At 37.9% G+C, this 121896-nt stretch overlaps 4 protein-coding genes across 51 annotated transcripts; 1 reads left to right on the forward strand and 3 right to left on the reverse strand.

Moving 5' to 3' along the window:
• Positions 1 to 10213: 10213 nt before the first annotated feature.
• GIPC2 (GIPC PDZ domain containing family member 2) lies at positions 10214 to 37968 on the reverse strand. 2 transcript variants are annotated; one of them, XM_083846522.1, is made up of 6 exons: positions 33624 to 37968; positions 26859 to 27044; positions 23214 to 23394; positions 19973 to 20079; positions 19158 to 19239; positions 10214 to 11447 (listed from the first exon to the last, which is right to left on the reverse strand). In XM_083846522.1, the coding sequence occupies exons 1-6, from the start codon at positions 34128 to 34130 to the stop codon at positions 11293 to 11295; spliced, it is 1218 nt and encodes a 405-aa protein (XP_083702648.1). In that variant the 5' UTR covers positions 34131 to 37968; the 3' UTR covers positions 10214 to 11292. The 2 variants fall into 2 exon arrangements, with proteins under 2 accessions (XP_083702648.1, XP_083702647.1); XM_083846521.1 differs by having other exon boundaries at positions 19973 to 20082.
• Positions 37969 to 40435: 2467 nt separating this feature from the next.
• DNAJB4 (DnaJ heat shock protein family (Hsp40) member B4) lies at positions 40436 to 67184 on the reverse strand. Of its 4 annotated transcripts, none has more exons than XM_083846529.1 (4): positions 67053 to 67184; positions 49081 to 49367; positions 45887 to 46461; positions 40436 to 44259 (listed from the first exon to the last, which is right to left on the reverse strand). In XM_083846529.1, the coding sequence occupies exons 2-4, from the start codon at positions 49289 to 49291 to the stop codon at positions 44026 to 44028; spliced, it is 1020 nt and encodes a 339-aa protein (XP_083702655.1). In that variant the 5' UTR covers positions 49292 to 49367; positions 67053 to 67184; the 3' UTR covers positions 40436 to 44025. The 4 variants fall into 4 exon arrangements, with proteins under 4 accessions (XP_083702655.1, XP_083702652.1, XP_083702654.1 ...); XM_083846526.1 differs by lacking the exon at positions 67053 to 67184 and adding an exon at positions 66925 to 67012; XM_083846528.1 differs by lacking the exon at positions 67053 to 67184 and adding an exon at positions 49515 to 50079.
• Positions 67185 to 67326: 142 nt separating this feature from the next.
• On the forward strand, positions 67327 to 106613 carry FUBP1 (far upstream element binding protein 1). 19 transcript variants are annotated; one of them, XR_014587471.1, is made up of 23 exons: positions 67327 to 67462; positions 68352 to 68442; positions 69420 to 69482; positions 70307 to 70345; positions 70694 to 70733; positions 71659 to 71708; positions 71808 to 71879; positions 72154 to 72211; positions 74298 to 74460; positions 74541 to 74639; positions 74723 to 74824; positions 75501 to 75603; positions 75687 to 75787; positions 76441 to 76582; positions 77701 to 77861; positions 78697 to 78851; positions 78938 to 79017; positions 82084 to 82212; positions 82877 to 82951; positions 87302 to 87447; positions 89955 to 91016; positions 92300 to 92386; positions 103437 to 104209. XR_014587471.1 is itself a non-coding variant. In XM_083846493.1 (22 exons), the coding sequence occupies exons 1-22, from the start codon at positions 67349 to 67351 to the stop codon at positions 103452 to 103454; spliced, it is 2049 nt and encodes a 682-aa protein (XP_083702619.1). In that variant the 5' UTR covers positions 67327 to 67348; the 3' UTR covers positions 103455 to 104209. The 19 variants fall into 19 exon arrangements, 14 of the variants coding, with proteins under 14 accessions (XP_083702619.1, XP_083702631.1, XP_083702629.1 ...); XR_014587473.1 differs by lacking the exon at positions 103437 to 104209 and adding an exon at positions 89003 to 89095 and having other exon boundaries at positions 89955 to 90002; positions 90877 to 92517; XR_014587470.1 differs by having other exon boundaries at positions 89955 to 92386.
• On the reverse strand, positions 93373 to 121460 carry NEXN (nexilin F-actin binding protein). Of its 26 annotated transcripts, none has more exons than XM_083846489.1 (14): positions 119007 to 119218; positions 109456 to 109533; positions 108060 to 108251; positions 107839 to 107920; positions 107604 to 107752; positions 106242 to 106283; positions 104937 to 105131; positions 104685 to 104858; positions 102723 to 102908; positions 98409 to 98606; positions 97111 to 97332; positions 94790 to 94975; positions 93964 to 94324; positions 93373 to 93857 (listed from the first exon to the last, which is right to left on the reverse strand). In XM_083846489.1, the coding sequence occupies exons 2-14, from the start codon at positions 109480 to 109482 to the stop codon at positions 93844 to 93846; spliced, it is 2028 nt and encodes a 675-aa protein (XP_083702615.1). In that variant the 5' UTR covers positions 109483 to 109533; positions 119007 to 119218; the 3' UTR covers positions 93373 to 93843. The 26 variants fall into 26 exon arrangements, with proteins under 26 accessions (XP_083702615.1, XP_083702614.1, XP_083702616.1 ...); XM_083846488.1 differs by lacking the exon at positions 119007 to 119218 and adding an exon at positions 118066 to 118977; XM_083846490.1 differs by lacking the exons at positions 106242 to 106283; positions 119007 to 119218 and adding an exon at positions 119450 to 121460 and having other exon boundaries at positions 98409 to 98609.
• Between the last annotated feature and the right edge of the window lie 436 nt (positions 121461 to 121896).

Here is a 121896-nt window from a genome sequence, read left to right on the forward strand (position 1 = left end):
ACCAATTAAAAGGAATTAATTTAGCTTAGCCATAGCTGTCTCAACCCTTATAATTTCAGATGGGGAAGCACGTTTCAGATACCTTTCTAAACAGGTACTGCCTCTTATGAAAGTGGGAATTTCACACAAACTACACGCTAGCTATCCACATGCATTTTAGATAGCCTGCTGCATTCACATGAACACTTACAATACATACATAACCCATTTTCCCATTTTTAGCAATATATCAATCATTTGGCAGTAAAAATTTGTGTTTTACCTGCAGAGAGTACAAGCGGCTTTGCCACTGATCGCCTCGGTGAGATTGTTAGCAGGATAATTTACTCCATCTCTCTCTCAGCTGCACGATGTGTAGAATGGTGATAGCAGTAAGATTTACTATTGCAAAGGACTTTGAGATATAACAGAGAAAAACCTTTCTGATGGCAAATTGTATGCGATATGAATTTACACAACCTAGTGTTAAACCATGCATTTATATACAGCATGTAAAATATTTCACTGATATTGCACTCACTCAGTGGTGGGCCTTTTCACATCAAATACTGCATAGGCTGCCTAGTCCCTGCTTGCACACCCCATGCACAGCTCCCCGGTGCTGCCAGATCATAACCCAACAAGAGCCTCGCCTGTACTGAGCTCCCGGCCCTGAGTTCCTGCCCAGCTGGCTTTCGGTTCCCAGATGCAATGGCCTCACTGCATGAACAAGGCCTTGGCTGCACACTCCTTTGTGCAGCTGTCCCTTTTCCTGTACACTCTGCACAGGGTGTTATAATGTTACCTCATGCTCTTCAGGCGATGCAAGAGCTGGAACCACTTCATTCTGGGGTTTCCATGTGAAAGAAAAAGGTACTCCAGAAGATCTCCATTGTGCAGATAAGCCTGGTAGATCCACAATTGCTTGTGCTTTTTTCTCCTTTCGAAAAAATACTTAGTTTAAATATTAGCATATTTAAAACAGATTCAGACAAAGAGGTGAAAAAAATTGGACTTTTGCAAACGTGAATTCTTACAAGAAAAAAAAAAATCAACCCACAGAGAAACTAATAGCAGGTCTGATTTTATTGCCAGGAAAGGCAATAAAATTCCAAATAGGACAGTGTGGATGACACCGATGACTCTTGAACTGAGACTAAAGCTAAGAGGAAATGTTCATACAGTATTGTACCTTATTTTAGCCACTTTTATACTTTGTCCTACACAATTGTCAAAAAAAGAAGGGCCTACTTTTTTACTTTTGATTTGCTTTTAATAATGCTGCTTGACTCTTTTGCTCTGCATGGAAGCAAGTCCAGTCCACTGGGGTAAAAAGCCCACATTAAAAAATAAATAAATAAACAAGGACAAAGATATATGTGGAGATATTTGGCAAGTGATAACTGCAGATCAGCTCTAATGAACTGAGATTTTTTTTTCTGCAGGGTATGAGTTACTCCATGAGTCAAAAGAATATTTTTAAGTGACAAATAAAGTGTCACACAGGAATTAATTGTTGCATTGTTAACTGCTGATTAGTCATACATATCACAATATGTGGCTGAGTGATATCATCTTGCAAACTCCCATCCCACACAAAAATAATAAGGAGGTAATTACAAGAAGCTGGCTGGAAGTCATCTGAGGCAAGAGGCACGAAGCAGAAACTGCTGAAAAGGTCATTTTATTCTTGACCAGGAGAGAAGTGGCATTCCGGATTTTCAAGGAGAAATTACCTTACTTGCATCCCTATGAACTCTGACGAAGCAGAGCTCTTTTCTTTGTTCCCATATGTTTGTGAGCAAATACAGCATTTTTTTCCTTGTAAATCATACTGACTAATGACAGTTGATCATACATTGCTTAGAGTAAATCACCATTGCTAGGAGAAAAACCACCAGGAGCAAATGCAGATCAGAGCAGCTCTCTGTCTAATGTGTGTTGTGAGATAGGCAAAATGTTGAAAATCCTCATTCCCTGAAGCATTTGGAAAAAAAAAAAAATCTCTTAATCCCTAGTTTTCAGTTTCCCTAATCAATTTGCATTATGCTTTTGTCCACATATAGCTTGTCTTAGCTTAGCTTATACACTTTTCAGGACAGATTCTTGGGCAGAGATTTATACACGTCTTCAGTGGAATCCTGATAAGAAAATCCAGGTTTCCTATACTACAAAAAATAAAGGAAACATCTTTTGCCAGATAAACTAAATGCATTCCTGTTCCATAAACTAAAACATTCAAATAAAAGTACTTTTTTCTGCTTACTTAATCCTATCAATAATTGCCTATCAGTAATTCCCCTTATAAATAATTCAGGGTGATGGGCTATAAAAAATAAACTTCTAAAATTCATAAAATCTTGATTCACTGTCTACTTAGATGTATCACAGAATCTGCTTTGTATCTGCACAGTGACCACAGCAGTTATAAAAAAATTCAGAGTAGCACTAAAAAAAAAAAAAAAAAGAAAGAAAAGATTGCGATCTTGCTATCAAGTTCACAATCCAAAAGGTACAAGTTTATGTATTATTCATTGATATATTCAAGTGTTCTCAGTAACAGAAGATTCAATTCTTTCTGCAGTAAAACAATTCATCAAAAGGAGATTATTGCAAAGAGTAAAATGGTTGAATTATAGGCATAGCACTGTCGGTCTCATACTAATCCTAGCTGGCTTTTTTGCTATTGCGCCTCATTATTTACTCTGACTATGGGAGTGAAAATTTAATAAAACCCACTCCTACTTGTCTTAGAGCTGAAGCAATGGTAATGCAATGGTATTTTTTTTATTATTTTATTTTAATTTTTAAATCAGCCAGCTTCCATGCTCCGATAGAGATGACTTTTGCAGTCGAGTTTCTTATGGTGGAAATATTAATAGATGCTATGCAGTCCAGCATTCACCTACAAGGAACACCAGACTCGTAAAAATAGTGTGACAAGGCTCTTCTTTCAGCCTCACTGGCAGGAACAGTGAAGACCCAGTTAAAAGACAGAGTGAGAAAAGGCAAGTGAGCTGCAGCGCAAAGCCTGAAAAAATCTAAGCTGGGTGGACAGAGTGACTCCCTTATTGTTCAGTGTTGCTTGGCAAGCTTAGAGGCACAAAGGAAAAGAAAGAAAGCTGTAAGCAAAAGAAACTAAGGCATGGTTCTAACACGGAGCAAAGATGAAGAAAATAAAGCACGTTGGAGAAAGCAGTTTGGAAATAAATAATAAAAAAAAAAACTACCTCCCATCTTCAAGCCATCAAAGTAAACCAGGAATTTAAAATCCTAACATTATCAATATTTCTCTTAAAAATAAAGCATCAAAGCTGTGAAGATGCATTCTCTCCTTTCTGTGAAGGTTAATGACCTTCTTACTGAAACCAACACTGTCTCCAGGCTTGTTCATCAAGCTTATAAAGCCATATTGTATGGCTCATATGTAATGAAAATTTTTGTCATCTAGAAATATGGCAAAGTGATCAGGCTGATTATCACACATTCCACCTGCAAGCAATAAAGCAGCATACTTGCAAATCCACTCTCACATTTCCAATTGTCATATAAATAAGACATAATGATTCGCAACAAATCTTGAAAAATATTCTCTTCCCTATAAATACTACTGAGACAGGCTATTTTCTTGCATATGCATTAATGCATTTAATTGAAAACCCAAGGCTGCTGTTACATTCGTATTCATTTTATTATGGTCATAAAAATAACGGATGTTGAACACAGAGTTGAATACAGATTGCAGCCAAAGCTATTTACTAATTCCTTTTCCCCCTGATCATTCAGGACTCTAAGCACAAATTTGAAAGGCCAGAAATACAGGGGAAAATAATACTGTGGCGAGTTTAGCAAGATATAAGTGTCAGCCATTTTGTATTTTCTACAGACTAGCAATCTAAAGAACAGAGAAAATGGAGGCCTAAGAGACAGGCTGCAGCACAACCAATGGCCACTATGTGGTCTGCACCCTTTCTTCATTCAACCACAGCTAGAAACAAAGCAGAATTTAGCTCTTCCTCTCATATAGCCTGAGCAATTCAATGTCTACACCTGGATATTGCTGAAGACCAGTACTAAAGACCAACTGTTCCTGGGGATAGCATGCCACCCTGGCAGACTCCTCTGCATTACAAAGCTGCAGCACTGGCTTTAGGCAGAGACCTAGGATAGCAAAGTTACTGTGGTGCACCAAACGTATATAAAAATCAGGATCCTGCTGCTAACACCGAAGGAGAGGTCAATAGGATGAGGAGTTGGTAAAAGTGATTCATCCCAAGCCCCAGTAGAAGTAACAAGTTCAACTCTCCAGAGATATCTCCTTCCCTAGTCCTTGGCTTAGCCATGCTCCTTTGGAGCGGTAAAATTCCAAATCACCTATGCTGCTGAGAAAGCTTAAAGTGGAATTTGGCATCCTATTTCAGACAAAAAGGTCCGTTCCTTCACTCCATTCTTTTGATAATTTTTTTAGCTCAATAATTTTACCATTAGCACAACTCATGTGTTGTTTCCTTTCAGACAATACTTCAGCTGCCTTGGACTTTATGGACCAAACTATCAGTTTGAACTATGTTTCATGAATCTTTCCTCAAAGGCAATTCACTGCAGACAAGAACGTTGTCCAGAAAGTTGCATGCAGCACTGTAGATAATACACCGTACACTGTATTTGAACAGGTAAGTTCAATGAGTTATATTCATTTATGTGATATTGAAAGGTGACTATTACTGTGTTCTTTACCAAAAAAAAAAGCATGTTTACTAGAACCGTGTTTACGTAGAGCTTCACCGTGGTTCTTTGTGCTTCTACTCCTGGAAAGACGTCATACTTATAACTTTTTAACATTTTTTTTTTATTATAGATATACCCTTTCTTTCTTGTTTCACTTTAAAGTTGGTATGTTACCTATAAAGTTGGTATGTTACCTATAAAACAACATACTCTTGATTTTGTTAACATAGAAAAAACAAGGTCCACTTTTTTGTAGCTTTATAAATAGAAAATGTTCACTAACAAGTTTGGTCATGCTAATGGCAAACATGCATTGGGCATTTCAGGTATTGTTACCAAAGGAGCTGATCATTCTTTTGATCAGTTTCTGTATCTGGTAGTCAGAAGTTTAGCTTACCTAGAGATAATTCAGAAAAGGTTTACTGGTTTCAAAGCTTAACCTCATAATTAAAATTAACTGTAAAAATACCTACTGTAAACAAAATCCTCATTTTGAAAATAAGGATGTTTGAAAAGATTGTGTGAAGGATTTTGATAGAGATTTCAATACCATGAATTGAAGGCCTGAAGAATATGCCTTCCAATGGATTTTACCACACTTTCTTTCCTGTTTCAAGCCAGAGTTCATATCTATGAAATATAAATCTATGCCTTTACTGGGGTAAAAATGTTGTCAAGTGAAAGGATTAAACAAATCACTGCTAGATCATCTGTGTTCCAAGCAAAATGTGTAATCACAAGTTTATCAATAAAAGCTTTTTCCACTAAAAGTTTTATTCCCTGGCTATTCACCATTCTGCAAGCTTATTTCCCTATTAAAACAAACAAAAGATTTTGGAATACTTATTAAAACAACCTTTTTATTAAACACGAACTTGTATTCTTAGATACTGCCCAAGTATTGTGGTGCAATATGTCTCTCCAATTAGAGTTAATCTGGAATTCAAATACCTTCTTTCAAGTAATTAATGCAGTTCATGCTCCAGAAAGAAATAGTATTAATATTTAACCACTTCATCCCAAAGGAAGAGAGCAAAAAACAAGTTGATAGAAAGCATATTTAGTAATCAAAAATTAGAATATTGTAATGAATCTTGCTTTCATTCTCTCTGCCTCAATGAAAAGTTCACTCAGACACACAATGGCTTGAGAAACAACAGTCCCTAAAGATATTTTGTTTACAACCTTCAGGTTCAGGCAAACCTATGCCTGTCTAACAAGAAACAAAATTACAGTTAACTTCCTAGATTAAACACCCAGGCTTACAACAATTAATTAGGCATTAATTTATATGCTAGATTCATGAGCCCACATGCCTAGTAAACATTAACAGGGCAGGATAGTGGGTGCATCTTGGCAATTACTCAAGGAACCATAGAAGCTCATCTGCTAAGCAAAACCACCGCTGCTGAGGATCCAACATCCACACCAATCATGCATCAAGCACGTACTTTGATCTAGCTCTAGTCTGACCCATAGACTCAGCCCCTCCTTAGCAGTTGGAAACGTTGGAAGTTAAAAGTATCCAACCAGTGCTCTCCCATCATTAGTCATTTATACCCAGTCTTATTACCCAGAATATCTGGTAACTGGGGAGAAAGATAGGACCAGTACCAGCAAATGAATATCCTTGTAAGTGCAATGGCACAGCATGTTGTCCTATGTGGTGAAGCTCACTTTCCTTTCTTGATCTACTACCCTGCCTGCACTGCTGAAAGCTCCTGTGCTTAGAATGTAGTTTATGTATCAATTTCCAGAGACCACATTTGGGACACCAGATGAGGACATCAAGATTAAAGGAAGTGAGACAAAGATTTGTGAAGAAAGGCTGGGACTTGTTCCTGTGGAAAGTCTTGTTCTTTATTTGAGCTCTCAGAAAACACCTAACTTGATTCATAAGCTAGGACTACCTGTTGAGCTTTTGAATAGCAGTTACTCTTTTTTTTTTTTTTTTTTTCACACTGACAATTTCCAAATACTTTACAGGGTAATCTTTCTGATTCTTTTGGCATGGTTTTTAGACAAAAACATCGCCAGATATAATCATGTCCATTAATCTTCAGTCTCCTACATACAGGTCACTAGAGCAGAAATGACTTAAAAGTGGTACTGGTCGATACCCGCTAATTTCAAAGAACAATAAATATTATTCCTCCATGATTTTTCCTCTTTCAAATACTATATAGTAAAATTAATTTTATGACAACTGGAAAATATGCACCCAAGATTCAGCTACAAAGCCAACAGCTACAAAAACAACAGGTGCATTTTCCTGAAAGAGCTCTGACAGCAATAGAGATTTAGACCGCCATTATTTAAAGAAAACTGGAAAAGCTGTTCACAATCTCTCTCTTATTATAAGCAACAAGAGAGATGGATCAGCCTAAACACACCAGGAGATTGCTTCTTTTCACTGTACAGTCCTCGTGCTGTTCAATTTAAAGCTAGTTTGTGTTTCAATCAAAAAGACTTTTTTTTTTTTTTACACATTTATGCTGCCTCAATCTTTTCCTTCTTTTTAATTGTCATCCCTTGAAACTCATACAGCTGAATATATCTTTTCTGAGGAGTATGTCTCTACTGCAGTCTGTACCTTTTTTAATGAAAGGCTGTTATTATTTACAAATACCTTCAAGAAACCAGCAGGTGATGATTTCCTCTACTTTTGACTTTCAAGTTTGTAAATTTGTTCATATTTTCACAAACTAAATCACAGATCTTTCAGGGGATAATGAAATTTAAAGGCAAAATGTCTTAGAAACATAGGCAGTCAAACCAGTAAAAGGAAACAATACTGAAAATAAATAACAGATTAAATTCAGATTAGGCTCTTATTGCTAAAGTTAGGTTTTGAAGTTCACAGTAAACATTCAGTTGATTTCAAAGGGGCAAACAGTTGACAGCCTGATACCAAATAAAAATTCTCAGCCATTTTCATAAAAAAAAACCACAAACCATACACTATGAAAAGTAGCAGAAGTTCACATAAAAAGAGGAAAAAAAAAATCTAGTTTGCTTTTTTGTCTACAACATATAGTACTTTAAAAACTATTCACCCTGTATTACGTCTTGCCTGATAGCTTTTTCTTAATAAAGCTTTACAAGTTAGCTTGACTTGAAGATCAATATTTCATTATCAAACATTAGGTACAAAATATTCAGTTTCATGACATTTCAAAAAAAAAAATCTAGAAGTTATGTAGAAAGTTACATGTGGAAAAAAAATACATTATTCAAATCAAAACGCAAATTTGAAGACAAGACTTTCCCAAATATGTGGAATACATGGATTATACTAATAGCTATTTGAATAGCAACTGCACTATGAATAGGGTTACATAAAATCAATTCTGTAGCTGAAGTAATGTCTGGCATACTAAAGGTGTCACAGAAGATGTATCAATAATTTTCAAAATTAGCTTCTTTAGAAGAGTGAAATACTCATCACTGACTGTATTTTTAAGTTTATGAGCTCCGAACCTTATGAACACCAGATTTCATTAAATCGCCTTGCTGCATCTAAGAACTATTGCTTATGGAGAACAATAGAGGTGTACTTTCCATCTTCCTGGATACAGCAGTGAGTCTGGAATTAAAGGCACAAACAACTGCATGTATCTGCCATCTCCCTGCAAACTGTGCACCAAATTATAAGAATACAGTTAACTTTCAAATAGCATTCAGGCTGAGTTACTACCTTGCCTCACTCCACCTCAGATTTTGAAAGGAAAAGATGAAGACAGAAAGGACTATTTAGCAACATCCAGTTCCACCTGCAACGTATATGGTTGGACTTGATGATCTTGAAGGCCCTTTCCAACACAGATGATTCTATGATTCTATATACTAAGAACTAGAACTTCAAATTAATTTGAGAGATATTTATAGTGACATTTTCACCCTACAAAGCATACAAGCACTTTATTGTTGCTTTTGACTAGGTTTTAGAGGGATCTGCAGGCTGTATATAATTAGTAAAAACAACATTTTCCACAGAAATTGTTACAAATTTATTTACGTATAAATACGCAAACGTATTTATGATACTTTATGAGGTAATGTTATTTTCACGTGACAACTTATTCATGCATAGCTGTAACATGCAAACAAGAGATGAGTGCAGAACGAGAGCTTCAGGGTCTTATCTGGCTATTTTATCGACGTAATGAGACAAATTAACCTTTGAATAAATTGCTTGAGCTGCATTAATTTCTCAAAATAAAATGAACAGCCAAAATGCATGAGGAGTTATCTGCTATAGATAACATTTTATTATTATTTTATAATTTAACTCCTTCAATGTACAGTTTATTGCTTTTTTTTAGAAGGAATTATTTATTTTTATAATCAATGGCATGTTGATTAATAACATTAGCATATATAAACATTTTCCAACACTTTCACAAAATTTGACATTTGGGATTTCTATATAACCAAAGTAGACATGGAAACAACACCAACTCTCAGCACTTCATTGCTGACATTTCACTTTTTCTTTTCAATGAAAAGGAGTTTAAAGAATAAATTATATGGTCCACAATACTTTAGCCCTTCATTACCAAGAGTACCTTAGTTAGAGTGCAAGGCAGAGGATGTGCTCAACTGCAGCAGAAGATTGTGAGTTCAGATTCACAATTACTAGATACAGAGAAAAGTTATCCAACTTGTACTCTCCTCCCTAAAATTATGCTTCTCAAAATAATATTCTCATGGCCCCATTTGATCAGTGGGATTTATAAAATTTAACCACCTGCTTACAAAGCTTAATTATGATTTATTTTTACTAACTCAAATTTTCTTGTAAAACTATACATTTTTGCTACTCATAGCTTGAAAATAGCCTAAATGTTTGTATCTGTATGTATTTCTGCATATAGAAATAACTATTACATCTATTTGAAGATAAATGCATATTTCGTCCCTGCTGATACTGACGATATGAGGCACTAGTACATAGAAGAGAAATTTTGAAACCTATGAACTTTCTTAAATAGAATATAATGTACGACCTCCATACATCTCTGTACTACCTATTTCATAAAAAGGAATATCTCAATTATACAAAACCATTTCCTTAAATTACAGATAGAGGAGCAAAACAATTCAAAACAAAAATAGCATTTATGAAATTGAAGATTATCCCCCTTAAAAGACCAGAGAACTGTGTTTATAAGACTTCATAGTCAGGCCCCATATTTTTGTTCAATTTCATTTTCAAGGATACTCATTATGTGTTATTTGGCTAAAATATAAATTGCATATATATATATATATAAATTGTATATATATATATATATATATTTAATTAGGATCACTAACTGCAATAATTTCTTGAAAATAGTGTGTTCTAAATACGAGCAAATATCAGTCTTGATTAGAATCCAGCACAGCAAAAACTGAAAAAGAATAGAGTTCTGAGTAAAAACAAAACGTTGCTCTTGATTAAACACAGAGTGAACAGGAAGATAAATGCAGACATAGCAGATATGTTAAAAGAGACAGTTCATTTTTAATAATCTGAGATTTATTAGTAAAACACCATCAGTTAAAATAAATGTTTATGTACAGTATAATTTGAAATCCTAACGTCGAAAATGAATTTAGTTTATTGTTTAGGTTTTAGGCACACATTTTCATCCAAACTGTGACTGTGACTTTACAATAGTATCTGCTGATTTTGAACACCTTAAATATCTCTATGTTGACATGTTGAAAAAAACAGACAAGACAAAGGGGGAACTTCACAGGATCTCCGCAAGGCATTTAGCATATGCAAAGATTAATTAAGCACTTAGTCACATACTACAGTCTCCAGTGTAAGATTACATATATTACTCAAATATCTGAATACTAACCAAAATTAACATTTGTTTCTTCTTATGCAGCTGCTATTGTGATAATATGGCATCTGAATAAAGCAGCAGATTCCTGTTTTAGGCATTTCTACTATAATTAATCATTTGAGAAATACCTAGGCAGTGTGTATTGTGACCAAAAATTAAAGTCTTTTTCATTTTAAGGTCATAGTTTTCATGTCCCAGAGGAATATTTTTTCTTGAATGCAGATTTTCCGGAAGCAGGGTGGCTTCTTCCCAGCTTTGTCTACAGAAAAAAAATAAATCCAGGCCAAATAGTATAAAAGCCTAAGGCTTTAGGTTTTCCACATCTCTCAGTGTGGTTGAACACAAGAACAAGAAAAGACCAGGGAACTACAGTGTCTTGCTGAGTAGTTTTCCATCAAGTATATAAACCTTTCTAAAAAATGAGATAAAATAGTCCTAATTTTTTGTTGCATGTCAAACGCTTCAGAATATTGATATCTAAGCACATGAATTTTCATAAAATGCATGTATAGATACATCTTGATGCAATCCTCACTGATTTCTACATGTAAATTGTTTAAGTGTGCAGTTGTCAAAACTTCGGGTTTATCTTCATTTTTGTTAAAAACTTTCCTTTGCAATAGAAATTTTCTGATAAGAATACTTATACAAAGCACCCTAGATTTATAACAATAAAAGTATTAGTATTCTGATGTATTTGAAAGTCATTTTGTACTTTTAAATAGGGATTGACACACAATTCTCATTCCAGTCGTCCTTGCTTAGCATCTCCTATTGCTCCCCATACATCAAAGACAAACTCATCTGGAAATGCAAAGTCTCCGAGAGTTTCATCCAATGCCACTGCAAATTCATCTGGGTTTTTCTTGTCTCTTCCAGCTTCCACCATTGTTGCAGCTAAAAACAAACAAACAAACATTAAAGTTATCATGGAAGTGACTACTAACATTCAGCCAAGATAATTTTCAAATGTATATTTTCAAAACCCAGTAAAGATAAGGGGATTTAAAGCTTATCTTCCAAATTTAGGATTCCATAGGATTTATGTACTTAAATCCCCCTGCAGCACCTACATTCTGTCCTGGTAAATGGGAGAGCTTCCTTGGAGTATACATTATATATTCTTCCATTTGCTTGGGGGGGTGTTTAATTTTTAGTTCAACCAACCTTCATTCTTATCTTGCTAAATTAAATTGCATCCTTCTTTACTGAATGCACACGAAGCATGAGCCTACAACAGTGCATTACCAACTTCTGTGAGTCTGATATGAGCTTACTGATCAAAAGGCATACCTGAATGTTGTGTGTTTTTTTTTTTCTTTTCCTGGTTCAAATGTTTGTTGTTTTGTTTTTGTTTGTTTGTTATTGTTTTTCCATGGTTCAAATTCTACAAAAGCAAGGGAAAAGCCTTGCTGCTCTGTCTCTGCTCTACAGCCTCTGTTCATATTCACAAGAAAAGATAGTATTGTACAATAGATGAAACCCTCAAAGTCTGCTTCATTTTGTTACCTTACACACCTGCCTTAAACTGCAACATGTTCTCCATCTTTTGTTATACATCAAGTAACCACCATTTTCTTCATGAGCATATCAAATACTAATGCCACACTTGAAAGATTTGATAGCTTCTAGCCTTTTCTTAGAGGAATATCTGAGTGAAAAACATGTATTACAGTGCCTGAGAAAGGAAAATCCTGAAGCCACAGAAGGCCATCTTCATTAGACAGTCTAGTGTACTATGTACTGCATACACTGTGTGGTATTGAAATGGCAAAATCTCACTAATAAATACAAAAGAAACTTTCCCTGCTCTGAAGTATTATTAAGTGTATTTAACATTAGTTTGTTAACCTGAAACTCAGATCAAGTTTATTGACAGTTACGAACCTCTGGCAAATAGCGTTCACTACTCTGCAAACTTGTAAAAAGCTGTGAGCAAACCTGAGCCATATTCCACACTGCAGATGTCAGCAACAGCAATTCTGAAGAAATTTGACGTTTCAGCTTTAGCTACACTGAGACGTGAGTCTACAAACAGAACCTGCGTGCCAAACTACACAAAGCAGCCCAGAGAAAATTCACATGAATTTTGACAGACAAACTGGCGTGCAACTGAAGCGTAACCCAGCCTCCTGGGCACCACTAGAGGTTCTCAAGGACTCTCAGGACCTGTTTTCCAGCCAGACGTAACCTATCCCTGTAGTGCCAATTCTTTCTGCATCCGCCGTGAAGTTTCTGTTACACTGACTCACAGCAGCCTAGATGGGAAATGGGCATTAATCACAGGACTCAACCTGATAAGTGAAAGACAAATATTTGTCCTATCAATGCCACTCTCTGTCTCTCGATCCAATGGCATAAGAAGGTACTTACAGAGGAGGCAACCCTGAAAGAAATGAGGTGAAACACTTGATTTAAACCTCACAGGCTGCCTGATATGAACCAGGATACAAAGTTACTCCATACTGACATTGGAAGAAGGCTGGAGGAAGAACAGCTGTGCAAGGTGAAAGACAATGTAGGCACAAGAGAAAACATGTCGAGATACAGTTCCTCAAGATCTTAACAAGAGAAAAGAGTGAGGATCAAAGGAGTGAGGATCTAGAACACTGTTACAGTAGAACCGGTGGTAGCAAGGGATTCAGCCAGTTTTGAGACAAATTGATGAAGATACATGAAAGAGCCATATGACAGTCTAAGAGCAGTGATAAAACACAACGCATCATTGTATTACAGTCCAACTGCTCTAGTTAAATCATAGAATCATTACGGTTGGAACTTCAGAATTGCACAGGAATCCTTAACCCAGAATGTTGCTTCAAACACGATTGTCTTCAAACATTGAGCTTCCCAAATTATGAAATGGAGCCTTAAAACTAGTTTTAGAGATTTAACAAACCTGAAAACAAAATCTACCAAACTTAGACAAATTTCAATCCTGACAAGGAATCAGAATTCCACTGCCATTTGAAAGCAGCAGCCTCAAATAAAATTGAACAACTGTAATCAGCACTTCCAGAGCATGCTCCATGTACTGTATTTATTAATGCACATCGCCCTTCCCAGATTCACCTGATATGATGAAATCTGCTTCTGCAGGAGTGCAGGATCTTCACTGCTCGTGTGAACCTTTTCAATAGCTTGGTGCTGACCTCTAGTGTCAGCAGAGTTATATTACCGTTCAGCAAACGGTAATGCAAGTTGCAACCAATCCTTCCTGATATTGGCGCACAAGTTTTACCACTGATGTATACCAAGGTGCAAAGCTGAACCCTGTCTCACTAGTTTCATACATACAGAAACACTAAAGCAGACTAGCCTTCTCAATCAAACAGTGTACATATTCTTATTTCCCCAGGCAGTTAGCACAGACACATACAGGCATGGGGTAGCATCCCCTCGGAGGCACAGCTGGAAATTACTGTGCAGAATACGCATGTTTACACATTGACATTTTCAATGCGTAATTCCCAAGGCAAATCAAAAAGTACTGATTGCCAAAGCATTTAGCAGATACTTTCCAGCCTGAAGAAAACTTTACTGGTTCTCAGAGGGTGATAGCTCCATGCCAAATCGCCTCCACTGCCCTCCCTTTCCCCCCACTGCTTCTTATAACAGCTGCACAATAAGTGATTACAGGAATTTTATTCTAATACAGAGAATATTTTTCCACACAATCCAGATAGCCCCATTGTTTTCAGCTATTTGTTTTAAAATCCTACTACCAGCAATGCTCATACCTGAGAAACTTTTGCATAGAATGTGAATTTCAGTAAACTCAAAAGTGACAAAAGGAATTAGAAGTCTTCTCAACTTTAACCAAGAAACTCAGTATCAGGCTTCCCAGAATATGAACAAAGAAATATGTTGGCATTTTAGACCTAATCCCTTGAGAATAACTTCAAAGATCATTGTTCACAAAATCCTCATTGTCAACTTTTGACAGATGCATGGGCACGAGCCCTGAGAGCTGTGATCTGCCTGCCACTGGTGCTGCTTGCTGTGGTTTAACCAGGCCAGCAGCTCAGCACTGCACAACTGTTGGCTTGCTCCCCCGCAGTGGGATGGGGGAGAGAACTGGCAAAAAGGTAAAACGCATGGGCTGAGATAAAGACAGTTTAACAGGACAGAAAAGGAAAGGAAAATAATGAAGATGATAAAGGAATATACAAACAAGTGATGCATGATGCAATTGCTCACCACCCACCAACCAATGCCCGGCCTGTCCCTGGGCAGCAGCCGCCCCCTGGCCAGCCCCGTTGTGTTGTTCCGCATGATGCCCTGTTTTCTGGGACATCCCGCTGGTCAGCCTGGGCCAGCTGTCCTCGCTGGCAGGGCAGGCACAAGCAGCAGAAAAGTCCTTGGCTCTGTGTGAGCGCTTCTCTGCAACAACTAAAACATCAGTGTGTTATCAGCATTATTCTCATCTTAAATCCAAAACAGCACCACTCCAGCTACTGGGAAGAAAATTAACTCTATCCCAGCCAAAACCAGGACACTGATAACCACCTTACATAGGGGTTTTGCTACCTATATCATATCCTGTAACTTTCAAAAAACTTTCAGAAGCCTCAGAAGAAATTTCAGTATTTATTTAACTGTAACGCTATCAGAAGCTTTGCCTTCATCAAAATTATTCTGGCCTGACACTTTAAAAGAGCTAGAAGCCTCATCCACCTTCCTTAACAGCATCGCAGAAAATGAAGCATGCCATTAAAGTTTTCAGTGTTCAGCTTTCCTTGGTTTTAGCTTCATGTTGAACATTGTCAGATTTGGCATTCAAGGAAACATTAAAAACATCCTTTCTTCTTCTTGTTTCTTTGCACTAAGTGCTAATTCTTCTTGGAGTGGAAAAACAAGTTTCTTGTTTAACCAGCATTGCTACCTTTTCCTTTTTCATGGAACTCACAATTCTCGAAGTAAATGAAGAGTCAGAAACAATATACCCTACAGTGTATTTATATTGTTTTTGATTGTTCCTATATAAAATATATATGTTCAGTGTTTCAAATTAATCAACCTGAAAATTACAAAATGAAAACTGGAGAAACTACAAACAAATGTAATCCTTTGGAGAAGGAAGTTTGGCAACAGGAAGAGCAGAAAACCATGGATTCAGGGAGAATATCACTTTAGTCAAATCATTTCAAAATAAAAATATCTATCCAATACTGCTGGGATCCAAGAAAAGAAACTTGGGTGAGGAAAATTTAAACCTGTCAGGACGTTTTGACTAGAGGAAAAGTTGGAAAAATAAAATCAGGAGTGGAAAAGATTTGAATTCTTTTAAACATAGTTGGAGAATATACAAAGGTGTGTAAAACCTTACAACATTAAACAAAAGAGCAAAAAGGAAATAATCATAATCAAAAATTCAAAGTTGGACAGGAAGCCCTTTTGCCATAGTTTATCCATTGGTAGCATGCTGGGGTTGAAAGCCATAGATCCAAGTTTACTCCCACACCATGATCTTTGATATCAAATACAGCCTATCAATTCAAACATCACCGATTTAAAAAAGAAATGCCACCAGCATTCTTCACTAACACTGTTTCCTGAATTCACTTTCCTCTACCAGAAAACACTGACAAGATATAAAATAATCTACAGCAGCCCTCAATGGTGCATTTCTTTTTTAAAGAAAGCTGAAGTCTTGGCCCAGTTTCTAATGTGTCCATAAAGTAAGTGGCTGGGAACCAAGTGTCATTTCCAGAGCCAAGTGTCTCTTCCACAGATTAAGTTCCTTTTTCAGTAAAATAAAGAGTTAAAAAGGTAGAAATGCATTCAAAAGGCAGATACATACATCTCAACAGCATTTAGATCCCTGAAAATAAAAAACTGTGCCCTATAAAAAGAAAGTATATGCATTTCCATTAGATGATTTCTGAGCATTTTCCTCCAACTCGGGGATTTGTGTGTGGATGTAGTCAGCCATTCCTGAAACTGTCAAGATACTTAACAATGCAAAAATTAAGGGCTTTATCTCATCTTTAATTCTGTCTGTAATTTTACATTATTTTTCTTTCCTTTCTTTCTAACTTCTGGCTCAAAATTGGGGCACTGTTTCAGAATTCAATCACACTATGGAAGTGTCATTTTAATGGAGATGAAAGAGCAATATTAACTGACAACCAGAGCTTCTGACAAACAGAACTGCATGGGAGTGAGCAATGATTGAGATCTTAATCACTTGTCGGCTGTCGCATTGTGATGACTTGCATTTTCAACTAATCTGGCTTGAGTAATGAGCGAAATTTCTAGCTGAGTGGTGATTGGCATTCTCTGAATGAATCCTTTCCTCATATTTCATTTTCATGGGTGACTGATCACATCCAGTATATAAAAAACTGACATATGTTAATTGAACAGATTTGTGACAGGTGATTAGCTCTCCTTTCCTAAAGAGTCCTAGACCTGTTTAATTATTTAAAAGTGATAAAACTTTTTTCTTTTTTTTTTTTTCCCATCACCATCGGCCCTTGATTAAGACTTGAACTTTAGGAAATAGCATCAAAGGTGTAAACTAGATTTACATGAGCCCTGTAGTCTTTGATTCGTGACAATTTCTTTTTTTAACTGCCTTCTTGGGAGGAATGGAAGGAAGAGGTGAAAGGCAAACCAACAACCCAGTTGGGAAGCAGAGAGTGGCTTAGAGGACTAAGACTTCTTCGTTCTATGAGCATTCTTTAAAGGCATTATTTTAAATTTTCCAAGCTACTCACTGAAAGATGCAAGGATATCAGATCTTTTAAAATAGATATATATATAAAAATGTCACGGAATTCATAGAAAACCTCTACCAGAGATCTCTACTTGGCAATCAGCTGAGCCAAGCTTTTTCTAGAGCTGAGCTCCTCAGTACTGTACAAGAGCCATCCTGCTATGGTACTGTCAGCCAAAAAAAAAAAAATTTTAAACAATAAACAATAGAACCCACAGGAACTCACTTCCCTGTCCCACAGCAAAGCCCAGCACACCTTGAAATGACAAGAAACCAACCTAGGATCTCAGGATCCTGGGCTACAGAAACCAAAACCAGGATCTCTGGAGCTGCTTGCTCCTATAGGGCCAGGAGTCTAGGGATCTTGGAAGTAACCAGCAAGGACCTTCAGAAGCCTGCAGAAGACTGGCTCAAGCTGGGCCTTGCAACAGTTGCAGGACAAAAACAGCTCCTGGAGGGGTGGCTGGCACCAGACTTCGGAGTTCTGAAGCCTGAGCCAGAGACTGATGGCAATAAACCTAAACCGAAGCAGCGGGTCAGCACCACCCAGGGCTCCTGACAACATATTACATGCCAGAGGCATCACATACTAGAGTTGTTGGGAACCGAATTTTGAGAACTTAGTTTTCTGAGAATGGGGAGATTATCATCTGCAAAGCAGCATTATGAAATCTGGGGCAGCTCCACTCTGTCTTCCATGCCAGGAAGCCAGCCTTTACCTTTAGGTTGGGAGACAAATAATACTTACCTACAATTTTTCCTGTGAGGAAAATAATAGAAGCTGCCAATCAGATGCTTGCCAGTAGGAGCAGCCAGCAAAGGTCTTTGGGCTATTCAGATAATTTTCTATTGTTCTCATTCCTCTCTGCTAACTGCTGCCTGTCCAACCCCCCTCACTTTGCCCGTAGCTACATGCCAGACCTATTATCTCTTCTGCTTTGCCTCTGCCACTTCTCTCTCAAGGCTCTCTTTTCAGTATCACTTTCCATTTAGTTCATCCTTTCCTAATTCTTGTCTGATTTTTAAGTATTTCTATAACAATAAATAACTTCACCCTTTGTCTCAGCATTAACAGTTCCATGATACTGTATGAGGACTACACCCAGCCACAGCTCCCACTGTGGCATTTTTTATTCAGCTAGACTGAAAAACATGAGCAACTTCTTCCCTTACAAACAGAAGTTCATATTTAGTTATTGTGAGATTAACAGAGAGGCAACAGCTGCAGAGACAAGTTTGGTGCAGTTTTAAGGAACTCATGATACTAAATAGTTGAAATAGTTTCTCTTAGTTTGAATAGTTTCTCTTACTACAAATTACTTTAAAGTTAGTAAATATAATGGATAATTTCCCGTGTTTCTTCAGAGTACAGGCTTTAAATAATTTGATACATTATGCAGTTACTCTATCAGTTCATTGCTCATGCAGTTCATTGCTAAATAATTACCCTTTCGCTGAAAAAAGGTCTCAGATTCTAAATGTAGTGATCTCTTTAATGTGTCTAAGACAAGAGGCAAAAGAGAGGGGGGGAAAAAAGGCAAATAGACATGCTTGTCCTTGCTAGTCCTCAAATGCCACACACAAGCTCCACCAGAAAGAATAGTGATTGCAGATAATGACAAATAACTAAATAAATTATGCAATGGAGTATAGCTAACGTGTAGGAAGACTAGAAGATTTATTAATTACATCATAAGGCTTTTAGCAAGAGATTCTTCCTTTTTATCAGAGAGATACATTTGGAGTAATACAGGCAAGTTTGAGGGACTACATCCTGGACAGGTTTTGCTTTGCTTACATTTAGAGACTAAAACAACCTATAAATTTTATACTATATAAAATGAGAAATGATTGCATCGTGTAGTAATGTATCTGTTAAAACTCACCTAATTCAATATCTCTTATCCCCATGTATGTTTCAAGAAGCTCATCCACTTTTTTTATTGCTTTTTCTTCAACTTCAGATGGCTTTGTTGAAATAAAGGGAGAGAAAGCAAGTGTATGATTATTATCTATGCAGACTTTAAAATAACTAACAACTGGATACTATCTTCACTCTTGTAAGTGTCTAGATTTACAAAACCTAGAAGTAAAACATGTTATTCTTCTCTCTTCCCCTCTTCTCACAAACTCAAGTATTCCTACAAACTTCAAACCACATAGTTCTCACATTCACCGAACTAAACACAGGCCTTCCAACTCCTGACAGTACAGATCTTTACCAAATCCTCACCAGCTTTAGAGGAATCCAAAATAAATAACATTTCTTCTTCCAGATCCTAATCATAGCTTTACACACATTCAAGTCAATATAAGTTATTAGCCTCTCCTAACAACCATGCTTACATTAGCTCAGTACACTTCGCAGTGTCAGATACAGAACCACCTCTTCAACTGTTGCTCTTATTTTCCCCTTCCCTCTTTTCAACACTCCTTGGTCTAATCCATCTTACCTTCATCCATGTATGGAGTCACCTAGATGGAGTATAGGCTCTCCATTTCCAGATTCTTCAGCCCCATTCTATCTTTCCTCGTCTTCAAATTTGTGTACTTTCTCCTTGGAGAAAGCAGCCTTTGTCATAAGTCCCACAAGCTTTGTAACACCCAGAGTTTTCCTTCCTGCTTTACCTTATAAACCTCGATGACGAATAAATCAGGTGCTAGAAGATTAAACTATTGAAAGGCCTCAAAATAACCATACCATTTCCTCCACAGTGGCAGGGCCTTTAGTTCTCAGCCGAAGTGTTTCTCTCCCTCTGGTGATTTTAGCCTCTGTCAAAGCTCTACCTGTGGACCTCGGTTCTATCTCTTCTAGAAAGAAAGGTAAAAAGAAAAAAGAATGCCAAACAAAATTAAGCATGCGGTATGTCAGAATATAATGCATCTGCTTCAGCTGTTACATTAACTTCAGTTTTTATTCTAATCAATATCTAAGATGTATTTAACATTTTAATTATAAATTAACAGCACTCTAGCTTTGCTGACAATTTTTTGTCTTCAAATTTTGATATCCACTTGACTGCACTGAAGCTAGGACTTCTACAGACCAATATATCCATTGAAGCCTATTGCACATCATATCTGCACTTCATATAATTTTACCTCGTTCTATAATAAAATACAAATACTTAATATTAGATAATGTCTGAAGTCATCAGCCAAATACAGACTTACCCTGCTCCTTACAGGCAGACTATATTGCAGCATTGTCATTGCAATATTTCCATCCTTCACTGAAGACATGATACAAACAGGATTGCAAAATGTGTCATGATGAGCCACACTGAGGCATGTCTGTTTGCTTCATGCTAAACTGTTTGATTACTATCAGTCACATAGGTGAAACATGTCCATAAGTAGGTCTGTAGGAGTTTTTCCACTGGTTTCAACAAGGTCAGGATTTCATAGATAATAAATCTCTAAAGATAATATCTGGATTTACTGATAGCTTTCTTTATCTGAATTCAGCTTTCCTTATTTATTCTTGGGCAAGAGCACCCCATTCAGAAAATGGAGTATGAAATCATTTAAGATTTGGCTCATCTCAGCCTTCCTGTTATAAAAAATAATTTTACATTCAGGATTGGCAAGGATTTAATTTACTTATTGACACAGGAGTTACATAGCTAATCTGGAAAGTACTAAAAAGACTTGTGGAGCTTTTTAATGTGCTAGTTTCTCCACCAGGCTATTACTTTTCTTAAAGGGAGGCCTTAAGCTGTATTCACTTTGCCCAGGTAGGTTTTATCTCATTGTTCTTGCATTGGTGGGCAAAATACAGATTATTCTGCTAAACAAGTCTTGCAACATGAATTTGAATTATTTTTATTTTAACATATATACTGCACAGTCTATTAAATACAAGACTTAAGATCAACACCTTTTCTTAACACTTTCATGGCTTCAAGGACAGTTTAAAACATCTTTAAAATTTTCATCATTTCTGTTAGATTTATTTCAAAAAGCCATTCCTGATGCAACATACATCTTTTTCTAGCTCTGTCACCACTAGCACCTCAAAACTCATGATATGACATGAGCTTTATTTGTAATACCTTACACCAAAGCCAAGACAGAAACTATTTTTCATAATCATACAATTTAAATTTATACTTTGTTATCCTGCCTTTGCTTTGTTTCTGTTGATTTTTCACTAATTCATAGAGGGCTAGCTTATGACTGGTAAGGACAAATCTTATTCAGAGAAGTCTAATTCTGTACTTTAAATCTTGCCTAGAGCAGCTGTGACAGCATGCATGCACATGGTAGGAAGATACCCCACCAGTAAATTATACTTATTCCACATTCCACTGATGGAAAGAAAAATAAAAGCTAGTAATTTGACACAGAGACTTGTCTCTCATTCCTATACCCATACAAACTTTAAGAAACCAGATTGTGTGGCAACTAGCAGGAATCCTACACCTACGTGTCCAGAAGGATCTGAATCTTGTCATCTCCTCGGGGGCTATTCTCAGCATGCTACAGCATAAACCCTACATATAAATTTGTGCCTAAAGCTCAGCTGCACCTAAAGCAAGAGCCAGAATATTCTTAACCTGTCTCACATTGGATACTGTGACTTCTAAGCTCGTTTCTGTAGAGTAAAAAATAACATGCAGCTTTCAAAAATCTGTTCAAAAAGCTCAGATTGCCTCTTAATTCAATGTCTTGTAAAAGGTATTGCCATGGAATTAGCAGGTTTCCTTTTCTACGTCATCATCAGACTAAAAGGTATCTTAATCACCTTACTAAAGTACTCACTATTAAATAATAGTTGAAGTTATTAACCATTATTTACCCTGGTCTTTACAAATAGACTATGCAACAGGTTTAGCCCTGAATACCAGTATAAAAAAGATAACATTATATTGCTAATTGCAACACTACATGTATGTACATTATGCTGAAGTAGTATTACAACATATATTTACTTAACAGGAGTATCAACTTATATCCAAAGGTATTAGAGATTAACACATAACTCTTGTTTTGCGCAGAAGCACCAAAAGTAAAAAGTCTTCAACTTTCTCTCATTTTCAATTTCTGCTGTTATTCTGACACCAAGTGTCAAGACTGGTGTATGACAGCAGTTGTAAACTGCTAACAGGAAAAAAAAATTAAAAACCCACAACTTTTGCCACTGTGATGAAGGTAATGATTTTGAACTCCCTGCTAGTGCACATTAAGTCATACATACTTAAAATGTAGCAGTATTTTTAACTTTCTTATTATAGGAAAGTACTGTGTGGATCATGGAGAAAAACATTAAAAATTGAGAGAATAAAAATTAAAACTCAGTCTCTATTTTGATTCCCTAAGCTAAACACAAAGAGTTTTATTTATTTATATTACACTGATAAAATTAATGTACTTAAGGACTAGCAGTAGGTATACATCTCTCCTATGTAATATCATTTTGACAAAGCTTGCAGGTGGTAGGTAGAGATAGAGCTTGTCATAGTGCTTTCCTTCAGTTCTAAGTATACCTCCTGTATAAATATATGTACATTTATATAAAATACATACCTATAAATATATAAATCTAATACACAGATGAACAGGAATTATATGTAAGAGATGTAGAGGAAAAAGAAGAGGAGGTTTGAGGATCAGCAAAGTGATCCATGCTTTAAAACTCTGCCTGTGAAACAATTCCTGTACTTGTTTTGCACCACCATGTGGTGGCAAAGGGATCAAACAACTGAGAGTCAGGGCTGAGTCAGACCACACCAGGATGACTGCTGGAGGAAGCAAGATGGAAGAAAATCCATTCCTATATTTCCCACTTCGAAGGAAAAAAAAAAAAAAAAAAAAAAGAAGGGGGGGAAGGTTTGTAGCGCTTACATGTAGTTGACACCTGACTGCAACCTGAAAACAAACTTACAATGCAACACGATGCTGGATTAAATGAACAAGGTGAACAGTCAACCCACACTCACCAAATGCTTTCCTGGGCTCTATCAACTGCAGCTTAAACACCTGACCTTTCTCCAGATCTTTTAGCATTTTGGCAACTTCATAATGCCGACAATCTGACACATCTTTTCCATTTATAGACTCTATGTGATCACCCACGCAGATCATTTTGATTTGGTCCATAAGGCTACCTTCTTTGATTCGCTATCATTAAAAAAAACAAATAAAAAATAAAAATTAGTAACGTTTCTTTAAATAGTAAAGAGATAACACTGAGTTTCAAGAACGTCAGTTAACAACATTAATAGCATTGAGCTTGTTACGCTAGCAGCGTGTTTTGTCTGTATAACATCAGCAACAGGAAAAAAAATACAACCAAACTTCAGAATTTAAGGCTTCTGAATAAGGTAATATTTTTGTGTTTTAAAACTGAACCCAAATGTGCTGGTAATGTGATTGTTTATTTGATTTTTTACTTTGATTTAAAAGCCTGACAAGCATGGGTGCAGCAGTTTTCTCTTTTCAAGTATAGTCCAGGGACATAAAAAGAAAAAAAAAAAGTGTGGTGTACTAAAACCATGATGTTAATGATGTAAATGATTATAAAGGATAGTCTCAGTAAGGCTTATCTATAGTGAAAAAATTTCTACCATTTTCCTCACTGAGCTATGCAGTTGCATATTAATGTATTTCCTCTGAAATAACAATAAAGGATAAGAAATGCTTCCAAACGCCATCTCAGGGAATATAAATAGCCTAAAGGTCATAAAATGTAAAAGAAGCGAGCATTTATAGTTTTTGTGAAGTGGTATTTAAAGAGAAGAACAAAACAATCATTAAAAATCTTTATGATTTATCAAGTCAATTAAAGGACACTTCAGATTTCAGTGATTCTGCTTACTGCTTTTAAATGTAGTCATATTTATCATGCTTAAGTCATGAAAGCCATTATCCTATTTAATAGAATAGATATGACATAGTAGAATGTAGGATATATCTTGTAGAGATACAAATTTCATTCCAAAATCTTCCTGAATAATGTACTTTTTAATAAAGGCTGATGCTTTTTTTCAGGCTAACTTTGAGTTTACAGTGAGATAAGGAAGATAAGATAAACATATTACCACCTACTACTATAACACCTAGACTAGCTGCATAACAATCTTAAAAACCTGCTTCTAGCTTATGTGCGCATGTCTGAGCCCACATATGAGAGAGTCAGTGGGAAGTGTGAGAGTGTGCACTGTCCTGTATGATACTGCAAAAATTTTTAGCTTCAGACAGAGTTTAACTCTTTCGAGTGCTTTTTGTTAATGTTGTTTAACCTAGATTAAAAACCAAAAAGCAGCGCTATGGTGAATGAAGTGGGGGGTATCATATACAAACAAGAAACCAGGTCTCAAATGCATTTTTGTTACCAGGTGCCAGGGTTCAAAATCGTGCCCATCACACTTCAGTTTCTGCTTAGTCTAAGTGTTGGTTTAATTCCCATTACCTTTTCTTCTTCACTTCAATCCTAATACCAACACTGTTTAAGTAATATTGCCTATGTTATACAAGTAGCATTCAAACAATTTTTTTATATGACTTAGCATTCCAAGTTAACTGACCAGAGACAGTCAAGCTACATCGTCGCAGTAATTGCAATGCTATTGATATGCCCGTATCAAGTGCTCTACAGTCCATTTAGAAGCTAGGATCTATATATCCTATGCACTGCTTGAAATTCTTGAAATTATTTGTGCAAACCCATTTTATAATGTCTCCTTACACACCATGGTATAACAACACGGTCTTAAGCACCTACAAAATGCTCTGAGTTCTACTGTTATTCTTTGAGTGGCTAATTTGATTCCATTATACATCTTTTCATCCAGCTATGTACCCAGAAAACAAATTTGTGAAAGTAGCACAACACCAGGTTTTGTTATTTATAAGGCACAACAACATCAGATTTCATAGCAAAAGAATCTGCAGTTCAGAGCATCAGGTTTAAAATGCGGCTGGGTTATATACCAAGCCTGGAAACTGCTGTGTTATACAAAGCACAACAAAGTTACTGCAGCCCATACTAGCATCAACCCACAATTAGGTAAATTTAGCATTAATCGTTAATTAATAATGGAACACGCTAACAAATTTTCAAGGAAAAGAAATACGTAAGCAAGTAATTCCATCAAACTGTTTTTAAGTGGAGACAGTTTCTGCTTAGTGATTTAGCTGGACAACCAAACATAAAAAATATGTAGCCTCTACTTTCGCATACTTTTTTCCACTCTGTTTAAAATGAGCCATTAGCTAAATACACCACAATAACAAAGTAAGCTCCTAGAAAATCTTTTAAACTGATGCAGAAGTGCATTCCCATGAAGAGTGCACCATGTTCATTATACCTATTACTGGACCAGTGCAATGACAATGACATATTTATTCACACAATTTTTTAATACTGGAAATTTCAGCTTGCTGGTTTGGTGAGTGTTTTCCAGTCTGCTCAAATTATGCAGTAGTCTATGTGATAGCTGTTTCTCTCGCCCCCTATTACCAAACAAGCACAGAGAGAGTCATGCTCTGTACAGTGCTGCACACGTGAACTTTAATCACTGAAGCACCGTTTTCAACGCCTTCTTTTAAAATGCCACATAAGCAGCAGCGTGACTGAACATTATGGGCTGCACTGATGCTACCACTAGAAATTCAGAGTTCTGTATCTATGAGCATAAAAATTAGGCTACAATTTTCCCAGACTACTTGCTGAAACATCCACTGCATCTCAATTTTGTCAAGTGTGATCTCTATTGCATTTTTCAACAACAACGACAAGCAAACCTACCTCTAGATCATGTCCTGTTTTATATCCATGGTAGCTAAGGAATGAACAAACTATACAACCTCTACATACAAGAAGCTCTGTTTGTAACAGTAATAATAATAGTAATTGGGACAACAGTAATCAAAGGTAATTTCCAATGCCTCACTAATAACAGTTAGTTGGAGTAGATTAAAGCAAAGCATCTAAAAAGGGGAGAAATTGAATATGACTGTGTGGAGGTCATATACAAGATGATGAGGAGAGCAATTGAGTATGTTGAATGTGTTACTGCCTATACTTTCTATGCAAGTTAATTGGGGGTGAATTGTGTCAGTCCAAATCCTTACAACCTTTTAATTCATCCTACCTATCAATATTGGAAATGCCACTACTGGAAAGTTGAAAATGCGCTATACTCGCACCTATTCTTATAGAGCATGAAGGCTTCTGCCCTGTTAACAGTCATAAAGACTTAAAGAACATGTTCTCATTATCATGAGTGACAGATGTTCTACAAGCAACCATTCACTGACATCAGAAAAAATCAATACAAAAAAAGGAGGGGGCAGATACAAGCAGTATTTAACACCTAGCATCTCAGGATAGGTCAGAAAATATAATAGTCACATTATAAAGCTGATACACATTATAGAAGCAACAAACAAATGACCTAATTTTGAAATGACATGCAGTACAGAAATAGCTGAGTTCATTTAAAAAGATGAATCTAAATAAAAGCAATTTTTTTTGTACTTGCCATATGCTAAAAGATTTGATAGTTTGAAAGCAATTATTAACCCATTAGAGTTACGGAAACATCTATAAAAAAAAGCATTTCATTGGCAAATAAATTTACCTTTATAAATGCACAGCCAGCTCCATTGTCTGTAACGGTAAGTCCAAGCATATCATCAGATTTAAGAACTTCTACTTCTTTTCGTTTTCCTTTTACGTGGGCAAATATGAAATCTTCAAGGCCAATCTGAGCACCTAACAGCTTGTCCATATCAACTTTATGAGTGTTCAAAGTGCAAAACATGATCTGTGCAAGAAGGAAACAAACACATTACCTTAAAGTTTAACAGTTTATTAGGCTTGGTGAGCTTGACAGGCTGATAGAAAGATAAAAATAGAGCATAATTCTGGCCTCTTTGACAGATCCATAACTGACATTATAACAACTCTCCTTCTCCAGCTGCCCCAGGAGAGGTGATAGTCTCCATCCCACGCACATGACAAGAGGCATCAGTAGCTCAGACAGGAGATAAGTGCTGGCAGGGAGCAAAGGAATGGGACATATCTCACGACCTGTCACACAGCACCAACCTTGACACAAGCTTAAGCTTGAGCTTAAGCAGAACAGCTTGTTCCAGAGGCCTGAGTGAGCAACCCCAAGAACCACCGCCATGTTGTTTATTGTCATTCACCCACCTCAAACAAGGGGCACTGCTCGAGGTCAGGCACCACTTCTGCCCACCACAGGAATGGGGCCAGCCCAGGCAGGCTCTGGGCTTTCTAATACAGCCTGTACTCAAAGGGCAAATAGCCTAGCCAAAAAAGAAGAGACAAATCCACAGTTCCTCCTCACAGTTAGGGTAATTTTACCTGCCAGCTCCTCTCCAAGCTGAGGCTCGACAGGAGCAATGGCTGAGGGAGGCCCACACAGCCTCCTCCTGGGCAGCACCAGAGCATGGGGCTGCAGCCATGAGAAAGTCATGCCCCAGGAGAAACTTGGAGAATGCCTAAAATCTCTTTCTCTGATGCAAGTTGTTCCCTCAAGACCTTCTTTCAAGTGCAATGGAAAGCAATGGAGGAGGAAGAGGCTTGTCACCCCATGTGGCCCTCTGTCACAGGTAGAGGAGCTGCAGCTGTAAGCCACTAGCCAAAGGCCACCATCTTGTTACATCTGCACTGCTGCCTGCAGGATGCACAGGGCTCCGGCAGGACAAGAGGCCAGGGCCACCCATGAAAAGAAGTACACATGGGGAAGCCAGCCTAGCATCCGAGAAAAACAGCAATGGGATGTCAGCGGCTGCTCTAGTGGCTGACCTGTGACCCCCCAGCACTTTGCTGGAAATGTAGGCTTTCCTTCTGCTGTCCTTCACCACACCTATGAAAGGTATGGGGATTTCACCCCCAGAATGCTTCAAATGCCTTTTCCTTCTCTCTGGTATCAGTGGATGACAGCATGAAAACTGAAATGAAAGTCACTAAGCTGTTCAGTTCTATTACAGTCCAGATGAGGGGGAAATACTTTCCCTAATGTATCCCACAGAGAGCTTTCACTTTCTTAAGTTTTACAAAACTTGGACTCTATAGAAATACTTGTTTGTTTGTTTGCTTTTGGTTAAACAAAAAAGTTTAGTAGTGAGATTGTGGTTTTGGATTGGTGGGGTCTTTAGTTGTTTTTGTTTTTAAATAAAACTACTTAAAAGTCTAATTGCTTATCTGATAATCCATTGAACCACTCCAGCCTAATGCTTTAATAATGACAGCCACAACAGCACGCACTTAACAGACATCAGTTTTATTCTCAGGTAATGCTAAAGTTTTTCAGTTAACCAATACTCAAACAACAGTATCACCTAGAGAAATTCATCTGGTTTTGAGAATAAAATAAAATTTTATTTTATAAATAATAATCATATTTAATCATCAACTTTTTTTTTAAACCAAGAAGGTTCAATTCAAACAGATTATATAAAATTCATATATACGTTCAGCTTTCTCTCCAGCTACATAACTTGGCCAGTTTACAACTGCAACTCAGTTCTTGTTCTTACAATAAACAGCAAGCACTTTGGCTTTACATTTTAGGTATTAATACCCTTCATCTGACCTTGTCAAATACACAATCATCTAGTAACTACTGTCACACCTTTGAATAGATCAACTGGCAACAGAGCAGAAATGTGATATTTAGAAACTCGATCCAGAGTTTCTCTTTTTAGACATTCATCTGGATGGCATTCCCCCTACAGCCTATAAGTCTCCAGAATTCTCTATGAGTCAGTTCTATACTAACCACAAGACTGAGAGAGCATCAACCAGTCAAAAATAAAACTTAAATCATTCTTTATCCTCTTCAGTGAACAACTGCTTTTTCTCAGAACAGATAACTTCAAAGAGTAATGTACTAAAGATGTATCCACCCGCGATAATATACAGTTACACCATCAGTTACAGCACAGGTTTATTTGTACATGACTAAGGACTGCCAATGGAAAAAATTGTATTTTTTTGTAAGTGTTAGGTAAGCTTAATATAGGTACCTTATAACAGCTTATATACTTAAATAATTAAACAACAGCTACTATAGTACACCTTGCCATTCACTCCAATCTTTGTATAATTTTAAATAGTAATTTTCTTACCCAAAAAAGAAACAAGAAAAATTCAATGTGTAATTTTCATCGTAAAGTCTTCTCTCTCTCTTCTCACCCTCACCCTTCCCATGTATTTGATCTTCAACTCAGCATACCAGTGCTGTGACATTTTGTGCCAGCTTTAGCAAGGTATTATAAATCATAACTGTTACATCAGTCATGAAGTATCTAGGATACCTCCTGCACAGAGTTATCTTGCACAGCAGACAGAACAAGGAAATTCCATTTGCCTGGCAAAGACTGAGGGCTTGTGTATAACCTTAAAAAATAGATCCATCAGGTAAGATTACTAACAAGTTATTCCTTGCATCCCAATTTGCAATAGTAGGAGACATTGGTCAAGAAAAACATGGTTACACTGCATTACATAAAGTAAGAAACTGTATTAACTAAGAGGGTTACGATATGTGTTATATGAAGTATATAGGCATTACCATACTGCATATCCTATATATTAATGACATTCTCAGCTTCCATTAAGCCTAAACCTTAAGAGCTCAAAAATAAGTTGACTGACTGATAACATGCTCAGAAGCTATTAAAAGCACTTTTCAAATCAGTAGATCTCATAACTTTATAAAGGGCATCATAATCACTTCAAGAAGCTCAGAAATGGGATTTCTACTTTTGAGCAAAATATAACACCCACTGACACATTTCCCTCTATATGTAGGTGTCATCTATATCAAGAAACCACCAACACGTTTTCTAGCTACCTTGCTCACTTCATCCTCCCTCGGAAAAATGTGGGGACCTTGGCTAGTTGCAGTGATAGGAAGAGTAACCAACTCCTCTTAGATCCAGTGTGCTACTCTAACAGGCAACTTTACCTTCCCAGACACATTCAAAGTATTGTAAAGTAAGCATTCAGTGTTTTGTTGCCTTTTTTTTTTTTTAATTCCAGAACGCACAAGAATTAGCGTAAGTTCTTCCATACAGCTAAAAGGTATCTGAAATGCAGATCATTAACACAGCAAGCATCACACATAATGCAGTATCAAATTTAAGCACCACTTCAGGGAACAGCAAGCAAACAATTGTTGCCATAGGGTTGGGAGGAGGTGGTTTGTTCATTTAAAGTCTTCAATCTGCAGGACAGATTGTGAGCAATTTTTTTCAACAGATAAGCAGGTACTCCAAATATTTTACTGATTTCACAAGCTGACCCTTTTCTCTAGCCTTTTAAAACATGCTTTGGATTTTTTATTTTCTTGTAAAAAGGTTACTTATTGATAAACCTAAGCTTCAACATGGTGACTTATTTTCCAGTATTTTTATAAAAGTTGAAATTGAACGTGTTTAAATCAAACACTTCTATGAAAGTTTAACGTGGCACAGCCTCACAGTACACTTAACTGTTTAGCATCAGGAAGCAAGCCCCACTGAACAACAGCCGGGGCACAAGCTCAGCAGCTGAACACTTCTCACTGGAAGAAACAGGGAGCTGCATTTCTGCTCCTGGTGCTACTAGGAAGGCTTCCCTGTTCCTCTATTTCCTTTATGAAGCAGAAGGCCCTCCACCCTGAAAGAAATCCTAGCCTTCATGGGCTCTTGATAGACACACCCGCTAAGCACTCAATTCACCTCACCATACTTCACCTTACAAAACAAACAGAATAATCAAAAGTTCAAGTTATGAGTACACAAACTGGAAACTCATATGCCTTGTTATTTGCCATTTCCTTCCCAACTGACCAAGAAATAGCCCTGCTACATTTAGATTTTAATATTCATATTTCTAATGTCTGACTAGCTACTTAGAATAATATAATAATAATAAACAGGAGCACACCACCATCAAATGCTTTAACAGATCCACATTGTCCTTTAGTCAGTGCTCATTTATTTATCATATGGGCTGCACTTCTCCCTATGGGAAGAACACTGAGTTTGGACCAGGAAATAAAAAAGTAAAGGGGGGGGGGGCATGGTAAAACTCAGAGAGGTGTGCTGAAAGGTTCAAAAGGGCTGAGATGCTATTCACCTCAGAAGACAGAGGAAGAATAAAATATCTAGGCGAGAAGAGATGAGTACAGGGAAAGCCTCAGAAAGCCACTGTTGTGGATTCGCTCCTCTGATGTTTGCTAGGTGTCTGTGAAGGAGTGTCCCCTTCTGAAGGTACGCCTCTGTTATTCCAACCCCATCCTACCCTACTTATGATAAAGGTCTGCACAGAAGTTTTTGTCACTCTGCACTGATTCTTCAGTGTCTGTCCAACAAATACCATGTTTTACACAAGCTTCTCTGTGTCACTGTTGGCAGTCAATCACAGTCTGGAAAGGATTCTCCAGCAGAAGCTAAGCTCAGCTGGTCCTGCGGGACGTGATACGAAGAGCAAATGAGGTGCTGTAACCATGCTGAGTCAAAAGAAGTGACAGATTACAAGTATAGCTCATCCTGTACTGTACTGAAACACTTAAGCAGGAACTTATCCAAGAATCCATACCCTTGCCTACATCGCAGTAAACTCACACGTCACATTAAATGTATTTATTTCTGCATCGGTTCGCCAACTGCTCTCTCCATGGAGCTCCTCCCCTCACACCCATTCCCCCAGCTATTTTCCACCTCGGTCACTGCAGGGCAGAGATCTCTGTGATAGTACCTGTTTCCAGAGGCATTCAGGTATCACTGCCCACAGGCTTCAGAAGAGCTAGGTCACAGAAACTTTCCTAGACAGATAACACCTACAGGTGGCATTTGAGTACCTCAGTATATTTCTTTCAGTTCGCAGAGGTTCAGGCATTATTCTTTACATTTAACTGTACAAAAGCAGCTTTAGTTAGTAGACAATACCATTCACATTCTCTAGTCTCCTCTTATTTCCAACAAACTCAATTGTTGTCAGCAAATTCATGTTTCATGGCATCCCTTGCATCTATTTTCTTCTGTCAGAGTTTTGTCACAAGACTCAGATCCAGATTCCTCAGCTTAACCACCTTTACATCAGAAAGTAATTTTGATCACTATTTTCATTTTGTACGGTATAGTTTCTTAAAGCCTACTGAATTTCTTGAGTAACAAAAAAAAAAAGCTCAGTGCCTCCAGCACTAATTCCCCATCTGTTTCTAGCTACAAACCATATTTAAAAAAAATAAAACCCAAACAGGAATGGGACAGTAGAGAGAGAAAGAGAAGAAGAAAGTTTTTCTAGTTTAGGCACAAGACTAGCAGTGCCTTGATGCCCATGAAATACATGGTGCTTCCTCTAAAACGAAAAAGAAGAAAAAGAAAAAAACAAACCGCTTTACTGTCAGATTCTCCATCTAGCAGGAGAAATTGGAAGTGCACCATTCATCCCAAACTGAATTTCCGGAAGAACGTTACTCTTTCAAGTAAGTGGAGCCACAAATCAGTAACAAAAATTCATTGGTGAAAAGAAGAAAATTAAAACATAATCTGGGAATTACGAGAACTCGAGAGCTAAAGGTATAACTGGAGGTTGAACAGAGAACAAAAGGAGAACAGTAGCTCACAGAGAGAAAACAGAAAAGGAGTCGGAAAGCAGCTGGGAAGATACTGCTTAATTACTTAATGCACCAGTGACTGGTTTAACTGTATTCACTGTTACCAACACTTTTATAATTTACCATTAGAAACGCCGCTAGGTCAGGCGGCAGCAGTGGTTTTTACAGAATAAAGTTTGTCGTAGTACCCTATGGCACTTCAGAAGAGCCAGCTACAAATAAGAAAACAAGTCAAAGTGCCGCTTGCAGACCTAATGAAACGTTAGCACTTTCTTTCATTTTGCCACTCAGAGGTTAAGGTTCACAGAACCATGTAGGAAGAACTTGATAGGCCACTGCCTTTCAACTAAGGGAAAACAATGCATTTACAAATGAATCATAATCCAAACAAATGCTTAAAGCTCAGCTCAGACAAACAAAAAATAAAAGATCAAAAAGACAGAAAAGTTAAAAAAAAAACAAAAACTATTAATAAAATAATCCTTCTCTGGGTTTAAATAACCTCGATTAAACGGATGCCTTTTAAATATAACTGCCTGGCACAGCCTTCTCCATCACCCCGCTCAGAGGGGAACTGACGAAGGGGCCAACTTTAACGCCCGGGCACCCATTCTCCCTCCTGGCTCGGCCGCTTTGCTCCGAAGCCGCCGAGCACCCCCGCGGCCGGAACCAACCCGACAGCCGACCGCCGGCCCCAGCGCCGCGCTGAGCACCAGGGGGCCGAAGGCGGAGAGGGCACGGCCCCGCCCCGGCCCCCCCGGGGCGTACCTCTGCGGGGGCGATGCCGAAGGCCTCGGCCACCTTGGTGTAGAGCTCGCGGGCGCTGCCGAAGCCCTCCACGCGGCCCGTGGGGCTGCCGTGCGCCAGCTGCGCGTGGAACTGCAGCCGCGACGCGCTCCCCGCCCCGGCCGGGGCTGCCGCTGCCGCCGGTGGGGGGGCCGCGGGGGCCGCCGCCTCGCTGTCCACCAGCCTGGAGGTGTCCTTGGCCTTGCCCTTCTTCTTGTTCCCCAGCCCCAGGGGCATCTTCCCCGCCTGCCGCAAGCTCCTGCCGCCGGCTCCCCGCAACGGACTCTGCCCCCGGCGCCGCCCCGGCCCGGCCATGCCGCCGCCAGGTGAGGCCTCCGGCCCGCGGCCGCCCCGCCCCGCCCCAGCCCGGCCTCTCCGAGAGCCCCAGGGCGCTGAGGGGGGCCCGGCCGGGGCGGGGGGCCCGGCGAGCAGAGGGATTCCCCGCCCGCTCTTCCCCACGTAAGGAATAAGAGCCGAGCGAAAGGCCATGGACGAGAGCAGCAGCCCGCAGCCTGCTGCGGCCCCTATTCCTGTAATTAAAGAACGCTTCCTGGGCCCGGTATTGATCCGGTATTGATCGTGAAGGGTTCTTTAACGGAAAGCCAGGGCACTGTCAAGTAGCCCACAGCGGTACTGGAGAGTTTGCCAGAGTCGGGTATGTTTTGTCTTCTGGCCTGTGCAAAGACATCACTTCTAGTTCTGGTTTTGGGCAAGTGGTACCTTTGTGGATATTATAAAGTAAATAAAAAGTTATACTACATGCACTTTTCAAGTACATAAAGCCAGGTTGTATAAAGTTTACCGTCTTTACACTGACCACGTTCAGGGAGTTCTACTGAGAATAAAAGTGTTAAACATTCATCAGAAGAGGTTTATAAGGAGGACAAAAAAGGATACAAGGACTTCTGCCAACTCTTGGTGTTTCACCACAATTGTACTTAGTGTACCTACCAAACATCAAGGGATCAATAAAGCAAGAGCCATGTAAGCAATGTTTAAAAGGCTATTGTGCTGTACAACAGCTTTGAAGTACTGAGATTTAATTAACACCTATATTAGAAAAGTATACTTTTCTAACATTTAGTGGACTTAAAATGTTTCCATCTCCCTTGTGGAACAGAAATATTTCCTATAATGACTTGGATGCTCATATACTACAGAAGACCTCTTCTGTCATCCTCCAATGGAACTACATACACCTGGGTGGAACTACTCCATTTTCACTGGTGTACTCAATCATGAAAAAGCATGTCAGAAGTTTCATGAAACATCCAGCACTTCTAGAGGAGTCTGCTGCAAAGCTGCAGAGAGAAGCAGTATAGCTTTCCAGCTTCTGAGTCTCAGAGGAGGAAAAGAAAGCATGGGGAATAAGCAAGTAGGATTCTCACATATGGAATCAGACCAGATAGGCATAAAAAAGATGATTAGAAGGCAGCCTGGAATTAATAGTTGACTTACCAGCCCAGTTTGAAAACAAAATACTGAAAACTCAAGTGGAAGATTTCTGTGAACTTGGAGAAATGTATTCCCCCGAAATACGATAATAAAATTAAGGGAACATATTGCAGTCTCATTCAATTTATGCCAGTGAGATACCATTACATGACAGTACCACAGTGTTCATGTCCAAACATTCTAATTAGTTTTTTTCCACTGTTTTACAACCTTTAAGTGAGCAGTTTATTTTAAAACATGCCTTTTTCCACCTACCAAGAGGTCAATGTCACCAATTCTTTTGTATTGTAAATCTTATCTCCACCAATCTTGATGTCTACCAACTCATTTATCTTCTGAAAAGAGAATTGAATCAATGTTAAAAACCCATCAACTGCTGTTTACTTCATTACTGATGTTAAATGGAAACAAAGACATTCAAGTTCCTGTACATAACAGAGGGTGAGTAGATTTATTTCACAAATTTATGGACATTGACATAGCCGTAATTAAGGTATGTTGCAAAATTTCCTTTAATTAAAATGTTAATGCTTCCATGCTTCGTATGGAGATGGATGGAAGTAGCTGAAGTTGTATCAGAACTGTGCTGATCCCACTTAGAGCCTGGAGGAACAGCATCAGTTTTTAGGCGCAGAAAGAAAAAGTGATGGGAAACCAGCACAGCTGACCAAGTAAACTGAAGATCACATTGTACTGTTTAAAACAAACAGTATGGAGCATGTATACGTTATCATTAACATAACAGATAAAAAAAACTTATTTTTAAAAATGAGAGGTAGAGAGAACTAGATATATCCTAAGATATTCTTGAAAGCCATGCCTCTAACAGAATCTACATTAAGTTGTCATTAGCAGCCTCCAGCTTTGGCAAGAAATCGTTAAGTGTTCAACACGTCCGCTACTACTACATGTACTTATTTTTTGATAAGCTGCAAAAGCTACCTACTAGTATTGCTCTGATCATAAATTAGGTGTTCCAACCAGCATAGCAGTGTGAACTGAGTGATCTGTAGAACTAGAAATGAGTCAGACTGCTGAGAACCTCAAAGAAAAAAAAAAAACTATATAGGCACAAGACATTTTCTCCAACTACAACCAGTCCTGCTCTCAGGCTTCCTTAAGTTGTGTACCCACTAGGGAAACATCTGCCAACATTAAGTAATCCACATAACTAGATCATGAATCCAAATACACCTCCAATGGCAAAGGATAGTTGGGATCTGGAAAGAATACTTAAGTTGCACTTCTAGTAAGTGACATTGCAAAATGTTAATAATTTAAATAAAAATTTTAATCATTCAATATTTGCCATAGTTTTAGAAGAGGAAAAATAAATTACACACTGAAAAAAATAATGTGTTTCAGTCCTTTTGTCCCACAAGTATGTTGCACAATGCAGGTTATCACATTCCTCGGTTTCTGAGCCATAGTACTTCAGGTGCAAGTACCATGGTATGCAACAAGCATGTCTGTGGAACAGAACAGAATCCTACTAGTAAATATGGAATGCCACAGTGCTCTACTGCAAAGCACCAGTAGCATATACAAAACTTTTTCACTACATATGGAACATATATCTGTGACTTCAGGAGTTCTTACCTGAAACACTTCGTATCTTTCTGGTTACCCACACTCCAAATGAAGCAGCTGCTCAAATGAACTCTGACGAGAGAATGAAGAATCTGTTTTATAAGATATTGCAGGACCTCATCATCCTTACTCTAATGAAAATAAGGTCAAGAAGAAACATAGCTGGTCCTTTTAAGTATCTGTGGTAGTATCAAATTGAAATAAACTATAAAAAAAACCTGAAGTTTCCAAGTCATAATGTTAAAAGCTATTTTTAAACCACCAGAGGATGCTGAAAAGAAAGAGGTTTTTGAAAAAATAGAGGATGAAATATAATCTTAAGACAGGAGTTCAAAAAGGATTGCCTGTGACAGGAGGGGCCTAAACTCCATACCAAATTGATCTTCTGACAGTATGGCCGTACCACATTAAATATTCATAGTTTAGCTTTGACACATGAAAAGCAGCAGCTAGTCAAACCATCCTCTGGAAGCAAAAAAATAACCTCATTTTGTGCACTAACTTCAAGTTTGGGACTGTGACTTAACAGGGAGCATAAGGGGTTCCCAGGGATTTGATCCCTGCTACCTATCACTTAAAATCAGTTTGTTGGTGCATGAGGAAAAATAAAAGTGTGGTTTTCCTGAATTGAGCTCAGAGTTGTTCTTGGTCTTTATTACACTTAACCACAGCTGTTCTGGCAAGGGCTGCTTCTCAATTAACGCAGTTTATCATCCCTCCTTTGGATATAAATGAGCAGTTTAGACACTTTTTTGGAACATGCCATATAGTACTTGTACAGGGAAATGCTATTCTTGAAATGTATTTCAGGAGCTGGCTGGGTCCATTTTTGTTTTTTAATGATGTAAGACAGCAAGAGTTAAGATAAATTTGTCCTTGATAAAGCAATCAGGCATGACAAACAACATTGCTGCTGCAGCTCCTCCCTTGGGTAGGCCAGCACTTCCAGTAGAACAAAACAGGCACAGAGTTGCACCTTCTAAGCTCCAGGGGAGCAACAGTAGCCCTCCACTTTCACTCTTTACATAAGAAAACAATTAATTGGAGGACCATGAAGGAAAACAAATCATGCCACTTGGAAAGAGTCCACTGCTGAACAATTTGACAAAAAGCTGAGATTTCAAAAAATTAGTAGAAAAAAACTAGTGAATACATGAATACCAAGGTTCTACGTGACCTGATCAGAAAACAATACAGTAAGAAATATTAATGTCGCCTGCAGAGGAAGACTAGCGTTTACTGACTGGAAAAGGAAAACTGTCTTTTATGTTGTTCAGTCACTTTTTTTTTTTTTTTTTTAGATCTAGCTTAAGAAATCAAGTGCACAGATTTTCATCCTGACTCATCATAGCAGTTTCACTGGTGGGGTAGAACCTACTCTATCCCCAAAGCATTTTACCAGCAAGTCAGACTGGCATACTGGATATGCATGCTGGAAAGGACACAGGTTTTGGTATTCTATTCAAGAGTCAAATGTTTGGTTACTTCTGAGTCTTGTTAGAAGCTTTGTCATCTATATAAACTGATAGAAAGGGGGCCAGGAGAATCAGTCAGCACAAGAGCTTGGGAGCTTTGTAAGTGGATCACTATGGCACTGATACTGCTGAAGTCACGGGAAGTGATTCTGGACCTAGCAGGGAGAGCTTGTCAAATGCAAGTCGAACCAGACCTTCACAAACATACTTCAGTTCTTCTCCACAATCAGTGTCTTTCCCTTTTATTGTGCATTCCGCTCTGCTGTCTGATACTATAGATACCATTCAGTCACACATGTCATTCTCTCCAATCCTTATTTACGAGGTACTTGCTACTTGATGTCAGACAGACACAAGTAGTCGTTAAGTAGAGAAGCGTCCCAAACCAGTGAAACAGTCTTTCACAATCAGAAGAGAGACCATGATAAACCAACCTAGCACGTTTTTAACATCAGTCAGTTGTCATGAACAGAGTAAAGCCCTTAAAAAAGCTATGGACTTCACTCAGCTCAGCAATATCCCAGACAGCACAGATACAGGGTTCTTAGAATCACATTTTAAAATGGCATCATCACATTAGTGAGACCAAGCCACTGGGAAATACACAAAACATCTTAAGACTTACAGGTTTGGGGGCACTTCTAGGACTAAAACATTTTGAAACACTCAACGGTTATAGGCTAAGAATAAAAAAAGGATGTAGATAAGTGTTGGGTCAGTCTCAGTAAAGGCCAAGGAAAACAACCTTTGGAAACCACTATTGTTTTCCTCTCTCAGCTAAAACTGTACATCAGCCAGTTGCACCTAGTATGTCTTTAAAAGATTATTAACACAAAGCATGACTCACTAGCAGGGGAAATGTCATTTACGCAAACATTGCACTAATGGCACATACTAAGAAGTAGAAATCATTCTTTGCCAAACACACCAACGCCTTCTGAGGTGCTGATTTCATTTTCATACAGGTCCTCCAAAAAATTAATCCACAATTAATGACAGATTATCCAATAGAGACAAATTTGTGATATTGCCTCCTTCAATATTGAAGCAAAACTATGTGAGGTTGAGAACTTCAGGGTACACTTGTACCTGTACACAATGCAACCAGCATCTTTACAACCAAGCCAGCTATAGACTACTTCCTCACCTGTGCTTTGGCTCTTTGCCATTGAAGGTGTAATCATTTTAAGATCTTGACTTATTCACTGCACTATACATCAATTTTAGGGATGCCTCCCTATGCCTAGATTTTTGAAAAATCAGACATGGAACTGTTTTGAGCACTAACTAAAATACTAGAACTGTCACACCTGAGAATCAGAACTCCACTAATCTCATTTCATCGAGCATTATAACATGTTGTTCATCTTCAGCATTGCTTGTAAGGTTTGGACTGAAGGTCATATTGAAAATAGGGAGGGGTGTGAATACTAGAAGAGGACATACAAATTAATAAAACACTTCTCCTTAAGTAATAAATGGAAGTGAGCAAGCACAAAGTTAAAAGATGAAGGTGGTAAGAACAAGAGCAGAAACCCAACCCCACCGACAGTTATGTTATTTCCCAAAGTAAACACGGCATGAACCAAAACCAACCCAAAACCACACCACCTGTTCAATGCACCCAATAGGCTTTAAAAAGTTGTCAACATAGATAATATAAGGAATACTGGAATGAAGAATGGAATGCTAATATCCTCACCACATCAGAAAGTCTGTACTGCAACAGTCTCAGAATACCTCTGCATGACAAAGGAAAAAGTTAAACGTACCTTGCCCAACTCTTTCAACAGCTTGAGATTATTCTAAAGTTTGGTACCGGGGGGATTAAAGAGATACTTTAGAAGTATGGGTTTTCCTAGACTTGTTGAATAAACTCTGAAGTAACCAACTAATTTTGCTTTCTATGGCACTTAAGCAACCCTTAAAAATTAGAGAGTATGATTATATTAAAATTAAAAGAGTATTAAAAATACTCTCCTCCCAACTTTGTCAGTTTTATTTCCATGTATTTTGTAGTTAAAGATATAGTAGGCCACTGAGAATTTACCTGTCTCCCACATAGTCTTGACTAAATAAATACTCACATGGTTTTTAAAACATAGCTTTTAATATTTCTCTATTGAAAGTGTGCTTATTTCTTGGGAATCTTGGATTAGACAGCTATCATTGCTCTCTCTCATTTTGAAGTAATTCTATGTGCTATTTTTGAAATGTCTACTTTTTTACATCTCACCAAAAAAAAAAAAAAAGAAATACAAGGATTTCATACCATTCCTATAGTTCTTCTGTATTTTGAGCATGAAAACAGTTGGAAAGTTAGTTTGCTGTACATATGCCTCTAAATGCACAAGATACTGCAAATCCTCTTACCTGGAGATGGTTACAAAAGATAGTTCTAGTTGCTGTGTTTTTAAAAGTTGGACTAAGGTTACAAGTTCCTGGATTACAAAATCTCAATTATATTAGCTTTTAAACAGACATACACATTTCAGGATGATTTTTTTTTTAAGTTGCTTTTAGCATCTGTCATCATAACAAAAGATGAAAAGGAAATTAAAAAACAACTTTACACTTTTTACTTAAAAACCACATAAGAAATGCAATACAGAACATAGTGTGTTTTTTTTAAACAAACAATACAGAGCATTAACATTACGCATAAGCACTAAGCAGCAAGTTTTTCCCTTTGTGATACTGCTCCAGCATTTGTTCAGCTCCTTGTAGATCTAAGGACTACAACAGACAATATACGAAGAGATCAGCAGTTGAAAAGTTGACTCAAACAGCATCTCTCAGAAGTTCTAGTCCTTTGAGTAACAAAAAACGGGATTCTTTGTGCTTGTTAAAAAGCTATTGTAAGTTAATTCCCAACTTCTATATGATTTACTTTTCTGCAGAAAATCACTTATATGAAGATAACACTGCTATTTCTTAAGCTACCTAACAGAGCAGGTAACTACTGAATTTCCACAGGCAAAGGCTAACAGCAAACTCTATATTCTTTCTTCTTATGAAGAAAAATCTTTGAAGTTGTTGCTAAAGTACTGTGTTAAGGTTTTAAACTCAAGTAATGAGAACATCTGCAAGGCATTTCTTCCAGCAAAATCAAGCCACAATCAAGGGAACCAGCCCTAGTACTATATTATAAAACTAGACTATTACAGCGGGCTCTCTTTCCCTATTCGCCTTTCAACTCTAAAGACAAGTAAATAATATTTGTATTCAAAAAAAAGAATCAATGCAAGCACATAAAAAGTTTATGGGCAACCCCTATCCCATTTTTTCTTAGGCAGACTTTTCTTTAAGTAGTACCTGGGCTTTTTCTTCATTGTTGGAATAAAGTTCAGTCTTTGAAAATAATGCATACTTGAGATCAGCGTGATCTTTTAAATACCTGTACTACAGTGCACTTCTACAGTGTTCTTTGTGCATCTTTCCACTCCATTAAAGACCTACTTCCTATGGATTCTCGCCATCACATCAGCACCACCCATCTTTGGGTTAAGCCTCATTTGCAGAACATGGTCCTTAACACTGTCTTGTGGAAACTGCTACGTCAAAGTTCACAGGATCCTTTAGGTTGGAAGCAGCCTCTTGGGGATCATCTAGCCCAATACCCCTACTCAAGCATGATCACCTAAAGCGGGTTGACCAGCATCATGTCCAGTTGGGTTCTGAGTATGTCCAGGGATGGAGACTCCACAATCTCTCTGGGCAGCCTGTTCTGGTGTTTGACCACCCTCACAGTAAAAACCAAGTGCTTCCTTGTGCTCAGATAGAATTTCCTGTGCTTTAATTTGTGTCCACTGTCTCTTACCCTGTTACTGGGTGCTACTGTGAAGTCTGGCTCCTTGTCTTCATTCCCTCCTTTAAGGTACTTATAAGATCCCCTGGAGCCTTCTCTTCTCCAGGCTGAGTTCCAGCTCTCTCAGCCTCTCACAGACTCACCCCAGCAAGTCAGTATCTTTCTTCTGCTGGGGAGCCCACAATCAGACACAGTACTCCAGACGCAGCCTCATCACTGTGTAGTGGAGAGGAAGGATCACCTCCCTTGACCTGCAGACAATGCTTTCTAGGGCAGCTCAAGATACCATTGGCCTTGTTTGATGCAAAGACACACTGCTGGCTCATGGTCACTTTGTCAGGACCTCAGTCTTCTCTCAGCAATTCTGTTTTCCAGCCCTTCAGCTCCCAGGGTATACTGGTGCCTGGACTTAACCCTCAGGGAGCAGGACTTTTTCTTCCTCACTGAACTTTCTTCTGTGTCCAGCTCTCTGGTCTGTCAAGGCCCCTCTGAATAGCAGCACAATCATACGGTGGTATCAGCCACTCCTCCCGGTTCTGTGTGATCTGCAAATTTGCTGAGGGTGCATTCCATCCCCTCATCCAGGCATTCAATGAAAATGTTGAATAGTATTGGCCCCAGTATTGAGCCCTGGAGTATACCACTAGTGACTAACCTCCAAGTAGACTTTGTGCTACTGATTGCAACCCCACTGCACCCACTCCTTCAGCCAGTTTTTAATCCAACTCTAGTGTCCACTTATCTAACCTGTACTTTGCCATTTTGCCTAAAGTCAAGGTAAACAACATGGACTGTTTTCCCGTTAACCACCAAGCTGGTCACCTCCCTGTAGAAACCTGTGAAGTTGGTCAAGCGTGATTTCCCCTTTGTAAATCTATGTTGACTATGGACCTCTTTGTCCTTCATGCATTTTGAAATGCTTTCCAAGTGGATTTTCTCTATCACCTTTCCAGGAATTGAGGTGAAACTGACTGGCCTGTAGATCACCCATTTTTTTTTCTTGTTCTTCTTGAAAATAGGAGTGATGTTTGCTCTCTCCCAGTCTACAGGAACCTTTCCCAAATACTACAACCAAATATAATTAAGAGAGGCCTTGCAAGGGTATTAGCCAACTCCCTCAGCACTTCTGGGTGCAACCTGTCAGGCATCATGAACTTCTGTACATCCAGTTTAAGAGCACCCTAGCCCAGTTCACCACCACTGAGGGTAGCTCTTCCTTGTTCCAGGCTTCCCATCTGAGTCTCAGGGACCTGGGATCCCTGAAGCCTGATTTTACTGGTAAAGGCTAAGGCAAAGAAGGCACTGAGTACCTCAGCCTTAGCCATGTCATTTATTACCCAGTTTCCCTGCTGCAGTTGACAGCAGGCCCACATTTGCTGTTTATGTACTTGTAGAATCCTTTCTTGCTGTTCTGCCTGTAGCCGGAGGAACTATCCCATTGCAAATGGCTCCTTTCTCCTCAGGCTACATGCTCTTAGCTCAACTTACAATGTAGTCCTCTCACGCTCTTGGGCAATAAAGAATTTTTTCACTTCACTGGGGGGCAGTTCAGGAGTCCAAGCTGATTTTCCCAGTCTATGCTTTGTGCAGTGGAAGGCAACATAACAAAATATCTATTTTGCAATTTAAAATATTTGTGCATGTGTGTATTTCTACTACTATGTCCGATTTCCATATAAACAGGTAATGCTATAGATACAGTAGGGATATTACGAAATAAAGTACTTAACGCTCAAGTACTTCATCAGAAGTATGCATTGACTTTGTAAAAACTGACTACACTTTACATTAAGCAAAATACTGAATAAACTTTTCTGATTAGGAAGATCTAAAATAAAAATGAGTGGTTTTCCCTGTAAATTATACTGCAGAAGTCATCTGTGACTTGTACTTAACCCTTTTCTTCTCATGCAGCATTACAGTATTTCCCCCCACCCATCCCATAAACAAAAAACAAATATTCCACTAGTTGTTACAGATTGCACTTTTAAAGCACAGACTTGCCAGTCTTCTGCATTTCCAGTGTCCTGTTTAAACAGTTGACATAGTCTTCATTTTATGAAACTGGAAGATTTCGCCTAAGTACTTCTTTTGATGCTGGAGAAATGTTATCTGGGAAAACTACTTCAAACTCTATAATTAAGTCTCCACGTTGGTCAGGATTTTTGGGAAATGGCAAACCATATCCTATAATTCTTCGTCTCATCCCAGGCTTTACAACTTCATTTACTGTCATGGGTATGGTTCTTCCTTCTATCGTTGGCACGTTGATAGAGCTGCCACACAAGGCCTAAAAAAAAAAAAAAAAAAAAAGATGGTATCATAAGAAAAAGGAATTGGTTATAACTTCGTTTGTACCTACAACTGAATCTGGATTAATTAGAAACGACTAGCATTGCAAACAGGACTTCAACTATGAACTACAGAGATATCAAAACTCAAATAGTGCTCCTTTCCTACGGAGGGAAGGTTTCAATTTATCACTGAATATTACAGAACTAATATTATAGAATTTACAGGCTTATGGTCACTATAGAGTAATTGAGCTTATATATTCTTCCACAACTTTATCAAATACAATGGTAATAGAAGGCAGGGTGAAAACACTGCTTGCAAGTCTTTAGTAGCAAGTCTCCACAGAGACTTCTCAATTTCCACTGTAAATTTAGAATCCTGTTCCATTTTTTGTTTGTTTACATTGCATGGGGGTTTACTGTAATACTTCATCAACCTGTATTACAAATGGCAGAATGACATTTAAATGTCTATAAGCAGAGACATCAAATTTGACAGTTGTCTTAGACAAGCATTTGCGATGCTAAAAGCAAAGCAAAGACTATTTTGGTGTACCAAAATTAAAACATGACCAGGAAAACCAGGCTGTCTCCTGCTATACTCAATGGTTTGTTTACATTAATTACTAGGGTCTCTGATAGACACTGATTCCTCCAAGTTCATCTGACCCTGCACAGTTGGTCTATACTGATAATGCTCACAATTATGTAATAGTGCAGTAAGTCTAAATAGGCTTTTATCTATGAAGGAACTGTACTATTCATGTCATAATTAAATACTGTCTTTTCTCTCTCACTGACCCTATTTTAAGTGCTTCATCTCACTTCAGATGTATTTTTAGCTAGGAATACTTTAAGAAGGGAGCTCATAATATGCACAAATAGTTCCTAAGGCAAGTAAAAAGCTTGCTTCTTCACCTAATGCTAATGAAGAAAAAAACACAGGACACACTCTGCTACATTCATTTTTCAATTATGACTATTTCAAGCCTTCAGACTCTGAAGAACTCTCCCCAGTTGTCTGATTTTTCCTTCTCAAAGCCAGTGTGTTTTGTTCTTGGAACAGAATTTAAAAAGGCTATAACATTTTGTTGTTATATATAGCTCCTGTGACACCTGTTCACAATAATTTATCCTCATGAAATCAATCTCTACCTACTTTGAAATCACACTGAGATAACTTATGACATAAAAAGACAGGCTTAAATATTTTTATTGCCAACGAATTTTAAGACATTTCTGCTTTGTTCTATCGCAATCAGATCACACAAGCAAGGAGCATGCTATAGCAGATATATTTATTAATCCAATACCTAACATATGTTGTTCTAGAAAGGTAAATTACAAAGATTTAAGCCATTACCAACTTTCACTTTTACCCTTCCACCCTCATTCTCCTCCACCTCTATAAACAGCTTGAAATGGTACTCCATTTACATAGAAACAGCTAGTGTTTCCACTATAAATAACTATACTCTGTAGCCACATTTTGACTTCAGAAAAGAGAAATGCTCTCTAAGAAAATGAACAAAACACTTTATTGCTGTCATTTAGCTTTTGCTGTGTAGCTACTGTACCACGTAATAGGTTTGAACACTGAGTTCCACCAAAAGAGACACTTACCTCCCTTAAGCTGATCTTAACAGGATAGATAATATTTGATCCATCTCTCTTGAAATGCGAGTGAGGTTTATCTTTAATGATGAAAACAATGTCAGCTGGAATTGTGTTTGGTGTTTCATCACCTTCTTTTGGAAAAGTGATTTTAGTGCCCTCTTTCCATCCTCTTTTTATTTCAATAGTGAGAATTTTGTCCTCTGTTCGGACACTTCTACCATCTGGGTTCAGCCTTTTACGTGAAATCCTCATCCTTTTTGTGCAGCCATGATATATCTCTTCCAATGACACCTTAAGTTCATGAATTACAGGTGGATCTTGTTTACGACGTAATTGGCTACCAACTGTATTCCTTTCCCTTGGAAAACCATTCATACTGAAGCTGGTGAAAGATCCAAATGGATCACCATCCACCTCCATGTCTTCAGTATCTCTGCCACCAGGCATCCTCCTTCCAAAGAAGATCTCAAAAGGATTTGTGCCACCAAAGAAAGCCGCAAATGTAGCATGTGGGTCACCATGGAAGGAGTATCGGAAGGTACCACCCTGTCCATCAGGTCCTCCAGCTCCTCCCTTCAGACCTAAATTAAACAAGTAAAATTTAAAAAGAAAGCTTATATTAATATTCCATTTATTGTAAAGTGCAACAGTAGATACCAGAACTGACAAGACAATGTCTTTACAGTCGAGTGAAAAGACTCCTCTTCAATGAGATTAACTCAGACCATTCAGTGTCAAGCAGTAATTCATACAATAATGTTTCTCATATGCTCCACAGTTCTACTCAAATCCAGTGTTAAACAGCTTTACCTCTGTTTTCCTGCAATTCAGTTTGAGAATAAAGTAACATAATGGGCCAGCAGCTGTAATACTACTTTAATTTTCAACTCAGAATCCCAAACTTATTGCAGCTTGTGGTGCTATGATATAAAATATGGAAGAAACTCGGGAACACCTTTCTATCCAGCCACAAATAAAAATAGCTTAGAAGTTCTTAAGACCTACAAAAATCGTGTATATACACTGCCACCGCATCTGTGCAAATAAATCACAATGTTCTCAAATAGCTCTCTATCTCTATCTTCCCCAAGAAAAGATTTACATTTAACTACTTCTTGATAAGACTTCCCTTATGACTCTCATTGGCTGGTCTTTCATACTTCCTCCTCCCTCATTCTAAACCTGGCTAAAGTCAGTTTTAAATACCCCTCCTGATAGGTTATCTCTACCTATTTCCTCCTTTTAGATAGTACTTTCCAGCATTTCAGAACACCAGAACACTGTCTCAAACCTCTAAGATTAAAAAACATGAAGGTTTTCATAAGAGATGTATTTCTAAAATCATGTTTGACAATTTATTTTTTTTAAACTTATTTTTCATTTCACAGGAGTTCAGCACTACACCTACAGTAAAATTTGAGGGTTTAATTTTATGGAAGCATTCATTCCCTAAATTTGAAATAAATCTTTTTATCTGCATTTTAGAATTTCTATGCACAACCTTAATACTAGTTATCAACAGTAACCAAGACAGATGTTAAAATCCAAGTCTTCCCCATCTCAGTACTAGACCATTTAAAAAGTACTTAGCAATGTGTAGTAGTACATCCTTGTGTCATAGTACTGTTCATGTCAAAGAACCAGATCAGTGGATCCGATCTGTGGTAATGGAATAACACCTCCAAGAATAGCTAGCCATAAGTTTTTAATTGAAGGTACATCAAGTTCCTAGTTGTAAGAAATGCTGAGGTTTCCTCCCTCCTCTTTCCTACCCCTCTACCTTTCCCTCAGAACTGCTAATTATACTCTCAGAAGCAATGGAAAAGCTTAGAGAACAAATGAGTCATCAGGACATATTTCCAGAAGTTGTTACGATTAATATTATGCCCAAAATAAATAGAAATCCATGTTTTGAACATTTAGATTCAAGTACGCAATACTATGATGCGAAAGGCTGCATTGCTTTATGTTTTACTTCAAGCTGTCTGGAGAAAATGACAAAAATGGCATTTTGGGAAAGTAGTTAGGATGAGCTACTGCACAAGAATCTAAAGTGTAAATGAATCCACAAGGTAAGTAGTTCTATAATAATATACAGAAAGGAAACCAGAGAATGAAGAAGTACAAGAAGGTAAAAGACCCAAGTGACAACAAAGCCTCTAGTATCTAAACGAGCACCTTTTCCTAGAATGTTTCAAAAACAGCACTAGAGCCTTTGGACACCTGCAGCATAACAAAAAGCTGAAAAACTGCATCACCTGTAAGAGCTGAAGGCCTTCTACATGAATTGATGGGTATTAATAATTGTATTAAGTCCTACAGATGACAAAGTGCCAAATCTCACTATAAGAACCCACAATTTCCAGCACAAAAATATTGCTAAGTGTCCTCTGTTAATTAAAAAAAAAAAACACGTGGCCCTGAGCAAATGCAAATGAATGAGTGGGCCTCCTTGTTAACACAGAAGGAACTATTTCATCTGGAACTTCTGATACCAGTACATTTAAGAGGAGGGTTGTTAACATCTTCCCCTGTTGCTCAATCCTCTTATGACTGAGGCAAAGTCATGTTGGTCAAAAATAATAAAAAAAAAAGTCATCCTCTCCAGATAACCATTTTAGGATAAAAATGACATTTCTGAGGCCTCATTCTCTTGGCATGTTATCACTGTTTACAATTAAAGCTAAAAAATTGTTCTGGTATTTCATGACATCAGCCAAATTCTTTCCTCTCCAGGCAAGAAGCCAAGAACAACTACAGACTGGACACCTGGGCTTCTGCTCAGGGCTGCCCTGCCGAGATCAAGCAGACTGCCCTTTACCAAAAATCTTAAAAAAGAATCTGTCAAGCTCTCCAATTGCACATCAAGAAGTGCTAGAGCAAGGGAAGACAGCAGTACAACAAGATCCCAGAAAACTCTTCATGGGTCAAACTTTTTCAGTCCAGTGACTTTTTGCCTGTCAAGTATTTGGGACTTTTAAAAAACAAAAAAACACATTAACATAAGAAATTAAAACTAATTAAGCTGTGAAATACATTTTACATTAAAAATCTAATAGAAATAAGTCAAATATCAAAGTAGTACAGCTACATTGCCAAAAACTCAATACATCACATTTCCATGCATCATCTACATTTATTTTGCTTCTTTCAGTATAGCAAAAGTGACCACTCACAGACAATAACAAAGACATACATACCTTCTTCTCCAAACTGATCATAAATGTCTCTCTTTTTGGGATCACTCAGCACTTCATAAGCTTCTGCAATCTCTTTGAATTTTTCCTCTGCGTGGGGAGATTTGTTCTTGTCTGGATGCCATTTAAGGGCTTGTTTTCTGTAAGCCTTTTTGATATCCTCGTCAGAAGCCCCTTTTTCAATTCCCAGAATAGAATAATAATCCTTCCCCATCCTGAGAGTTGAAGGAATTTAGATTTTCCTTGCTATAAAAGAAACCAGTATCCAGTGTCTCAGCAATGTAGAGATGCTAGAGAAGGAAAAAATAAAGACAAAATTTGGAAATGAAACAAAGAGAACAAAAATCAACAAACTCTGATACGTTAAAGAAATGCTAGACAGCTTAGCCGTATTTCATTCCTTCCCCTGTTGCTCATTTATAAATAATTATACACACAGGATAAGGCACAGCCCTCTTTAGAGTCCTCCCATCTCCACTACGTGTCTTGGCTCTTTCTAGAACGACAAATAGTGCAGGACGTCACTTCCCAGACTGCCCCCGCTGAACAGTCAGCACAACTCGCTTGCTCTCAAGCGCACGCACACACTCGTGCAAATTGTTCAACTACTTCCTCCCTCCTCAAGCAACTAGAAAGTTTAAATGTTCAACAGTGTGATACAGTGCCTTTCACCAACAGAGCTGAATCCACCCTGGTGTAAAAGACATAACTACCCTAAAAGTAATTCAGTAGCCTATACAAAATAATTATAGCATTTTACTTCAGTTTCTGTAGACAGCTGTACATACAACTGCTTTCTGAATGTATCATCAACCCTTTCCAACAAGGACTGCAAAGTATTTTACACCCAAGTTAACTACAAAGCTTTAGAAAGGCTAACTGCATTTCTTAAAAAAAATAAAATTAAGCTACTTTCAGCTGCAGTTGACTGCAGCCAAGTACTATTAAATAGTAAGATATCAAACCTGAGGGGAAAAAGACAACCAAATGACAATTTACCACAACTCAAGCCACTCAAAGCAGACCAAATATGGTTGTTTTGTTGGTTTCATCCCTCACTCTACATAGAGGCAGTATTAAGACTGTTATACAAGTATAACAACATACCAAGAAAATACTAACATCTCATCAGGTGAACGCTAACAGAAGACAACCTAATTCCTATACATTTGATTTACAATATGGAGTTCAAATTTAAGTGAAATTTAAGTATTTAAGTTCAAATTTAAGTATTTAAGTGTTTCTGATGCTCTACAGAGGGAATGGCAACAAGCTTCAGCCTCTAAGACTTCTTTTGGTTTTTATTTAAGAAATTATCTTTGCTTTTCAGTACTGCGATAAACTTCAAGATTGATTAGCATAGCTTGAAAAATGCTCCTTCCTGGAACAAAACATTAAAAGAAGCCAATTTTAGTCATACTTAAGACGACATCTCTTAAACTCAGTCATCTTCCTTATAATGCTACAAAGCTTAAGCTTTTAAAGCTTAAAGCATATAGCAGCTAAAGGACCATCAAACTCTAGAAGAGAACACAACTTTTGATTTAGGAAGTATTATATTTGAAGTGTGTTTCTAGAAGCTGCTCTACTAGGGGGCTAACCAGAAAAGATTACAAATTTTGTCTAAACCAGAGTGCTACAAAGAGAGATTCCCTCTCCCCACTATGTGCCATCACCCTATTCCCCACATCATATTTACTCTTTTCCACTTGCTGTGCTAGAATTGACCAGATTCCCAGTATCCGGGATTTGCCTTTTTTTCTTAATCCCCTTGGAATACAAGTGAGGTTAAAGACAGAACAGTACAAAGATGAGGTTTCATTGCTATTTGAAAAAGCTTGAATTTTGCATACCTATAATTATTTCAAATCCAACAGAGGTCAAAGGGTATTGAGAAGAATTGGAACCCTTTGTCACCAAATCTCTAAGGACTGATTTACATTTTTGGAACTCTGGGAGCCACAAGGTTACAGAATCCATTCTTTTTACAGCTGAAGGAGGAGGTTGTCATTAAGCTCCACAAGGAGCTAGTCTTTTACCAGTTACCCATTTCTTCCTATCTTCCTTTAAAATGTACTGGTTTGGGTAATTTACTATTCCAATAACTTCTCGTAGACTCACATCCTAAATTCAGCATTTTTCCACTAACAAAATCTTAAGGCAGTAGGTGCAATAGCTTGAATTAAAACAGGACTTGAACTGATTTAATTTAAAGTACACTACTACTCTCTAAGAAGCTACTTTACTTGCAAGTATGACAAACCACCATCCAAATCCAGGAGTCACTAACTCTGAACTACAACAGCAAACTTCATCACTATTAATACAAGATTTAGAGCAGCCTTAAATTCTCTTGCAATACTAGTAGTGCAAGGAGTTACAATGCTCAGCTGTGCTTCCATCACACAGCAACCTCTAGCGAGGTCATGTTTTATATCACTTGAGGTACTCCCACTGAGAGTCCGAGAAGGACCCCGTACTATTTGTGTCACAGTGTTGATGAATCATAGAGCTGTCAGGACAGCAACACCTCATACTAGTCTCAGGACTATTTTTCGTTAGGTTTTTCAAAACCTCTGGTCAATGGAAGTGGAAGAAGGTATATATGCTAGTTTGAAAAGAATATTTTCCCCATTGAAAATATTAAATAGCTATCAAAAGAATACCCAAGGAGTTGCAATTAAAAAGGGTGTGGAGGGGACTTTTAAAGACATAATAATTAACTTCCTAGGTTTCACTGAAGAACATAATAGTAAGGACTTCTCCTTAAAACAAAACTTTCTTCCACTCAAGCGTCAAAACTTTAAAAAGTTACACTGGGACTTTTTGCTGACAATCAGTGAGTAAAAGCTCAGGCATCCTTTCTCTCCTTTCAGAGGGGAACGTGCTATTCTGGTGCTGGTGCCAAGTTATACCCTAATTAGGTAAGTTATTCCCTAAAAATGAAAAGCCTTAAGATTCTGAGTAAGGTCCACAGTAACAACTATACTATTTCTACTTTCTGCCCTACAGGAGATCTTCACAGAATTAACTTACAGCTTAGAACCTCATATTTTCTAAAAGTTGATGGGTTAACTGGAACACGTGCTTCCAGAAAGTATGTTCCTGCTTTCTCTCCATAGCAAGACCTTCCTTTTACCATACAATCAGAGATTATAAATAGGCTGCAGTACCTCTCACATGTTTATCAAGTTCTTTAAACAAATTGTCATATAGATTGTGGCATACAAGTCTTTCATAATCAGTGGAACAACTAAAATTGTTTCAACTCCAGCGTGCACAAGTTGAATATCTAGCGATCACACTAATCAGACTGGCACTTCTTCAGATAATGAAATCCATCTGGTAAACGTGCTAAGTTTTTACATCTTCCAGTCTTCGAGTATTACAGAAGTTTCAAGGGCAGATAAAATCATAACCGGTAGGTTTTTAGAACTCTGAATCTTCATTGTTCATTTTGCTTTTTAACCCACATTCCCCTTCAATAGTTATTAACATGAAAAGAAAATCCTTCATGCACTGTCCACAAGAACTCCTGACCCTGCAGTCCTTTCAAATAAACACACATGACTAGAAAACAAGACACCTATCAAGAAGAACTACATATTTCATGTTATTGCTATAGTCTTACCCTGCCTGCTACCATATACATAGAATAAGAAGCATTAAAAAAAAAAAAACCTGACTGTGGAAAGATCCTGCTTCTGTTGGGTAAGTTGTGGTTTGGGTTTTTTTTTTTTTTTAATGCCTGAATGAGTATTCTCTATAAAAAGAGATAAGGTCATCACCTAGGGTGGGACAGATGAATTCATTTATGGAATCATTTTATTCTTTACAAATCCCTGCATTTCCACTTCTTTTGCAGTAGTATTTATAACCATCATAGGATATTTTGTCAGTATGTGCATTTCAGTCACCCCTTACTTCAGATGTCGACACTTTGTGGCCAAGTACCAGAAGGCACTACAAGCATACCTGCTCTCACACACAATTCTAGTTGTGGCATGCTGGTATGCATGCTCAGCCTCTACTTGGACTTTTACTTGAATTTTTACTTAAAGGAGGGATGGTTGCTGTAATCCAATTTGTTTAAGGAGCATTAACAGTACACAACCTGACAGATCTCACGTAGCCAATCCTGCTCCCAGCTTCCTGCACGTGACAAGCCATCAGCACTGCATCCTGCAACTTACCGAAGCCTCCCAGAAGCAAGCTGCTAATCTGGGTATCTATAAATTAGTAAAGCCATCATTGAAGACTTGGATTTGGAGTGCTCCTGAATGAGTGCTAAGCAAATGCTCAAACATAAAGCTCCAGTAATCAGCTGGTGTCACGGCAAAGTGGAAATATGTAATAAATTAAATCCACCGGTTAGCTAACATTCTTCCTCATCCTACCATATCCACTCTTCTGATTGATATACCCCAGTAAGAATCAATTCTCCACCTGTATCAGGTCTTTGTTTACAGTCAGATACAACAGCTGCATTCCAGTACTGTACTATCGAGTAGAGTCTATGAAGCTGTTGCTTTTACTTTGGCAAAAAACAGGTTTGCAGAATTGATTATGCTCACTGTTCACAATAGTGTGAGACAAATCAACTGAAATTGAAAGGTTTAAACATTGGTAGAACAACTTCCCAAACACCTCATCCCATGGTGAGGGAAGGAACAGAAATAACAGAATATTCCAGATGCCTGTGCTGTATGAAATCTCATGTTACAGAAGCACATGAAACACAACTTACATGATGAAAGAACCCCAGCTTTCTGAAAATATTACTCAGTCCACTTCACATCCATACACTTTCAGGGGGTGTGTTACTTGGTAGACAAATGAAAAGCATACTTCTGCAGACGTCCTCTATACCAAAAGTCTCAGCCTTTATTCTGAAGCATGCGTACAGACCAAGTATCAGTAATGTCTGACCATCTGATTCTTGTAGGATAAAGTGGAAAAAAAATCTATGTAGTGGAGATGTTTTAAGACACATAACCAGACCTGCAATCCATGTAAGTCTGCGTGTCATGCTGAAATATTAAAACATCAAGCGAAGATGTTACCCAGCTGTTTATCTACAAGACATGCCTAACAAAGATCATATCTTCTCTACAATGTATCACTCAAAATGTTACGTTTAATTTTTAATTCAAGTCCACAGACACTTTTCTGCTTTTTCTAAATTCTACTAGAATATTGATCTAAATGCCGTGATCACCAAAAGGCATGAGAGTCTCATGCCTCATTCCTTAACTCTGGAAGACTAATTTTGAATCCATACAGAACTTGCCTAATGAGCCCCTTTCCATTGACAGAGGATTTTGTTTGCTCTTCAGTTAAGAAGCGGCATTTGTTTTTGTAATAGATTTTTTTTTTTAACTAAAAATGTTTCTGAAATTCACAAGCTGAAAATTGTTCTTTCAACAGCTCACCTTCACTCTGAGAATGAATCTAACTACTCACTCAGTATTCTCAGTTATTTTAAAGCAACAATTATTTTACTGAAAGACTATCTTACCCATTATTCTCTCTGAACAACCATATCATTTGTCCATACAAGTTAGACTATGCACTGTAACTTCAGTAGAACAGCAGGAGCAAGGTCATACCACTTCCAGATCTTAGAACAGTTGCACTGATAATGTTAACTTTAAATAATGCAATTAATTCAAAGAAGCCTAAATAAGAACAACTGAAATCAATTAACATACAGACAAGGAAACATTCACACTAACAGACACTGTGAACTCAAATTCTAGGTTAACAATGTTAGTATCAGTACATGGTTATTTTAAGGAAAAGCTCCTAAGCAGACCTGTGTCGTTCCCTGAAGCTCAATAAAAACACTCCTATTTCTATTAGTTAAGCCACTACTTTTGCATTCCTCACCTACTGAACCTCAGACAAAACTGAAAGACAACTAGATCACAGAACAAGTTAAAGAGCAAACAAAACCACAAAGGCAAATTCCAGACAGATCACAACTATAAATATACATGTGCACATAAATGTCACGGCAGAGAAGCCAAATCCCTACCCAAAAAAGCTCTTGAACAATTAAGTAGTATTTGCAAACCCACGTGAATTAATGGAATAAGTTAATATTTGTCTAAAAGGGTTTGAACAACGCACATCCATATACAACAGTAAATTTTCTGAAAGAGCATCCATGATCTTCCCAGAGGAGAAAAACACTAATGATGATTTTTCCCCCCTTTGTCTTCAACTGTATGTAGTTGTTATAAGCTATGTTAAGACTTTGGGACTATGCATAAGACCTCGTACATACAAACCACCTTCATGAACGCATTTAGTGTTTTACCACAGAAGCGCTCAGAACTTGGTCTCATTTACAGAAATACATTTCAGAGCCTACAACAGAAGAAACAGTTGATATTTATATATCTAACAGAACTTGCCAAGGCAAGCCTGCAGAGAGTAAATAGCTCTTTCTAATCAGTCAACAGCCCTAAGAGAAAAGCTTCACTTCATATCCAAGTAACTACATAAAAATTTAAATTTCACTTCTCTTCTCTGTAGGCATATGCTGCTACTGTGATGTAAGTAGAAAGGTCATTGTACATAAGGATACTGGTAATTATACAAGTGAAAGACCACATAAAAACTTTAAACAATTAATACAATGACAAAATAACAACAGACTGTGGCATTAACTTTGTTAAACAGCATATTTAAGGGCACACTTTTTGTATTTTCATGTCATACATTCTGTCTCTGAAATACTCTACTCAAAAACACATCAAAATGCACCATAAATATTTATGATAGTTTCTTTTATGTACTAAATATATTTTATATATATAAACATATCAGAGATATATTTTTCCTGAGGCACATGCAACAATACAATTTAATGCAATTCACCCTTGAAGCTTACAGTAACAACACTTTTTATTTCCTCACAGATTAAAAAAGAATAGACCTATTTCTATATATCATGACTATACATTATCCCCCGAATTCACATTAGGGATGTATCTAAGTCACTGTTGAACACTTCTTGATGGGAAACATCCCCCCCACAGTACTTTATATATTTCAAAGTTGATACTATTGTCTGAAGATCTGGCTTGATTATTTTTGTCTCAAGACAACAAGTTAAATGAAATTGTAGGATTCAAGAAGTTCTCTAAGACAATTAAATTTATTATATTTAAGTTATGCCAGCCCCAGCTCCAACAAAAAAAATAATTTATATATTCATAGTATCTGCTTCAAAAATACTTTATAATATTACTGGAATATATGTGAAGTTATGCTCCCACCAACAGGACAAAGGATGCTTTTCTAAGGTCTTTTGTGGGAAGTCCTACTTTAAACTTACATTTCAGAGTCAGCTTGAATTTGCAGGTCAAGTTCAAATGTTAAAACTCAAAAAGCATATTGCTATCACCCAGAGATATGCTGCTACCACTTCTGAACTTTCAAAATGAATTCTTAAGCTCATGATTCATAGAGGCTTCAATTTTATTTGAAAACCCTACACCAGAAAACAGGTACTCTTAGCAAGTAATTTAAAGTAACTCCCTTCATTTATTTTCTTGTTATTTTGTAACAATAGATCAAAAGCTAGAAATGCTACTCACAACTAAAAGTGTCCATCACTTTCACCTTAAGACTTAAAATTATTTATTCAACATTAAGTTCTAGAATTAGGTTCTCCTCTTCAGAAAGTGATTGTTCCCACTATTTATATCATGACCTACATGAAAGTACATACAACACTAGAAGAAAAAGAAAAACTGCTCTAAGTCAGACAGATTTTATTCTAAACATGGTTACAACTATCACCGAAAACATGAGTAGGACACTAGTCATACACATACTGATCCTTCATCACGACATACCAAACTTACAGGTCATCAACAAGAAATTGCCTTCTAATGCCTGATACTTGTCTTCTAAGTCACGATCTCTATCAGAGCTGAAGAGCAAGAATACACTTGAAAGAACTTTTCGAGTTTCACTTCCCATGAAGTGGGAATGTTCATCATCTTACAAGCAGACAAAGTTCTTAGAACTCTGTTATGATGCAGCGTGTTGATGAAACACAACTAACTCGCCCCTACTTCACAATGGCACCATTAGCTGCTTCAGTCAAGTACCATGTTGTGCTTCAAAAAACAAAAGGAAATAGAGGACGGCCCCACAAAACACCAAACACTAGGTATTTTCACTTACAGATTAAGGCTTCTCCATTTTGAAACAACACAGATTCCATAAGTTCTTTTCAGCGTTCATTTCAATTCCCACCCACATAGAAGTTTCTGCACAAGGTCTCTTCTTCAAAAGCAACTTGATTCATCACCATGTAAAAAAGCCAATATGCAAAACCTGTAAGAGCTTCCCTCACACCGCTGGCTAGGCTTATTTACCACACTCACTACCACCAGCTTCAAGGGGTTATGTACATCATCTCCATACGGACTTTCGTAAACATCTATACACACAAATGCTCTGTGTTGGTAGGGAAAGACATCTCCTTAAGACTTCTTACTGTTGTCACCAAAGGAAAGAAAAATATGGAATCCGAAGTTCTGTTTCGCCCACGAAAACATTTTGACAAGATCCACACAATTTACTACTAAGTTTACCAGTTAAAGGGAAAGAAGCAGAAAATGTAGTAGTAAAATATCTTCAATTTTACATGCAAGCCTGTATTTTCACTGACTGCTATCACTGAGACTCAAGGAACACTGTCCTGAAACAGCACACATGCACATGGAGAGGTGGCCTTGATCACACACTGCAATGGACACATCAGGTTTCTCCCACGTCCACAGGATCTACAAAATGATGGAGAGCAAAGGAGGATGTATGACTGAACTGCTTCATGATCTACTCCAACCTACACCAGAGCTACTAAGTGAAACCAGTAGAAGCCAGTTTCAAAAAATAAAATTAAGAAATTCTGTGAGTGGTAAAATTCCCTGCCAAAGGACAATGCACACTCAAAAATAGTTTGAGGGGACACAAAAAAAAAACACAAGGAAAACACTGAAGAGATCCACTAGAATTTACCCGACAGAGAAGCCAGAGCAGGAATTCTCAGAGCAACAAATATACAGAACCTAGAAGGTGGAAATGAAAACCATGAGATTGATTTATTTCCACTTCCCCTGAAGCACCTACTTACAGACACTTTTGAATGCAAGCTACTGGGCTGAGCAGGCCAGTTAATGGACAACCAGTCCATCATCTTGGTGACGAGCACCCTCATTAGATTCATGAAAAATCTCAATGTAATGCAACTCAGCCACTTCCATGTTTTAAAGAATTAAGATTTTCCAGCACAGAAGCTTAAGTTGCAAGCACTAGCACTATACAATCAACCTCAGGGGCACACAAATGCTGTTGAAACATATGGGCTCAGCCAGGCAGTAAAGGTCCGCTTCACCTAACATATTAGGAAGAAAAAAATGTATTTGAATACTCTCTATATTACAAGAAAGCATGCTAGAATAACTAGAGTATGTTTTTGTATGAGCATTAAGCTCATTTATTAGTAGTGTCAAGGATATATAGATATATATATAGATATATATGTATGAAGTGTACATACACTAGAAACACATTGTTTAAAACCACCTGGAAATTACAAACCATAATACTACTGGTGACCATGCTACCTCCGCTTTCTCTCCTGCCACCTCGCCATCTGTCCTTAGGAAACAAAGCAACAACCGCCTACAGGTTTTCCAACAGCTCATGCACAAAACCTTTAAGAGATATGTAAACAGACTCCTACTCCCATTTTCCGACATGACAACGTTTATTATACAAACCTTGGGAAAAAAATCAATATTAAGTATATTTAAATTGCTTTCCACCTAAGTGAAATGATGAAGGGTATTGTTTTCAAAAAAAGTGTTTGAAAAAAAAGTTATTTGGAAACATCTTTACAAGTGTAACTAATTACCACTTTCAAAACAAGTATGGCTTAAGATTGCACACTAGATGTATTCTTCTGTGCTGCAAGAGTGGGGCTGAAACAAAAGTTTCCCTACAAGCACAGACCAAACCACCAGCTCATATACTGCTTCTGCAGGCCAGCATTCTCCACCCCATGGACCAGGGCCAGCTGGCACAAACCGGAGCAGCACTTGCTCTGCGCCAGGCAGGGACTGGACAAGAGGCCAACCAGCTCAGAGACCCTGGGAACCATGACTGGCTCCCTACCAGTTCTTCCACCGAATGAGTCCCAGTGCAGGAGAACTGACCTAATGGTAGTGGTATGTACAGATTAACAGGAAAAGGACAATGGAAAAATAGTGCTAATTCCCACAATAACCCTTGCTAATTTGCCTTCAAGAAATTGGAAGGGAGAAAAGACTTAGAAGGCACTTAAAATGCATTTCGATAACCTACATATAGTTATCACAACTACCTTATCACCCAGGAGATGTTAGGATGAGTAGGCTGTTACAAATAAAGGCTTTCTATTTCAGCGGAAGTAGCATACAACAGCTCCTCTTTTAGTCTTTCACCTGCAGAAAAGGGAGGGCAAGTGCCACCTATAACAATGTTTTGGTGTATACCTTAACTATGGTAACGATTCCTTCATTTACAAAAAAGGATTCCTAAGGGATTTCTTCCACCAAACAGTATCATTAATGACCTGTTGTCTCAACAAGGCAGCAGCAGAGAGTTCAGGGCACCAGGAGAATGATTAATAGAGAAACAGCAAGACAAATCATTCTACTTGAAAAAGCAACTCAGCTACACTGTATAGTTTTGAGTTGCTGTTATAGTCAAACAAGATGACAGTTATTAACACATCACCGAATACGGAATGGCACACGTTTTTGCTGTGGACATGTGACCCAGCTGTTCTTACATAAGCAAAAGGAGATGGTCACACTAGGCACTTTTTCCAGTGTGCTCATCACAATCCCACCCAGCTGTTCTGATTCATGCAGCTAGTTCTACACACAAGGCTGAAACAGCTGTATAAAGACAAGAATTTGATAAGGAGATGTCAGAACAACTTTGTTTCACCTGAAAGGAGTATATCAGCATCTCTAGACACTTGATTCGAACTGAAACAGTAACAATGTCCTTCTGTTCACCTACAGAAGACAAATACAGGCAGCCCTAGTAACATTTATTAGAATTTATTTCAAGAGAAGCCAGAACAGTTGTTTGTGACTCTTTCAAACGTTTCTGACAAACCATAGCTCAAACCAGGTTTCTTAGTTGTGTTTTCCTACCGCCCCCAAGTCAAATCTAGAAGAGTTTTGGGAAAAGATGGAAGGGGGAAGTCTGACAGACCTACTTTCAGTAATATCTTAAATGGCTTTATTCCTCCAGAAGAACTAATGCATGTTGGGCTAAGAGGAAAAGAAGGTACAACATAGGAAGATGAACAATTAAGCAAAAAAAAATCTAGATGGAGCATGTTCTGAATAAATAGCAAACCTCATTTTCTGTCTACTAACAGACTATAGAAATTATATAGTCTCATGAAAATTCTTCCCCGACCTAATAATGAACGTTTTAACCGTCTTTCAAGGACTCGCTACTATGGGAAGACATTTCCTTTTTCACCTTTTCCCTGCTCCTCCTAGAAAAAAGACAGCAGAAAGAACAGTGACATTTGCAAATTAAACTATAATTTCTGTGACTGTTTAATGAAAATATTACTCAGAATCAGCTTACTCATAGGACATAATCCTAACAGACAATAGCCAGTACAAAAAAAAAGATCTGTTTAGATTCTCCACAAAACATACCAACTCAGTCAAAAGATTTGCATATATATCTACACACACAGAAGCTAAACTTATGAAACCTCCTGCTTTCTTGCTGTGATGATACATCACTGATTTTATTTTTTTGAGTGAGATCTGAGATTAACACGGCAATATTGATCCCTTTCCAATTCCATGCAACATGGTTATGGAGGTCCGGGGTTTTGATGATTACAACAAGATACTTTTAAACACCACACTGAAGTGGCAGTTAGACTACAGTTTCCCCTAAGAAGCCTTAGGATATTGATTTATTAAAGAAATTATATCTATTCTCATCCGTAAGCTTCACTGAAAATATTTCCCCCCTAAAACACACATGTAATTCTTGCAATAAAGAGGATTTTCAGTTTAGACAAACATGTTTTAATTGTCATTTTAGGGACTGAAGAGATTACTCATTTAAGAGCTTCCAAAGCATGTATTCCATTTTCCCTTCCTCGCTCTCAGAAAAGATTTACCTTTCTGTTTTTTTTTTGTTTGTTTGACTGGTTAAGCACAATTTGGTTAAAAATAAGTTGGTCTGGCTCACAAATTAACAAAGCTGTTAGCTATAATTAAACAGTATCAGAAAGCATACTACTAAGGATCAGGCCTATAAAATAGGCAAGCACGCCAATCCCTCCAAAGCAATTAAAATTTTCAATGAATTACAGAATAGCTGAGGTTGGAATGGACCTCTGGAGATCACCTAGTCCAACCCCTGTGCTCAAGCAGGGTCCCCTGGAACACATTACCCAGGACTGTACCCAGACAGCTTTTGAATATCTCCAGAGAAGGAGACTCCCGTGGGCAGCCTGTTTCAGAGCTCAGTCACCCTTGCAGTAAAGAAGCTTTTCCTCCTGTTCAGACAGAGCTTCCTGTGTTCTGGCTTGTGCCCACTGCCTATCGCTGGGCACCACCCAGAAAAGTTGGGCCCCATCCTCATCACCCTCCCTTCAGGAACTTATGCATATGGCTTAGATCCCCCCAAGCCTTTGCATCTCCAGGCTGAACAGGCCCAGCTCCCTCAGAGTTTCCTCACACAAGAGATGCTCCAGTCCCATAATCATTTCAGTAGCCCTTCACTGGACTCACTCCAGGAGCTCCATGTCCATGTTGTACCGGGGAGCCCAGAGGTGGACACAGTACTCAAGGTGAGGCCGAGCAGAAGGGGAAGATCACCATCCTCGACCTGCTGCCAGCACTCTCCCTAATGCAGCCCAGGACACCATCAGCTTTTTTGGCCACAAGGGCCCAGTGCTGGCTCAAGGTCAACTTGGTGCCCACCAGAAACCCACAGGTCCCCATTTCTGCCCTTCTTAATCCCTACTCATACGCAAATTCTATGCCTAGCTCTACCAACCAATCTATTACAAGCAAGACCTTTCACACCTCTGCCGTCTGGGAGGAGTTTTGCAGATGTTAACAGCAAACAAATGCTCTGGGCTCTCAAAGATTTCCTTCCCATTACTTCCACAGAAAAACATCCAGCTCCCGTGAGCAGGTAGGACACTGGAGACCGATGAGCACACTACCGTGCCAACCAGTATTCTTCAGCTGCCTCTGCACTACATTGTGCAGAGATCACTAGACGGTGATCCACTCTCTCATTGTATGTTGCAGTTGTATTCAAGGCAGAACTGCATGTTCTCTCATTAATCTTTCTGTAGTTGTGATGGTGGCATAACACATTTGGTTGCCTTCTGTCAGCTAATAAAAGTTTCAGAGGTTAGATCATATTATTCTTTTATTGCTCAACTGTCCTCAGAATAAAATTGGTGAGTAGAGCTCAACAGAAACATTGGGGCAAAGACCCCCTCTTCCCTTTTAAGCTTTACTATTAAATTCCCTTTCATCAGCTTCATCCCACTTATACCTTTAACCAAAGACGTATGGAATAAGAACCACAGAGTAAAACGTGCAAAACACTCTAAGGAATCTAAAATACCTACACAGCTTTGTTTCAAATGCTTAATGTAGCACAACATTTTTGCTAAGAAAAGCACCACAACTAAATGTAAGGAAAACAACCCTGAACAACCTTTTTTTTTTTAAGCTTACTATATAAAAGTTGGTACACAGGGGACCAGAAACGGGCTTAGGGAGCAAATTCACTCTTCCACTTCCACAAATGATTTTTCCTATCCCCTCCAAATCCTCAGCAGCAACCCATGCCTCTGCCTGGAATATAGCACGATAGGTATATTTGCTGTGTGGCAACCTTCCTATTTCAACCCTAAAAACCATTCCCCTTGAACTTCATCTCTCTCAAAAGATGATCTAATTATAATCATTGCAAAGATTTTGTAGGCAATTTAAGTTACGCTTTAGTGTTACCTTTTCACAAATACATTCTCTTTCAGGCCCAATTTGTGACTGAAATTCAGAATTACTACTTCAATGTACATATGGTAAACACAAAAGCTTATGACGACAGATCAGCTCTTGTTTGGATATTGAACACGTGCTCAATCTCCTCTCAGGAGCTACATAAGAGGAGTTTTCTACTGGCAGTACTGCCGATCCTGGACACCCTTTGCCAGTGCAGGAACACCAGCTGACAGGATCTGAATTTGTTGATTTCAATCTCCTAAAGTGATGAAATCAGCAGAAGCCAATTGCAAATTTCCCCAGACCAACAATGATTTGCAGAAAGCAGAGTGGGTAAAACTACCACAATGGTTTAGAGACTGTCATCACTTTTAGTGCTGTTCAGCATACTGAGGCAAAGTTAAACAACCACATCCAGAGATGTACAGAAACAACTTAGTAAGAAATCTAATTCTTTAGCTTATGACCCATTGAGAGATGACCTACATGTAGCAGCTTCTTTCAGGACTGCCGTACCCTTAGATCTGGTCACCACGGACCACCAAAATTAAAATACATTGTTTTAAAATAAGGAACGGACCTCAAAGAAGCATGCACTGAAATACCTCAGCTTGTACAGAGAATTTGGATTAGTTCCACATTTACATCTCTACAACAACTGAACTGTTAGATTTAGAACTGCCCTGAGTATCTTTTTGTAGAAGTAAGGACTCCTTAACACACAGAATATTTGATTAATAAAATAGAAATGTTCTCTTTTTTCAGAACTCTCCATTACTTAAGTTTTCTGACTTGTCAGGGTTTTGTTTCTCTTTTTTTTTTTCCCCAAGTCAGCTGTTTCTTAGTAACTACATTTATCAGAATGTTCTACTCTGATGATTACTGAAAAAAAGCGTGGCCTGAATAACATGAGAGATGTCATTAAGAAGCTTAAGGGAAGACACCCCCCTCCAATCTCCAAAAGAAATACTGAAAGACATGTTAAAGCTATGCAGCATCCATTATCTCTTAAGTTGTCCACTAATTAAAATTTCTAAAGTGGTAGATTTCTCAACTGTACATCTTTCAGCAAGATGTTACTATAGAACCAAAGCTTATTTTACACAGCACAATCAAAGTCCTCTGGCTCTAGAAGAACAGTGCAAATACTTGTTCACCGATCTACTTCATTTAATTTCTTCGAAGGCAGATTTTGAAAAAATACGCGATGAGTAATTTTGCAAGTGAGAAAGCATCACAGCCTGGTGTGCATTGCTATATGAAGTCAGAAAAGCACTTGAAAGAATGTTGTGGTCAGCAGTGTTCAGGGATTAAATCCCCACTCCACTGAGAGAAAAAAAAAAGAAAAAATTAATCGCATAGTGGTAATTTTCTCAAGGGAAGTAACATTTAATAACGGGAAACGTAGACAGTTTTTAAGAGGCATGGGTTTCTAGCACACAAGTGCTAAGTGCCATCGTGGGAGATATAGATAGAAGCAACTCTAGCTGTTGACAAAGGCCATTAGATCAACTTAAGAATGATGAAAACAAGGACCTAATATTTGTATAGGATAACATTTAAGATGTTGTTCCTCTGTAATTTGCTAAGCTTCGCGTTCTAACTACCTGGAAGGCCTAAGACAAGGAAACATACTGCCTTCAAGAATCCAGAAGATTAAAGAATCATATATACACTAAACATCTCTCGCCACTTTCAACTGAAGCGTCACCTTAAACACTAGCAAAGAGCTGGTAAAAATTCCAAAGTTAACACTTATCTTTAGCTGCTAGTGAATCTAACTAGAACAGTTACAGTACCACAAGTACAGAGTGCTTGAGTGCTTTCATTAGCCCAAGACACATCTACTTTGAAATGTCATTAGCATTACACAGCTGCTGGCTCATCTCACAGAACTTAACAGTCATTACCACATTTCATAACAACAAAAACAAATGACACAGAAGCTCCACATCTTCAAAGTGACAAACCATAAAAGACATAGCCAGCAGCCAGTATCATCTTCAACTCATCAGTCAACTACCATCACTGAACTTATTTATCTGCATAGCGTGATTGGTATACGTAGCCAACTTCACAATAACAAAGGAAATGAAAAAAAATAGTTCCAGCTCAAAGTATTGTTTTGAAAGAACAAAGAGTCAAGCATGAAAATAAAGTTTCCACTTTCCCAAAGCTATTTTTACTCCTCGTCTTCTTCCCCCACATTAGCACGGCTAAATTAACAGAAAGCATACGCCAATTCTTCTGAACAGGCCTTTTTTAGCAAAGGTATCTGAGCAGCAAGTTTCACTTAGCTCTAGTTATACAATGTAATTTGCCTACACACACATACAGATTTTAGTTTTGTGGAAATTAAATATATTAATCTTAAAATTCTATTGAGCTATACCACTTCCTAAACTGTGCAGAAGGAAAAAATCTAGCATGTTTTCAGTCTCCTTTGGTAGGGTTACCTAGACTGGAGGTGCAGGATAATCTGACCTCAGCAGCAGCACCACGTCTTAAGGTGTTTCTGCCGCCTTTTCTATTACCTAGTCACCTGCTAGAACAATCCTGGTTATAAACAGCCACAACTGAAGGGGCCAGCAAGAAACTAGGAACTTCTTAAGACAGCATGGAACTACAAGGCTAGTCACAAGAAAAGACAGCATAACACACTCTTATACAACTTTAAACAAAGTTGTTCCCTCCTTGCAAATAGACAAAAACTAGGTAAAGTCCAAATCAACTGTTCCTTAAATAATAGGGCTAACAAAAACACAGTATCATTTAAGGCTGGAAGAGACCCCTCACACTTCAATTTAAAAATACATATATTTAATATGTGTTTTTAAAACATTTAAGTAAGTTAACATAACCTCTGATGAAGGTTATGCATATAGATTTAAAAGAGTGCAAGCCTTCCCCTCGGCACAGCACAGGGCAACAAACAGCCATACAGCTCAGCCACCCTCGCTCTCTGCCCGGGCTGTGACCACACCTTTGCAGCGCTCCCAGCCCCACTCCGTGACAGTTATTCCCCCTCTCTCCCAGGCAGGGCCCAGATCAGAGCACTACCAGCTCCAGTTTATCATTAAAGCTTACGCTTGCTCAGCCACGAAAAGACAAACAGCTGTCAGAGCCGCGCGATAGCGGCGAGCGCTTCAAACCAAGCCACAGACACCCGCAGGCGCTGCAGGACGGGGAGCGAGGCGTAGAGAAGCGCCCCACGACCAGACACGAAGAGAAAAAAACTTATTTTTTCACAGCTTTCGTGCGTCACGCGGCGGACACACGGGCAGCGCCCGGCTCGGGGCTGAGGGCAACACCGCTCCTCTAACGGCCGGGAGAGCGGCCGAGTAAGGGAGAGAGGCAGGCACCCGGGCGCTAAACGTCCCCCCGGGCGCTAAACGTCCCCCCGGGCGCTAAACGTCCCCCCGGGCGCTAAACGTCCCCCCGGGCGCTAAACGTCCCCCCGGGCGCTAAACGTCCCCCCGGGCGCTAAACGTCCCCCCGGGCGCTAAACGTCCCCCCGGGCGCTAAACGTCCCCCCGGGCGCTAAACGTCCCCCCGGGCGCTAAACGTCCCCCCGGGCGCTAAACGTCCCCCCGGGCGCTAAACGTCCCCCCGGGCGCTAAACGTCCCCCCGGGCGCTAAACGTCCCCCCGGGCGCTAAACGTCCCCCCGGGCGCTAAACGTCCCCCCGGGCGCTAAACGTCCCCCCGGGCGCTAAACGTCCCCCCGGGCGCTAAACGCTCCGTCCCCTCCCCAAGGCACTCACCGCCCGCCGCCGCCTCAGCCGCTCCCTGCCCGGCCCGCTTCTCAGGCACTGCTCTCGCACTCACCCACAAATCTCGCGAGAAGTACCCCTCACCATCCCCTCTCCCCCCCCCCCGCCACCTCCCTCACCACGTGATGCTCGCAGCCCAATCCCCCGCTGCCTCCTCACGCTCGTGACGTTCTGGAAACATCGCGAGCTCTCTCGCCTCCCCCCCGCGTCCCTCCCCGTCAACGCCGCGGGGTTGCCTCCGGCGCCGCGATGAAATCTCGCCCCTCCCCTCGCAGCTCTCGCGAGGTTTCGCCCCGCGCTCCCCCCCCCCCCCGAGCACGATGCCGCGCAGGAATGTGAAAGGCTCCCGCCCGCCGCCATTTTCTTTCTTTCTTGGCAGGCAGCGAGCGGGGCAGGAGGCGGCGGCCGAGCGAGCATGGCGGACTACTCCACCGTGCCCCCTCCTGCTGCGGGCGCGCCCGGGGGAGGCGGCGGCGGAGGTGGAGGAGTGAACGATGCCTTTAAAGACGCGCTGCAGAGGGCTAGGCAGGTGTGTGCGTGTGGGGAAGGCGCCTCGGGCCTCCGGCAGCCCCTCGCCGGGCCGCGGCGCTGAGGGGACGTGAGGAGGGGCCCGGCCGCCGGGGTGTGTGTGAGGGGGGCAGCCCCGTCCCGTCCCCGCAGCTCCCTCCTCATGCAGCCTTGTCGGGGCGGCGGGCAGGTTTCCAGCCTCGGGGAGGCAAATCTCGGCCGGAGACTGCCGGAGCGGCGCCTTATCGCCGCCCGGCGCTGCAGGGCCGCGGAGCGAGGCAGGGAATGGAGGCGGCCCAGCAGCGCGGCCCGCGTTGTGCGCCCCGTATTGTGTGCCCCCGGGCGCCCTCCTCGGTGCCCGCTAACCTGCTCAGACCGGTTGGGAGGGCTGCGGCCTGCGCAGCGAAGGCGGCCCGGCCTTCGGAAGTTCTTTATGCCGAACTTTCATTTAGGGATTTTTCACCACGGGCGATGATTTCGCAGGCGAATTTTTCGCCTTGGCTGGTAATGACCGATCGCGGTTTTGTCAGTGTTTGAACATGTTGTGTAGCTGGCGTTATTGAGGCTTAAAACAGTTTTAGTAGTCAGTTTCTTCGTGGTACTGCAGTATTTCTTGAGGAATGGGTAAAAAAGGAAAAGTCCCTTCTAGAAAAAAAAAAAAAGCTGTTGCTATTTGAAGGGTAGAGTGTATTTCAACTGATGGAAAGGAAAATACAGGAACTTTTGGTGTTGAAAAATGAGCACAAGTCTGTTAAAGACATTTAAAAATTAATGTCCATTTGTAGAGATTCCAGCAGTAGTTTTCTAGTTATTTTGGATCACTTTAATATGCATTGTCTAAAGCACCTAATAACGCTGTTCAGAAGACATGCTTTTTTTTTTTTTTCAATTCATATCTGGTTTTTGTTTAGATTGCAGCAAAAATTGGAGGAGATGCTGGTACATCAATGAATTCAAATGACTACGGTTATGGAGGACAAAAAAGACCTCTTGAGGATGGAGGTATGCACTTGTTACTGCTGCATTTATTGTTGTTCAGTATAGCCGCGATGCCAGGAAAATTGCAGGTGGCTTTTTTGTTGTTTTTTTTCCGTAACACAGTAAAAAAACATTTTGTTCCGTTTATAGACCATGACATGCTTTTTCATTTTCTGTTTAACGGGGAAACTTCTTTGAAACCATTGTGCTCTAACTCAAAGTGAATATAAGCCTGTTTTAAAATATTTTAAGTGTGGCTTAAAAACTATAAAGAGGATAACGTATGCCAGGGAGGGGGGCGGATAAATTCACGGCTGAGAAACACTTATACAGGTATGTCATTGAAGTCTTTTGTTTGTTATATGAGACAGATTGCAGTTCTTATATTATAATTAGAATGGGAAGTGGTCACTCTTTAGATTGTTTCATATACTTTATTATTGCACAGGTTTAAATAAACGTATTTATGCATTTCATTGTAAAAGCATAGGACTTTAAAAAAAGACAGGAAAGTATATATTCTACATTGTAGACATTTTCACTTAGTTGGATGTTAAAGCATATAGTGTATGTGAACCCTGGTAAGATTGTACTTAAATTCCCTAGCTTGTTGCAGCTTTTTGGATTTGCCTTACACTGCAGTAAAGTTTTCTTCTGAAATGTGTGCGTTTCCTCTTCTGTCTGTTACTAAGCAGCCAGTTTTAACTTAACAGGGTTTGGTATGTTTAATATACACACAAAATCCTGGCTAAATTGTGGAAGGAAATCTCTGAGCTTGTTGAAATGTTCACGTAGGTCTTATAAAAGAGCAATGCCTTTTTTTTTCCTTTGAGAGAGGATTGAAACTCAGTCTACAGAATGTAACTAAGGCTTTATATCAGGAGTTCTTGTGTCCTGTAATAAAGTTTTTTTCTATTAATGGTGAGGTTTTTAATATACAAAAATGAGCTAATGATGCTTCAGATGATATATGTAATGTATTCTTTTTATTTTATGTGTAGATGGCTCTTGGACAAGTCCGAGCAGTACAACACACTGGGAGGGAATGCCCTCTCCTTTTAAAGGCAGGAATTTTTATTTATTACCTGTGTTTAGTATGTAAACATGACATAAACTAGTGGATCTTTCTGGATTGACACAAATATTTCTTGGAATACGTGTCTGAATTTTTGCTGCACATAAGTTATGGTGGTTCATATAACCTTTATTTTGGGGTGGGAAGGAAGCATCTGAAGTCTATCTTCTCAGATACAGGTTAATTGTGCCGTTTATTCCTTTACTGTACAAAAAAGGATTTGGATGGTAGTGATGTAGTTGCTTTGAATCTGCTTTTTTTTTGAAGTTTTATGCTATGAAATGCTTGATATTTGGATAGGAATTTCATGCCAACATTCAGATTGAGATTGCATTGCTGTGTGATGCTGTTGTATTTCCAAATGTTTGATCTAGATTTGTGGTCATTGTCAGATTTTTTTTCTTTAAATTGTTGTTAGTTTTTGTATTAATTTGATTTTTTTTATTTTTTTTTTTAACTATAGAAGCATCATTAGCTTGAGCAACCAACAGAGCTAAACTTTGTTCTTGTCTTAGTTAAGTTTCAGTGACTGGGTATCTATGAGCAATCTACAGTGTGTTCTGAAAACTGCCTTTTGTTAACCTACTGAATAGATACATGGAAAAACCTAACATCTTTTCAGCTGTACTAACCAAGTGCTGAGTGTTCGTGAGATTCTTTCTTTTATTCAGAAGACCAACTCCCTGAAATTGGACAAAAAAAAAAAAAGGAAAGGGGGACTAAAATACACTGGAAAGTTGCAATTTACACTAAAAGGTGTAAGCAGTTCTTGAATTTCTTGGCAAAAAAAATTAAAAAATCTTAATTTTACAGATCAACCAGATGCTAAGAAAGTTGCTCCTCAGAATGACTGTAAGTAATTTTTATTTTGTTGTCAAAAAAAAAAAAACAAACAAACTAGTGTAACATTTTCAAAACAAGACTTTGAAACAGTGTTCGGTAGGTGATATTTTAATCAGTGAGGTAGAAAGAATTACTGGGAGCTTGTCTTAGTCCTTTGAAGCAGTGCAAATCTGCTTGTTAAAACTGATAAGATCCTATTAGCAACAATTGAGAATCTTTTGGCTATGTTTTTAGACTTCTTGATAACAATTCTTATAAAGTAGCTTGGACGGAAGTATACAAATAAGTGTTATCAGATTAGAGACTTAACTGTAAATCAAGCTGTTTGGATTTAATTTTAAAAATATTTATTTATAGCTTTTGGAAATCAACTACCACCAATGCATCAACAACAACGGTAAGTTATCTTACATCTTATATAAAGTTCTCTATTGTACTAAAAGAAAAAAAATTCAACAAATTATTTTATAAAAGTGATACCAATGTATAAAACAATTGCACAAATCAAGATTTGTGATATGTTGAAATTTATCTTCAACAGTCCCAAGCCAAACCCTTAAAATGCATCTGGTAAAATTCTGCTGGCTATGTCTTTCTCTTGGCAGCCAATGCTGTGTATCAAAAATAGTATAAGGAAAATGAATTGCTGTTGCTTAGTATTTGAGCATAGGTAGAATAACCAAAAGTTGGAAGCAGATCTGAGGGGAAAAGGATTGACACTATCTTGTAAACAAAATGGAAAAGTAATGGATTTAAAAAATAGGTAGAAAAGAGGTGGGCTTAACACAGCTTATTGTTCAGTTACCTACATTTGATACAACTTCCTAGTTTCCACTACTCTTTTCTTCCTTAAACAACCACTTAAAACTATTCTTTTTATCCTTTACCTGATATTTTGCTGCACATAGATTATGGTGCTTTATACCCCCTTTATTTTGGGGTGGAAGGGAAGTTTTTTCAGATACAGCTTAATTATGCCTTTTATTCCTTTACTGTACAGAAAGGATTGATAAAATTCTGAAATTTGTGTATTTTCAGCATACTTTAAATGTAGGGATAAAACTTTTTTGACGCTACACTGGCCTCTTATACGCACCTTGTTAGTAGGAAAGAGGGTGAAAGAAAATTGTTTCATGTTAAACTTTGTGGTCGCTTTTGTATAATATTAGTTTTTGTGTTTGACTTTTTAAGTTAGCGGGAGGCAAGAATGCCAGGTTAATGCTTGGGGCGCTAACAATTTAATATGGATGGTAGTCTAAATTTAATGTGTATTTGGTCTCTGAATGGTAACTGTCCTTTGTTTGATTTAACCTTTTCTGCAGGTCTGTGATGACAGAGGAATACAAAGTTCCAGATGGGATGGTTGGATTCAGTAAGTAGTCTGAACATAGTGTTGCAGTATTGTGAGGGATTTTACCAGATGCTTTTTTTTTTTTTTTTACAAATACCTTTTTCTATTTTTTTCTCCAAGTAATTGGCAGAGGTGGAGAGCAGATCTCACGCATACAGCAAGAATCTGGATGTAAAATACAGATTGCACCTGGTAACTATTCCTGTTTTTTTTGTTCTGTTGGTTTTTGTGGTGGAAAGTTCAGAAGACTGATCATTGCTTCTGAGTGCTTTCATCTATACCTTCATTTAAGGTGTTTTTTTTTTTGTGCTAGTCATGGTTATCACAGGCTAAAGAAGTACAAAATGTTGCAGTAGACTGATTTGTCTACTTCAGTGAAGTTCCAGTAGTTCATGTATTGTGTTTAGTGTCATTGACTCTTTCTGCTTAAGACTACTGCTAAATTGGCTTTATTTTGTGACCTTAGATAGTGGGGGCCTGCCTGAAAGATCCTGTATGCTAACTGGAACACCAGAATCTGTTCAGTAAGTAACACGAATTTCTTGTATTCGTATTTAAATGCACAATACGCTCCTCCTTTAGATGTAAATACCATGTTTAGCTACTCTGTTTATAATAGTATGTTTTGCTTCCATTACAGAGGTAATCTAGTGACAAATAAATGTCTATAAAGAAAAAAGGCCCTGTGCTTTAGTCAGATTCCTCAGCTTACTTGTGATTTTAAGACAAAAGTATGGGTATAATTACTGAACTGACATTTCAAAGTCCAAATTTTGTTGTAGATTACATTTATCTAGCAATGTACTAATTTCAGCTTGAGAACGAAATGCGTGAACATATACTTCGGGGGGGGGGGGGGAACATGCTAAGATATGTAGAAATGAGATTATTAACCAGAATTTGAAAAATGACAGGGAAAATAAGGAAAATCACTGAAATGTAAGATGTTACTCAAAGTCTGTCAGAGTTGTTAAATATGTATCTGGTATAAACCAATGTATACGCAGTTACGAAAGTAATGCCTATGTACTACCAACCAGCAAAATGAACTTTATCCTTTCTGTGTTGAAGGAAGAGGGCAATAGCAACAAAAATGTTTTTTGTTTACTGGAACAGAAATTTATAATTACTTAGAGACCTTCGTTTCCTGGCTTGACTGGGAATGATCTTAAACGTAGTAGTATATTTGGTAGTGCTTCATTAGCTGCTCCGACTTTGTGTTCAGTTAAGGCCTGCAGCTAAATATTTTTCCTTTGTGAAAGTAGCATGGCATTCACCTCTTACCTTGCAGCCATGTATGCTGCTCTTCATGAACTCATTCCCTTATGGGAGTTTCCTTTCTAATTATAGTTTATTCTGTTTACATGTTAGAGGGAAGAGTTTTTAACCAATATTAATACTGTAATCATGATTTTATTTTGATGGCAACTGACTTACATGTGAGGTAAATGTACACTTTCTTTTGTCTACTGTTCTTGTAATAGTTATTATAAGTACAAATACCCTTTGCAAGCTGAATCAAGCAGCAGCTGTGACTGTGCTGGGTATTAAGTGTTTTGTTCTATGTAATTATATTCAGGGATGATAGACATGTTTGAGGACCTAACTTTTATTTGTGTTTGGTAAAGAAATACCTTTTATGTTCTGATTTTGGGGTGGTTTTAGGTCTGCCACATTATTTTGCTATTAGTTTCCTAAGTTACTGATGCAGATTTACCGAGTTTTTCCTGACATCTTAGAATGAAAGTGACTGCATTTCTTCTGCAGAAATTTTTCAGCAGATAGTAATTTTGCAGAGGGCCTTTTGACATTCTTGGTGTTTCTCAGTGTAGCTGCAAATTGTGAATTGTAGTTTTTTTTATTTATTAATTTTTAGCAGAGCCATGTATGTTATAATTCAACTCATAAGCCTTTCAAGTTTTTTTTGGTTTTTTTTTTTTAAGTACCTTAGAAGATGACCTGTGAATTTGATAACTTGGACTGGGGTAACTTACAGACCCTTAAGCTTTTTGGTGCAGTTCAGGATATGGTTGGTGTCCTGGGCTGTGAGCGCACATTGCTGGCTCATGTTTTTCCATCAGCCAACACCCTCAAGTCTGTCTTCTCAGAGCTGTTCTCGATCCATTTCCTGCCTAGCCTGTATTTTGTGTTTGGGATTGCACAAACCCTGGTGGTTAGAAGATAGCGATCTTAAAGATAGGTAATTTCCACAAACTTGGCAAAACTCATTGGTCAGATGAGGTAATACCTTTAACTGTTAAAGTAGCTGCTGGATGTGTTCTGCATTTTGATGCTAGAGGAGTACACACTGGAAAGAGACCTGGCAAAAGGATAAAAGCACTTCTCTGAAGAGAGTTGCATCGTGTTTCATACCAGATTACTTTTTCTTTCAAGATTCTGAAGGAAACTACACTGGGTTGTGCTCTGAGGTTTTGTTAAATATGTGTATATGCAGCAATGGGTGCCCTTCATGCATTTCTGAAACTAAGAACCAAATGAATAAAGGTGTTGATCCTTTTTTTTAATAGGATTTCTTCCAAGCAGAACAGGTTTGGGCAAGTGATAATTGTAGGAGTAAGTGTATTTATAAACACTTATATTCCTTTACAGATCAGCAAAAAGATTACTTGATCAGATAGTTGAAAAGGGAAGACCTGCACCTGGCTTTCATCATGGTGATGGACCTGGAAATGCAGTCCAAGAAATTATGATTCCAGCAAGTAAAGCAGGATTAGTTATTGGTAAAGGTGGAGAGACAATTAAACAATTACAGGTACATATGAATCTTGTTTTTAAATGTGGTAATAGCAGATCTGGATTTGAGTGGGTATTGACCTCCCTTTTGTTGAATAGGAGCGAGCAGGTGTCAAAATGGTCATGATTCAAGATGGTCCACAGAACACTGGTGCAGACAAGCCCCTTAGGATAACTGGAGACCCTTATAAAGTTCAAGTAAGGAGTCCTTCAGAATTCATAGTATTTTAAAATCCATTCCGATGTTGCAATACCTAAACAAAATTTCACTCTTTTTATAGCAAGCCAAGGAAATGGTGCTGGAGTTAATTCGTGATCAAGGTGGCTTTAGAGAGGTGCGCAACGAATATGGGTCAAGAATAGGAGGAAATGAAGGGATAGACGTAAGCATGGTTGAAAAACTTGTTCACTGTATTTTGAGATGTTGATGTTAAAATGTTAACGTGGTTTATACCATTGAAAGTTATTAACCCAATTCCAAAAGTGTTTGTGGCATGTAAGTATTACTTGATGATGAAGATTTGCCTTTAAATGGTGTGCAGTATTCACTTTATATTACCAGCAGTTCTGAAGAGCTTCAGTTAGCTGGAGAATTTAAGTCTTAACAATTTAAGTCTTTAAGTTTTATAACTAAGTACATAATGATGTATGTCATAGAAATTTGGAGTTCGGCCATTACAGAAGAATATTTAATTCCACCTATTATGCAAGTCATGAGCTAATAACTGTTCATGAGAGATGAAGCTGAAAGTTTCATCCGCTAGAATCTGTGGTTAAGGCCCATTAGAACTTTTGTTCTTTGCTTGTGGGAAGCATAATTTCAATTGCTGCCACTGTAAGAACTTTCGGTACACAGGATGTTTCTTTTTGATGTTTTCCTTCAGAACTTGCTGAGTTTGTGTCTTAATAGTTTATATTAAAACATGCACTCATCAGAAAGCCTGAAGTGGCATAGAGCTGGCCCTAGTTTAATATTCTAAATGTGACCACTTAAATCCTGTGTATTTGGTAGGAGTGTTTGCATCATCAACATCTTGTAAAAATCTGTTCTCTTTTAAGGTTCCAATACCACGATTTGCTGTAGGTATTGTAATTGGAAGAAACGGGGAGATGATAAAAAAGATACAGAATGATGCTGGTGTTAGGATCCAATTTAAGCCAGGTTGGTAATATGTGCATAATTTACTGTGAATGAATACAAGTTGAATGGATCGCATATACTGGAATAGTTCATTTTTATTGCAGATGATGGAACAACTCCAGATAGAATAGCCCAAATCACAGGGCCTCCTGACAGATGTCAACATGCTGCAGAAATTATTACAGATCTCCTTCGAAGTGTTCAGGTTGGGTAATACTTAACGTTGTTTGTATTAACATTTAAACGTTTAACATGTTAACATTGAAAATTTCCTGCTTGGCTTTTGGAAGGACATAATGTTTGTAAAATGAATGTATAACAATAAAGCAATGTAATGGTGTCATCTAAATCTCCTTCAAAGTTAAGTCTGGAATATGAAAGTTTTTACAACTACAGTTTTGTGAGTGTCAGGATGGCGATGGTAATACGGATCCATAGACATGGTGCTAGATCTGGCTTTTTTAGAGCTGCTTCTTCTGTTGTCTTGTATTAATAGGCAATATGCTGTTGCTTTTAGGTTGAAATCAGTGTTTAAAAAGATGATTTTAAGTGCTTATTACAAGATAAACCCCACCACTGTATTTACAGAAAGCAGGCAGAAATGATACCTTCATACATGTGAAACTTCCTGCTTTTTTGAACGTCATTTCCTTCCTTGTCTTTTGTATGCAGAGTTGTTCAGATCTTACAGAACACCTGAATTACGTTTTAGATTTATTTTATCAAAACTGAGTAACAACATCAGATTTTTCTTAACAAACGGCGTGATTATTCCAAGCAAAAGTAACATGTTGGCTTTAGTGATTGGCTTAAGGTAATTTTCATAGAACGTGTTAATTTGTGGCTTTTTCTTTTTAGGCTGGCAACCCTGGTGGACCAGGACCTGGTGGTCGAGGAAGGGGTAGAGGTCAAGGCAACTGGAACATGGGGCCTCCTGGTGGATTACAGGAATTCAATTTTATTGTTCCCACTGGCAAAACTGGATTAATCATTGGCAAAGGCAATGTATCTTACATATATGCGCGTGTGTGTCTATGTGTAGTTAAAAAAAAAAAAAATAATCTTTCCTGTTTCTACAAACAGCCATGCTAGAGAGGTATTTCAAGAGGAACCTTTGCAAGTAGCTTTGTGTACAGCACTCCTACTATTCTTTTCAGTATTCTTTTCCTCATCAAAACACATACCTCAATATCAAGAAACAATCAATTTTTCTAACCCGTGTTTTTAATAGTAGTAAAAACTAAGCTACATTGGTAGTGTTTGGTAGATTCTTAGATATTTTAATTAACTTGTATTTGAAATTGCTTCATCAGCCTAGAGTTACTGCATCTGTAAATCACTTTTAAAACTGATTTTCATATATTAAGGTGATGATCTTTACAGTGGAATCACACATAAGAAATTGTTACGGGCGTTTATTAAAATGATCATTTTTCATAGAATTTCATTTTTAAAATAATTTAATGTATGTTTCTAAATGAAAATGTTAATCTTCTGTAATGTGTTTTCCAGACACAAGTAGGTTGACATAGTTCAGTTCTTGACCTGGCAGGTTGATTTTTTTTTAATTGTTATTTTTAATTTTTTGAAATGCCAAGTGACCTCTGTTCTGCAAATGTTGCACCTCCTAATGATACAAGTAACTTCTTGGGTTTCTATAAGAGGAGGAACTAGTTTAGGGGAATTTATCTTTCTGGTTTTAGTGCACTGCAGAAAATATGGACGTTAGCATCTGTTCATTTTCAGGGGGGGGTTTGTCATCTGTGCTTAACTACTGTTTTATAGGAAGGTTAGGCTTTAATTTTATACTTACTGGTAACTGCAGGTATCAGTTGCTATTCATGATTAATCTTATATTTTCACATGAACAGGAAAAAAACAGTATTGTAGGAATTTCTTGGTTTTTTTCTGCATAACAACATTGTGGTCTTAAAAAAAAAAAAAGATAATTTTACTCATTTACTGCAATTAAGGCTCTACCTACAACAAAGAGGCTCTTTGTGTTATTAGGTTACTTATCAGTTCTTAAACTTCCATATAGTTGATTTTCTCTAATTTAACCGAATCTTAGTGGTTTTGTTTTAATGCATATCGTAAATGCTTTATATTGCGTTGTAGGGGGTGAAACTATCAAAAGCATAAGCCAGCAGTCTGGTGCTAGAATAGAACTTCAAAGAAATCCTCCACCTAATGCGGATCCAAACATGAAGATGTTTACCATCCGTGGAACACCCCAGCAAATAGATTATGCACGGCAACTTATAGAAGAAAAGATTGGAGTAAGTGTATAACTTTTTTCTTTTACTATTGCAACTAAATAGAACAGAAAGCTAGTCTCCATTTTGGGGATTTTCTTTATTTCACTTCTGAATTATCAGATAATTGATAATAAACAGTGGTAATGGCGTTGTTTAAAGTGGTAAAACTGCTAATTTAAGATTACCTTGATGCAAATAAACAAGAACTTCAAACAGGTGCTTTATTCAGTGTAGTATAGTTTTTTGTTTTCTGATGATGTGTTCTTAAGGTGCCCACTTTGTGCATAACGAAATATTTGACAACTTCAAAGGTATCCATGGTATCCTTAAAACTACGAAACTACAGGTTTTGTATTTCAGGCTCAGTATGTTTAGGTGCAGTTTTAATTCTTTAGGTACAGTTTATGTTCTTAAAACACACTGTGCTTCGTTTGCATGTGTATGCACGTAAACAAGTTGACAGCCTATATTTTGTACCTGATCTTACAAACATGCAATTATTAAGATTAGCCAGATTTAGACATGACAGTTTATTTTTAAACAATTATGTCCTTTTGTTGTTTAAACAACTTGTGGAAAAGTTGATGTTTGTTTGTAAAATTATTTCATCAAGAAAACTGAAATAAATGCAACTTAGTTATTACTGCCATAGCTGCTTTTAAGTGTATTTGTTAACTAGTTGTAAACCTAATTTAACAATTACCAAAAAAGACTTTTCTCCAGGGAATGTCTTTATTTCAGAGCCATCAAACCTTTTAGATTGCATTCTTAAATTGTTCAGATTTATACTTCTAAACTGCAGAAGAACAAGGACTTTGGGGTTTGTTTTCATCCGTGCTCTACTTCTATTGTACAGGGTCCAGTAAATCCATTGGGTCCACCTGTTCCTCATGGACCCCATGGTGTTGTTCCTGGCCCACATGGACCTCCTGGGCCACCAGGTCCTGGTGCTCCCATGGGACCATATAACCCAGCTCCTTATAATCCAGGGCCTCCTGGCCCTGCACCTCAGTAAGTATTGCTTCAGCTAGCTTCCTTTTATTATGGCGATCCTGGGACTGGCTTTCACTGTGCATCCCTTACTTGGTGTTTCATAGTGGTCCTCCAGCCCCATATGCTCCACAAGGATGGGGAAATGCTTATCCACACTGGCAGCCACCAAATCCGCCAGATCCAGGTAAGAAATGTCACAGTTTACTGTACTGTGATACACTTCCAGTAAAATCCACTTTGTCCTTACAAATGTGTGTTCCTAATGCGTTTGTGTTATGCTGGTAAATCAGAAAAAGTTGCTGTTCTTCAGGTTTTTCTTTATAGATGCTCAATTTATGTGTTTTATGCTTCTGTGTTGCTTGATTTGTTGAAATTCAGTTGTCACAGCTGGAACATGCTTCTTTAATGAACATTTTTGATCTTGCATCCCAATTTATGCTACTTCTTACAAGGTGCTTGCTTAACTGATTTTGTGCAAATCAGTTAATTTTTCTTGTAATGGAATATGATTAGCTTTTGTTTTTACATGAAGTTCTTTAATTAGGATGTGTTTTCTTTCCTAATACTCGGTGAGTTTTTTATTTTATTTTGAACAATGTCCCTGATCCTGACTTTGCACAGTATGCTATATTGTGTATTTCTAGCTTTTGTTCACCTATATGAAATTGCTCCTCAGAATATGGTACAAATACCTTTTGTTCAGTCCTTCTTGAGGATTAAAACTTGTGTTGAACTGCTGCAAGTAAAGTAGATAGGATGATGTATTTTGAGGCTTTGCTTGTAATGGTTTTATATTTCCTTCTGAAAGCCATCTTTGTAGAATCTGTTTCTTCTATTTCTGTTTATCTTTGTCAAAATCAGGATTTTTTTCTTAATTGCAACTTCGTGAAGTTTTAGTCTCCTGCCTTTCTTTAAGTTACTTCCTTTGGTTGGACTAGAGCAAGTGGGGAAACTGAACTGCAGTCCCAGAAGGCATGGTAAGGCTAGACACTTGAGTCACTTGTACCTCATTTTTTGAGGTAGGACTTCAACTGAAAGATCTCAATTTGATTTTCGTTTTAAATGGAGTAAATATTTTCTGATAGCCTCTGGTCCTGAAAAAAGTGAAAAAGGATAGGGCTTTGGAGAATGTTGAAATCTACAGAGTTCTGTTCATATTCAAGTCTTTTATATATCTGTTCTTGGCAAAGAATCATCTCCGTTTTTAGTTCTCAGACTTCTATGGTAGCTCTGCATGTTATTCCATTTAGTGTTAAAAAATGTCTGTTGTCAGTATTTAATAGTAAAATGATTCAAAGTGGCTTGACTTGAATTCTCAGCCTACCAACGGTCATTTCATGCAATACCACTGCCGAAATGTTGCAGTCTTCTTGACTCTCACTTTTTCCTTATTTTATGAAGTTATTTATCTGCATAAAGATACGTAAGAAAAATGACAAACGCTCATCTTGATGATTTTATCGTTGTTTTTCAGATAAATACTTGTCTTGCAAATCTAATGAAGTTTTTCCTAGGTGCAGCTGAAGTCAGTGTTTCTTTTGACTAGCATTTACTTGAATGAATTTTGTACAGGTGTCCATACACTCACTTATTTCAGTGAAATAAATGGATTATTGTAGTCATTTTTTCAGATACGCTTTCTCCAAAATCATGCTTGTGTCTTCTCACATGACAGTGGAGCTAATGACTAGATTTCTTTGGAGATTTAGTGAATCCCACAAGGTGTTCTTCTATTCTAGAACAATAGCTACTAAGGGGTGTGGGGTGGAACCAAGCAATCAATGGCTTATTTGATATTTGCAGGTAACTTTAGAGTAGTACATGTTAGTTTTATGTTAAATGACACTGTCAATATCAGTTGCATCTGTCATGAGCAAACTGTTGTTTCTTTATCCAAGCTGTTTAATAGATGTGGTTCCTCCTGCTATACACTATGTTCAGTAACTAAACATGTTAAGCTGGGTATGTAACTGTTTGGGTTGTGTGGAAACGTTCCTGTAATGCATGATAGGTTATCCCTTGACAGTCTTCCTCTTTTCCCAGAAAAGGTGAGCACAGTCCCAGGGCATATTGCTTACATCCACTGTTGTCAATGCAAGCAGTGTATTTCTAAAAGGGAAACAGTCTGTTAACTTTGCTTTCTATATGCTGATACTATAATATGCATTTTAACTGGTTACGATTGACTTTACTGCCAAATGAAATACTGCATGAAATTTATTGTTTCATGTCTCTGCTTTGTTCAAGGGATTTTTTTATTTCTCTTCAGTTAGTCACTTACTTACCTGTTTTTGGTTTGGGGAAATATTCTTTAGTTCTCCTAAAACATTTTGTTGTGTCTGTGTCTTATGTGAAGTTTTTCCATAATTCGGCCCCATTTATTTGCAGATACTTTTGTTCTTTAAGGATGCAAATTATGTTGAAAGATGCTGGTTGTGTTATGAAACATCATGGTCTCTAATAGTAGATTTACAATTTCTGTGGATTGCCAGTCTGTTAATGTAATCAATCTCTGTGTGATTCAGCAAGAAGAATAACCGTTCCTAAAGGCTATATGTGAAAAACATTAGAGAAATAAGACTCTAGGAAGCACCATCATTGGCCTACCTAGATGTAGTTAAAAATAAGGGAAGCATGGAGATAGCTGCAGAAGATGCAAGTGTTACAATCATTTTTTTACTAAAAAGCTGTAAGTAAACAGTGATGCTTTATAGCCATGTATGAGAATTCAGGTTCTTAAAATGCTGTGTTTCTGTATTTCACTTTTAGCTTAAGATTTAACTATCAAACACTGCAAATGCATAGTAAGACTTGTATACTTCTATTTTCAGAAATACATATTTGGCATGCATGTGCTGGTATTGTTAGTGTGAGGCTATAATGAAAGTGAAACCATTGAAATTGTTTGGTGCTAGAATGATTAATTTTTGCTGCCATTTAGTAACATGACTACTTAAATAAATGTGAGAATGTTTCTGCTTATATCACCTTTAAAATTAATAAATGGTGTTGCAGTGTGGGTTCTAGAACGGTATTATCTCAGCAGTCCTATGAAAGTCTAGCTTGTACCATATGCTTGTCTGAAACCTGACAGAAAGTTTGTGCCAGAAAGAAAAAACAGGTTAACGTGATTACTTGGTTTAGATGAATTTTTTTTCTTGGAGGAAAATACAAGTGCATAAGACAGGGTAAGTTGAGAGCAGCATTATGTTCGTATTACTCTTATAAGTGGTTACCTTTTGTTTCATAGGCAAGCCAGGAACAGATCCCAATTCAGCAGCATGGGCAGCTTATTATGCTCACTACTATCAGCAGCAAGCACAGCCACCACCTGCAGCCCCTCCTGGTGGACCAGCTACAACCCAAACTAATGGACAAGGTAGCAGTTCAATAAAATGAATTAGTTTCTCCTTTCTGGGTGTGTAGATGACCTATTATTTTTTATTGCTGTCTTCATATATTGGGTAAACTTATTCTAAGGTGGGTTGTTTTCTTGGGAAACTGTTGCTTACAGCCTTCAGTGTTGATTTCCTTCATTTCAGCAGTACTGAGGGTAATCTTGAATATGTCTTGTAATATAATTCCAAAGACACACTTTTCCAGCAGCTTGGGCTGATTTAATTGCATCTTCATAGTGTGGTCAATCACAAGTGAAAAAGGAATGAGCAAAACAGTTAATTGTCATTTACTTAAACAGTTGCATCACTTCAGTGGTTTTAGGAAAACTACTCGTAGTATTTAGTTGTGTATCACAATCTGCATGAGGCTTAACACATTTTAATTTTTTAATTAGTATTTTGTACTGTGAGTGACGTACAATTTACAACAGAATTTTGAACACATGCTGAATACTTCAAGTAATTCTTTGTGGGTTCTTCTAATAATTATTTGCATTTGTAGAAGCTTGTACCACATAGGTTTTTAGGGTCAGATTTGAATAATAGAGATTGTTACTGAAAAATTCAGGTGATGATTTTTAAGTCATTTTATCTAAACAGAAATAGTTTTATTTAGACCTTGTTTGTTGTTATTGTTTAATTCAGGAGATCAACCAAATCCAGCACCAGCAGGACAGGTTGACTATACAAAGGCATGGGAGGAGTACTACAAAAAAATGGGTATGTGTGCATGTTTTCCTTGTTGTATAGTAGGATGCTGTAGATCTGCATAACTCATTAGATGAGGTTGTTGCTGTCGTTGTTTTGTTTTTCCTTAAAGAAAATGAGTTATCCATTTGTCTTCTGAGCTATAGCACCTAAAACCCCTGAACATTGAAGAAAATCAGAAAACAGTATTGAAGGCATTTACTTGTATTGATGCTAGTAATCAGCTTTAGCAAAATATTTTCTGCTTAAATGTCTATACTTGATCACTGGGAAACAACACCTTTTAGATGCTTCAATTTGAGTATTTTTAAGTATATGAAAGTATGTTTTGGAGGTCTGCTTTTTACGAAGCTGTTGATTTTCTTGTTCAATAGCTTTGTTGCCTATCCTGTTAAGATTATGTACCTTTTTTTCTTTAACATTTGCTTTCTGTGATGAAGGTATTAAATGTCATAACTAACCTTCATTTATATCACCCACTTCCTTCAGTTGTGTTTGCTTTGCAGCATATAAGACCTGTGTTTTGAACTGCAGTATATGTATAATTGCTAGCTTCTTAAAAATAGTTCACTTGGCCTGACTTTTAAGAATTGAAATACGTTTACATTAAGTTTAAGGCTCCTCATTTACTGAATAAGGAAAGAATATGTGGTGTTGATACATTGGCAGAAGGCACGGTCTTTTAAGTCGTGGTAAGGTCTTGCATGTCAGTGTTTTGGCCATACTGACCGCTCCTGGATATCGTACATCATGTAGGTTTGTACGCAGAGGACTAATAGCCTTACGAATACCAGTGCTCTGGGATCTCACTTTGACGAGACATACAGTAGCATCTGGTTTTGGCCTAGCATTCTTATTTATTTTGGCACAGTGTGTTAAAATGAAACAGAAAAGATAAAGGGATATTTCAAGAATAGTATATCATGAAAAATGTCATGAAGATTGCAATAGAAGTTTCAAACACTTAAAATTAAGATGTAATGGACATTCTTTTTCTTCCCATTTCATTTATTTTTTGTTGTATTGTGTTTGGTGGTTTTTTTTCCTAAATAAACTGTCTCTTAGTTCAGTTCATGTTCTTCAATGCAAAGTACAAGGGCTTTTTCGTTACCTTTGTAAGAGTAATTTAACTTGTTGGCTCTTACTTGTTATCTCTGGAAAGCAAAGTTTGGGTTGCACTAGTCTTGCATGTGCTCTAACTAAATACTAGCTAGTGAAAAGAGTTTTTATAAGGTTTTTGGGAGCATGTCCAAAGAGGAGTATTAATTCAAGAGGAGACATCAGGAAATGTAAGTAATTGCTCTTAAAATTCAAAGTTGATAAATTCCAACACAAAAGTCTCAGATAAGAGGAAAAACGAGTAGTTCTGATCTTCACTTCTTTTTCTGATCTTTGCCTGAAGGGAAGCTCTTGATATCTGCACTCTTACGAAGTTTGTTTGTAAATCATGAGAACTTCCTGCTTCTTCAGTATGTTAAAAAACTTGAGATGGAAGATGTAATTTCACTTAAGATCCACTTAGAAAAGAGGATGAACTGAACAAGTAGGGCTGAAGAGCAGAGATTCCCCATCTAACACTAAATATGGAGGCAGGGAAAAACACTGCCTAAAGTTTAACAGTGTTTAATAATAGTAAAAATTCTGACAAATTGGAAGGCTCTCTATCAGTAAGTTTTTGTGGGCTCCAGTCTCTCAGATACAGCTACTGCTGTTTGTGCTTCCTGTAGTTTTCTAATGGTACTGTTTCTGATAACTCATGCAAAAGGAGAAAAGTAGGAATTACAGGTTGTTCTTGGACTCCGTTTCACTTTTTTTCCCACAGCAAAGATAATAACAGAAACAACTGTTAAATAAACTTCTACATGTCCAGTTTCAGAAAACTGAACTGAAACTTGGGACTACCCAATGAAAATTCTAATACAGTATTCCAAAGTGACTTCCTACTTGTGTAACAGGATACAGCTACTCACAGAGAACATGTATTTTGCCCATGACTTTAAGTGTATAATAAGAGTGACTTGAAAATAACCTGTTTCCAACTTGGAAATATAGTGGCAAAATCCATCCTGTGTTTCAGACCTTTATTTTGATCAGGAACTATTGCTTTGAGTAACAAATACAGTTAAAAGTAAGACTGAAGAACTGATGACATTACTTATCCACACTGGTAAGTTACTCTACATGGATCTTGTAGGTGACTCGGATCCTCTGTTTTCGTGGTACCCTAAGTCATGAATGGAGACAATTTGTTTTAAAGTTCCTTAGCGTATTACAAGTTAACAAGACAGCAGTTTAACTCTTTAAGACATGTTGGTGCTGTTGTCTTGAGTTAAAGGCATACTATTTTTCTTTCCGCCTACAGGAGTTGAAATAAAGATTTGTATAGCTGGGCTCTAAAAATCTCCCAAGGATGGCAGTTCCCACTAAACGTGAAGTGACATTTTAGTAAATAATCTATATGTCACTATAGGAGTTTGTAAATTTATTGTTTAAAGTTATTATAATATACTGTGGTCTTGATTTGTAATTAAGAGATTTCATAATAAAATGGTAGAACTGTTTAATGATTCCTTAGCATTGTAGTATGAACAAGGGAAAAGAAAAGCTTTCCCTTACTAGAATCACCCTCCGTGTTTGAGAAGTGGAAGAAATGTAGAATCATTTGGAGTTTTCTTTCTTAGCCTGCCTTAATGGGGAGGTATTCTGTGTTTATTATGTTGCCTTTAAATATAGTTAATCAGTTTCACTTATTAGTGCTCCAGGTGAATCTGGACGTTAATGAGCATGTTCCAGTGCAGTTCTGTGCACTCAGGGGAGGTTTCGACTAAGCTGCTGAATTCCATGTGTAGTTTCAGAATGGCTTGCAATACTTAGTGGGGTAACAATGCAGCTAAAATACTGCAAGCTTTTACTAACCCATTCTAGGGCAGTAAGAGTAGATGTCAAACTTCCTGTATTTGATTTATTATTTGAACTTAAGCACTGCCTTAGCATAGCTGGTTAAATGTTGAAAGATTCTTGGGTCGTAATGTGTAAAAAATGTCTTAGATTTGACATAACTGGATTCAGACCTAACTAAATAATTTGAAAGTAGAATTCTGATGTCATAAATTGATAGTGAACTTGCAAAAAGTGCATCCTGAGATAATTAGTAACCACATTAAAGATAGTTTAGGTGAAAATTATAGATCAGAAGTGTAAATTGTAACATGGTTTCAGCTCTTAATTTTTAATGTTTTTTGGGAAAACATTTGCTTTACTGCTTTACTCAAAAACTGATGGAGATGATGTTGTTTCTTTTAATATGATATCTACAGAGTAAGTGGAAAAACTACGTAAGTTGTATAGATGGTTAGACAAGGAAGATTGTATTTTGAAGATGTTCAGCATAGTGCTTTGCCAAATGTTTGGCTTCCCTGCTCACACTTAATATACCTGAGAGGACTGGGAGAAACATTCATGTAGAGAAGTGTGGGTGACTAGTCCTCTTCATGTGAATATTCTGTGTAAAAGTATTAAAAACAAACAATACCTGATACCTAAGAAAGCAGTTTTAGAATCCTTTGTACTCATTTTCTGCAGAAGGGTGCTCAGTGATCTTGTATCTGAATAAAAAGTGAGGGGTTGTGGATGGGGTTGAAACCTTTCAGCCCTTGTCCTTGGGAAGCTCCCTGTTGTTGGAGCTGTAATATTTTTGATACATTAAAGAGTCCTTGTATATTGGTCTATCACCTTTACAACGTTTTTAAGGTGCAGCTTGATTTTGTTGGAAGGATTGGTAATTCTCAGCTGCGTGTATGTGTTTACACTTACTTCTAGAGGCTTGGAACTTGAGTAAGGGTTGAGAGATGTTTCAGATCTATACTCTGTTCTAGAATAAGTGTTTACAAACATTAATGCTCTTTTGAAAAAAGTAACCTGTACTAACCCCAAAATCACATTAAGGGTGCCAAAATCGGGGGAATGAGTGAATTAGTGTCTGAATTAAGTAATGCAGCCTGTATAATGTGACAAACCCAGTCAGTCTAGGCAGATGACCTGATCTCCCTTGTTGACCTGTATTTCAATATAAATGCTACTGGTTGTCTAGGACAGTTTCGATCAAATGCTTTAAAGACTTGGTGCTCTGGAACCATGATTCAAGAGTGAGAATTTTCTGTCCTAATGGTTCCTCGGTTTTGTTTTACATGGGCATCATGGGAAGAGCAGTTAGGTCAAAAGGAAAAGGAGCAGATACAAGGATGTTCAAAAGACTTGGAGGAATATTGTGATAAGCAGAATGACGTTTGTTAGGCAGTGAGATTTTGAAATTTTCTCACTTCTATTGCATCAGCAAGGCTATATAAATGTAAATACTTGTAGGTCAAGCAGTTCCTGCGCCTGCTGGAGCTCCGCCAGGTGGTCAGCCGGATTACAGTGCAGCATGGGCTGAGTACTACAGACAACAGGCAGCATATTACGCCCAGACAAGTCCACAGGGAATGCCACAACATCCTCCAGCACCACAGGTACAGTTTATTAAATGTGCTTCTTTGGCTGGCTTCTGTTTCAGCGGTTATAGATATTTTTTTGCATGTCTCCTGCTTCGTTACCTTTGGAGTATGCATCTTTTCTTTTTTTTTTCTAGCAAAATAACTATCAGAATAATTAATAGATGACTTTGTTTACTGGATAACTTGAGTTCTGTATCTATCCATATGTTTGGTGATTTTGATTTTTAAAAAAAGAAAAAGAAAAAACTTTCTCCTCCCAGGGTTTTGAAAACCATGCAAGAAGCCACCACCATTTACATTAACCAATTTTTCTTTCTTAAAGGCTTCACTCCTGAGTTAGCTCGATTTAAAGGATTTTCTTTAACTTTTTGTGTATCTCTTATGTATCTCTTCTGCACAGGGCCAATAATAAGAAGTGGACAATACAGTATTTGCTTCATTGTGTGGGGGAAAAAACCTTTGTTAAATGTATGGATGCAGACGCCTTGATGAAGATCTTAATTTTGTTTGGTTAAAAAAAATAGTGTTTTTGAAAATGTACAAAATATCTATCACTACTGATAGGAGGTAATATTTCTGTGTAGAAATGAAAAATGGTTTGTTTTTAGTATTAGTGTAGATGTACACATTCCAGCAAATGTATTTGCAATTATGTGGTCGATGCTTTGTGATATAAATGTACTTTTTCAATGTATTCTTTATCACTTTTAAAATGCCTGTTTTGTGCTTTACAATAAATAATATGAAACCTCCTGTGTCGGTAAGTTGGATATGTGGGTATTTAAAGAGTTATAGGATTGATTTGCAACGCTGAATCAAGGTACCTGTACAGAAATGAGATTTTTTCCCCCTGAAACTTTGCTGAGTTTAAGAAGTTGTCGTTAGCATGTTTTTCCCCTCTCACAGAATAGTTATAGATGGAGGATCTCTTTCATTCATTGTATGTTGCTGCCTAGCACCAATAATCTTGATACCTTAATTTTCTTTCTATTTGTTTAAAAGTGCATGTGTTTAAGAAAGTGATCTTTTGGCATACTTCCATTGCGTTAACAGTGAAATTTCCTTTTATATGTGACCACTGTTTCAGACCTGTACAGCTGTTTATAACAGAGCTTCTGTTCTTAATTGAATACTTCAAAACTGTTCCTGTATAACTATTTTAAGGATTTTTCAGACTAGTTATAACATTTATTTTAAGTGTAATGTGCTTAAGCCTTCAGTTTGAAGTAGTCCACCTCAAAATTTAGTGTAGAAAAGTCAATGTGGTATGCATAGTAGTTTAAAAAAAAAAAATGCATCTGTCCTTGAAACGCTGTTTTGTTTGAGTGGTGGGGAGTGGTTGAGAACTTCCTGCAAAGCAGATAACTTCTGTTTTTGTAAATACTGAAGACAAGTATTTGAATCAATTGATTTTTTTTTTAATATACTTGAAACTTACTGCTCTAATGCTCATACTAAAAGTCTGATTCTCTTGAAATCCTATGTTTGCTCTTTGCATATTTATTGGCTCTTTGCATATATTAGACTACATGCAATACAGTCTGTCTTGCCATTGTCTGTTGAAGTGCAGGTTTGATCCAGCCAGTATAGAACTAGCTCTATAGGGGTGAGGAGGACTGTGCTGTGTATCATCCTTGATTGTTCCTTCAAGGAGCATTGCACTGTAAGTACATCAGAATGACAAATTGATGAACTGCAACAGTATCTTTTTGTCGATGTTCCACATAATGAAAATGCCATACTTGTGTGAATATTATGTTGGAATACAGTGCTGTTATCTTAGAAAATCGTAATTGCTTCTTAATTCAGAAACATAGGTTTGTGAATATACATATTACATACACATAATGTGAGCTTTGTGGGTAAGTATTCCTGAAACGTTTAGCCATAGCTAAAGAAAATCATGTTTTTGTTTATCTGAGTAATAGTACTCTTTGAGACAGCTGTATCATTCAGTGTATTAAAGTATGCATATCATAACATTGAAGTTTTTGGAACCACTTGATAGACAGAAGTTGTCGTTGTCTTCAGTTAGTTTGAAGATACGTAGTGATGTAGGTATGTTTTAATTCTGTATCTGTTGTTTGCTTTATCCTTTGGAACACCGTATTGTTGCTTTGAGAATACATTTTTTTAGGGTGGCTGCACAGAGAAGTAAAAGTTAAGGCTTGAAAAAAATGAAGTAGTTTATTCAGGTAATTAGCAATGTATGTTTTGTGCTGTAGAAATAGAAGGAATTATTTTTATCCCTTTTACAATTAGGAATTATTCTGGTACCTTATAAAAGGATAGGACAGTATTTGCTATCTTTAGTGTAGGGTATGAAGTTTAATAGTTCAGATATTTTGCATGGTATTTTGTAGATAACCTTATAGAATGGTGCATTTATTATGTACTAAACTGAGCAAAATTGAATTCACTGGATTCTTTATCATTCACAAAATGGAGGCTGTTGATTTTGATTCATTTAAGGTATAAAATCTTTATTAATTGCAAACAGTGCAATTATTTATACTTCACAGTGCCTTCCCAGACCTTCCACCTTAGGTTCTGCTGCAAAAAAGCAACAGGTAAGCACAACCTAAGGAAGTATATAAATTTAAATATTTCAGTACATTAATGTTGTCCCTGTGAGATCTTTGTGGTTGTGTATTGAAAAGCAATCTGCTGCTTTCCCAAATGCATTGTTACTCATGGTTCCATTTCAGTGGAAAGTCTTTTAAGTTTTTAAACAACTGTTTCTATTTCTAGGTAAATATGTATCCTTTTTTTTTTTTAGAAAAGATGAGTAGATTGCATTAATTGAAGTTAAGCAAAATACGTATTTTTTGTTACTTTTCCTCAAATAGTTACTTGTTGCAATTAAAGAATCAAAACCTTTAAAATATGCAGGAATTACTGTGGTTAGAAACTTCAACAGCCTTCACAAATGTTTTTATAGTAGGGCACTGTTCTCGCTCAAACACGTAAGACTTAAATATAAAGAATATAACTTCTTGTTGTTATCACTGAACTTGATAACTTGTCTTACAGTGTGTTAGTGGAATTTTTAGATAAATTAGTTTGCTTATTCATACTTGACGTGGTAGGAAAATAGATTCTGGAGTTTCACAGATTAGTATGTTTTATTTGGAAAAGCATGTGCACCAGTTAAATGTTAACAGTACAGCAAATAATATTTTATCTACATAGCAGTCAGTGTATCCTGTTTCTTGATACTTTAACTGAATTGCTGTATATTTTGATAGTTTAAAATGTTTGTATGTCTTATAGATGGTCTGGTACAGGTTTTTGTTTCTTTTTTTTTTAGCTTAAAGTAAAGCAGCATCTATTTGTTTGTTGATTATTCTGTTTCTAAAATGTGCTGCTCCTCTTTCAAAAGTCCTGCTTATCTGTACATTAAAGAAAAATATTCAAAAATACTGCCTTCATTTTCACACACAGTGCTGAAGATGCTGCAAGCACCAAATCATAGCTCATAGAATCAGGTCCTGAGATAGTTACTACCAGTAAAGAGGAATCCTTTGAGTGTATGCCATTGGTGAGCCGATGAGCATGGACCATAGAAGGGCTCCATGTAGAAGGTAAAATTGGCAAAAACATAACAGATTTGAAATGTATCCCATACGTAATGGTGTAGGGTATAATTTTTGTTTTGATCACTTTTCATTCTTTAAAGTATTATTTGTTTGACCATAAATGTTCCATAATCTGTTAAGTTTTTAAAGTGTGACAATAATAATAAGCAATCTATTTTAATTTATATTCTTCTAAACAGCCAAGCTTAGATATATTGACTTTTTGAACTAAATTAATAGTTGTGCTTCAGTTTCTCAAGCTACTCAATGTATGATGGTCTGTAGTTTAATGTGTAACTTGACTTCGTTTTTGACACAAGAAAAAGTTAGGTGTGTCCCATTTGGATTTTGATTCCATGAATTTAGTGTTGGGGTGAGTCATTTGTTCACTTCTTTTTACATGGTACTTTTTTTTCTACAACTGTTGTTCCTAAAATGTATTAACAGTCTTTCAATTGGTAAGTTTAGCCAGTGGAAGGAAGTAAAGAAGAAAGCCTGTTTTTTGGTATGTTGCTAGGGTGTGGAAGATGAGTTTCTTACCTTAGTGTGTAGCATTTGAGGTGTATTGACTTTCAGCTTTCTCACTGATGGGCTACAGGCATGCTGTTTTGTACTAATCACAGAGTTTATTTTTCAACTCTCTCCAAATTCTTAGTTCTTGGGAGAACAGAAAATGCATTATTGGAGTTACCCTGATCCAAAAACATGATGGGATTTTCTTAGGAATGTAGTAAAAGCTATCTTGAAATGTTTCTTGCTTTTTCCCCCTTAGAATCTCACAAATTAGGTAGAATGTGAAGAGTATAAATAGTTCTGAGAGGAAGCATAAAGCTCAAAGTAGGAAAAATCTTTTCATATAGCTTTCTGCAGCATAGATGTTAATAGGGCATGAAGTAAAATGTCGGGTGGGTAATCTTCAACTTAACATGATCATAGGTCACCTATTTAAATTGACCAGGCAGACAGGATCATTATTCAACTTGCACAGCCTATCTTGACATATTTCATTGTTTTTTCTGGTGGTATTTTATTGGATGATAGAAACTGTTTCTCCCCTATTCTATTCCAAAGTGATTTTTAAGTTTTCCATTGCATGCTAAGAGCTTCTTATTTTGCTTTTTTCTGGAAATGGTGGGAGGAAGGGAGGACCCCGGGCCTTTCAGAAAGCATACAGTTGACAGGATTCCCTCTTCCCTAGTAATAGCTTATGAAACTCTTATGTATGCACAAATATTTCTCTTGCGTGCATGTGAAATGCATTTTCGTCCTGAGAAAAGTGTTCTCTGCAGAAACTACCCGTGTGTAAAAAGAAGATTGGCTTTAAAAGGCAACTGTGATGGGAACAGTGTCTTAGGGAGATGCAGCTTGGACTTGAGGTAAATTGAATGCTTTACAAAAATGTGGTTTTGAGCTTGGCATTGTATGTAATATGGGTACACGTTAACTGTATAATGTTTTTTTGTATGGTTTTTCTCAATAAATGTAAACTGATGGATAATAATAGAAATGTTTTTGTCTTCTTTATGCTCCTACCGTGCCTTCATCAGTTTTAAATTACAGCTTCAGAGGAAAGATATTGCAGCAACTAGTACTTACGTGAATGAACATCACCCACATGAAAATACATGTATATGGCTATTAGGATAAATGCTCATTGAAAAACCTGTAGTTTATCATTTTTTTTCAAGATGTCTCTGAATTTACAACTTTTATTGAGGCAAAAGAATGACTTTCAGTAGGTAACTGTACAAAGAGCAGTCATCGCGTTTGAGCATAATAGAATTTTGTTCAGTCATTTTGAAATGATGGCATAAATTTAATTTGCTGCAGATTGCGTCTTACGTTAAGGCTCTACACATGCTCTTCAATTTAAAATGTGACTTGTTTGTAAAAATAACTCTTAGACAAGCTTAAGCTGAAAAAATGCACGTGGTGTTAGCACAATGGCATTAGCATTGCTATCAGAGATCTTAGAGAAAAACAGTATGTTAGCCTTAAGCAGACAATGTTTACAGATGCAGCAATAAATTCATTGCATCAAGAGAGAGTGAAGGTGGAGAAAATGAGCTTCATGTGCTTCCTGAAAATATTTTTCTTAAAGTTGCTTCCTATCAACTTAACTGTGATCGGCTCATGTTTTCTTACCAACTGGTCCTATATATTTTAAGCAATGAAAAATTAGATTGTCTACAAGCAAATGTTGGCATTGTAAAGACTACTAAAAGCCTTACTGAGACTGCTTTTAGATTTCGGATAACCAACTGCATAGGTTGATATGAGCCTAACAGTTCAAATGCAAGTCTGCTTTTAAAAAAGAATAATAATAAAAGAGCTAATGATCTTTGAAATAAACCCACAAAGGTTAGCAGTTATGTAATCTTTTATTGTTTAAAAATATTACACTGGGGTTTTTGAAAAATCACTGATAAGTATTTCCTTTTGCCAGTTCTATGCTTCTGGGATAAAGTAAAACAGCTTAAATATTTACTGTTCATGCAAAATATACCAGTAGATTTACACTACTACACAAGTTTCCAGATTGTGTATTTAGCTTTATACTATTACACAACAGTTGGTCTTCAAATGTGGGAGCACTATTATTCAGTTTTTCCTTTTAGTTCTTAACATTGATTCCTTCTTTTTAACCTTCAGTACTAAATTTCATATTGAGCAAGGAACCTGGACGCTCACACAGTTTGAAGGTTATTCTTATCTGATGCAGGAATGACAAATCAATGCGTATCCTTGCTTTCTTTAGTTGGCCCCATCAGAGAAAGAGATGATGCAGTAAGAAAGTTTTGAGGGGAAGAAAGATTCCAGCTAAAGTAGAGCATTAGTAGTCATCAGCTAGAAAATAAAAAAGGTTAAGAGAAAGAGATTAATAGATCTTCATAACAGGAAAGATGCAAGAAGAGTATTTGAGAATTAAGTGAATTTAAAAACTAACTCTTACTTTCAATGGTGAGAATACAGGTGCTAGCAGATGTGCCTCTATTGTTGACTGCTTTACACATATATTCACCTTCATCTTCTGGGAAGGTTTCTGGCAAATAAAGGCAATAAGTTTCTCCTCTTTCAATATATTGATAGTCCTCAGAGTCCTGCAACATTTCCCCCTCAAACCACCATGTGACTTGAGGTTTTGGTTCTCCAGTAATTTTAACTGTAAATCTCACTGGCTCGCCATCAACAACTGATGTGTTTTTTAGTGACTTCTTGAACCAAGGAGCTCCAGATCGAGCTTGATCTTCCTCATCTTCACAAGCAGAACCATTAATAATGCTTCCATCATCATCTTCTTCCTCTTCCCTTTTCTGTTTGAAAATAATCCAATTTAGAGCATTTAAAGTAGCAATAGCAGCATGACTGCTAGTCATATGTATTTGTCTACAGAAAAGCTATCATGTTTTTGAGAAGGGGAAATGCCACGCCTATCCTTACTAGATAGCAAGGGCACTGAGTCTGGATATGGAACAGATAGTAAATGCTGTGGAAATTTGATTTTAATGAGGCTAGAATCTAGGGAGGGAAATACAGGCATGAATATAGATTCCATTTTCAGAACATTCAAAGGAAACTGCACTTTTTTTGCAGTACACTTCTCACACTCTTCAAGAATAAGAAAACACCAAAAGCAATTATACATTATTGCAGCAATTCACAGCAGCTGTTAAGTATAATGTTCCTTTTATACTTCTGGCAGTGTTGCCATCAATGGTAATCAGATGCTAAGTTAAATGACATGTAGGACTGAAGAAAAGGTACTTTGTAATCTCTACCTTCTGTAAAGCAGCATCAATTTCTTTTTGTTCAAATTGCATGCGTAGTAATTTTTGTTCTTCAATTCTCCTCTGTTCTTCTTCTTGCCTGGCTCTTGCCATTTGCTCAAAACGTGCCTTCATGTTTACTTTATGAGTAAATGGAGCCTCAGATTTCTTGGCTGGTCTCACATCTACTTCATCATCCTTGAAAAATAAAAAATAGGACTTACTCATTTATTACCTTTTCAACAGTTACAACAATAGCACTAGTTTTGTAGCGCAATTCTTTTTAACTGAGCAAAGCCAGAGTCCTGTTGTTTTTTTTTACCCTCCCAGTTTTGTTTAATGTTGGATTTAAAATGAAGTCTTAATAATAACATCCCAGGCTCTGAGGTAGTAATTTCTATTTAAAAAAAAAAAAAAAGAAAAAACACCTCTAGTCTAATATTTTAGTGAGAAGGTTTTTTAAAACAGTTTCATGACACTAATTCTGTAAGGTATGGATTCAAGGAATGTTGGGATGCACATGTACAATTCTGTACTGTGAATTCAGATAAGTTTTCTATAATGTCCCACTCTTGATGGCTCTGTGTCAGAAGTATGTAGTAATAACGCTGCAAATAATTGTTTTGGATGCAACTGTAACTTTGTTAAATACAGAAGAGATGATTAACTAAAAGCTTAGTAAACTAAATAACATAAGGGAAAAAATGCAGGGTTTTTGAAAAATGTCTTCACGGTTGTAAGAACTGTCCCTTGGTGAATTGTCCCTTATACCCACTGCACACTTGGGGTTTACATTTTTATACTGGGGAGCAATGTAAAAGTATTACAGAGGGCCTTCCTAAGTACACGTCCTTTCTTGTTTTGAGAAAGGACGCTGATCTTTATTACATTTCTTCTTTCTTCAAGAAGAATGCTCAGGCTTTTTCACAACTTTCATGCATTTTTGTATGCATGCTTTTTTTTGTTTGGTCATTTTGTTTTTTCTCTACTGCTAGTCATAAAGCATTTAGTTTTCTTCCTTCTGGACAAGGAAAATAAGTCCTATTGGACCTATGCTATGATTCTCCATATTCCTGTCTAAGGAAAAATTCTACCTTCTGCAAGAATCCATGAAGTACAAAAACATGACCATTGGACCATTTGCTTTCTTTTTCTGTCACATTACATGGCCTCTTCTCTCACACTGCTGTATGAAATCTGGTTTCTTGGAAGTCACTGTTGATTAGGTTGTACAAGGTCTTCTCCCGTTTGAGCTACTTCACCTTTTGCTTTGTGATCTTGAACAGCAGGCTTTCCAATGAAGTCTCATGTCTCTTCTGTGGATTGTTTTTGTCTCCTAGTGGTTAGCTGGGTTTGTGCTCCCTTTATGGAAACAACCAGCTTAGTAAACTTTCAGAAGGTAGATGGTGGAAGGGAGATTAGAAAGGCAAAATACTTGGAGAAGTAATTTCAAAAGTGTTAGAAAAAAATGTTTTATACATTAAAATCTTTAGAAGTTGAATACTGCCTTGCTATGGTAAGTCTTTAGTCACTTGTATGCAATGGTGTTGTGCCTTCAACACTGCAGGCTGACCTCATAGGAATGTTACAGTGTAACTCATTGAATGAAAAGCTTAAAAATAAAAGGTTTTGAGCTGATACTGAAGTGGCTGACTACACTAGGTATGAACCTCGGAATGAGGCTCAGATAAGGATTACTACTGTTAGGAGTCTCCTGTACTGCCCCGTGATTGTGGTGAAAGCTGCTCCTGTTGGTGTTTTGGGTTACAGGGTTGTATTGATACATAGGTCAGACTGAAAGCTTCATTTCTTGTTTTCCTCCTTTGGAAAATAAAATGCAGTGATTCCAGCTGGAAGCATATATAAGTAGGCGTCCTTCCCTGCTTTAACGAATAAAAATCCTCTCTCTGATCAAAAAGGGCAAGTACTTAATCTCCAAATGGTACTAGGGTTTTTATTTGGTTTTAATTTTTATGATGGCAAATGAATTAAGAGTTCAGAAGGAGAAGCAACTCATCTGACCGTTAATAGAACACACTCTAAAACATGAATGTTCCAACCCCTCAGACTGTCAGGTTTCAGGTTATTAAGATGCTAATTCGAAGACTGAGCAGCAAATCAGATCTCTGCTGGAGTACATGACTGATAGTGAACTGGTGCTGTTTCTTTTAGAGATGCTAGAGTGAGAGTTCCTCATACATCCAAATGAAGCAATAGGAAAGTAGGGACAGAATCATTTTGGAAATACAACTTTTGATGAAAGCAGCAGTATTGTCCAGTATCATAAGTGTGCTAGTTAAGTAAATCATTAACATATACAGAGTTCAACTTACCTCTTGAAATTTTTCAGCTTCCCTTTCTCTTATTTCTTCATCCATTGCTCTTCTCTTAGCTCGTTCTTCTTCAATCTTCTTCTGTATTTCTTCTTGAGACAATTGTCCTATTTTTTCAAACTTGCTTTTCAAGTTCTTTGCCTGAATAGAACCACTTCTTTTTAGCTTTATTAATTCTTCGTATTCTTTGCTTAGCTCAAAAGTTTCAGACTCTTCTTCCAGCTGTTCAGAAATAACAGAACATGTAAGATGGAAAATACTCTGGTTGTTTTTTACTACCTGTTCTCCCCACAGGTTGTGTAACTTAATATACTTGAACAATTCTTTTAGGTTGGAGTTACTTGAAATCAACACAGTGACCTTTTCCTTCTAATTTTTTTTATCAGTATGATCAAGATCACTGAGTTTGTAGCACCTTTAAACTAGATACAGATTTTAAAATATCTTCTCTGGCTTTGCTTGAATGCACTTTTTGTTAAAGAATTGTTCTCAATAAACCACCCTTTAGAGACTAAGAAAATCAGATACCTAACAATATAATAATCTCAAAGTTATCCTTGATCTGTAATTCACCTCCCTGACTTACTTGCAATGTCTTATGAAATAGTTTTCTAAAATACAGCTACTCCGTTAAAGTTATAGCTAGATTTTTTTAATGCAGAAAAAGCAAATGTCAGGATGTCATGGCTGGAAAAGTGACAGTTCTGGATCCTGTAGTTGAACCATGTCTGATGCTGTAATGGTTTATATTTTACATCCTCCCTTTATGACCTCTGATGGCAATAAGAATGTATATGCATTTCAGTTGGATATCCCTGTCTCCCTTCTTCCCCAAAATGTAATCCAAAATTTACTTGAAAAATTCACAAGCTGGAGCCTTTACTACTCGCTCTTGCTTTGCTTACAAAAAACAAACAAATAAAAAACTAATATTCAAAAGGGAATTAAAATTACCACCCACAACCAAATCAAATTGAAGTGTAGAGTTCATGAATGTGGTGTTCTAGTCATCTGGTATGCAAGGCAAATTTTGTGTGAGATTCTTAAAATCAACTGTGACAGTCTTCAAACCCTTTTAAAGTTTTCCTGGTAGATTAGTGATTACAAATATGTATCTTATAATGTTATAAAAGGATGTTTTTCTGTTTTTCAATCTTTTCACAGAATACAAAAAGTATGGATTGAAAATCCCTTTTTCAGTTTTCAGTTACAATCTTAAACATCAAAATTCTGTTAACTGAAATGATCCATTATATTTTTATTCAGAACATGCCTAACGTATCTTTTAGTATACAAACCTCTCCCATTTCTTGTCTTAACTGTTGAAATTCTTGCTTTTCCATTTCCAGTTTTTGCCTACGCTCTTCCTCTGTGCGTCTCTTTTCTTCTTCCATTTTTTGTCTCAGCATTTCCTCAAAATTAATTTCCAGTTTACCAGGTATGAGAGATTCTTGAGAAAATGTTTTAAACATTTCTGGTGATTCATCATCCAGCACCTGCTGGAAATTCAGACCATTAATGATACATCCTGAAGGTACTTGTGATGAAATCACAGTGTTGCTCAGACATTTCTAATGCTTGAAGATAACCAAGTATTTTGCCACGCCTGCCACAGAGCAGTAAGATGTAATATATAGGCATTAGGCATAGGTATTGCTCTAATGTTTTGGGAAGAATGGAGTTTGGGAAAAACACGTGGTTTTTTGTCGTTGTTTGACTTCAGCCCTTTCTTATTACAGTGCTAAGCTTTTATAATGAAGCTAAAGGTGTTTTAAATGGGAGAGGATGTCCTCTAAATGCAGCTTGGGGACCTGAAATGATTCATTCCTGTTTATTTCAGACTGTCCTATGAAGTGTTTGTGTTTAAACGCCATTGCCCTTAACACTAAAGTACTTTTAATCTTCCTTCTAGGCAAACTGCATTATATTTCTGTTCTTAAGCTCCAATAATACTAGTATTCCTAATAAGCATACCTGAACAGAATTTTCTCCAAGAAACTCTTACGCACAAACTGAAGATACTAAATCATGTTGCCAATTCATTGCAGCAAGGGTTTCCTTCTTTTCCTGTCCTTTTCCCAGGCTACACCGTAGGGCTGGGCTTTGATGGTCATTCTGTGTGAGCAGATTGCTTATTTTTTGGACCCATTCCTAAGAGGATATCAGGGCCCCAGAAAGGCATTTTTTTATTGCTTCCAAAAGCAAGAAGTATAAGACCAAATATTTGATCAGACTGAATTTGTTAAAGCATAGCAGTACGAAGACATTGAGTGGTATGTTACAAAAATGGCCAGGTAGCATGACAGTCAGTTACACAGGAAGATTTTTAAAATATCTTCTTGATTATTAAAAAAAAAAAAAAAAAGTTTGTATGTGTAGCTATGTAAACTTCGGTCACATTAACAGAGATTGTCTCAACGAGAGCAGTCTGAAGACAGATGTGTGAGAGGTCAAATACTGCTGTAGACCTGCATGAAGATGTGGCTTTTGGCACTATTTAGTCAGTGCTTGTTTGAAGTCTTGTGGTAAAGGTTGCAGAGTCCGATGTGCCTTAAATTCTAGGCATTCCTAACAGCCATCAACTAAATTCTAGAAGGGATTATGGAAGACAAACTTTCATTTGAGAAAGTGTTTTAACTAGCTTTATAAAGAAACAAACAAATGTTTTTGAAAAGATGTTTTAGCACTCCCTTTTTCCTTTATTACTCCTTGCTGCCATTGTAACTTGCACCTTTTACTGGTATTTGTACTATCTCAGTTCATACCTTAGTTCTTGACATACTTTGCCCATACCTGTTTTTATTTGCCACAGCTCTTTCAATAGTTTTTTCTGGCCTAATCCCACTCAAAAACTCTCAGTCACTATAGGTTTCTTTCAGATTTTTTCCTCAGTTAGCTTGCAGTTGGACTCCTGCCCTACCATTCCTTCCATTCCTCATTCGTTTTGCATAATACAAGCTCATTTGTAGAAATTGTCATGGAGAAGCAGAGTCAAAAAATGAAGCTGTAAACTATTTGTTTTAGTGAGGCGATGCATAGCTAGCTGCGTGTTTTTTAGAAGATAATTACATCTAAGTCAGTAAAGAAATGTCAATCTCTCTGATGTTATATTAGTTCATATGGTTATCACTTCAAGATGATACAGAACCTAAGTGAATAGAAGAAGCACTAATTCAAAATTTATTAATGTGTGTATGTATGAATTAAAAAAAAAAAAAGGCTGTGCATATAAGCAATGAGATGCATATGTGCATCTGAATCAGTAAGTTATGAAAAGACTGTAAGTGAGCTTATTCCTGGTTAAAAAACACAGGGAAAAAGCTGAATTGTGTGTTACATATAACCCTTGTTCAGTAAATATTTTAGCTATGTTTTGTGAGGTGAGACCATGGTTTGGTTTGGTTTGTTTTTTTCTACAAATTGGGAACAGATAGGGGTGGGAAACAGTCCTGTATGAGCAATAGTTTGCAGTTCAGCCAGCCAATTTTCAATGGGCAATGCTGATTGATACAAAGTAGAATGGCTTTTTGTTCATACTGAGACAGGTTCTTTATGCAGTCACTAATGGAAAGAGAACAACAGTGAAGAAAGCAAAATGCTTCAGTCCAAAAGGGATCGAGTTGATGGTGGAAAGCGTCAAAATATAAATGTAGTAGAAGAAAATGTAAAATAGGGAGATCCTTGCAAAAGAAGGTAGCTTTTGTGCTTTCTAGCAGCAGTGTTCCTACTTCTGTTTGTGATTTTTTTTTCAAAAAGGAATTAAAATGAATAAACGTGAAAAAGGTTCTTAAATAACTAAATTTAAATGCTTAAAAATGAATGTGAGGTTTTAGTACTTCTGAAAGAGATAACTTCTTCAAATGCTTAAAAGCACATCTGTGCATTGCTGTTATATTGTGTAGGTGTGGAAAACAAGGAAAGCATGGGCTTACATTTTCTATTAAAGGTTAAAAAAAAAAAATGTAGTACTCATATTCAGGACGCTAATTAACAGAAAAATTCCAAACACACATATGCTGAAAACGTTTTCAGTTAATTTTTTAGACTACTGAACTTCTTTACTCTCTGCTGTTACAGTGCAGTTTCAGCCTGTGCTGCATCTAATGGATTAAACATCTAATGGATTAAACTCTGTTTTTTCTGGCCTGGACACTGAAGCTAAGTTCTTGTTACATTGAGACAGAAAAAGGCTGTTCACAAGAAAGCAATAAAAAACAGAAGGGCAGCATGTGGGTTTTTTTTCTTGCTTTCTTTGAATTGTCTGCTGACTTTTCATAACGATTGTAATGGCAGAAGTCCAGTAGCACTCCTTTTCCTTTTTTTTTCAGGTTTAAGGTCCTGTGTTCCCTCTTTGGAGGTGTGGACAGACCACAGACATTATTTTATGTAATCACTTACCAGTACAATATCAAGTATAACTTTGTTGTGATTTCTCTGGAAAATTTTTGAGTAGAGGTCTCGTCTTTGGCCCACTTCTCAGGCAGAGGGAGCACTGCTAGCAGTATTAATAGTCATACAAAGCTTTAATTTGCCTCACAAACATTGCTTTGAATTATGAAGAAAATAATTTTATTAGGCATGCGGTTACTCTTTCCCAATAAAACCACACAGGGGAATGTAGATAGAGACTGCCAGATGGGCAAGTTGTTCCACAGTTTTGCATGGTATGTCTTGACCTTCATTTTGAAACAAACAGTACTTGCAATTTTAGTTGGTAATGGTCTAATTTAACACTGTGTTTCCTAACATCCACCAGTAAGTAACTGGCTTTTATCAAAAAGCATGCTGAAACTTCAAGTTATTGGAAGAAATGTGAAAAATAGTGTGAAAAGCCCCGTGCTGATTGTTTTTTTTTTGTTTGGTTGGTTTTTTTGAGTGATTTGTATGACACACTCTGAAATTAGGCATCTGTTTCTGCTTTCAGGTTCGGTCAGTATGTCAATCCTTGCTCCCTGAAAATTTATCTTTGATACAGTCTTGGTCATTGCATGTCACAAGGATCTGTTCCAGATCGAAGTTCCATATTAAAAACTGTTCTAACAGTAAATTCCACAAGTTGCCTTTTTTGTTTTCTCTGAACAAGTAATGAAATGCAATAAAAACATTGGTTAGCTGACTTCAGCTTTTTCATTTTTTCTTCCTAAAAGGCCACAGATAACTACAGAATTTGCACTTGCACTGAGCATTTTTCTAGCCTGGCATTAATTATACTTAAGGAAGAGCTGATTGGTGGACTCTATTTAAATGCAGGGAGATTAACTTGGGCAAGTGGAGCTAAAGAAACAGGAATTCCTCCCCACCTTATTGAGAACAAGAGCCTCCTTCTGAATTCTTTTTGCTTTCCGTGTAGCATAATACTAGCAGTTGGAAACAATATCTGGTTTTGATTAAATTATTTGAAATGCTTTCTAGGGTTTCTGTGAGGAGGGATAGTGCTGTGGTGATTTTTGGTAAGCTACCTATTAGAAGGTAGTGGGGTGAGCTAATTAATGAAGGAGTCAAAACATATTCCTAACTCTGTATTTAAAGCTTTTCGTGCAGCTGCTTTCTAGTTCAGTGTGGAGACTTAGGTAAAATATTAAAATAACTAAATACTAAACAACGTGCCATACCATGTTCTTCCTTGCTTCAGCAAATGCCCGTTTCTCTTCTTCTATGCGTCGTCTTGCATCTTGTTCTGCTTTCCTCTTTTCTTCTTCTCTCCTCTGTCTTTCCATCTCCTCAAAACTGAGCCTAAGTTTACCAGGACGGAATTCTTTACCAGAATTTTCAGATTCATCATCATCACCTTCATTTATCTTTAGAGAACAGGAATAGGAAAAAAATAAATACCTTATCCAAACATAAAAATACTTTGCATAGTAAATGCTCCATTAATTCTATTCTGATCTTTCATAAATGCTTTCTTCTCCTGGAGGAAGAAAAATATATCATTGGTTTGGTTCCTATAAGAAACCTTTTAAGCTTGGTTTGAACCAGGGGAGGGAGAAGGGAAATGTATTTCAGAATCACGTATTTAACTTCTGTAATTTTTTTAAATCACTTGAAGGTGTAATTTGAAGTACAATGTGTTATCAGGAAAAGGCTAAACAATTAAGTATCTATTTTGTGGTTTCAGGGTTGGATTATTTACTGTGAACACTCACTCCCTATTCTCTTTCTTCACATCATTTTCATGGAGCTTTATGCCATCATGTTACTTACGTATAAATTATTTCCACCAATACATGTATCAGTTTACAAAATGTTGAAGTCTTATAGCAAAACTAAACTAAATAACATTTTGTTTTAATCCAGACTGACATTTTTGTTTCTTTTCTTTTTAGGCATTTAATCATCACTGAAGAAAGGGAAGTGAAATTCTTCACTATAGCTTGTCTCCAGTAAATACTATCCACAAAGAGAAGCCTATGGTTTGCAAACTGCAATCAAGAACAAAAGAATTAACTATCTTCAGAATATGTCATGGAGTACTTAATTTGTTAATGGTGGAAATTGACTGGGAACTCTCAGAGTATCCAGCTATCTGCTTACTACAAGCAGACCAGGGACTGGTATGTTGGGGGAGTTACAGGAATCTTTTATTTGGAATTCGTAGGGTAAAAGAAAGAATTGAAGGAACTCAACTTCTGAACTGTTCCTTTAAGAAAACTTTTGACTTCAAATTTGGACAACCATTGATAAAACTGCATGGTAGAAAAAGACCATGGGGGTGTCTTGTTTTTCTATTGAATCTGTAAATTCAGTTGTCACAGTTATATTACTTGGTTAATAAATGCAGATATTGAGGGGTCAGAAATGTGAACAAAACTTCAATTAGAAATGCTACAGTAACTTCACAAAGTTCTCTCTCCTTCATTTTCTTTCTTCTTCATCTTCACTAGTATCCACTAGAAACTAGTGGAAAGTTAGGTGATTTTTCGGGGTGGGTGGGAGGAAGGGGTGTAAACTATGATTTTGGGATCTGCCGAAACCTAGAGCCCTCTGTTTGGACCAGTTGGGAATTTCAGTGTTTCAGCTTTCTGGATGTTCTGTGGGGTCGGTTTGTTTTCCCTTGCATATTAATTTCTGGAATGTTCCTGAAATATAGTCAATATAGTGATTTTGTTTGTCCAAGAATGGTCATTTATATTTACACTTCCTTCTTATCTATCATATTTCTCAAACAAGTACGGGAACAAGAAATAGTAGTCTGTTACTACTGAACATTTTCATAAAAATTGGTTACTGAGATGTATGAAGTAATATTAAAGATGAAAACAGACAACTAGTTTTCTTCTTGAGGATTTACAGCTTAAGGTACTAAAGCTGATATGAAAACTAGTAAGATTGCTGACAAATTCAAAACACAGAAATTTCCTGTTTTTACTAAAAATGTCTAGAGAATTACGCCAGGATGGTTACTGAATTAGAACTAAGATCAGAAACATATATTTCAAAAATTTGCAGTGATACAATTTTCAGCTTGAAATAAAGTTAAGCAGTAAGGAAAATAAGAATCAGATGCAGGAGAGAACGTAAAGACATATCGTCTATGAAAATTCTGTAACAATACATATGAAACACAAATTTACCATTCGCTGTCTAGCTTCTTCGAAGGCGCGTTTTTCCTCTTCTAAACGCTGTTTTGCTTCTACCTCTGCTTGCCGCCTTTGATTTTCCTGTCTCTGTCTTTCAAGTTCTTCAAATGTTACTTTCAGCTTACCAGGAGACAGAGGCTCTTGTGATTCATTGTCTTGATTTTCACCCTGTGCAAGAAAAATTAAATAGTTACATTTTAAATAATACATACTTGTTTCTTAGGTATTTTTAGATAAGTAGTTTACCATGACAAATGAAAGGCACTTGGTTTCCTTAAGGAATTGTTTTTGTTCCTCGTATTTTAGCTTCATGTCTTCATCCTGTCTGTCTTTTTGTTCTACTCTTTCTTTTCCTGTGTTTTCAAAGTTTATTTTCTTCTTCCCAGGTGTTTTGGTGGGTTTTACAGGCACTACTGTTACCAGCAGTGAATCATCCCCTTCCTGTCCAAAAAGATATTTATTATATTTTTGTAAAGCTTGACTTCTGGGCAGACTTATTTCTTAATCAAACTGTTGTTTTTACCTGTGTGAACCAAAGCTTCCAAAAGAATTACTTATATTAACAAGAATAAACTATTTGTGACAGTTGCTAATTTCCTTGTAATATCTAGAGAACATCAAGACTGAATTATATTTTCACCATAACTGCTGGCAAACTCTTTAATTACTTCTAATTGAATTTACATAATTTCATTAACTATTAGTTATAAATATTCATGGTTTGGATAAGAACAAATTAAATTTTGAATACATAGAAATTGTAGTTAGTCTACTTCCAGTCTTGTATTTACTATGTAAAGGATATACTGTGGTTGGAATAAGCTAGTAGTTCTAGAAATAGGTAATTTTCCAAGCAGACTATTTTGTTTTTGAAGGATGCTGCTGCTTCAAAATTACTTTCACAACTTATTTGCCAAAATATGCTTTACCCAAGGTTGTTTTTTTAACAAAATACCATGATTAACAAGGATACTGTCAAATAACTTAAAAGTAATGTTAGTTTGTTTTTTAAACTGTAGTAGGAACGTGACTTTCTTTTGTTAGTGACAGATGATAGGACCTCTTTAAAATTAAATGCTTATTTGCAAGACGTAAAATCCAAACCCATACGTTAAATTAGTCCATTCAAAAAAGAAAAAAAGACTAAGCAATTGACTGCAGTGTTCAAACATCTGTATACTGACAGAATCCCGTTTTAATGTCAAGCTTAAGGCAAAGAGCTTTATGATGATACTTTCCAAAGCCAGAGGACTTAGAATATCATTGCCAGTGTGCCTCAGATCATTCTGGTGGCTTTCAGTATTTACATTTGAGGTGCTCTTCACTCTCCTAATCACAAATTATTCACAGTTCAGACTCTATTTCAAACTTAAATAAATTAACTTCAAGTGCATATATACACTACTGTATGCTTTAAATTTTCTTAGCTCCTTGGTGAATTATAATTAAGTACATGTGCCCTTTTCTAACTTTTCCCAGCCCATATTACAATAATAAAACAAAGTGAATAAAAATGTAGGTGAACATTTCTTTTAAAAAAAATCCGATTACCTCTGCTGCTGATTCACTTCCCGTATTGTTTAAGTCATCAATCTATTAAATGAGAATTTCATATGATTACATTACTTTGGCTCTTTGCCTTAGATTTGCAAACAAAGAACTGGAAATTCTTTTTGTATCAGTGGTATGTATGTAGCACTTAAATTCACAGAGATGGTAGACTGAACCTTTGTTGGAATACTTCAGATAGATAGTGAGGTGAGAAAGAGGAAATATGACATCAAAACATGAAAATACAGAAAGCATGTTAAAGCATTCTTAACGCTTCAGTGATGAACCAAGAAGAGTGCTTTAGATGTCCATTCTTCATGGGAGCATTCCACAAATGTGTAATTGTGTAAAAAAAAAAAAAAAAAGCAAGAAGCAAGCTTATCGATTATTTCTAAGTGATACTGTCTTCCTATCAACTCCCTGCAGAAAGTCTATTGTATTTGCTTCATATTGGTTCTTAGTATAATGTTACTGTATAAAACTAACATAGTGCCTTTCACAGTCAATTAAATACATGACAGATTAAACCATACTTTTAATAGGAAATTTAACAATGCTAGAAGTCCTAGCAGATAATTCTCTCAAAATCCTGGTTGAAAACTGACTCCTAGAGCACTGTTTCTTTTCTTACGTTTAAAAACCAAAAAGCCTAAATTAAATATTCCTAGATTTTTTGTTAAATAAAGATTTGCTTATAGATCTAGTCTATCATTTAGATGTTTACTCTCACTGCAGTATTTGCAGCACTGAATAAAACTTAAAAAAGGAATTGAATACGATGCCCCAGTGCAAAATTTTACAAAAGACAAAATTTGCTTTATAAGCATCAAAAATGTTGGAGTCTGTTCACATATAGATGCAATAACAATTCACAAAGTGACAATGGAATAAAACATGATCTGAATACTCTTGATTTTTACAGTGTTTGTATCTTCATATTTTGGTCTCACAATGTAATTTTCATATATCTTGCTTGCCTCAGTTTATCTATCACTGAACTGTATTCACTAATTTAGAAGCAAAAATTGTCTAAAATAAGAGTTGGTGAAAAAAACATTTTCAAATCAGTAAATTCTATAAACTCTTACATGCCTATGACACCAAAATTTGTGCCTTTTTCATATTCCTACCACATTTATGCCTGCCTGGTCTTATTTATGACTCACGTTTAACAAAATCGTTAGCCTAAGGATTGTTCAGAGAACCTTTATCTTCACTTACTTCCCCACTTCCATCCCATCCAGCATCTCCCATATAAAGCACTACTATCAAAAATCTTAAGACCAACTATTTCTGCTGATGAATACAAAACTTCTTTGTCTTTGTTTACAATTATATCCTATTTTGATCAGATAAACATACCTCCTGTGCTTTTTTTGCTAGTTCTCTCTGAATTTTTCTTTTCTCAATCATATCTTGTTCAATTCTGCGCTTTCTTTCTTCTTCTGTTCTTTTTCTTTCTTCTTCTTGCCTTTGCTTCTCCATTTCTTCAAACTTGCCTTTAACAGTTCCTGTGAATATGAAATACACAATTCAGGAGCTAGATATAATACTTATGTAATTAATTATGTCGCCTTTAAGTTTGGGCCTCTCTTACCTATTAGCTTTGGAACATAACCCTTGTCCATCTTAGATGATTTCGTGTCATCATCATCATCAGATGCAAGCAGTTCTTTCATCTAGTCGATGAAAAACAAAGTAAACTGTCTTTATATCTTAAATAAAATTCCAACATTGTTATATTAAAATAATGTGAAAAGATTTTCACATATAATATTCAATATCAAAATAACACAAAATATTTGCAAAGAAAATAACCTCCTGCTTTCTCCTGTTCCATTCTCTCTCTCTAACATATTGTTCTTTTCTTCTTTGCTTTTCATCTCTAGATCTCCTTTGATTTCTTTCTTCCCTTGCTTTCTGCATAGCTTCAAATTTATCCTTTACATCACCCTTGTGAAGCTTGGGCACATAGGATTTTTGGACGGGTTTAGATGAAGAAAGCAGAATCTTGTGAAGATACAGAAGAAATGAAGATAAGAAAAAGAAAGTTGAAACAGATGAACAGAAATAGACAGATTGGATTAGAAAGAATGTAAGAACATAAAAGTACATTTGGGATTACGAACTCTGTGACACTAGCCATCATCTATTAAGTATTTGTAACTAAACAATAATAAACACGAAAATATCCCAAACATTTAGCATTGTATTAGACTACGAGTAACTGTAATGAATACTGATTTCACAACTAAGTATAAGAACTACATAAATGTACACTTTCAATTTCTGGATTTAAAAATTATATATAGATTTTTATTGTTGCTTTGAAATCATAAACATTCAAAAAGTCTTTCTACCCCTAGCACCACATCTTAAAAAAAAAAAAAGTAAACACACACAAAATATGCATGCGTTTTTCTGCAACACTTCAGCATCCGAATGTAGTTATACATAAGGTACTATTAGTTCATTTAAAACTTCCAATATGTTATATACTTAACTTTTTTAATATTCAGAGAAACTCAGAAGTCCAGTGATATTATAATATAAAGTGTCGAGATCACTGGACTTTCAGAAATCTGCTACTGATAAAGCCAACGGACACTTCTTTGCCAATGCTTAATCTGCCAGTGTCCAAACAGTAAGAGAAGTACCTACTTTTCAGAAATAGTAGGAAGATTTTTCTCTTTTTACTACAATCACTACAGAAATACTGTCAATACAGTAGCGCTGAGAAAACTGGCTGAGAATATTTTGCGGTTCATATTTTTAACCTAAACCAACAGTGGGTGGTGTAATGATATATTTGCTTTTGTTCCTGTTACTCAGTGAATCAAGGCATAAGAAGAAGTATTTTATGTTGCCTAATACTAATTAATTACTTAAATAGAATAATTAAATTCTAATTTTATAATTAGATGTAAATTATGCTCTGAATTTCCCCCAAAATGTAGTTTCCTCATATTTTATTGTGTTTATTTTGCATTCTTCATTCATTTTAATACCAAGAAGAAGGTATTTCACACATTCTATCAAATCAGGTGGTCTTCCTTAAGCTACTCTCAAGTACCCTTCTAGTGTCTTAAAATAAACGCAATTCTAGCCAGACTTACAATATAATTGTCTTTTGCAGTTGTTCATAATTACTCTTTTTACAAGCATCAATTGTAAATTACTATGTTCCTTTGATTACTTCAAAATTGGTACATACCTCGGTTTTCTGTGCAATGTCATTCATGGCTACTGTGTTCCGCTCTGCACCTGGTATGTTTAAGTTTCTACCTTAAACCTGCAAGAAAAAGTAATAGTTAGATTCTTTTCCTTTTAAATGATACTTTTACCATTTTCCTGTAAATAAGTTTGCAAGGGCTGAAACTGATGTATCACAATTTCATTTGGTCCTTTGAGGCTCCTGAAGACATGAATAGGTTCTAAGTATGCACCAATAATTAAAAGAACAAGCTTATGATTCACTATTCATGCTCATAACCCTTCTATATAATCCTAGATATTGGTTTTTAATTTCCATTTGGAAAAAAAAGAACTCTAAGCCAAGTTCTGGATGCCTTGGCTGGTGTGTTATTAAACTGTTTTTCTCAATACTCATGCTAGCAGAAAGGAATGTGCTTTGCACCTCTGCCGCTCTGCTTCGGTCTGATGTACGAGCCAGCGAGCTCAGGTTGCAAGAAGCCTGCTGAACGCCCCGGCCAAAACTCAGCCTCCTGGAGATGCTGCCTTGCCTTACATGGCTGATGGGGATGGATGGTCAGCGGCTGCGGCAAACGTACCTGGATTTCAGAGCTGCAGCTGGATCTGCTGCCTGTGTGAGGTCTCTTGTGTGACTCTCAGCTCTTCAGCAATTACAGGAATACAGAATAATGCTTTCCCTTCTCCTATTCTAGGAATAACAAGTGCTAAAAGCTGTGAAATGCATTAGGTAGACCACATACATACCTTAGAAAAACTATTTCTTGTATTTAATTGTGTCTGGAACACTCACTGCATTTTTCAAGAGAAAAACGTTTCAAATTTTAAATTACACTATAGTTATTGCAAACCTAATGGGAAGGGTCTTCAAGTTTGAGACAGTTGGTTTTTTTTGGTTTGGTTTTTAATCAAGCCTATCAGAGCTGGGGGGAGGAAGGCAATCTCCCCACTAGTTTGCACTTGGGTAGCAAAGCCGTACCTAGCCTTTAGCTAGGTTTTACACCTAACTTATCTTGTGAGGCTACCCGGGACAAACAGCAAGCCATAAGAAGCCTTCAGCAACTACCTGCTAATGTGAAAAGCTGTAGTCCACACTGAGGGGAGAGCAACTTCTTTCTTTGTCAGAGCACGGACGGCTTCTGGGCAAGACGTGGCTGCAACAGAAGCTGAAACTATGCAGGGAAAACATAGAGGGTGGAGATGGGGATAAAGTTGAGAAGGACCAGAAAAGTGAATTAGTGAAGAATGACAGCATGAAGGCCACTATTTCTTCCCATGGAAGGAAGGGAATGACGTTACAGTGGGAGCTCTGAAGGGAAGAAAGCAGGGATGGAAGGAGACTGCAGGAGAGCTGCATACCCTGTGAAGGCTGAAGAACCACTGCATAAGACACAGATTTCCTCCACAAATTTTAAGGCATTTTTGTAAGGTTTAAGGCAAAATGTTACAGTTTTAATGATTCTAAGTTCATACATGACTCCAGTGCCATAGCTGTCTGTACTGTACCAATGCCCAGAGTCCCAGGCAAGCCTGAACACTCGACGTGCTACATGGGGTGCAAGCAAACGGACTCAAAGGCTAGAGGTAAAAAGGCTAGAACAGGAGCTTTCTGCTGGAAGGGGATCTGTGTGTTAGAGGAACTGAGAACAGGGCATTTCATGACACTTAAAAATAAGTTCTTATTTATAGTCTGCTCCTAAATCCCATTTTAGCTTTTCTATGCCAGGCTATTACCAACATTACCACTCTTCTTACCTGCCTAAGTCACACCACGTGAACCTCCCCAGCAGAATTCTGTGTGAGCACTAACTGCTCCATTACAGGGTGACAAAACAGAGAAACGGTAACTGAAGAAATAGCGATACTCCATCCTGGGTGCTGGGGCTTCACAAAGCCTTTGCTCAGACTTAGAAAGAGAAGTAGGTGAGCTTTCCTTGTTTCAAGAAGGGAGGCAAGCTTCCAGCTAACAAACAGCTTTTGACTTTGAGAAAACTGAGAGGTATTTTCTTTCCTTCTAAAACTCTTAATTTTTTGAGGTAGAAATAGGTAAGGGAACAAAGATAATAAGAAACTGTGTATGGGCCTAATAGCGCCATGTGCCACAACACCAACAGGATGTTCAGTCAATCCCAAGTCACATTCACACATGCAGGAGGAAGTTATATTCATTAGTAAACTCAGTGCTGTGAAAACCATGTAAAGGTGCTTTCTTTGACATGCTTAGTGGCCTGAATACAAGAAAAGCAAAGGCTTGAACTGAGGTGATTGTCCCAATCCTCTGCCCTCACTGCTGGTTTCCCTGTAGTTCAGTTTCATGGAGCAAGAATTTATGATAGTGTTTGAGCTTTCACTCTGCTAAAAGCAGCTTTTTAGACCCAGTGTGACAAAATGGTCATTTGTTCCTTAAAAGTTGTGCAACCCAGGTACCTGGTTTTGATTTGTAAGCTTAAAATAAAGCCATGGAAAATAAACATGCCTTGATGACTAATCGCTGTTAATTTGACACTTTCCTTTATGGTGAAGTCTCATTTATTCACTAATTTTTACATTCAGATTAGCTCAAAGGAATGAATGATGAAAGACAATTACATTAGCAGGCATCCTGATCATATGTCTTCTGAAAAGTCAATTACTCATTGCTTTTATATGCAATTACTCATTATTTTTATACCTGGATATAGCGAAGTCCCAAAAATGAAGTGTGAGGAGGACAGGGACAGAACCTGCAAGCGCATAACCTTGCAGGCTGCAATTTTCTGCCCCTGGGGTCAGGACAATCCCTCATCTAGATAACCCCCATGGCTCATGCCAGCCATTTTTTCCACACTATCTACTCTGAAATGACAAAGCTGAAGACGGTACAGCTTGTTCTTCCTAGGAGGCCACGAGGTTTCATCAGCTCAGGAAAAAGACGAAATGGGAAGGAATAGAGCAATTCTACATGTGCCCCTAATTTATACAGGATGTACACTACATACGTATAAAATTTGACAGCTTTTCTCTGTGTGATCTCAATTTCTGATCTCTTTTTCAGTATTGCCAACAAAGGTGGTAAACTGTAATAAAGGTTTCAGTGATGTTAACAAGTATTCCACCAGAAAAGGGACAGAAAATATTATCTTTATTGCACTTATGCCGTCACAGATCTGTTCAGTAATAAAGAAATGTATTTATCAATAAGTTCTGAATAAATCTATGAGAAGGGTTTTCTATTTCCTTAGTTATCTCCCAATCTTTAATATTCATTTATAATGTAAGCATAGTTGTAATGGGTAATTTTGTTCACATCAGCCTGAACAAGATGAGAAAAATCACAGCCAAAAATTTAATAATTTTAAGAAGTTTTGTTGTGTCAGCCAAAAAGCATTTTTTCTTTGCTTTTTATTTTCAATACCATACGTATGAAGTTTTGGAGGGATCAAACCTGGGATCAGATCATTCAGCTAGATGAATCCCACACAAAAAACATGTATTAAGTAGAAAGAAAAATCTCAGGAGCTACTAAAAATTAGCTAGTACTAAAGATAGCGTAAGTGCGATGTCACAGAGGCATGTGACCAAAAAGCGTAGCACTCCCTATTCTAGAGGCCAAACCACCATTTTACGAATTAACCGAATTTGAGTGGGATGTAATAGGAGCAGGCAGGTTCTATTTTGGTTTTATTCAATCCTATAGCAAGTATCCTAAACAACAGACATTGGGCACTTTGTAATCCTAATTTGAATTGCACGGTATGATCCTATAAAATGATGCTTCATAGAACTGCTTTGATTGTATCAACTAGTTCTCACTGCCTTTGTGCTCATTGGAAAAACAAATAACAATCCATGTTCTCTATGGTGTGATGTGAACATCTCACTTATTTTTCTTCCAGCAAAAGTTTTAAAATAAAAGTCTTTCAGCAGGCACTAAATTGACTGAAACTTTGTAGCTAAGACTTAAAGATTACTGGAAAAAACATAAGGAAATAATTCCTAGAAAATACTTGTTTCCTGAATCAGGTTGAACATTACAGCTGATAACTGTAAAAAAGCTTATTTGAATAGGACTATATGACTAATCACAAGTTTTATCACAAAAAATACGCTAATGGCTCAATTATACCTTCAGTATTTTTAGGTGACATGGAACAGAATCTCCTTCACTTTTAATGTGTAATAACTTATTCCTGACTCTCCTTTCCTGGTGTGTTAAGGAAAGCCCCAAATTTGCAATGAGTTCAGGATGAGTTCAGAAACCTTCCTATGCCTCGCACATTGCTGAACCGACATCCCTCACCAGCCAGTGCTGGGCACAGCCCTAGCTCAAAGCCAGTATGATGCTATGAAATGACTGCATGGGGCGTTTGCCAAGATGGGAATAGCAGGGCATTCCGCCTTTAATTAAACAGGCTTGAAGTTCTCTCATTCTTAATTATGAACAAATTATAAACATGGGAATTTTTATGTGGTGTTAAAAATAATGAACGTTAGGAGTTGTCTTTGTATTAGCTTTTCAAAAAAAAAAAAAAAACAAAATCAAAAACAAACAAACAAAACACCAAAGCCATCAATGGTGCTGCTGTAGCTATACAGAATGAATGAGATTCGTAGATATCTTGGGATGTTTTTCCAAGCCAGAGCAGTCACAATATATGAAACAAGTGTTCAGCTACCAAGCCCTGCCTTGATTTACAAATCCCAAACTCTTCAAATTCAGTTTCAACAGAGCTGTCCCTTTTCAACTGAGTATGTAAAGTCATTCCTCCCCCAGTCGGAGCTGACAAACATCTCATCTGAGGACTGACAGAAATCCAAGGCATTTCAGCCTGTCACTTGGGAAGCCACGAACACAGAGGTACTGAACATTAGGACCTACTCAGACTGTTTCAGATCAGCAACAGCATGTTAAAGTTCTGTTGTGTTTCTAAAGGCAGATAACTTTACAAGCACCCTTGTGGTCTCAAGGTCCCTATACGCTTTAATGTGCATTTCTGTACTGTGCTACTGCGTTTGGATGTCATTGTAAGCCTTCAGCTTACTTCACACGTGTGAGTACAATCCTCCCTGTCATCAGTATGACCTTAAAACTAGTTTAAACTCTTTGACTTCTAAAAATACAGAAGCTAAATACAAGGTTTACTGCACAAATCCATCAGAAAAAAAACTTTATGCATTGGTACAATTCATGCACTGGAGTACCCAGGGAATAGGAGACCTCCTAGCCTTAATGCACAGCCGGAGCAGAACAGTAAGTCCCAAAGTTCATCCCTCACAAGGGATGGTTGCATTTCACCTAAACTGCTCCAAGGAAGGCATTGCTAACCTCCCCCATAACAGCATGCCCCATCTGTAGGGCTTCATCTTAAAGTCACTTGAAAACTGCAACTATTCCAAAGCCTGACTCATTTATTGTGTGGAATCCATCGTACAAAGCAGATTATGAGTCTGAGATCACAATTAGCTTTTGATCTTTTGGATCAACTTTGCCTTGAACCTTTTTGATTAATTACCTGCTCTTATTAGCTGAAAACCTTGACAGTGTCACCAAGATTGTTGCACGCAGTGAGACCTACCCTCAAAACACAAATCTGAAATCTTCTTAAAAAGTGCAAATAGTGGAAGAAATTTTCCTTGCAAACTCCTGTTGCCTGAACTTCCAAAAATGTGCCAATCTACCACGTTGTGGGCCTTCAAGATGGCAGATAGGTCTCTGCCATTTGGAATACTGCCATCTCGGCTATTACTTCAGGGTGCTCTCCAATTTGTTGGCTTCACCTAGCTGTTAATGTGCTTGAAGGTTAGCCAGCTGGCTCCAGCAACTGCAAGTCATCCTACCTCAGCCTTTGATGCTAGAAGATATGGATGTAAGGCAGTAGGGCTTTGCTAAACATGAGACTGGCCATGCCCATGCCCTCATCCCTCTCCATGTCACCTACACCTCCAAGAGGAAAAGCAGCAGGCCCTTGCCTCAGGGACCCCTCGAGCGGCCTGCGTGGGAAGTCCTAACACCCACGGGCCATGGAAGTGTCTCCCTCATCATCTGCTGATTGCCTTGCACAGAGTACGTGGTAATAAAATTTCCAACCCGAGAAACTTTGACATGCTATTTTCTAACAACAGCAACTTTTAAATAAGATAGTATCTTCCTACAAATTCCCTGTTGAAAGGAACTGGTTATATTTTTACGTTGTGTATGCAGATATATATATCTCCTTGTTATGTAGTAAGTAATTTCCCACAGAATTCATCTAATACAAGTCATGCTTATTTTTTGAGGCAACAAGGGTCTACTTGTGTATATACGTGTTTCAGAAGAGATTTGTCCTCCTACTCTGAAGCTGTCAAAAATCTTAAGATTCAGTCTAGTCTTTCACTTCCCAGGATCAGCAAGGCTCAGGAAATGTTGTACAAGATCCTCACTGAAGCTTCACACTCAGAAAGTTCCCAGATTGTAACATTGAACATAACTCTGATCAAAAAGTGAATTGAGATTGTTACTAGCTGGATTTTCTTTGCATATCCACTCTCATCGCCTGGCACCACTCTTTTTTTTTCCTCCACATTTTACCTTCCCTATGATTAACAAATATCTCAGGAAATGTTAAGTCAGATATTTTAATGTTTGTATTAAAAATGCTAGGCTGCAGTTCCATCTTTCGAAAAGGTCTGCTTCAGGATTCTCCTAGAAGGGAAATTCAACCTCCAACGTTTGATCAATGGTTCCACTTCTGGAATTGCATGGAAGAGAAAACACCATTATTAGAGTGGCTTGACTGTAATGCAGAGAGTGATCTCTCAGAAGTTTCAAGTGAAATACAAAGCCAATAATGCTTAGAAAACTAGGCAACAGATTAGAAATACACTGGGTTTAGGGACTTTAAAGAGAAAAAAATGTTTTCAAGCATCTTATTTGTATGCTGTTAATGGGTAAGCTAACACCTCCAGTGTGATATGTCTTGATTTGCTATGATCATCACACTTTAAATTTTCACAGAGACCCCCTAAAAGCTTACTTTAGGCAAGATAATCTACATGAATGAAGAAAAAACATTAAGAGGACACAAAAGTTTTGACAGCTCAGAAGTCCCAAAAATCTACCTCCTTAAATGTAATTAATTTATATTTCTTAAAAGAGAACGGCATCCAGAATTGATCAAAAAATGTTGTGCAGCTTTAACCAAATAAAATAATCCCAAAAGTAAATAATAAAAAACTAGAAGCTCATGATCTCCAGTGGAGTAGTTAACATTGTTACATGAGACGCAGAGAAATACAAATGTTTTCCTGAACCAAATGCTACTCTCTACAGATAGGAGTACGAAGCCAGGACTTAAAATAAAAGTCTTGTTGCTCTGCAATTCCTCCTTTTGGGAGGCCCCCCTGCTGTCCTCCTGGCTACTGCGAGTTATAAATAAGCCCACTGCAGCACGGTCTAAGTTACGGTTACCATCTGTCTCCTCTTTGTGATCTGCTTGCAGGGAAGACTCCATTATATAAGAAAACCATATTGTGAGACGTGGAAACTTACTACCTGCAGCCAAAGCACTTCAGGAGAGGAAAACACAGTCCACAATGCTAAAGTATTTAAAGAAATGTGAAATAGAACTGGAAAGAGGAGAGGAAAGAGAGCAATGCTCATCATTTCTGGCCTTACTGCAACTTGTCTGGTATGACATTACCAGTTGTTGTACTAAATTACAGATACTAAAATTATCAGGCACAGAGGAAGATCCTGAACTGGCATGAACTGTCAGCTCCACTGAAGCCAACAAGTTATGACAATTGACACCAGCTGCTTAAACATTACATTTTGAAGAACATAAAACTACTTCTGCTCAGCTGTATTTAACTGATGAAGTCTTTATTATCAAAGACTAAAATGCTTACCAACAGTTGACCCAAGTAATTCAACTTCACCTACAATCTTTTCCTCCATCCTTGAATTTCGTGCACTTCAACGTTCACTAAAGGTCTTCCATTAAAGCAGAACAGTCTTTGCAGATATTACGCCACTTATCAAAATCTATTTATTAGAAACTATTTTGTCTATGTCTATTTATAGAACTATAAATACTCTTAACATGACACTGCCAGGCAGTCCAACTGCTGTGCTAAAAAGAAAAAAAAAAAAAGTAGCCCCTCTCTGTGGAAGAGGTCTGCCTCAATTCTTTAATCTCCTCGGGTACTATTATTGGCACATATGCTCCAGAACAAATGCAGTGTGGACTGGGAGACTGGGGGAAGCCCTGTTGAGATCCTCTGACCCCCGATTTCACGTCCCAAGATAAGATAGCTTGGGATCCTAGTTGTGGGGGGCAGTAATTGTGAAAACAGATGCCCAAGAGAAAAACCAGCGTACATCGCCCCATGCCACAGCTCCTGCAACTCCCATTGCATCCCAGCAGCTGAAGAGAAACAGTGCCGATGCCACGGGTGGGACCGCGGAGGCCAGGACACTGAAATGTGGGATAAAATCCCGGGTGTGAAGTTTGATTGCAGTTTGCTTCTTCCCTTCTTGGAAGACAGCGGACAGCCTATCCGCCACTTCTCCATCATCCTCACGGCTCCCCCTGCACGGTGCAAGTCTCCAGCTGAGCAGCCCAGCCATGCCGGGCGTGCTGCACACCCGTACCTCCGCAGAGGAATGTGGCTGCTCCTCCTGGTGCCGAGCTGCTCCTCCAGACACGAACCCTCACCGCGGTTTGGCCCCGTCCAGCTTCCAGGTCTCGTCTCCAGCTCGGCCGTGGCACCGTTCCTCATGAAGAGTTTCAGAGCAGAACATCCGAGCGCTGCAGTTACAGCTTGTCTCGCTGCCTCACCGAGGAAAACGGTCATTGAAATGTTCCAGATGCACTTAGAGAAAGTGTTTCTTAGGCATGTGTCTTGGACTGCCCACCTGGTTCTTGTATTTCTCCTGCGTTCTGTGTAAACTAGACAGCCTCGTGTATTTCTGTGCAGTCCTTAACGCGCTTGGCCCTCCTCGGAGACTAATTATTATTTCCCAACTTCATTACACGGGGCATTTTTCCAAGCGACCTGCTAAGGTCCGGGAGCTACGGCAGACAGCGCTAAGCATGCAGCACGCAGCCACTTGCTGACCAATTCCCAGCCCAGCACAACGCTCCGGGGAACGCTTTAACAAACGACTCCGCTACCAGAAGCCCCTGATTACCTGAGGCACACCCGGGCACGGATCTCTCGCCAAGCGCCGCGGGCGCCGCCCGCCAGGCCGCCTCACGGCGCCCCCTCAGGGCGCGGGACGAGCCGAGGGCCCTCAGCGCCCCGCTGCCGTCCCCAACCGCGCCTGGAGCCCGCGGGGCTGCCACGGGGCTCGCCGCCGCCCCTCAGCCGCCCCTCGGCCCCGACCCTCGCTGCTGTGCCGCGTTTCCCCCCCTGCCCGCCCCGGGTCCTACGCCAGGCGCCGGGCTGAGGGCGGCGTGAGGGGGCAGCCGCTTCTCCCTGCTCGGCGGGGCTGGGGGAATGCGGCGCCCGGCCGGGGGTCTCCCGTCGAGGCCGGAGGAGCCTGCCCCGGCCCCTTCTCCTCCCTCCCGGCGCCGGCGGAGCGGCTCTTACCTGGGCGCGCTGCCCCTTGGCTGCGGCTCGCTCTGGTCCCGGCGGGCGGGCGGGGAGCGCTGGCGGCTGCCGAGCGCCCCTTGGCTGCGGCCGCGGCTGCGGCTCCGCCGACTGCAACTTGCCATAAAAGTCGCGGCGCGCAGCCGGCGCCCGCATTCCAGGCGAGCCCCGCGCCAAGGCAGCTGTCCCGGCCCGTCCCGGCCACTCCCGACCCGCCCCAGCCCACCCCAGCCCCTCACAGCGGCGGGGGGCGCAGCCCGGACCCGCCGCCGGCTCCCCGCGCCCTGACTGACTGTGGAGCCATCGACACCCCGGGGGCTGCCGCCCCCTGCCAGCGCGCTCCCGGCCGCAGGGCAGCGGCACAGCCCCGGGCAGGGGCTCCAGGACAGGCTCCTTCCCCTGGGGTCCCCCCGTGTCCCAGCAGCCCGGCGCCGCGCACTTACGGCCAGCGCCGCGGTCCCCGCCGCCAGCAGCTGGCTGAGGCCCCGCAGCGCGGAGGTTTTATAGCGGCGGTGGTCAAGTCCCGGGTCGCTTATGGCACACGGGGAGCAATCAGCTAACTAATAATAGTAAGGTGACAGCTCGCTGATGGAGCGGGGAGGAATCGCGCTAGCGCCAGGCCTCCGAGACGCCGGGCACGGTCCGTTTAAAGCAGCGCCTTGCTCTGGAAACTTTACAAAGCAGAGGCAGAAACATGATTTTATTACAGCTGAGTACATTCCCTTTCCTCCTCAACGATGACTTGTTTCCTACATTTTCAACAGCAAGGTCTTCAGCGCAGAACTTTCTTTTTCCTATCTAGCTTGTATTTTGTCTGCCAAACCGGAGCCTAACTGTCAGCTGGATTTATAAATATTAGGACAATAACCACGTGACCTTACCCTTTGCAAATCTGAGCAACAGATACCAACGTTAAAACACAAAACGTATTTGTTTTTCAAAGGACAGCACAAGAACTTTCCCCCAGTGCCAGACTCAGAGCAGCTGTACTCGCAGTTCTGAAGGCACGCCGCAGGCTTTCCGTTAGCGCAGGGCATTCAGCTCTCGGCCCGTAACAGCTCTCAGCAGGTGAACACGTTTAACTGAAGAACAAATTTGATCCTATCAAAGCCCACATGCATTGCTATTCTGCAGCGCTAACGATTAGACACCTTCGTTATGTTCTGTGTTTCATTACCCCCACAGGAAGTTTTATCTCACAACTGGAGCTCACTGTAGTGGTACCACGTGGAAAATAAACCTAGAAAAAATCAGCTCCTAAAACCAAGAAAAGAGACAACCCTTTGCTGTAAATAGAATGCAATTAAACCATTCTGATTAGCGTGATAGACAAGGGTCTTGCCAGCTGACCAGTCGCTCCTTGTGTCCCACCAATTAAAGCTGCACCATGCCTGCAAGCCACAAGAATCAGGTCAGGGTTTTCTTCATTTATTATGGTCTCTGTCTGAGTTACTTTTTTTGACTTCCAAGACATCAAAACTTCACTATCTGGCTTTTGGTGTTGAAAATTTATCAGTCCTGTGTACCATTTAACAGAAGCAGAATGAAATGGGTCCACAAAATTGGTTTAAAGTGGACAGCTGTTCCCATTCCATTTCTTTTTCTCATATATAATTTATATAATAGTTTTTTTGTTCTTGTTGGATTTTAAGAAGCAAATTCCAATTTTGAGATGACTAACTGGTATCAAAACTGCTTCCATATCAAATTTTTCACATTAGATGTCAAGAGTTATGCAAATTCAAGTTTTAGTTATACAAACAAGTAATTTCACTGCATTATTTTCTTTAATATACACAACTGCAGTTCATTTAGGCAATAGAAAGTTCACAGATATACTTACCCCAGCACATGATTTGACACATTTAGTTTGACAGAAACCAAAGAGTACAAAAGTGTAGTATAATAACCATTAAGAACACATAAAGAGTGAGAATATTACAACTAAATTACAAATAATATAAATATTTGATTCATGTATAATCTTTACACATTCAACATTTCTGATCTTAGGAGTACAGTTATAGAAGAAGAGGATGGCTTTTAAATTTAGCTTGATCTTATTAGTGGAAAGTGGCATTCAAAACTATCAAAAAAGTTAGAGATTATAAACTAAATTCTCATTGTGATTATGAATTCACTAAAGTAGAACTGCACAAATATTATCATTGCCTTGGTGCAGCTCTGGCATTTGTTCTTCAAAGATGGTAGACTTGAAACTCTTAAGCTAGGTGGCAGGTTATCAACAGATATCCTTTATATGCCTTCAGGCTAAGGCGTATAAACCTCAGCAAGGAGACAGCTATCTCCCACTGAAATTTATAACTGTCTTTGGAGTTAGGAAGGACAGAATATGCAAGTACTTTTTGGGAAAAGGCCTGAAAGGACTCAGAGATACTTGTACATTTCTCTCTTCTTCTCTCTTTTCCCCCAACCCTCCCTCCCTATTTTTTTCTTCCTTCATTCCCCCTCCCCCCCCCCCTTTTTTTTTTTGGAAGTTCATATAAATAAAAGTCTGAATGAAATATTTGTTGTTGATATCTCTCTGCACCCAGACACTGTAATTCTTATTTTGGATGGAAAAAAATCAGTCTGATTTCTGACCCGTTTCTATGGTCTTCTGAGAGCTCTGTGATGTCTTGTATCCCTTCAAGTCAGGAACACTTCCATTTGTTTAAACAGATAATATCAGGTACTTATCTATTTTCTAAGCATTTTGGTGTTTCATTAGACCCTTTTCATTCTTTTGTTAAAAGAAAAAAAAAAACAGCTTTCATTTTTGACAGAAGATCAAGCTATTAAATTATTTGGAAACAATCTCACATCAACACTGTTGAATAATGTTTGGGTTGTACTTTGTTCAAGAACTTTTTATAAATATGAAAATCAC

The sequence above is a fragment of the Anser anser genome (genome assembly GCF_964211835.1).
Source record: "Anser anser genome assembly, chromosome: 8".
NCBI lineage: Eukaryota > Metazoa > Chordata > Aves > Anseriformes > Anatidae > Anser > Anser anser.

Coding starts and splice junctions, on each gene's coding strand:
- FUBP1 (XM_083846493.1), top strand. CDS start 67,349: ATGGCGGACTACTCCACCGTGCCCCCTCCTGCTGCGGGCGCGCCCGGG. Junction 74,640..74,722: donor GAGACCCTTATAAAGTTCAA/GTAAGGAGTCCT, acceptor CTCTTTTTATAG/CAAGCCAAGGAAATGGTGCT. Junction 75,604..75,686: donor TAGGATCCAATTTAAGCCAG/GTTGGTAATATG, acceptor TTTTTATTGCAG/ATGATGGAACAACTCCAGAT.
- NEXN (XM_083846467.1), bottom strand. CDS start 108,356: ATGTACTTTTATGTTCTTACATTCTTTCTAATCCAATCTGTCTATTTC. Junction 104,859..104,936: donor AGTGCCTTTCATTTGTCATG/GTAAACTACTTA, acceptor TTTCTTGCACAG/GGTGAAAATCAAGACAATGA. Junction 98,610..102,722: donor CTGAAGCAAGGAAGAACATG/GTATGGCACGTT, acceptor CTGAATTTCCAG/CAGGTGCTGGATGATGAATC.
- GIPC2 (XM_083846521.1), bottom strand. CDS start 34,130: ATGGCCTTTCGCTCGGCTCTTATTCCTTACGTGGGGAAGAGCGGGCGG. Junction 27,045..33,623: donor TCGGCATCGCCCCCGCAGAG/GTACGCCCCGGG, acceptor CTTCTTGCACAG/ATCATGTTTTGCACTTTGAA. Junction 23,395..26,858: donor CTGGCTGTGCATTTATAAAG/GTAAATTTATTT, acceptor TTTTAATGATAG/CGAATCAAAGAAGGTAGCCT.
- DNAJB4 (XM_083846529.1), bottom strand. CDS start 49,291: ATGGGGAAGGATTATTATTCTATTCTGGGAATTGAAAAAGGGGCTTCT. Junction 46,462..49,080: donor TGATCAGTTTGGAGAAGAAG/GTATGTATGTCT, acceptor TGTTTAATTTAG/GTCTGAAGGGAGGAGCTGGA. Junction 44,260..45,886: donor TTAAGATCAGCTTAAGGGAG/GTAAGTGTCTCT, acceptor TTTTTTTTTTAG/GCCTTGTGTGGCAGCTCTAT.